Source organism: Phacochoerus africanus, chromosome 3 (assembly GCF_016906955.1).
Source record: "Phacochoerus africanus isolate WHEZ1 chromosome 3, ROS_Pafr_v1, whole genome shotgun sequence".
Classification (NCBI taxonomy): Eukaryota; Metazoa; Chordata; class Mammalia; order Artiodactyla; family Suidae; genus Phacochoerus; species Phacochoerus africanus.
In genome coordinates this window covers 82,501,156-82,645,334 of record NC_062546.1, presented here as the reverse complement: position 1 = coordinate 82,645,334, position 144,179 = coordinate 82,501,156, and the positions used below count along the sequence as shown (strand labels likewise).

General features: G+C 40.8%; 1 long non-coding RNA gene across 1 annotated transcript; it reads left to right on the top strand.

The window, feature by feature from the left end:
• The first annotated feature begins 43,988 nt into the window (after positions 1-43,988).
• LOC125122346 (uncharacterized) lies at positions 43,989-120,225 on the top strand. The gene is made up of 4 exons (XR_007133771.1): positions 43,989-44,273; positions 48,645-48,809; positions 104,953-105,055; positions 119,718-120,225. It is a non-coding gene; the product is annotated as an uncharacterized LOC125122346 (long non-coding RNA).
• The last annotated feature ends 23,954 nt before the right edge of the window (positions 120,226-144,179 follow it).

Sequence of the window (144,179 nt, the reverse complement as noted above, 5' to 3'; positions counted from 1 at the left end):
TGTCATTACACTAGTAATTAAGGCCTTTGAGTATATGCTAGGAAGAAGGCACAGTTACTGAAAATGAATAAAATCTAATCCCTATCCTCAATAAATCAAGAGTTCAGAGGACGTGGCTGACAACAAACACAATAAATCAACACTCTAGGTGCTTCAGCAAATACATCGTCCTGAGAACCAGAAGAGGAATATCTACAAGGATTTCTACTCCCAAAGAATTTCCTGGAGGCCTGACTCTCTATTGCTCTTCTTTTTCTCAACTTTAGGCTTATGGTCTTTGAATAAGATGATTTTAGGAAAATGAGCTGTTACCTCAGTCTTGTACCCAAGGAGCAAACTTATATAGAGTCTTGCAGAGTGCAGAAAAAAAAGAAACTACTGCTGTGACCTTGCCCTCCCCCCCCTTTTCTTTTGTCTTTTCTTTTTCTTTTTTCTTTTCTTTTTTTTTGGGGGGGGGAGCTACACTGAGGCATATGCAAGTTCCCAGCCTAGGGGTCAAATCAGAGCTGCAGCACCCTCCCCTTCTCAATGTTCCTAGTTCTTTTCTTTCTCCTGTGAAATAATTTAATCCTATCTGTGCAAAAACACTTATCCAAAACCTAGCACATGTCGGGCTGAGAGTTCCTGATCCATGAGCAGAGGAGCAGCCCACGAAATCAAGTGAGCGAACACATTTCTCTAGGCATTGGCAGCCTCTGACTAAGCAAATTCTAAATTACCAGCTGTCAGGGGATGGAATGCTGATGAAATGGGGGAGCACAGACATCTGCAAAATGAGTCTGATTCACGTGGACACCAATGTTGAGACCACTTTAGAAAGGGAAGCACACACTTCATTTATTTGATCTCCTTGAACTGAGCTTGCTTCTTTGGCCACAATCAGATTTTTAGAACATGAGTCACTTGGGCTTAAAACACATACACAAATACACATGGATCTCTCCCACACCACCTTCAGAGATGCCAGAAGACTCCATTCAAAGTCTTTAGAAAGGTAGGAAATGGCAGCCTCCATTCACCCAGCCAAAAGAGAAACTCCATACAAAACTGCCACATCCCAGGTAGCTGCTATGGTTTGGGATAGCATATCTCTGGTTGCAGAGATAAGAAAGGTGTAGGGGGGAGTTCCCTCATGGCTCAGTGGGTTAAGGATTCAGCTGTGGCTCTAGTTACAGCTGTGGTACTGGTTCAGTCCCTGGCCTAAGAACTTTCACATGCTATGGTCAAAAAAAATTAAAGATAGGAGTTCCCACTGCGGCACAACAAGATCAGTGGCATCTTGGGAGCACTGGGACATGGGTTCGATCTCCAGCCCAGCACAGTGGGTTAAGGATGCAGCATCATCCAGCAGCAGCTTAGGTCACGGGTATAGTTCAAATCTGATCCCTGGCCCAAGAACTCCATATGCTGCTCGGGGCGACCAAAAAAGAAAAAAATAAATAAATTTTAATTTTTTTAAAACAATAAGTAAGGTGGAGGAAAAGGGAAGATGGGCAATCAGATTGAGGAGGAGTCAAGACTGCACCATAATTAGGCAATGCAGGTGGCCAATGGATGCATGTCACTTAGGAGACAAACAAGTACACTTGACCAGAAATACTACAAAACAACTGGATCGCTACAGTGGCTCATGGGGAAATCATTCCCTATGGATTGAGAAATGAAGACATGTGTCTGAAAAACTACCAGTGCAGGGAAACACAATCCAATTGTGTCCACTACTGCATTGCCATAGTTTAGGATATCAAATTATATAACCAGTCACCCAGCGAGACCTTGAAGAAACAATGAAATATCTAGGTAAGCTTTCATGATGGGGAGGGTACATGTAAGAACTAGAACATAGGCATAGACAGGGAGGTAATCTTAGGTGGGTCAACTCTCATTCAGTCAATGGCATCAGACATTTACTGATGCCTTACCATGTTCCAAGCACCATGTATGGGAATATGGAGATAAACAAAGGCCTGAAAGGAGGTGTGTGTGTGTGTGAGAGAGAGAGAGAGAGAGTTAGAGTGAGACAGAACCATTGGCCTGAGAATGTTGTTGACCAAAAAAAAAGTGACTTAAATTCTGTGAAGTTAGGGGCAATGGACTGAGAGGACCAAACTCACTTTCCAATCATGGGATGGTCCCCTGATGTGCATCCCCAGCCCCCAGCCCCACACACAGAAAAATTATTTTTTTCTTGAAAGATTTCAAACAGAAACACATTCACTAGCCCTACCTTTATGTTCATAGCTCCACCTTCCAGCAGCAACACAGAAGAAAACCTCATGCTGATGGAGGTTGGAAAAGCACCAGGGAAAAGCAGTGCAGTGGCCAACAAAGCTGCCCAGCCATCAGCTCGTGGGAAGGCTGGTGGCAGGACAGGCTGTAGAATCCCTTGCTCTGAGAGAACCATGCTGCTGATGCCTTCCAGGTTCTTGGTCTCTATCTTCCCCCTGTCCCCAACCTCTGTAGACTGCCCCCCAACCCCTCCAAGCTTGCTGTTTACATAGACTTTGAATGGCCATCTAGCTTATGCACTCTGACTTTTGGTTACTTAATTTTCTCCTGACTGACTACTTCCTAGAACTAGGAGGCCCACTTCCAGCATCCCAGCATCTCCCTTTACTGGTGGCTACCCACAGTGATGCTTGGGATAAGGAAGATGAATCTTCTGGGAACACAGCAGGAAAGCTTTTATGCTGGCTGCTTTCCACTAATCCTCCACTCTCCATGCCAGACTTTGTGCTCTGGTGCTCTTTATGGACCACATCAGTGGGCTCTTTTGTCTTCTGATTCCACTGGGCTTGATCAACTTGGAGGTGAGGTCTGGAAATGAAAGTCTTTCCTCAGGTCTCCTGAATTCCTCTTCCAAAGGCCATACTGCTGTTGGGAGGCCCTCTGCAAGTAGCTGTGCTTTAGGATCTGAGAGATTAGTGAGGACTGCCCTGGGATTTGGCAGTGAACAGAAACCTAGAATGTCTTGCACTCATGGGTTTCACATCGAATAGCAGGAGACAGACAATGAAGTAAAAGATAACCAGGTGAGATGATGGTACATACAATGGAGAAGCAAAGAAAAGAAGGACAAAGAGGGCCAGCAGTTCAATTTGATACACCACACCCAAGGAAGGACTAGTGTGTTTGTTCAGGGCAAGGCTATCAAGCTCCATAGGAAAAAGGGAAATCCCAACCTCCACAAGGTGAGAAAACTTTCTATGAGAAAATTTTGAGTAACTAGTGGAAAGCAACAAGCAAGGATTTAACACGCCATTGTACTTAGCAAGAACCAAGAAAAAAGAATATTAAAATTAATAAGGATAAATATTTAACAAAAAAAATTTAAATATTTTAAGAATTCTACTTACAGGGGAATATATTCCACCCCAAAGAGAACTTTACCCTGATAATATATCTGGATAACAGGAAAATGTTATTTCAAAATGCTTGATGTTGTTATTTCAAGCAGTAATTCAGGGGAAAGTGGTTTTTTTCCTAATAATTTTTTATCTCCAGATGAACTCTTTCCCTCCTCTCCATTTAAGAAGACATAATCTGGGAATATCAGTCATGGCTTAGCAGAAATGAATCTGACTAGCATCCATGAGTTTTCAGGTTCGATCCCTGGCCTTGCTCAGCAGGTTAAGGATCTGGCATTGCCATGAACTGTGCTGTAGATCACAGATGCGGCTCAGATTCCAGGTTGCTGTGGCATAGGCCAGGAGCTACAGCTCTGATTGGACCCCTAGCCTGGGAACCTCCATATACCATGGGTGTGGCCTTAAAAAAAAAGGCAAAAAAAGAAAAGAAGATATAGTCTATTCTGGGTTCTTAGCTTCAAGGATGGTTATGTGTGGGGAAGGAAATATTTAGTGGGTTTTAGAGGACTTGTATCACAAACAAGTTGCTTTGGAGGAGCGTTATTAAGAAAAGTGTGTGAGGGCCACCACTGGCATGCTCAGTTCTAAGTGAGGATTTTCCCCAGCCTCACAGGTTCCCAGGGCCCCAAGCTCAACTTGCATAAGAATAAGATAGAAATAAAAGAAGATATGACAGAAGGAAAGACAAAAGAGCTCTGCTTCCTGTGCCCTGGGCAGTGTATGGGAGGGGCGTGTATTGCCTGAGGCCAAAGGGAAATCCGATTTGAAGAAGGATTTTTGTAAGGAAAGCCAGGTCTAGCTACTCCATACAGTGAAATCTTTGTTATTCAAAGCATGAGAAAGTGAAGAAATTAGCTATATCCATTCATGTTTCTCCAGGCCATCAAACTCTGGTCACCTGCCCCTTCCCTGGAGGACACAAGGGACCCAGCTATGCTTGGCAAGCTTCAAGACCAATTTGTTGTTTACTCAAAAGCTGGGGTGGCTTATGAAGGGTTTTACAGTGTTCTTCAAGATGTTAAAGATAAGTTTGGTATTATTTATACCCTAGTGAAACAGAGAAGGACCCTGTAGGGCTCCTGGGCATGGAAGCCATTTTGTGTCCCCTAGTTCTTATTTGTAAGGAAGAGGTTTCAGCCTCTAGGACCTTCCCTGAGCTCCAAAGGGCAGGTTCAAACAGTTGCTAATCAGGGAGGGAGGAGATGAAGAGACAAGAGACCAACAGCCAAGAAACAAGAATGCAGCCTTGGGGCAGAGTCCTGGTTCCTCCTCAGGGGATACACAGAACAATATCTTTGAGCAGAACTAAAACCCCCAACTAATGGAAGATATTAATTACTGGGTGAGGCATTCTTCATTCCAGAGAGAAGGTCACAGTTTGATAAACTTCAAACCACAAAACTCAAGCAGGAGACCCCCTGAGGCCAGATTAAAGGAATTCAAGCCCTGCACACTCTGTGATCCTTATCGGAGCCATTGCTAAAACACTCCTCACCAAATCCTCCCAGGCAGAACACACAGTTTTTGGAGGCAATAACATTCTGATTCCCCCTTTGCCTGGCAAAGCAATAAAGCTCTTCTTTTCTCCTTTACCCCAAATGCTCTGAGGTTCAATTTGCACGCATGCACAGAGGCTGGGTTTCAGCAGCTACTCGTACGAAGCACCCAGTCACCCTCAACCTCTTGCAGCTACATGAAAAGAAATGAAAAACCAAATGCTGACAATACTTCTTGCACAGGGCAAGGCTCACGGCAGAGGCCGCCAGAGTGCTAGACAGGTTGGGTGGGAAAGCTACACTCTTTCTAAGGTGAAGGTCTGTATTCTCAAAGGAATTCCAGCTGTGGTTTTCTCATAGTTTCTGGAATGTTCTGCCTCACTGCTTTCTGAAGCTGGCATAGGAGGATCCCATCTCTATCAAACAGAGAAAACAAAATATGATCCTCTGTTCATGAAAGAAACAGAGATGGGTACATGAAAAGCCTTATTTCTCCAGTATAGCATGAAGAGTTTTAATGACTTTATCCACAGGGCCTCCTCCCCCTAAAACCTGGCACAGAATTGGGGCTGTAGGTGCCCATCTAAAGTGAAGCCATGTGGTAAAGTGCTCAGAGCCACTGTATGTTTTCCCTCTGCTTTGACGATAACCAAAGGTGAGTCACCAGGCAAGTCACTGCACAACTCTGGTTGTCAATTTCATCACCTGTAAGCTCAACAAACGGATTCCATTGTAGGGTCTCTAACTGGTGGCCCTGAAGCTGAATCTGGCCACAGACATGCCTTGTGTGCCTCGTCACACCAGCTCCTCCAGGCTCAGTGATGCTGAAAGATATTACCAGAACCCGGGATCTTGTTCACACAGCCAAAGAATGAACTCCCCAAACATACAGGCAGCAAGCAAGTAAAGTCTTTATTACAGGAAAGCAAATAGCTCCCAGGGCTGCTGGGAGGGGAGGAGAAGAGCCCCCTTCTCTTTTGTCTTATAGGGATTTTTATCCCTTAAAGATGGAGATTACCAATGGGTCCAGAAAGATGTAGTTTCCTCCCATTGGCCTTGCCCATTTACCTATATCAGTCCTTGTCCAATAGTGGGTTTAGGGTGGAAATGTCCCATAAGTTTTATGATTTCTTTGTCCTTCTCTTCCCTTAGACTGAGTCACCCTTCTTCTCATTCCTTTTTTATCAATTGAGGAGTGGGTTAAAGATTAAGGTCCATGTGGGCATAGGTACACTTTCTATAGCAAACAAGGCCTGTGGGGAAGGTACATTTTATATAGTAAAAAAAAAAAAGCCTGTGGGGATATTACTCTCTGGAGCCCTTAAACAACAAATGTTAATCAATAGCCATATCAAAGAAGGCATTGAAGCCCATGCTCCTACACTGACCACCTGAGTTAGGATTCTGCCTCATCAAGACAAGTGGACCAGCCCTTCTGAAGTGACCTGTGACTCTGCAGTGTCATTCCCCAAGTGAAAACCAATCAGGGCAGCATCAAGGCACAGCCCTTCACACTTCCACAACCTGCTTCCCCAGTCTCCTTTGGGGACTTCTACTCATCTCTTGTATAGTGGGGTTCCTTCCTCAGTGTCCTCTTCAAACCCAGTCTACACAAAACCTCCTGGGTTCTCCTTCAACTCCCAATGCTTCCAGGGCTGCGTGGTCATGACTTCCCAGCCCATGTTTCACCCCTAATCTGCTCCATTTATTCCCCTGAACATCTCTACTTAGATGCTTCACAAGCATTTCAACACATCCAAAACTCACCTTCCATTAATCTCTCTTTGCCTCTTGACCAAATCCACCCCTGGTTGTTCTCACTCATTCCTCCTCTTCCAACCTCTGGGTTGCGCTGTCCCATTTGCTTGGATTACCCACTTCCACCTCTCTCTTTGCCCACCACCCTTCTCATCCTTCAGATGTCTGTTTGCATCCTTGGAGAATCTCTCTCTGCCCACTGAGACTATGCTGCTCTGGGCTCTCACAGTACCCTGAATTTTTACCTATCTCCCAGCACCTATCAGCACATGTGGGCCATCATAACATGTTCACCTGTCTACTATGAGTTCTTTTTTTTTTTTTTCCTTTGGCCATGCCCACAGTATGTGGAAGTTCTGGGACCAGGGATTGAACCCATTCCATAGCAGCCACCTGAAACACAGCAGTGACAAAGCTGGAATCTTCACCCACTGAGTTACCAAGGAACTCCTACCCTCAATTTTTTTTTTTTCCTTTTAAGGGCCACACCTGCAGCATGCGGAAGTTCCCAGGCTAAGGATTGAATCAGTGCTACAGCTGCCAACCTAGGTCACAGCTCATAGCAACACCAGATCGAAGCCACATCTGCAACCTACACCACAGCTTGCAGCAACCCTGGATCCTTAACCTGCTGAGCGAGGTCAGGGATTGAACCTGCATCCTCAAGGAACTACTTTGGGTTCTTAACATGCTGGGCCACTCCCTCCTGCCCTCCATTCTTTAAAAGAGGATCTGTGTCTTATTATGTGTTGCTCCTCCTGTATCTAACACTCTACCTGGCCCAGTGAATAACTGTTGAATGAGAAAACCAAATTAAAGGTAGACACTTGTGTCTTGCTCCCAAAAATGTATAATCTATCTCTAGGAATCCTTTTCCTCTCTCTCTCTTTTTTTTTTTTTTTTTTTTTTGACTTTTTAGGGTCATACCCACAGCATATGAAGGTTCGGCAGGCTAGGGGTTGAATCAGAGCTGTAGCCACTGGCCTATACCACAGCCATAGCAATGTCAGATCCAGGCCGCATCTGTGACCTACATCAGAGCTCATGGCAATGCTGGACACTTAACCCACTAAGTAAGGCCGGGGATCAAACCTGCGTCCTCATAGACACTAGTCAGATTCATTTCTGCTGAGCCATGGCAGGAACTCCCCCTTTCCTCACTTCTTTCTTCTCAGCTTAGCCTATAAATTAGTGTCCTGCCATGATACATTCTCCTCCATTTATTATCCAGTAATATAATTTGAGCATTGAAAAAAAAACTCTTGTCTGTGCAGGTTCTTTTGCATTTAAGTCACTGCTTCTGTGACAGCAGGATGACCACTAAAAAAGAAATGTTGACCTAGGAATGGAGTAAAATTTGCCGCTTAATTCAACACTGAATAGATTTGGTAGAATTGAATTCCATGGGAAATTAGCCCTCGCTTGCTAGGCGGCCCTTTCTGTGCTTGGTTCACACACACACACACACACACACACTTCTGGTGTTTTGAAAAGTGAGACCATCTGTCACATTTGCAGAAGGTGGGACTCCATCTCTCATCTCTAGCTTCTAACCTCTTAACACTCACTGCCACTTCAAACAAAACTGGAGTGGGGACTGTTTTTTATGTGTGTGAGGACATATTTGCAATTTACCTGCCTCTTTGACCTTGGCAAGAGGACTAGGTGTTTGAGGTGAAGATTAATGAGACAATTACTTTTACAAGGAATAGAAAGAGTCTGAATCACCAGTGTTACCAGCCACCATGACAGCCATGGCTCCTTGGGGTCAAGACTTTGCTCCTTGAATTCTGAGCAGTGGAAAGTCAATACAAGTGTTCTTTGAGATAATCACTTCTAATGGAGAAAAGAAAATTAAGATACAGCTTGATATCATGACAACAAACTTAGTAGTTAACACTGAAGTCTCTTGAAAAACAGAAGGGTAGAGTGGGAATACAAGGTCTTAGCCTAATCACCTGCTAGCTCTGGGATGCCTAAAAGCCTTTATTAGACTCAGAGCCTCCATTTCCTCATCTGAAAAATGGAATGATTATTCATGAAAAGGAAAGGAAAAATCAGTATTTAGTATAAGAACTAGCTACAGCCCCTTTGGTATAGTTAGGAATTCAACACAGGGGTGACAGCCCTTGATTTAGGAAAATAACTGAACAAGTTTCTTTGAGAATAAAAGGTAAGAACTTTTCTCTTTTCATGGTCTGAAAAGAGAAAATTTTAACAAAAATGTGGAAAAAAAGAAATCGTTCTGCAAATCAGGGGTTCCCGCCGTGGCTCAGCAGGTTAAGAATCTGACATGGTATCCATGAGGATGTGGGCTCAATTCCTGGCCTCACTCAGTGGGTTAAGCCTCAAGCGTTGCTGCAAGCTGCAGTGTAGGTCCCAGATGCAGCTCAGATCTGGTGTTGCCATGGCTGTGGCATAGGCCAATGGCTACAGCTCTGATTCAGCCCCTAGCCTGGGAAACTCCGTATGCCACGGCTACAGCCCTAAAAAGAAAAAGAAAAAGAGAGAAAAGAAAAGAAAAAGAAATTGTTCTGCAAATCAAAGTGAGAGAAAACATAAGCCCAGAATAAAGGGGCAGAGTCATCGGGAAGGAAAGAGGGAGACCTTGTAGGCAGCAAGACGGCTCCTACAACATGGCAGCAGGTGAATAAGACATTCCCTGTGGTGAAAAGTGCCTAGTGGATTTCTACGAACAAGGACATCTGAATGCAGTTTGAAGTGGTTTTCTACCTGTGGTGTAATTACTTTCCATTTCTCCTCAAACTTCAATAAAGTCTGCAAAACACAAGAGTCTGGTATGAGTGGTGAATAGTCAGGAGGAAGAAATGCTGCCGACAGGGTGATGGGAAGATGGGACACGGCATCTCGTAGGTCAGACAGCTGCAGGGAAGGCTGACCGGGGGCCTGCAACCTCCCTCACAAGGCCCCTTCGGAGGCAGAACAGAACTCATCTCTCCATCTTCCATGCCACGCTTGTCTCCCCTGGAAATTCATAGAATCATTGGGTGGCATTTTCTACCCACACAGAAGGGAGACTTGAGTCCTCTTGTTTAGATTAAACAGCTTTTTTTTTTTTTTTTTTTTGCCACACCCATGGCATGTGGAAGTTGCCAAACCAGGGACGGAATCCAAGCCACAGCAGCAACCCAAGCCACTACAGTGACAATGCCTGCCGAATCTTTAACCTGCTGTGCCACAAGAGAACTCTTGAGTCCTCTTATTTGGATATTCAAGTGAAACGTGACCCCAGAAGCATAGCATACTTAGAGCATCTGGGCTTCAAAGCTGTCAGAACTACGTCAAAGAGATGCAGTGAGGACTGCATGAAATAAAAGATGTGAAATTAGTTGGCAAACTTTACAATAGCATAAAGTGAAATTAGATCTGAACTAGTAGATCTCAAGTCAATTTCTTGCAAGCAAATACAAAGCCACCAGATTCGTAGTTCACTGGGGTTCTTTAGAAAGGGTTATATCTGACAATTGTTATGATATTCAGAGAGACAACCATACATGTGCATTCAAAGTATACTTCATTAATCAAATAATCAATGAGTATGTATTGGGAGATACCATGGTAGGATTGATACAATGAAATGTTAATACATAGTCACTGAGCACAGAGATTATAGTGAAGAATTAAGTCAGCAGAAACTTAAAGACCAAGAAAAGAATCTATCAAATGTGGCCTCCAAGACCAACCCCAGCATAAACTAACCACAACTTTGAACAAATCACCCAGCCTCTTTGGGCTTCCCTGTGGTGAAAAGTGCCTAGTGGATTTCTACGAACAAGGACATCTGAATGCAGTTTGAAGTGGTTTTCTACCTGTGGTGTAATTATTTTTTGGCTATAAAATATAAATAAATAGGAGTTCCTGCTGTTGTGCAGTGGGTTGAGAATCTGACTGCAGTGGCTCAGGTGGCTGTGGAGGCATGGGTTCGATCCCCTGCCCATCATAATGGGTCAAAGGATCCACTGCTGCCTCAGGTATAGGTTGCAACCATGGCTCAGATTCAATCCCTGGCCCGATAACTTCCATATGCCATCAGTGCGGCCATAAAATAAATTTAAAAAATTTTTTTTAATTTAAAAATAAATAAATAAGGAGTTCCCATCCTGGCTCAGAGGTTAACGAATCTGACTAGGAACCATGAGGTTGCGGGTTCAATCCCTGGCCTTGCTCAGTGGGTTAAGGATCTGGCATTGCTGTGAGCTGTGGTGTAGGTCACAGATGCGGCTCGGATTCCATGTTGCTGTGGCTCTGGCGTAGGCCGGTGGCTACAGCTCTGATTGGACCCCTAGCCTGGGAACCTCCATATGCCATGAGAGCGGCCCTAGAAAAAGCAAAAAGACTAAATAAATAAATAAATAAATTTAAAAAAAAATAAATACACAAATAAAAAGAAATATATGAGCTCTATCCTATCTACCTCCCAACACTGCTAAAAAGTTAGAAAGAGTTAATATATATGAAAACCCTTTTAAAACTGTGAGATGCTCGAAAAAATGTCATTATTACTGTTAAGAAGTCTTTTCTGAGTGTTTTTTTCCTCTGTCCATTGTTTATCTGCTTGGTGTTAGGGCAGACTCTGCATTAGGCTGTTCATGCTGCATAAAATGTCTGATCTCTTTAAGAACACTGAGTGATAAATCACTCACCCGGCATCCTCTAAGGGGTTTGGTTCTGCTCCCCTCCCATATGCTGGAGAACAGAAGGGCAGAGAGCAGCCTAGAGGGAGAAGTGCTTCAGCTCAGGATCACCTCTGACTGTTTTCATGTGGATAAGAACTGGAAGGGAATATACAATACCGGAAAAATAATAACTGCATGGGTTCGCGTTGCAAGATCTCAGGCCTCTCTTTTATGTCTTCAAGGCTTCCTTGTTATAGCTGTAGTGGTCTTGGGTAATAAATAAAAATAAGTGTAAACAAAATATACACTTTGCAACCCTTCTCGACCTACAGAGCATTTTCACATATAGCAATTTTTACTAATGCTCTGTGAACCTAAGAGGGTGATATTGGTGACACCATTTTACAGTTGAGGAAATTGAGGCTTGGAGAGAACACAGGCTGCAGAATCAATATATTCTTTTCATTACTGGGCTCTACTTTCTAGAAGAAAGGAAAGGCTGCTCCAGGGAGGAACTGAGAGGAGAGGCGGGATCAAGCAAAGTGTTCCTCAGAAAATATTCTGGAAAGAAACAAGGTGAGGCCATGACTCAAGACCAGACTGCTGCAGACTCTGAAAGCAGTGGTGAAGATGGCCAGAGACATGTGATATGGTGCCGATCTTGCCTTTGAGAAGCAGTCTTGGTATATTCATGGATGCAAAAAGGAGAGCCCCTTGGTTACCCCCTCAAGAGGAGAAACCAAGCCTCGGTGCAAACAGACGTGGTTGGGGAGGGTGGAGCACTGGGCTTTCCCAGTAAGTTTTCCTGGAAGTCACCAAATTTTTACTGTAATTTGGTAACCAAGCAGGACCCTATATGGTCTTCCCAGAACAGAACACCCCCCCACCACAACTACTAACATGTCCTCCACCTGCCTTCTGTCTGTAGAAAAACTTAAGCCTCCTAGGCCTTCCCTGGATTCCAAGGATTAAATTTAATTAGAGAAATGAAAAAAGGCAGAAAGAAAGGAAAACAGTCAAGCAAGACAAAATAATACTTTAGCCATTATAAAAGTTGTGACAAAGTCAAGGACATTTAGCTCCTCCTCAAGGGCTGTAGATAATATTCTGAGCCATGTCCTCTGAGCTATTTCGCTGACACTCAAACCCCCACCAGGTGGAAGGAGTTAATTGTATGCTGTTCACAAGCACACAGACCCCAGGCCGGTTGGAACCAGAAGTCTGATGATGTTAACTCCCAATTACCCTCTCCACCCACCAGTCAGAAGAATGTCTGTGAGCTGATCACACACTCCACAACCCCTCTCCCTCACCCTGTCTCTAAAACCCTTTCCCTGAAAGCCATTGGGGAGCTGGGGTCTTTCAAGCACTAGCTACCTGGACTCCTCACTGAGGGCCCTTGCAGTAAACACAGCACTTTCCTCGACCGCACTGACATCTTCCGGGTGCCAGTAGATCAGCTTTACTATGCATGGGCAAGCAGGCCCAAGTTTGGTTTGGTAAATAACAGTCCACTGACCTTAAAAGCAGTCATGATTTTATAGAAGAGAATATTGTCTGTTTGTTTGTTTGTCTTTTTAGGGCTACACCCACGGCACATGGCATATGAAGTTCCCAGGCTGGGGGTCAAATCGGAGCTACAGCTGCTGGCCTACACCACAGCCACAGCAACGCCAGATCTGAGCCGTGTCTTCAACCTACACCGCAGCCCATGGCGTTGCTGGATCCTTAACTCACTGAACAAGACCAGGAATCAAACCTGCGTCCTCATGGATGCTAGTCGGATGTGTTTCTGCTGAGCCATGACAGGAACTCCTAGACGAGAATATTGTCCTGGAAAAGTTATTTCAAGTCAATATATAACATTTAGCAGCTCTTGGGGTCACAGGTCAGCCTGGCCACCAAGCACAATGCCCAGGCTGGTAGTAGGCCCTGGCCTGAGGACAGGAAAAGCTGGAATATTACTGAAATGCCAGACACTGAGCTAAGCCAGAGGTGTTAACTGCGGCCACAGACTGAACCCTACTCTGGGATGTTCTATTAGGAGTCCCTGGGACTGTTATGGTCCAGGGCAGTGTTATAAGAGTCAATAAGCAATCAATTGCCAACATTTGAAGATGGTAGAATATAACACAAAAATCTAGGTTTCTAGCCTCTCTTGCACATATCAAATGTTCTGGCTTCCTGAACCTAGATGCCTGCAAGGAAGCAATTTGCAGGAGACTTTAGAGAGCGCTCTCTGCTTCTCCCCAGCATCCCCTAGCCCAGGCTTCGTGTACTTTATCTGGATGGCATGGCATGCGCTCACTCTTGGGAGCCCTCCTCTACACTGAAGCAAAGACTTGGAGAACAAGCCCAGACAGGCATGAGGCAGCTCCCACAATCTGAGGTAAAGACAGCCAGGAAACTTGCTTTGGTGTGTGGCGCTCAGACCCTGTTTTCTTCCCCCGGCCCTCCTGCCTGTGACACCTACACTTTTTTTTTTTTTCTTTTGCTGGCAATATATTTTTTTTAACTCAGTGAATTTTATATTTATAGTTGTACAACCATCATCACAACATAACTTTTACATTGCCATCCCAAACCCCTACACTATCCTTTTCCTCCCCCATAACCTGTCCTCTTTGGTAACTGTAAGTTTTTCAAAGTCTGTGGATCAGTTTCTGTTCTGCAAATAAGTTCATTTGCATCCTTATTTTATTTTATTTCATTTCATTTCATTTGCTTAGGGCCGTACCTGAGGCATATGGAAGTTCTCAGGCTAGGGGTCAAATTGGAGCTATAGCTTCAGGCCTACACCACAGCCACGGCAATGCCAGGTGGATCCCCAACCCACTGAGCAAGGCCAGGGATCAAATCTTCATCTTTGTGAGTACTAGTCCAATTAGCTTTTCCTGCACCACAAAGGGAACTCCTGTATCCTTTATTTATTTTTTATTTTTTGTCTTTTTGCCATTTCTAGGGCCGCTCCCGCGGCATATGGAGCTTCCCAGGCTAGGGGTCTAATCGGAGCTGTAGCCTCCGGCCCGCGCCAGAGCCACAGCAACGTGGCATCCGAGCCACATCTGCAACCTATGCCACAGCTCATGGCAACACCAGATCCTTAACCCACTGAGCAAGTCCCGGGATCAAACCCACAACCTCATGGTTCCTAGTCAGATTTGTTAACCACTGAGCCACAATGGGAACTCCCTGTATCTGTTTTTTAGATGCCACATATAGGGATAGCATATGACATCTGGAGACACCCAGACTTAAATTTTGGCTGTCTCCCTCCCTGAAGAGAGGCAGAGAGCAGGGCTGAGCAATAAGGTGCAGTTGGAATGGTGACCAGGTGATACCTGGCACAGCAGATGGGCAGTCAGTGTCAGAAGCCATCAGGAGCAAATAAACAGACAAGAAGCAGCTACAAGGGCTCAGAGGAGGAGGTCTGGAAATATCCCCTCAATGTGGGTGACTCACAGTCCTCTTCCATGAGTTAAGATCAAAACTGGAGGTCTCTGAATCCAGTGCCAACCAACAGAGGAGGAGAGGCAGGGAGGGTGAGGCTCCTGACTGGCCTGCTGCCTCCATGCCTGCCACACTGAAGACCTGCAACACAAGTTATTACAGAAATGCATGGTTGGCTCAAGTCTGCTTCCCAGTTACTAGTGCTGGTACACATCAGTACAACCTTTAGAGAGGGCAACTTTGCCATAGTTGGCTAAACCACCAGAGAATATAGACCTGGCCCCATCAATCCCATTTATTGGGATTTATCTTTTAGCCATAACTACAAGGGTACAAAATGACATGAATATGAGTCCACTCGCTGCAGGGTTTTTTGTTTTGTTTTGTTTTGTTTTGTTTGTCTTTTTAGGGCTACACCTAAGGCATATGGAAGTTCACAGGCTAGGGATTGAATTGGAGCTTCAGCTGCCAGTCTATACTGCAGTGACAGCAATGCCAGATCCAAGCTGTGTCTGCAAACTACACTGCAGCTCATGGCAATGCTGGATCCTTAATCCACTAAGTAGGGCCAGGGGTTGAATCCTCCTCCTCATGGATACTAGTCGGGTTAGTTACTGCTGACCCACAACTCCTATTGACTGCACTTTTTACTAAAGATTGGAAATAACCCAAGCTTCTCAAGGGAAGACTGCTTAAATGGTTTACCATTAAATCGTTTAAATAGCTAACAACTGGTTAAATACTTTTAACAGCCAAAGAATGGAACCCTAGCAGCCATTTTTCTTAAAAAGAAAACCAGTGATTTCTATGTACTAATATGAAACATTTCCCAAAAAATTAAGTGGATAAAGCAATGCACAGAACCGTCTGTATAGTATATTACCTTTTTCTACATGAAAAGAGGGACGACAAACATCTATAGTCATCTGTGCTCTGCTTGCGTTCTACCGTTTTTACACACTAAAAAACGGTAACAATGGCTACCTTTTGGGGACAGGATGGGAGGATGGGGTAGATGGGGGATGGAAACCAGGTAGAAGAAAGACTTTTTGCTGTTATGTTTATTGTTTTGCATTTTGATTCATGTGGATATAGTACCATTTAAAACACACGCATTTCTTGTTAACTGCCAAGTCAGAAGGTGGAGGTATCGGTGGGTCTGGGCCTGAGAACAGCATGGGTAGGAGCAAGGGAGCAATCCTTGAAGGCTGATGGTGCAGGATGCTGTGATCTCTGGAGACCTCACAGGCTCACACACAAAGAACCATGGAAGGTCCAGCCTCACTTACTGCCCCAGTTCACCTAGAGGTGCCTGAGGGATGAGGGGCAGGACCCAAAAGCAAATGTAACAAATTCCTTTAGGTCACCCCTGTCCCTCAGGATTTGGAATATTACACTTCTAGAACATGACATTCCTTTTTTTTTTTTATTGAAATATAGTTAACCTACAATACTATGTTAATTTCAGATGTACAGCATAGTAATTCTGTATTTTTGTAGATTATACTGCACACAAAGTTATTATAAACTCTTGACTGTATTCTCTGTGCTGTGCATGACATTCTTGTAACTCATCGGTTTTGTCCTAGTAGTCTGTACCTCTGAATCCTCCCTCCCCCACCCTCTCTCCTCTGGGAACCACACATTTGTTCTCTGTACCTGTGCATCTGTTTCTGTTTTGTTATAACTGTTCATTTAAAAAAAAATTTCTAGAAGTTCTCCTGTAGCACAGCAAGTTAAGGATCTGGCATTGTCACTGCAGTGGCTCTGGTTGCTGCTGTGGTGCAGGTTCATTCTCTGGCCTGGGAACTTGCACATGCCATGGGCATGGCAAAAAAAAATTCTAAATTCCACATATAAGTGAAAAAATGCAGTATTTGTCTTTCTATCTATTATTTTACCAAGTTTTATACCCTCCATGGATGTGAACAACATTCTTATAAATACTAAAATATGACTAATCATCCATATATACTGATAATGGTTAACATTTATATACAAATGATTCCATTCAATCTAAGGCAAGCAAAAGATGTGGCATTGAAGGCTTTGTGTGTTTGTGCATAAATATAACAGGGGTATGTGAAGATTTTTTTTAAGATAATTTCCAAGATATTTTTCACCCTGTGATCCTCCTTGTCCCTGCAGCTTCCAGACCATGGGTGCTGGTGCTTCACAGCAGCGTGAGCAAAGTCGCAGTGGATTTTAGTTTGACAAGAAGCTGGAAAATCCAGCATTACTCAGAAAGAAAGGCACATGTAGATGTTTTTTGCCTATCAAGAACAAAGACTGGAAGACACAGATGACAGAATTTCTTCAGTGGTTTCAGGAAGGAGCTAGACAAGAAGGATGAGGTCCTCACTTTTAGTACTTCCCTGGAAGGCGCAGGCAGTCTAGAAACATTCAGCTAGATGTGGAGGAGGAGGAAAGTAAGGCATGACAGCCAACAGCAGCTCCCATAGGTGCTGTTGAAGAAGCCTCCAAAGAAGTCTCCTGTGATGACCCAAATTGTGTCCCCTCCCCCAACCCCTGTAAATGCATATTTTGAAGCCCTAACCTCCGGTATGACAGTATTTGGAATTAGGATCTTTAAGGAGGTACAGTGTCCTTCAGAGAAAAGGAAGAGACATCAGGGATATACCTGCACAGAAAAGAGGTCATGTCAGGACACAGTGAGAAGGTGGCTATCTGCAAGTCAAGGAGAGAGGTCACACCAGGACCAGCCCTACCAGCACTTTGATCTTGGAGTCCCAGACTCCAGAACCATGCAGAAATCAATTTCTGTCAGTTAAGCCATTAAGTCTGAGGAATTTTGTTAGGGCACCCTGAGCTGATGCAGACAGTTCCCACAGCCCCTCACACCACTGTTGGATAGGATGTCCCAGCTCAGCAGGAGGAGTTGGCTTTGTGTGTCCCCCAGGTGTGGCATGTAGGGCCTCAGAAGCCTTCATGGGATCTAAATGGTGCTGAGAGACCAGATGGCCTAGCAGAAGGTAGGAGTCCCTACAGATGAGATCAAACTTTGAAATCTGATTCAAAAAGTGGGATCCAGTGTCTGTAGCATGGACACCATCATATCAAACCATCAGGACAACTTTATTAGTTCCTTGTTGATGGCACCAGTCACACATGCCAGTCCTGACTCACTGTACCAGAGGCCAGGAGACCCCAGAGGATGCCCTGTGGATACAAGAGTTCCTACCTTCTTCTCACTGCCCTCAGATCAACCAAGCCACACCCCTCCCCCCATACACTCAGCAGCCATGTGGCTCAAGGGAAGGGAAGAAAGTAGGAAGAAGCAGAAATACGAAAGGCCACATTTGCTCTGAAGAAACAAAATTACCTAGAGAGATTCTTTAAACTACTGGCTCAGATAGGACTAAAATTAGGTCCCTTCTGATCTCCCCTGTAGGAAGGGGCCTCATAAGGAAATCATATCAGTAACTGGCAAAATAAGGAAAACATTTTTCTGCAGTCCTGAGTGGAAGAGTAATCCATGACTTCACTAGATAGCTTTATGAGTATATCCATCTGTGAGTGTGTCTGCGTGCACACGTGTGCATGTATACATTTCATATAAGACAATTTAGTGCCTTACAACTGGGCACTCCTTTCAAAGGAAGGATTAAGTGCTGTCTAAGCTTCAGGAAAAAAATTTTCTCTGATTAAGAATTGCCCCCAGGAAGTCTCTGATAGCCCTTTTCCATGTATGTCCAAAGCATTTACCATCTGGTCACATCTCTGATAAAATACAGCCCTAGGAGACACTCACCCTCTGATCTCCAGGAACACCATTCCCACCCTTTCACAGTGGAAAACCTCATTCCCTTAGGGCTACACTGCCCGTACCCTAAAGACAATGAATGGAATGCTTTATCTTACAGATTACCTTTCCCACAGCAAGATACTCTATTGCTGGTCACAGAGAACATCATGGCCCTGGAACCTCCCTGCAGGTCCACGTAACACAGGGGAGAAAACACACTGAATGGATAGCTTTGGTCCCCTTATGTTGCCATTTCTTTTGATTTTCCTTTCTCAAAGCAACTCCATAGGTTTTACAGCTGATAAGCAAATCAAACAAAAGAAATATCTTTTGTAAAAAGGTTTTTGGGGAGCTCCCTGATGGCTTGACAGGTGAAGGATCCAGTATTGTGCCTGCTGTGCCTCAGGTCACTGCTGTAGTTCACTGGCCCCAGAATTTTTGTATGCTGTGGATGCAGCCAAAAAAAAAAAAGACTTCTGTTCATATTAAGTTACAGGCCACTATAATGGAAGAGGCAGACAATCCTAAAGCCTCAGGCACCTTGGCAGGGTCTGGCTCTGGCTCAGACCTCAGGAGGCCATCTGTGGTTGGTCACTCCAAGTTGTCTGTTCTCTGGAAACACATTCAAAAACTCACAAGTTATGGAAACAAGAGAGAGGTCCTAGCATGGGAACTGAATTGGAGACATTAATAGGAGAAAGAAGACAATGAATTTTGTTTTGTTTTGTTTTGTTGTGTTTTATTTTGCTTCTTAGGGGCACACCCACAGCATATGGGGTGGAATCAGAGCCACAGCTGCTAGCCTACACCACAGCTCACAGCAACACCAGATCCCCAACCCACTGAGCAAAGCCAGGGATCGAACCCACATCTTCATGGACACTAGTTGGATCCATTTCTGCTGTACCATGAAGGGAATTCCAAAAATGGATTTTTTTTTTTTAAATAAGTTCCTAAAAAAGAAGGGCGTAGGGAGGGGCAAGCATGCAGAGCAGGTTAATGTGGGTTCTGTTGAATTTCACAAGCCCTGGCTTGTGGTCTTTCTGCTTTGTTTTTGTCTGGGTTGGCTCTCATCCCCGTGCTGGGATGGGACCTTCCAGTGGCACAGTGCTGCCATGCTCTTGCAGTCTAGAGGTGATAGGGATGGAGTAGGCACAGGTAGTTGTAGATGTCCCAATAGAGGATCATAGACAGGGAAATCTAGGGGATGTTGGGAGATCACTGTAAGTTAATAATTGCTCAAGAAAGCCATCAAAATGAGGCAGGCTTGCTTGACTAGTGGAGGCATGAGACTTTGGGTTGGAGGTAGGCCTGCATTCAGATTCAGACCAAGGGCAGTAGTCTATTTGATTTGAATACACACATTACCAGATACTAAGGAGGGGCTACTACTTGAAGAAAGAGGAAGAAGTGGTCTTTTCTGACCCCCACTCCACTTGGACGATAAAACCATAGCCCACCAGATCCTACTGGTGGAGCCTCCTTGCCTGCCTGCTCTCACAAGCGTCCTATCTTAATAAATCCATTTCTTGCCTACCACTTTTGTCTCTCGGTGAATTCCTTCTGTGCAGAGGCATGAAAAACCTGAACCTCAGTAAGTTCAGACATCATGTGAGTGATTCTAATTTAAAACATGGGTACAAGTTTGAATCTGGATTTAGGCTAGGTTTGAGTCCCAGCACATGTGTTTGAATCCCAGTCTGTTCTGGCTAGGTTCAGGTCATTAGTGCTATCAGTTTCCATAGGACATGGAGCATTGACCTCCAGGATGAAAGCTTGCTATGCAGGGCAGCCTAGCAGAGTACCATGAAAGAGACAGGGATGGTGACTTCCCGGGAGGGTCATCGCGTTTGAGTTCAGGACTGTGAGATTCTGGAGGGGCTGGAGAGATGGGAGCCAGTGAGCACAGTGCAAGGCTGCTGCTCATCACTGACTCAGAGAGAATATGAGGCTCCTTTCCCTGACTGAAGTTAATCTCAGAACATCCTCTGACATCCCTCCCACAAAATGGTCCAAACCCACCCTGTCCAATATAGTAGGTGTCAGCCACATGTGCTCCTGAAATTGAATTTTAATAATTAAAATTAAACTAAAAATCCAATTCCATGCATGGCTAATTATTGGACAGCACAGAGGGTGAACATTTCCTTCCCTTCCCCACCGAAAGTTCTATTGAATGGGCTGAACCAAAAAATAAAAAATAAAAGAAAATAAAATATTTAGCAGGGGATGGCAATCCTGTAACTATCAGTTTGGTTGGGAAAATAGAAAAGTCATTTTAACCTGAAAAATCTTAAATTTAATATTTTATTTTTAGGGCTGCACCTGTGGCACATGGAGTTTCCCAGGCCAGGGATCAAATCAGAGCTGCAGCTTCCATCCTACACCACAGCCACAGCAACGCTGAACCTGAGCCACATCTGCAACCTACACTGCAGCTCACAGCAATGCTGGATCCTTAACCCAATGAGCGAGGCCAGGGCTCAAACCTGAATCCTCATGGATACTAGTCAGGTTCTTAACCCACTGAGGCACAACAGGAACTCCCAAATTATTCATTCACCTGAAGGATTATCCCAAGAAATTTCAAGTTCAGAATTTACATGTTAGCAAATTCAGGTAGTATTGAAGATTCCTACAAAAAAGAACTTCATTGATTTTCCTTGAGTCTTTCCTACTAATGTGTGTGTCAAATGTGGAGGGAAAAAACCATGCTCCAAATGGTTTACAGAAATCCCAAAACTAGCATCCCACTCACCAGGGAAATGTTGAAAATATATGCTTTTCTGTCTCCACCCACACAGCCACATTGTGTAGAGAACACAGCTGTTCATTTGTCAATGGTTCACAGTGACCTCTGGGGTGGTCTTCGGATACTGTCCCCTGAGCAATCTTACATGTTTTCATAGCTTTTTGAGTGGGTTCATGCTTAAAGCAGACAGAGTCATCCCTTGTCCCCAAATAAAGACCCAGAATACACCTGTTACATTTTGGGTTCATAAATCAGCCAAAAAGGTTTCAAAACTTCCAACTTGGATTTGGCAAAATATGTAATGGAGAATGATGGATGATCACAGGACACTCGGAAAGCCACCTGCAGCTCATCAGCCTCCTTGGAAACCAGCTCTTCAAAGAACAGCCCTGTTGCTCTCAGATCAAAGAAGAAAAAGAGGAGGAAAAAATCCAGACAAATCTTTCACTTCATTGTCTGCTAACTTCCTCAAAAAAATAATTTACTCTATGACATGGCAGCAATATATTATGTCCTCATTCTCTTTATAGAACTCACCTTTAGTTCCTCAATCATTATATCTCTGACTCAGGTTGTTTCTTCCATGAATGAAATGATTTATCTTTTTGAATAGACTCTTTCCCCTTGTCATGAAGACATAGAATAGTGATTGATTCTGAACTCTGGGGTCTGGGTTGGCCAGTTCTTTTGTTGTTGTTGTTGTTGTTGTTCCCCAGAGCGGGAGAGGAGTGGAGGGATGGAACTGTTTAAAAAAAAAAAGTGGAGACATGCATTTGGATTTTCCCAAAGGGACAAGAGAAGCTATGTGGACTCCCACTTGTCCAGGCTCTGGGTAGAGTGGATTTGCCATTATGACAGTGTTTTATAGGTCAAATTAACTGTGGTTGATTGGTCAGTCTTCTCACCTAACCTGTTGATGCCTGGAATGCCACTATTAAGTCTTCCTTTTAGTTTAAAACTTTACTTTCTATAGGAGTTCTCTGGTGTCACTGTGGGTTAAGGATCCGGCATTGTCACTGCTCTGGTGTAGGTTCAATCTTTGGCCCCAGGAACTTCCATATGCCATGGGTGTGACAAAAACAAACAATAAAAAACTAACAACCCTTTACTTGCTATTAAAATGAAAATGTGACAGGTAGAGTTATAAGACTTCAGGCCAGGCTCTCTGTGTCCTTCACTTTTCTCAGTTTTAGCGTTCACAAGTACTCTTTTGGTGAGCATGGAAGAGGCTCTCCTACCCAGCACTTACAACGTCTCCCCAGTTGAAACAGAGAGCAGGGCCAACATGGCCGCCTCTGCACACCTAGGTTATGAAACTTCAGACCCGCAGAACATCCATGGATAGAAAGATATGGAATAAAACCAACCTGGGAATAAATTTTGGCTCCACCACTTAAACAGTTTGTGATTTAGAGCAGGTTGTTTTGTCATTCGGGGCTTCTGTACTTTCATCTGTAACTGGGAATTCTACCCATACTTTGTTTTACTTTAAACAAAATTTTTTAATTTTAAATCTTTTGCCACATCCATGGCCTGTGGAAGTTCCTGGGTCCAGGGATTGAATCTGCACCACAGCAGCCACCTGAGCCACAGCAGTGACAATGCTGAATCTTTAACCTATTGCACCACAAGGGAAATCCCCCATACTTCATTTTCCCATGAGAATTAATGACTTAACATATTGAAAAGGTCTAGTCCACAGCAGGCACTCTTATTGTTTTGGCAAAAAGAGGAAATATGCATTCATCGATACCTACTGTGTGCCACATCCTCTCACAGAAGTTTTCTTAAGTAATTTTCATAAGCACCCATTTTGCTAGGAAAGATGGAGGGTTAGAGAGGTTGGATGATTTGCCTAGGATCATATAGTTAGGCAGTGGTGGAATCAAAATTCAAACCCATATTTTGACCTCCAGTTTAGTGTTCCCTCCACTTCAGCACATAATTTCTCAAGAAGAAAAGGATACAGGCAAGGGAGAGGTCCTTGCTGCTGATCTTATCAAACTATGCCACATAGGCTATTATCTTCCAGCCTTTGTGCAGCATGGATGTTACTGCAAAACTCTAGGATAAGTTCCCTTTTGTCATACTGAAGACTGGATGACCTCTTAGTTTCTCTGCATCTTTTGGAACCTCTGTTCCACACCAAATGGGCAGTATTGATTACTTTATTACAAGATAACAAGCAGATCCATGAAGCAAGCACCAGAACTAATTGGGCCTGGTTTGCTATAGATTCAAGTTTTCTGGCTGAACAACTTGTGAATTGAATTAAAACAAAGATATGTGGATTTCTGGCTTCCTTTGGTCTTGGACATTGATGTGTTCTTTGAGATCCTTTTCTGAGCATTCTGGGTCTTGAACCAAAGAGCTGAAATGCCCAGTGTGCATGGCAATGACCTTTCCTACTGGCACAGGGGAGCAAAGGGAAGGCAGGGAGGCACTGACAGGGCAGAGAAAGGGGGAGAAGGAATTTAATATTCATTTGATGCCAACCACATGCTAGGCACTTTGTCTTTTCTTTTATGGTACCATCTGCAGTAATTTTTATTATACTCTTTAACACAGCCAGTAAGTTAGAACACTGGTATTTTTATTTATAATTTAGACTTCGCTCTTGTTAAATGAGTCCACTTTTTTCAAATATAAAGAAGATTCAGAAGGACTTTTACCTGGGCTTCAGACAGGTTTGACAACCTGGCAAGGGAAGCCTGCTGGAGCCCTTTTGCAGTAAGTCTAAGGAACCTCCTGGCAGAGGAGTCACAACAAGAAGTTGGAGGAGAAGAAACACATATTTGCTGAGTAAATAGATCCATTCTTTACCTCTTTTTAATTAAAAGAACACAGATATTGGTAGGAGAATCAATACATCTAGATGAAAATTTGTTTCCCCAGCCTTCCTTGTAGAGAGGTATGATCACATTACTGAGTTCTGGCCAATAAGGCATGTACAGAAATCTGCACAGATATTCAGGGCGCTTCTACTTTTCAAATGAAAGGGGAGCAATGGAGGTGGTACCACCCTTCTCTATTTCATCTTAGTTCTATTTTAAATATGGAAATGATGTCTGGAGTGGCTGCAGCCACATTATGACCATGAGGCAATAGTATGAAGGAAGAAGACCAAGCAACACCATGGGTCTGGCAGGGAGGTTAAACTGACTTGATTATACTCATCTGCACCAATAATCACCTACCTACAAAATCCTTGTTACATAACAAAGTTACAGGCCCATTTTTTTAATCCTCTCTTCCTGGATTTTTTCTACTATATAAAGCCAAACATATTTATAATTGTTATACCCAGTGATAAAGCCTTCCTTGAATGGGAAAGGAGGTCCTCATACAACTTGGGTCTGTGGCTTTGATTTGTCTCCCTTTCCACACTGGGTCATTGTCAAAGTATAGAGGAAAGCAGGGGACCCACAGAAAAATAGAAGTTAACAGAGCTCCTTCTTTGAAAACACTGTACCCCTTAAAAACCTAACTTAAAAGGGAGAAATATGCTCTATATTATGGTTCTTTAGGTTTAAAGTGATAGAAAATGTACATAGACTGGTTTTAGCAACGTGAGAAACAACTGCTTCACATAACTGTCAATCCAAGGGTAATTCAGGCTTCAGGCACATGGGGTCCAGGGGCTCTCACAACAGCATCAGGTTTGACTCTGTCTCAGTTTTTCTACTTTGTATTGGTATGGCTCTCAGAAAGTCACCCTATTCATGGCAGCCTCCTAATTCCACTCTTATAAAGTCAGCAGACAGGAAATGTGTCTTTTCCTGGTCATGCCACCAAAAAATGGAGCTTTATTTTCCAGATTTGGATCATGTGACCCACAGATACCCAGAAGTGGGGCAAGAAAAGGGAAAATTAGGTCTACCCAAACTACATGGACTGTTTATGAGTATGGGCTTGTCTCACAAGGAAAATATATTCCTAAAAAGCATAAAGGATTCTTGGCAGGCAAAAGCAATGCCATCCCAGCACAAAAAAGTTAGGAGTTCCCACTGTGGCACAGTGAGCTAAGAATCCAACTGCAATGGCGTAGATTGCTACAGAGGTACAAGTTCAATCCCTGGCCTGGTGCAGTGGTTGCAGCTGTGGCTCAGAATCTATCCCTGGCCCAGGAACTTCCCTATGCATAACATTTTTATGGTGTAGCCATAAAAATTTTAAAAATAAAAAAATATATATTTAAAAGGTTAGACACCAGGAAAACTCATAATTCATCTATAGTAGGAAGAGTGATGTTTCCTGAATACAGAAACACTAGAAAATTCTAAGGCAGATACCTGAGAGAATAATGGTGTCAGAAATAGGCTTTTAGGGGGAGTTCATACAAGACATTGCCCAGGAAAAGTACCATAGTCTGAACTTTTAAATTGGTAGACAGCATCCAAAGCCTGAGTAGTCTGGATTTTGTGTTATTATAGGTCATTTGTCCCCAAGGGTTGGTAAGAACATTAAATTAAACCATCCTCCAACAACTCTGAGCACCCATCATGTGGAGGGTAATTAGTGGGCTTGGTAATTGTGAGGGAATCAAAGAGAAGACATACCAGTCCTCAGAGATTTGACAAATGTGTTTATTCAAATACAACTAATAATGCAAAACAGAATGAGTGGAACAGAAAAAGAAATATTAACAATGGCTGAGCATGTCAAGGAAGAAGTCATCAAGAAAGAATGTGTGTTCAGGATATGAGAAGAGATATTCCCTGGCTATGAAAAGAATACCCCTCTTTAAATCAAGATTTCTCTCTTGCAACTTTCCCAACATCTCCAAGCTAGAAGAGCAAAGGCCATGTATGAGTTTCCAAAATTTACCTTCCCTTCAAGACTGACCCAGGGGAGGCTAGGTGGGGGTAGTCTCATGGGGATTCTGCAGAGACTGAGCTAACAACCACTGTGGGTGGGCTGAGATGAGTCCTTCCAGGGCAGGTACAAAGGCCCGAAGGTCCCTCGGGGAGCAAACACAGAGCCAGCTCACAGGCCATCCTGCTCTCCTCCCGTGTGATCAAAGAAATAGCAGCTGTGGGAGAGAGAGGCGGACCAGGTCAAAGGGCACAGGGGTCAAGGGGAGGGCAAGTTGTTGTCTTAGGATGGAGCATGCTTTATTGCTGAGAGAAAGACTGCACTTGAGAGACAGATATGTGTACACAGAGGGATAATTGATTAAAGCAGGATTGCTAATGGGGCTGGAGATTCGGCCCAGTGCCCAAAGGAAGATTGGCCTTAGACAGAGGAAGGGACATGTGAAAACCTCTCTTGGTACAAGAAACCTGCTTGGGTGGGCCTAGCGAGAGGCTCAGTGGTCAAGTATAGGACTTTCAAAGTCAGGTAGAGTTTGGTTCAAGTCCCAGGTTACCCCTTCAAAGCTGGATCACCTTGGGTTCCATTTTTGTATCCAAAAAGATAAGAATTCCATACTTCCATCATAGAGTGTCTTAAAGACTATATGAAATCATGTACAGAAGAGGCTTAGTCTAATAGGAAAAACTCTAATGTAAACCCTAAGGCCTGTATAGAGTATCAGCACATATATCAGTATGCCAGTATATAGTAGCAGTATATAGACTCAGTAGCAATGAAAAAGAATGAGGTAGATCTTTACACACAAACAAGGAAAGACCTACAAGACATACTTGGAAGGGTTTCAAACAGGAAATTACAAATAAAATATATAGTAGGGTAATATTTACTTTTGACAATTCATATACCTGCAGTGCATTGAAAAACAAATATAGATAAATCCCTGAGCTCATCACGATACAAAAAGAAAACTAATTAATAAGAAAACTCTCAAAAATGCTAGGGAACCAATTCATTATTTTGAAAATAGGCTATTAAAGATAAAGTCAAACATTTTTTCTTTGAATTCCCTATACATACTGTACTTCAAAGTAATCCAAGAGTTGATAAGGGAAAGTTTCTCTGGATATTTGAGGTAATAAAGAAGAGATAATGGAATTTTTGTTTTTAATCTTTGAACATGTGGCATATGGAAATTCCCAGGCTGCGGGTTGAATCAGAGCTGTAGCTGCTGTCCTGCGCCACAGCCACAGCAATGCCAGATCTGAGCCACATCTGCAAACTACACTGCAGCTTGCAGCAATTCCAGATCCTTAACCCTCTAAGTGAGGCCAAGGATTGAACCCACATCCTCATGGATACTAGTCAGGTTCTTAACCCACTGAGCCATAATGAGAACTCCCAGGAATTTGAGTATCATTGGACAACCCCCAATGAATTCAAGTATTGAGTATCAGTGGATGATAACCTCACAAAGAGAAAAACACCCAGAAATTAAGCACCTTCTTACAGAAGAATACAACACCTCTAATGAAGAAGTCTTGACAAAAAAATTAAATCTGAATTGGAGCCTACCTATAGAGGCAACTACCAATTTACAGGAAAATCAAGAACAGGGTAACATATTAAATAACACCAAGGGAATGGCATAAAGGGGTGAGACAAGATGATATGGATGTTTGATCACGTCATCTGACCCTCATCAGACCAGCAGAGCTCCCTTCAAAGAAAATGTGTTAAATCTGCCTCTTGTGTTTCCCTGGTGGTTCAACAGTTTAAGGATTGGGCATTGTCAGTGCTATGGCTCTGGTCATGGCTATTGTGCAGGTTAGCTCCCTGGCCTGGGAACTTCTGCATGGCATGGGTGTGGCCAAAAAAATTTTTTTAAATCTCCCCCTTTCCCACCCTTCCTCTTTCATTAAAAGGCAGCCTGCGGACTGCGTCCTCACCCACTCCTCTTCTACGTGTGCAGCTGGGAAAGCCAGGACTCACCCACCCCCACCCAGCATCCCTCACTTGTTCTGGACAGAGACTCCCAAGACGTATGGACCCTCCCAACAACCTTACTTCCTGCATGGTTTTCATACCCCTAACCCCAACTGGATTAGGAGCTAACTCTTCAGTGAGAATACAGTGTGTACACCATCTTACGGGGCCAGCAGCCACCTATTTAGATGGGAAGCAACTTACACTGCACTTACCACATGCCAGGCTGCAATCTAAGTACTTTACAAATAATAAATCCATTTAGTCCTCATCATAACTCTGTAAGGTAAGTACTATTACTATCCCCATTATACAGATGAGGAAACAGAGGCACAAAGAAGTAAATTGATTTGCCCAAACTCTCCCAGAAAATAAATCATATAGGCTGTTGGCCCTCACTGAGTATTGATCACATTGAAATCTTACGTGTGTGTGTGATGAGAGAGAGAGCTCATATGTGGTGTGCACATAACTGCTCCTACCTCATTATAAACAGAACTTTGGTTGTACACAGAGATTCTCATTGGTAAGGAATGCTCACGTGCAGGACTAAATCTCTTCTTGGGGTCTTGCCTCTTTCAAGAGGGGTATCTATGGCTTGAGTAAGTCTTTGATTAAGGTAGGAGACTGGGTGATATTTTGAGGATTCTCTAAAAGATTATTTACTGAAAGGACATGTTGTGCTATGCCCATGCTAATACTTTTCCTACATTACTTCATTTAAGCCCTCAACAATCAGTTTTATTTTTGTTTTTCTTTTTCTTTTTTTACAGCCATTCTGTGAAAAATGGAAGTTCCCAGCCCAGGGGTCAAATCAAAACTGCAGCCTACGACACAGCCATGGCAACACCAGATCCAATCCAAGCCGCAGCTACAAACTACACCACAGCTTCTAGCAATGCAGACCCTTAACACACAGAGCGAGGCCAGGGATCAAACTCGCATCCTCACAGAGACAATGTTGGGTCCTTAACCCACTGAGCCACAGTGGGAACTCCAATACTCAGGGTTTTTTTATTGTGCAATTTAGAGTCGAGGGAACTGAGATTTATAGGGATAGAGTGACTCATTCCTACATTCATGGCTTTTCTGACTGCATATCCCAAGTCCTTAGCCCTTTGTGTTCAATGATGAGTTAGTGAAGGATATGAGTTCACTGGATGTGATAATAGAAGGCTATTATCCTTATAGTAAGAGCATTAAGTGTACTTATCAAATTGGCCAAGATAAAAAAATAAAATCTTTAGCTATTGGGAAGAGGTTCAGGGAAATTGTTACTGAAAAACCTCTTGGTTTGGGAAAAAGTAAATTGGTACACACTTTCTGGAGTATAGTTCAACTCAGAAGCTCTTAAGAAGTAGCTACGATCTCATTTCTAGGCATTTTGCCTAAGAGTATAATTGGACAATTATACAGACATATGTGTAAAGCTGTTTATTACAATAGCAAAGTTATTACAATAGCAAAAAATCTGGGAAAATCAACCAACAACAGGAAATTGGTTAAACAATGTGAGGCATGACAAAATACTTCATGTCCATGGAAAGTGGTGCTGTAAACCAATATTCTGACAAAGAATGATACCTGATTTTCTTAGGTTGAAATATGCTGTATTTCTCTTCAGAATTAAAAAGGAAAGCAGCACAGCCCAGTTAGAGGATAATGTTGGAGGTCTGGAACAGAGGATTGTATTGCTTATGTCAAGAATCATCTTGCAATCTTCTTCTTTTAATACATTCACTTTTCCTATATTTATCATTAAACATTAAATCTGCATTGACTGGCCCGACACTTTTCTTTCTTTTTAGATAGAACACCTAAAAGCATTCTTTTTTTTTTTTTTTTTGCCTTTTCTAGGGCCACTCCTGCAGCATATGGAGGTTCCCAGGCTAGGGGTATAATTGGAGCTATAGCTGCCAGCCTATGCCAGAGCCACAGCAACACAGAATCCAAGCCGAGTCTGCAACCACACCACAGCTCACGGCAATGCCAGATCCTTAACCCACTGAGCGAGGTCAGGGATCCAACCCTCAACCTTAGGGTTACTAGTGGGATTCGTTAATCGCTGAGCCAAGACGGGAACTCCGAAAAAGCATTCTAAGTAGAAACAGGAATTCCTGTCGTGGCGCAGTGGTTAATGAATCCGACTAGGAACCATGAGGTTGCGGGTTCGGTCCCTGCCCTTGCTCAGTGGGTTAATGATCCGGCGTTGCTGTGAGCTGTGGTGTAGGTTGCAGACGCGGCTCGGATCCCGCGCTGCTGTGGCTCTGGCGTAGGCCGGTGGCTACAGCTCCGATTCAACCCCTAGCCTGGGAACCTCCATATGCCGCGGGAGCGGCCCAAGAAATAGCAACAACAACAACAATAACAACAACAAAAGACAAAAAAAAATAGAAACAAAAACAAGCAATTAGCCAGGGGTGGGGGGGAAGAAATATACACGTTACAGACCAAAAATAATACTTTTTTTTTCATGAAAAAAGTCTGGAAAACAAACTACCCAAAATGTTAGTAACAGTTATTTCTTTCTCCTCCTTTCTCCCTTTCTTTCTTTCCTCCTTTCTTTCTTTCTACTTTCTTTCTTTCTTTGTCTTTATTCTTTTTTTATGGCCACACTGAAGGCACATGGAAGTTCCCAGGCCATGGATTGAATCCAAGCCACAGCTGTGGCAACACCAGATCTTTAATGCACTGCTCCCAGCCAGGGATTGAACCTGCAATTCTGCAGCAGCCTGAGAGGCTGCATTGATTCTTGACCCACTGTGTCACAGCAGGAACTCCAGTAACAGTTTTTTCTGATTTGTGAAATTTTAAATAATTTTTTCACTTGATTAGCTATATTTTCCCCTATAAAATAATAATTGCACAATTTTCCTCAAAAACAAACAAAAAAAAAAACGTATATTTTTAAAAGAGAGTCCTAGAGCAAGAAAAGAGGGAGTCATCTGTATGGTCTTGAGGAGTAAGCAGTAAGACTTGCATCCTGAGTCCCACCAGGAAACCCCACCACCCACAGCAGATAATTGCCACCAAGACCAGTACTGACCTGCAAGTCAAAAGGGTTGAGAAAGATTTTTTCTTTTTCTTTTTTTGTCTTTTTGCCTTTTCTGGGGCTGCTCCCACGGCATATGGAGGTTCCCAGGCTAGGGGTCTAATCGGAGCTGTAGCCGCTGGCCTATGCCAGAGCCACAGCAACGCGGGATCGGAGCCATGTCTGTGACCTACACCACAGCTCACGGCAACGCCGGATCCTTAACCCACTGAGCAAGGCCAGGGATCGAACCCGAAACCTCATGGTTCCTAGTCGGATTCGTTAACCACTGAGACACAACAAGAACTCCCCAAGAAAGATTTTTTAATAAATTAACCCATGAACAATAAAATCCTTGATAGTCCACTAATTATGAAAACAAATTTGGCAAGAATTATGAAAGAGGACACTTCTCCCCTTCTCACTTATGTAAATTGAGAAGCAGTAACTGCCCCTCCTGCAGTGTGGTCTGAGCCTGAGAGTCCCAGCTGAGAAGGAAGGGCACCAACAATGCCACCTGCATGATCTCAGATCAGAGAGGTAGCGCCCACTAAGGGCAGGCTAGCATCACCCCACCTTCACCAGTCAGCCTGGGTTCTTAGGTGGTTCCAACATCCATGAACTGCCAACAGCCCCATCCTACCTTCAGAGCCCCATCTTTTTGGCACATGGAATGTTCACCACCTGGGATGCTGGAGGGCTAGATTCTAAGAATGCCAGGATCCTCAGAAACTTGCAGGGAAGGGTTCATTTCATCTCTGCTGGTTAAATGTGAATAATGATGGCCTTTTTTAAAGCTATCTGGAAACATCTATCAAAATTAATTGCATTAACATATCCCCCAGTGCAACAGCTTTATACCTGGAATCCATCCCACAGAAATAACAGCACCAGTTTGGGAAAATGCATCTCGGTGAATCAGGTGTAGTGTTTGAAGTGTGCACTATAGTCTTATTCCTAGTTTCCAGATGTTGCTGGCCCTAGGATATTGAATAAAGTGACAATGAAAAATTACAGAGGGTAGTAATTCTGAGTTGGAAGTCAGGAAGGCAGGAGGTAGAGCAATCTAGAATAGGAAGCACCATGGGTTATGAGCTTAAAGAGCATGACCCAATTTCCCTCTAGGTGTAGGAGGGATGGTGTTTAAAAATGAACCCAGATTTGTTTTAATCAGGTATGGTGACCTGCAGACAAATGCTCATCATGGAGGAAAAGGCTTTTTTAAATTTTATATTTATTTTTATTTTTTTTTATTTTTTTTTTTTTTAGGGTTGCACCTGCAGTATATGGAAGTTCCCAGGCTAGGGGTCAAATTTGAGCTTCAGCTGCCAGCTTACACTAGAGCCACAGCAACGCCAGATGTGAGCCACATCTGTGACTTACACCACAGCTCTTGGCAATTCCAGATCCTTAACCACTGAGCAGGGGGTACAGGGATGAAACACACATCCTCGTGGATACTGGTCAGGTTCATTACCACTGAGCCACAGTGGGAACTCCCCAAGGAAGACACTTGTATACTCCTTGTTCCCTAGAAACAGGAGTCAGTCCATGCCATGCAGGGCCACACAAGGAAGCACAAGGGCCAGTCAGAAAACAGAGAGAGTGAAGAAAAGATGTAGACAAGAGCCTTCATTGTGGTTTCCATGAGGAGGAACCAATGAAGCAGGGTGAAAGCCAAGGATTGGCTAGTTTGAATATTTTGTCAGGCTGTGGGGCATATAGGTTGTCCCTAGTTGTCTAATCCCTGGCTTGGGTATGAATAGGACAAGAGAAAAGCAGCCCGGCAGACAAAAGCCTGATGGGGTGGGGAGGGGAGTGGGTTCCGGTTTTCAGGGCTATTGAAATTGACAATAAATGAGGTTTTGCATATGAAACCATAGGAAATATTGAGGTACAAAAAGGAAACATTAAAAAAAGCCATTGACATGTTCAACAATGCTATTAACTTGGCCAAATCAGAAATGGAGATGGGCGATCTATACTCACTTAGTGATGCTGCCCGTGCCCAGACAGAAGTTGCAAAGAAGTATGAATTAAAACCACCAACATTATGAGTTCCCACTGTGGCACAGCAGTTAAGGATCTTGAATTGTCTCTGCAGCTGCTCTGGTCGCTGCTGAAGGGCAAGCCTGATCCTTGGCAGTGTTGGGTTAAGGATCTGACATTGCCACAGCTGTGGCATAGGTCACAGCTGTGCCTTAGATTCAATCCCTGGCCTGGGAACTTACATATGCCATGGAATGTGGCCAAAAAAGACAAAAACAAAACAAAACCCACCAATATTATAAAATATGAAAAAAGGAAAATGACCCACTATTTAGAAATTTACCCCCTCTTCAACTGAACCCTAAAGGCACTGTAATGAATTGTGTTGAATGGTGGAACTTAATATTTCCCTGGGTGCTATTGTCAGTTGTCATATCTGTTTCCTATTCGGGTGTTGTGGGAGCGACTGTGGAAGAAAGTTTGCAGTGTTGCAGCTTTTATTCCCTGTGCAGCAAAGCTTAGAACCCATTAAAGGGATACCAAAATAAAGTTGTAAAAAGTGCAAATTATAATTATCCATGCAAATTTTAAAAAATGGTTCACATGTGAAGCATGCACTTCCAGGCAGGTGCTTTAGTGTCTTTAGGAATTCGCTAACTCCAGGAGGGCAGTTTCTCTAAAGTCAATAAAGTCCCATGCCAAAATGTCAGAATAAAAAGACATGCTTGACACAGTTGGCCAGGCCCTAGTCATCCAGTGTTTCAGATTTCCCCACCTGCATCCAAGGAACCAGATGAGCCAACCAATCAGACTGCAGGGGCTGAGGTAATTCCAGGTCCAAGTCCTACAAGGACCAACATTGCAAGAGGAAGAAAACCAGACGTGATGTCTGGCTGGCTTCTGAAGTATTGAATTGTACCTCTAAAACTCAAAGGCATACAGAGGAGACTCAAACTGTCAAGGACCATTACTTTGGGATTCTGACTAAAGGGCAAGGTCCAACATGCCAGTTAGAGGCCCCAGGTGATGTTCCACTATTTTGCCTCAAGATTGTATTTCTTTCTGGGTAATATTCTCTAGGTAGAAACTGGAGTCTGATCAGTAACTGAGGCCCCCCAGAGGGGGGGAAAAAAAAAAAGGCCAGGGAGAGAAAATATATTCTTTCCTCCTCTTGTGCCAAGACTACATTCCACAAACTTGGGTGGCCTTGGAGACTCAGGGTAGGTCAGGAAACGAACCATGCCTGGGTGGAAAGTCTGACTTCTAATGATGTGCACACACATGAAAAAGGACGGGATCGTTGCTTCCACCCATGAACACTCACCTGCGCTCCCCTCCTCCCACAGCCTAGGTGGACCTGACTTTCTGCAGTGTGACACTTCCTCCCTCACTCCATTTATTTCCTTAATGGCAGTTAATTTTGCTTTTATTCTCAAAGAAAAATTAGATTGGCTTATATCCAGTAGTCTGAGAATTTTACAGAGAGGAGTTTGTCTTCATGCCAGGCAAAAGCTGCATCCTGAGAGTTACCTTTGTGGCTCAGCAATTAACAAACCCAACTAGGACCCATGAGGACTCAGGTTTGATCCCTGGCCTCAGTCAGTGAGTTAGGTATCCAGCGTTGCCGTGGTGAAGTCCAGCAGCTGTAGCTCCAATTTGACTCCTAGCCTGGGAACTTTCATATGCTGCGGGTGCGGCCCTAAAAAGCAAAAAAAAAAAAAAAAGCAAAAGCTACATCCTATTTTATTTATTTATCTTTCGCCATGGCATGTGGCATGTGGAAGTTCCTAAGCCAGGGATGGAAGCTGTGCCACAGCAGTGACAACATTGGATCCTTAGCTCACTGAGCCACCAGGGAACTCTGCTGTATCCTACTATCAAAGCACTTGTTATACTTAAGAGACACAGATAGTGATCAGCCTCTACCACATGAATGGCAGCTGAGATGGTCAGAAAAAAGAATGGGAATGGCTCCTTTAGGCCGAATATCCTGATTTAACGGGCACAAAAATCTCTTGGCTGTGAGGGCTGTGCACCTATACTCTGTATTAATCTGCCACCTAATAGATAGCCAAACCATCCCACTTAGCACCCAGAGGTGCTGGGGACAGCCCCAGCTACAGTCTGAGGCAAAGTTGGGGGCCCCTTGGCCATGGGAAATCGCTTGATCTCTGTGGGTTTTGCCTGAAAAGGCTGGAAGGTTCCAGTTCAGACTCCCCTCTCCATTCTTATCTAAGGAGAGGCCTTATGATTCCAGGTGGTCTGGGGTGACCAGAATGAACATGTCTGTGCTGAGATTCCACTATTTTCTTGCCCCTTCCTGCCACCTCACCCTACAGGACACTGTGACCACAATTGGCTCATCAGAGGCCAGGGATCACATCTGAACTGCAATTTTGACCTACACCACAACTACAGAAACATCAGATCCTTAACCCACTGTGCCAGGCCAAGGATTGTACCCACGTCCCAGCACTGCAGAGATGCAACCAATCCCACAGTAGGAACCCCAGAGAAAAGCTATCTTGATACATACACCCATATGTTCATAGCAGCACTATTCACAATAGCCAAGACATGGAACCAACATAAATGTCTGCTAACAGATGAATGAATAAAGAAGAAGTGCTATATATACACAACAGAATACTACTCAGCCATAAAAAAGAATGAAATAATGCCATTTGCAGCAACATGGATGTAACTAGAGATTCTCATAAGTAAGTTAGAAAGAGAAACACAAGTACCATATGATATCACTTATACATGGAATCTAAAATATGGCACAAATGAACCTATTTGTGAAACAGACTTATGGACACAGAGAACAGAATTGTGGTTGCCAAGGGTGGGGGGTAGTAGGGAGTAGGATGGACTTGAAGTTTGGGGTTAGTAGAGGCAAATTATTACATTCAGAATGGATAAGTAATGAGGTCCTACACAGAGGACTGTATCAAGTCTCTTGGGATAGAACATAATAGAAGATAATATAAGAATGGGTCTGGATCACTTTGCTGTACAGCAAAAAATGGCACAATATGGTAAATCAACTATATTTTTTTGTGTGTGTCTTTTTAGGGACACACCTGCAGCAAATGGAAGTTCCCAGGCTAAGGTTCGAATTGGAGCTGAAGTTGCCAGCCTATACCACAGCTCACAGCAACGCCAAATCCTTAACCCATGTCCTCATGGATACTAGGCAGGTTTGATACCTCTGAGCCACAACAGGAACTCCCCAAATCAACTATACTAATAAAAACAAAACAAAGAAACAAACAAAAAAGTTCAGAGACAAAAAAAAAAAGCAGGAATCAAAACTGTGTAGCAATTTAAAAAAGCTATCTTATCTTTCTCTAATTATCACTAAACCACACCCTATGCCCTAAAATGGCAATATATGTAGCCCCTGTTTATTGTTATATAATGCAACATGCTGATAGCCATCAATCAGCCCCACTTTTCTCCTCATATGGGACAACACGAGAGAAAACACAGTCCTTGGTGATTAATAAAAATACACTATACACACCCTGGGACGCAGGACCCAGTTCCTCCCCACCCTACTGGACTATCAGCTCTTGGAGCTGGCTTTAAAGTCTCATAGGGCTGCATTTCTCAGACACTAAAGAAGATACGAATTCTCTGGGGAGTCTTGTTAAAATGAAGATTCTAATGCAGTAGTTCTGGATTCCAAAACAGTGCATATCTAACAAGCTTCCTGGTGATGTTGACACTGCTGGTTCATGGACCACACTTTGAGTATCAAGGGCACAAGAAACAAATAGCTTTGAGCTTCCAAAACATGTGTACTCATGTGGGCTTGCTGAGGCAAAAATGCAGCTTAAAAGGGGAAACTGTAAAAATGCTCTGTTTGTTTCTGAATTGGGCTGCTTTAAAGATCTCGAAGTTTCCGCATGGCTTCAAGGTGTAATCATTTTGATAATATTTATAAACACATCTTATACATGAAAAGATGCCTGACTTAACTATTTAAAAAATGCAAATCAAAATTGCAATGAGGCACCACCACACACCATTCAAAATGGCCATCATTAATAAGTCTACAAATAATAAATGCTGGAGAGGGTGTGGAGAAAAGGCAACCCTCCTACACTGTTGGTGTGAATGTAAATAAAGTACCTCTTAGCACTATGGAAAACAGTATGGAGGTTCCTCAGCAAACTAAAAATATAACTACAATATGATCCAGCAATTCTATTCCTGGGCATATATCCAGACAAAATTATAATTCAAAAAGATACAAGCACCCCTATGTTCATTGAAGCATTATTCACAATAGCCAAGATATGGAAACAACATAAATGTCCATTGACAGATGAATGGATTAGGAAGATGTAGTACATATATACACACAATATGTATGTATAATGGAATACTACTCAGTCATAGAAAAAATGAAATAATGCCATTTGCAGCAACATGGATGGATCTAGAGATTATCCTACTAAGTGAAGTCAGACAGAAAGACAAATACCATATGATATATATGTGCAATCTAAAATATGACACAAATGAACTTATCTACAAAACAGAAACAGATACACAGACATAGAGAACAAACTTATGATTGCTGTGGTGAGGTGGGGGAGTGGGAGAGGGATAGATGGGGAGTTTGAGATTAGTAGATGCAAACTATTATATATAGGATAGATAAACAACAAGGTCCTACTCTATAGCATAGGGAACTATATTTAGTACACTGTGATAAACCAAAGCAGAAAAGAAGGTGAAAAGGAATGAATATGTATATGCATAACTGATTCACTCTGCAGTAAAGCAGCAATTAACACAACACTGTAAATCAATTATATGTCCATAATATACATTTTTCTTGGCACCATGTTTTAAACAACTGATCTAACCATCCAACTGACCATTTTCAAACAAATTTTAAAAATAAACACTTCTTCTAAAAAATTCATGTACCCATGCCAAATTCAAAATGCATTTACTAGGGAGAAAGAGAAACGTGAATGGGAAGGAACGTTCACTTTGGGCCCCAGTTAAATCCCCAGTGACTCAAGACTGCAGGTAAAATTGACTTATGGATGTGGAAATTGAAACTGAAAGGGCTCCAGAAATAAGGGCAGGTGGCTGACATCCCCTAACAGCTCTGGACTGTCCAGTAAGGGCTGACATTGTTGCTGCCCTGTGTTGTGTGTGGCTGGCTGCTCTCAACTTAAAAGCAAGAAGGGCTAATCGTGGGGAGAGGGGCGGTCATTTGCATTTTTGCAGAGAGCTGGTTTAATGGACAAACCTATATAACTTCACCAAAACAAAATGGTTTGGACCTGGGTTTGGGTTTTGGTTTTCTTCTCTTTTTTCTCCAGTTTTGCCCCAGGAAGAAAACCCCTTGGCAAGGGATAGTTGTTTTCTCTCTTTTGGATTTTGTAGGGCGTAGGGCTTAGACATCCCACACCTATTTGTATAAACTAAATATTTAGGTCACATGTGATGAAACCCTGGGGGAGATTTCATGGAGGGATTCTTCTCCTAAAAGAATGAAGCTGATTTTTTGTTTGTTTGTTTCTGATGATTCGGCCTCCAACCTCTCCATTTTCAGAAGCCAGCCTCACCTTTAAGCAGTCTGCCCCCTTTCCCAAACACCTCTCACGTCCCCAAATCACCTTGATTCGGGGGTGGGGAGAAGCTGCACTTATCTGCCACCACAGAACAGCCCAGAGTTCCCTGAATAGACAGAGAATGCTTAAATGCTGGAAGTGCCGGTCTGAACTGAGATTCCTCCCCTGACTGGACCTGAACTGTCTGTCACGTTTGCTTTAATCCGTTTTAGCTCACTCTACAACTTATTCCAAGCTATTTGGTGCCATCTCCTGGAAAACTGCAACTATGGCGAAAAGGCAGGTTTCCCAAGCAAGTCCTGGAGGAAGATCATTTGATGATCGTTGCAATATTACAGTGCTTGCATTTCTACCTCTAGGAATGAGCTTTATGTGTAGGTTTTTTTTTTTTTTTATGGAAGTATAGTTGATTTACAACGTCATGTTAGTTTTATGTGTATAGCATTGATTCAGTTATACATCTACCTAACTATATCTATCTATAGCTGTATATCTTTTCCCTTATAGGTCCCCACTCCAAGAGTTACTATAGTAACTATATAAGCCAGAAACAGTACACCAAAACTCAAAGATGCATGGCAGGTGTATATGTCCCTTTCAAAAACATAACTAATTTTCTCAGCCACCTTTGCATTTAGGAATGAATATGAGATAAAAGCTGACCAATGAGAAGCAAGAAGACATTGATGGGAGAAATCTAGGAAAGGTCCTTTAAAGGAAAGCTCACCCAGCTAGCATGTTCCTTTTACCCTTTGCCTGTTCTCTTTTTCCTGCCCAAAATGCAAGTAAGATGGCTGGAGGATGGCAGTCATTTTGTGGCCATGAGATGAGCAGACACTGAGAATGATGGAGCAGAAAGATGGCAGAACCTGCTGGACCTCTGATTACATTATGGAGCTGCCCTTCCAGTCCTGGACAGTCTCACAGACTTCATATCATGTGAGAAAAATAAGATCCTTTATTAGAATAAGCCCTATTTTTTAATACCCAATAGTTCTTGCTGAATGTTAAGCCCAAAGTGATACAATTATTACTGAATGACCAATTGCCTAGTCAGTTATGGAGGAAGGAAAGATTTTTTTTTCTCATTTTGTCAATCAGTAAAATTGCAGGAACTCAGTAAGAATATTTGGCATTAAAGAGGCACTCAATTTTGGCCTACCAATTCTAAACCCACATAGAGGAGTTCACAATTTGTTTGGCTAACACATATGTTTTATTTCCTGGTTGCAATTTCAAATTTGTAGTTCCTAAGCTTGAACCTTGACCACTGACTGAGATAAAATATGTATAAATTTTAACACAGAACATAGCACATAGCATTTAGTGCTGTGAATGCGTCTGAAAACTTGAACTCTAACTAAATCTGTAGTAGAGAGATATTATGTAATAGTCTCAATGGAGATTTGTTTCTGAAATCCTAACTCTTTATACATTATTAACCCATTATTGACCCATCTTGGCTCAGCAGTTAACGAACCCGACTAGTATCCACGACGACTCAGGTTCCACCCCTGGCCTCACTCAGTGGGTTAAGGATCTGGTGTTGCCATAAGGTGTGGTGTAGGTTGCAGACACGGCTCAGATCTGGAGTTGCTGTGGCTGTGGTGTAGGCCAGCGGCTACAGCTCTGATTCAACCCCTAGCCTGGGAACCTCCATGTGCTGAAGGTATGGCCCTAAAAAGACAAAAAAAAAAAAAGAATTATGGGTTTACTTGATTATTTAAACTATAGTACAAGTAATAAGCAGATTAATAAAAATATATGATAAAATGCATTCTACACCTCATCTTAGCCAAAAGGCCGAGAAGTCATTAAAATGCATTCTAATAAAAGAAAATGAAATTCCAGAAATTATGTATGTATCTGGGAACTAACTGCACAGCCCCACGGTGGCACATGCAGGTGCAGGGGAAGAAAGTGCTGGCTGTCACTTTAGTGATAGGTAATCACGGGGCTCAGCTTAGACTCTGTCAAAGCATTGTCCTCAGCAAAGATATGAAGTTGTCTTGGTGACTTTACATCCTAATGCATCATTCTTTTCTCAAGAGTCAAATGGCTTGGTAACACATACTTCCAGTAAAGGAAAGGATTATTCACAACGAAGACAAGCTGGGAGGGTTGACACCAGGCCTGTGGAGCCCTTGGAGTGCTAGACAATTGGCACTGGCTCCCTCCTTGCCCTTTTTATGCTTTTAGCTTTCTGCAGTGTTTGAATTTATCAAATCGGTTAGGTCTGGCTCCATATATTTTGTTTATGGTTTGTTTCTTTGTGTTCAGGGATGATTGAGGAGCCTCTCTAATTTCTCCTGGATGAAGATCTGCTTATAGAATATGCTTCTGAGCTGGTTGGCATGGCTGGGTCTAGGGGAAAACATTGCCTTCTGCTTATTTCTGACTCAGGCTCAAGCCCTTAACATACACATTTGTTTGGTCAGTAATGTACCTTCAAATAATTTACTGGAACACAAAATAAATAGCAGAAAGAGAGGCTACAGAGGCATTAACAGCCCTCTTTGCTGAATATGCTCATCTTAAGAGAGTGAAGTTTAGAGGGGTCTTTGGCACAGAGGGTTTGAACTAGAGGACACCAATAGTCACTATTTAAGAGCATGCGTAACAGTTTACATGCTCCCTTTTTTAAAAACATTTTATTGAAGTATAGTTGATTTACAATGCTGTGTCAAGTTCTGCTCTAAAACAAAATGATTCAGTTATATGTATGTATGTTTTTTTACATATTCTTTTCCATTACAGTTTATCACAGGGTATTAAATATAGTTCCCTATATTCTACAGTAGGACTTGTTGTTTATCCATCCTGTATATAATAATTTACATCTGCTGGTCCCAAACTCTCAATCCATCACTCCCTCACCTGGCAACCACAAGTCTGAACTCTATGTCTGCATTCTCACTTTTTTTAAAGTAAAAATATACAAAGGCACATTTACATAACAGCAAACTACAAAAGATCTTTCATACATACGCATACATATTTTTGTTAGGAAATTAAGTTCAGAGACAAATAATGTAATACTCTAGCACAGCGTAGATTCCAATAAATGGAATATGTACTGACTCCAAAAAATATTCAGTCTTCTATATACCTAACAAATAAGCACTATATTCTTTCTTTCAAAAACATTTGTTAAATTTTTGCCTTAGTCCAGGCCCAGCGTTAGAAAACAGAAATAAAAGATGAATAAAGAGTAAGTAGTACTCTTTAGGGGGAGGGCCATAGCACAGTCGTTAAGACACTGGAGCCAGACTGACTAGTTATGAGTACCAGCTCTTCCACTTATAAGATCTGTGATCATGAGCAATTATATAATTTCTTTGTGACTCAGTTTTCTCATCTACAAAATGGGCATAATAATAATATCTGCCTCTGAGTGTTATGAAGATTAAATGAGGATAGTGATATCATCAAAATGGTAAAATATGAGTTTTCACCCATCTTCCCCTCAAAGAACACCAATGTTGACAATCACCTACAGACAAGAGAGCCTTTGCAGAATTTTGGAGTTCCAGCCGAGCATTTCCAGAACACTGTTGGAGCAAAACCAAAAAACAATAACAATAATAATAATAAAAATTCAAGATTGGACATATTGAGGAGGATAAGAGGAACTTATCCTTTGTGTCAAGTTTATATTGTCACCAAAGATGGCACAGCTCAGTGCCAAGAGGGAACTTTTCAGCCCATGATTCATTCCCAGGGTATGTGAGCTCCTAACTTCTACAGCTGTTCACGTCACAGCCAAAGAGGTGTACTTGTCTCTCACCCCACTTAGAATGCTGAATCGTGAATTACATGACTAGGGAGGGGTTGATGAGCAGCAAAGAGAATAGCAGCCAGGCTCAGAACAGAACTCATCAAAGGGACACAGATGTGGAGGGCATTATGTGAAGTGAAATAAGTCAGACAGAGAAAGGCAACAACTGAATGATCTCACTTATATGGGGAATCCTAAAAAGTTAAACTCAGAGTTCCCATTGTGGAACAGTGGAAATGAATTTGACTAGTAACCATGAGGTTGCGGGTTCGATCCCTTGCCTCGCTCAGTGGGTTAAGGATCTGGCATTGCCGTGAGTTGTGGTGCAGGTCACAGATGTGGCTTGGATCTGACACGGCTGTGGCTGTGGCATAGGCCAGTGGCTACAGCTCCAATTCGACCCCTATCCTGGGAACCTCCATATGCCCCACGTGTGGCCCTAAAAAAATAAATAAATAAATAAATAAAGCTAAACTCATGAAAACAGAGAGTAAAATGATGGTTGGCAAGGGCTGGGGGTGAAGGAAATGGGGAGATGTTGGTCAAAGGATACAGATTCCAGATAGAGCATGAGTAAGTCCTGAGGATCTGCTGTACAACATGGTGACCTTAGTTAAAAATATATGATTATACATATGAAAGTTGTTAAGAGAGTAAATCTTAAATGTTCTCAGCACAACAAAAGAAAACATGTAATTATGGGAGGTGATGGAGATATTAACTAACCTTACTATAGTAACTGTTTCTATATTTGTATAATATATATTTTTATATTACACAATATTTTTAATGTATTATGTATCTTATATAATATACATTTTATATATTTTGTATATTACATATTATATATTATATTTCTTTTGCATATTATATATATTAAATATCTTATTTTATATATAATATATAGGAATTGTTTATATATATAAAATCATCAAGTATACCTTTAATTTATAGAATGTTAACAGTTGAATATACCTCAATAAAGCCACGGGAGGGACAATAATTATAACAAGAAACAAAGATTAAATGAGTTAGTATTTGATAAGCACTTCTAAGAATTAAGACACACCAAGTGTTTTTAAATAAAGGTTCAGAGGCAAAGACAGTCTTGTAATTCAGGCAATGTATAAAGAGCTACGATCAAGACATGTTCTGGAAGTGCAAACAGGGAAGAGATCAGCCATACTGAGAAGGTCAGGAGAGGGTTCTCAGAGAAGATGGAGAAGATGGTCCTAGTTCTGAATCTACAGGCTAAGGAGTCCTCCAGGGAGATGAACGAGGAAGCAGAGGGCCTGTCATAGGCAGGCATCTAAGCTGCCTTCTTGGTTGGTTTGGTGTTCCTCTCAACCCACCTGGAAGAGACAAACCCAAAAGCAAGAGGTGGCCCTTGGCCAGATTGAAAAAGGTGTGCTCAGCAGTTTTACTTTCATAACTTCATTCCTTCATTCATCAGTCCTTGGACAAGCAGTTGGCCAGGCTCCTAATTGCCATCACGCTCCCTGCGTGACCATCGTGATTGGACTGATTCCAACCAGCTGCAAAGGCGCAACCCAGTGAGCTCTGGTGGAGCCCTCAGAACAGCTGTGGTTTCCCTGCTCTGCAGCACCTGGAGAGGGTGGGGCAGGGACGGCTCTCCTGAATTCCAGTCGCTTGGGCCATTTCTCACGAGCTCCCTTCCAAAGAACCCAAGCCCAACCTGAAAGATACCCAAGTCCAACTTGCAGGAGACAATAAGGACCAGAAACCCAGTTGTTTCCTTCATCCTTCTAGCTGTGTGTGGCTGTGTGCAGAGAATTTTTCAGAGCGGGACCTCACTCCTGAAATGTGTATACCCTGAGTCCTCACAGGTAAGAAGCCTTCTTCCTTTACAGCTGAAGTTTTGAACCAGGAAGCCTGGTGGGCAGCCTTCATCGCCTTTCCCATTCTGGCTCTGACTTTGCCACCTCCCATCACTCTCTTATGCCAAGGGGCTTCCTCTCTATACTACACCCATCAACTAAGGTCCCAAAGGGGATACGGTGGCAGAGATGAGTACATTAAAAAAAAAAAGAAAAGCCTGGTTATCATTGCTCGGCTTCATCTCTCAAGATTAGTTCCCAGAGCTGGGCCATCAACACCCATCAGAAAGAAGTGATGCAGGCTGAATTTATTTTATTATTATTATTATTATTATTATCTTTTTAGGGGCACACTTATGACATACGGAGGTTCCCAAACTAGGGGTTGAATTGAAGCTGTAGCCACTGGCCTATGCCACAGCCACGGCAATGCTAGATCTGAGCTGCATCTGCAACTTACACCACAGCTCACAGGGCAACAACGGATCCTTAACCCACTGAGCAAGGCCAGGGATCAAACCTGCGTCCTCATGGATACTAGTCAGATTCCTTTCCACTGAGCCACGACAGGAACTCCCAGGCTGAATTTCAACTTGTTTGTCTGGAATTCAGTAATTATGTAGTTGATACCTGCTGATTACACTTAAGGAGCCTTTTACCTCAGGCACTCAGATTTGTAGGAATTCCATATACTCACAAGTAGAGGAGTTATTTTATAGCCAACCTCATTCATAGCCTTCCCCAAATACATGTACAGTACCTTCTGTGCAGCCTGGGAACATCCACCTTTTTTTGTTTGTTTGTTTAACCAAGCCAAAGAGTCCTGGAGAAAGAGGCACCCCCCCCCCCCACCTTCTGCTCTGGGACTTGGAAAAGCACCCCAGGCACAGCTGATGCCCATTCTGTTCCATTAGAATTTGTCTCATCAGTAGAACTTGACAACTCTAATCCCAAGTCCCGTGGTTCTCAAAATATGATTCCCCAGTCAAGCAACATTAGCATTGCTTGGATGAGACTCGATAGAAATACAGCTTTGTGGGCTCCACCCCAGACCTACTGAATCAGAGGTGGGGCCCAAATAACTGCACTTGAGTAAGTCCACCAGGTGATTCTAGGATGCTCATTCAAGCTTGAGAATCACTGATCTAGTCTTAGCTGTAAAGAGCCAAATCCTACATATGTTAGGCTTTGCGGGCCATAAATCCCTGTCACAACTACGCACCTCTGTCATTATACTGTGAAAGCAGCCATGAATATGGTGTAAGATGGATGAGCTGGACTGTGTTTTAATGAAACTTTACAGAAATAATCAGGAAACCAGATATGGTCCCAGAGAGGGAGGTGGGGAGACTAGGTTAGTCCTACTTTATCCTGATATACCCTGAGAGTTCTATCAGTCAGAATTTTTATTTCATCCTTGTTCCTGATTCTGGGTTTTTGTGTTTTTTTTATTTTTTTGAAGTTCTTATTGTCTGTGGATGTTTTAGAAATTTATCCACAGTGAAAAAGAAAAAGCAAAACTGTATAGAAAGGTGCAAAGCATTGCGTCTTTTCCAAAGGCCTAGGAAGTGTGTAGTTGCGCCATTTCACAGTGAAGAAGCTGAGGCACAGATGGAACACATTCAGGGCCTGCCATGCTGTACAGGCAACACTGTGTTCCTTGAGCACAGAGGCCCTGTTTCCATCAAACACAATAGGAGCAGTGTTTTGGGGAGCTGTCAACAGGACCTGGGACATAGGATTTTATTCAACCCCACTGCTGATCCCAGGCAACCCCCTCTAGAATCCCAGTTTCACCATCCCTCATCTACATCTATGCCATGCTGCTTTCTTTTCCTTGAAGCCACACAAACAACAGTAAAAACAGACAAAGTAGCTAATCATTCGTTCATGTGTTTCTCTAGACTTGATTCATAAAGGATCCATCCTGAGAGCTGTTTATAAAGCAGCTGGTCCTCTTTCCTCACCAGGCATAAAGTACAAATCTCATTCAGCAATTTAGGGATAGGTTTGGTCCAAGCAGAAAATGGCATCTAGGTCTTCATCTTGAAGAGTTTTGGTAACTGCAGTTCCTCCCAAATTGGGTGGGGGGAGTGGAGAATGCAGGCAGGGCTGCAGGCCAGAAACACAATTATCAAAAATTATACACGGACATGCCTGAGCTACTATATGAAAAGCACAGCCAGATTACCTACTGGGGACAGAAAAAGTGTGAAAAGACTTGTAATGTTTTCTTATTGATTTCTTAGAATGAGCCAGGTTATCTGGCAGTCACAGACAGCCTTCAAATCTCAGTGGCTTCATGCAACAAAGGATTGGTGGTGATGGGTGATGCAAGTGCCTCTTTAGGGCAGATTTCCTCATGGTGCAGCTCAGGGTCTAGGTTTTGTTTTTTCACTTTTTTTTTTGGTCTTTTTTTTTATAAGTTCCCAGGCTAGGGGGTCAAATGGGAGCAGCAGTTGGCAGACTATACCACAGCCAAAGCAATGCCAGATCCAAGCCACATCTGTGACCTACACTGCAGCTTGCAGCAGTGCTGTATCCTTTCACCAAGTGAGCGAGGCTAGGAACATAACCTGCATCCTCATGGATACTAGTCAGGTTCTTAACCCACTGAGCCACAATGGGAACTCCCAGGTTGTTTTCATCTTGCAGCTCTGCCCCTAAATCAAAGCCCCCTGCAGCTTCACATGCCCTGAGGAAGACAGAGTGCCTGGGTTTTCCACTGCTTCCACTCACAGGTCATCAAGGACTAGACTCATGGCCCTGCCTAAATGCAAGGGGCCTGTGGTTCATATGCCTGGAGGGAACATGATTCTACTGATACAGGAACCCATGGTGTCTGCCACATGACATGGTGTCTCTCTTCACAGCACCAAAGAGATCAGCTAATACAAGAGCCAGACTAAATAAGGAGCTTTTTTTTTTTTCGTCTTTTTGCCATTTCTTGGGCTGCTCCCACAGCATATGGGAGGTTCCCAGGCTAGGGGTCTAATCAGATCTGTAGCTGCCAGCCTACGCCAGAGGCACAGCAACGCAGGATCCGAGCCACGTCTGCGACCTACACCACAGCTCACGGCAATGCCGGATCGTTAACCCACTGAGGAAGGGCAGGGATCGAACCCGCAACCTCATGGTTCCTAGTCAGATTCTTTAACCACTGGGCCACGACAGGAACTCCCAGGAGCATATTTTAATAGCCCTGCCATATCATGTGTACCAATCAGCAGTGGCATTCCCCAAGACCCATTAAACACACATCCCTCATGTCATCATTCTCAGCACAGCCAATTCAGGCTTTGCTATGATTGCCTTTACCCTTTGTAGGACTCCATGAAAGAGAGAGACAAAGAATCGACACCATTTAGGAGTTCCCATCATGGTGCAGCAGAAATGAATCTAACTAGGATCCATGAGGATGTGGGTTTGATCTCTGGCCTCACTCAGCGGGTTAAGGATCTGGCGTTGCTGTGAGCTGCGGCATAGGTCGAAGACATGGCTCAGATGCCATGCTGCTATGGCTGTGGTGCGCCAGCATCTGTAGCTCCAATTTGACCTCTATGCCACAGGTGCAGCCCTAAAAAAAAGAAAAAAAAATCATTTAAAAACAAACACAGAGGAGTTACACAGTGGCATAACAGGATCGGCAGTGTCTTTGTAGCACCAGAACACAGGCTCGTTCCCCGGCCCAGCACAGTAGCTTAAAGGATCCAGCGTTGCTGCAGCTGTGGCTTAGGTTTCAACTGGGTCAGATCTGATCCCTGGCCTGGGAACTCCATATGCTGTGGGATGACCAAAAACAAAAGAGAAAAAAAAAGAAAAAAACACAAACAAAAAAAAAAAAAAAAAAGAAATGGAAACTAAGACCAGACAGCTGTGATGTGTCTGCTGGGTCTGATTGTCTCTTTCCACTCTCCTTGCTCTGTCCCTTCAAACAGGACACATTGACCCTCTAGCATATCTTGCTTTATCTCACTTCAAGTAACTCAGGCTGAAAGACAATTTTGGGTAAAACCCTGAAAGATAAGGGCTCCAGGACTCTTCTTCCTGTGCTCACCCACCCCTATCTGTTCAGTACATGGTTCTTTCCCTAATAAATACCATTGTCCAAGAACCTATTCTGTGCCCAGTGATAGGAGCTTTAGATGTATTATCTTAACAGCACGATAATCCTGTGAGGAAAATACGATTGTACCCATTTTGCAGATTAGAAAGCTGAGAATGAACAAAGTAATTCCTCTACAATGTTACACAATTACCAAACCACAAAACTGGAATCTACCCTCAGGTCTGCTGACTCCAAAGCCAGACCATGTTACATCTGTTGTGCTATGCTGTCTTCCTGATCATGACCTTTGTTTGCACTTCTCAAACTTTCAGAGGGTGTCTACATGTGTCCCGCATTTTCATAAGGATCACCCAGGCAGAGACATAGGTCCTCTGGCTGCTCACAGTCACAGTGATGGTGGCAAAGATGTCCTCAGGGACCCCAGAAGCAAAAATTGCCATCTTTCTAGAGAGGGTGGAGAAGACTTCAAAGAAGAGGTAAGACGGACTGTTCCAAGGAGGAAAACTTGGTGGTGATAGGGACATGGTAAGAGAGAGAATTTTCACTAGGCGCCCTCTATGCTTTTCAGCATCAGGGTCCAAATGGGACAACAGCAGGCGTGTAGAATTGGTATTGAAGGGTTCCTAGAGGATATGCACAACCTGGGCCCCAGGCTGCCCATGGGTTTTACATTCTGAGCAGCCCTGGGTTTCAGGCCAGCAAAGTCAGCTATTGGGACTTTGGTCAGGATAAGCTCTTCCCACAAGTGCCCATAATGAGGATGTGGCCATGACTGCTGAGAAAGTTGTGAAACAGGCCCTGGTCCTTGAGCTTGGGGTGGGGGGGGGGAGTGTCTTTCATTTTTCCAGGTGAAATTCACCTCTAAGAGCTTCCTCTTAAGTAAAGGAGGGCTGGCTCTAAAGACAGAGGGATCATTCAGTGCCATGGTCAAGGTGTGGTACCCAGACCACCACCAGTTGCAGCAGCAGCACCTGGAAATGTGTTTGAAATTCACATTCTCAGAGTTCCCGTCATAGCTCAGTGGTTAACGAACCCGACTAGGAACCATGAGGTTGTGGGTTCGATCCCTGGCCTTGCTCAGTGGGTTAAGGATCCACTGTTGCCGTGAGCTGTGGTATAGGTCAAAGACTCAGCTCAGATCCTGCATTGCTGTGGCTCTGGTGTAGGCCGGCAGCTACAGCTCCAATTTGACCCCTAGCCTGGGAACCTCCCTATGCTGTGGGAACGGCCCAAGGAATGGCAAAAAGACCAAAAAAAAAAAAGAAAAAAAAGAAAGAAAGAAATTCACATTCTCAGGATCCACTCCAAGCCAACTAAATCAGAAACTTTGGGTCAATTTTTAACCTGGGGAGAAAGTCCAATCTATAAATTCTGATTTATCTCCCTCAAAGACACTTGAGAACTGGGGATGGTCCTTCAACCCTTGTGTGGGCCTATTCCCCTGCCTACTTCTTCCAAGATCAGCCCAGGCCACCCCTGAGAACCACAGACTCTTAATTACCTTCAGGGAAGCCACCACAGGGCATAGAATAGTTTGAAAGAGAGCAAAAGCAGAACTGTTGGATGTATTGAGATGTGGGGTAATGGGTTATTTGTTTGGGGGAGAGGCTAGAAGTGGATGAGTGAGTACCAGCTCTTAAAAGGAAAGAGAAGGGATACCGTGGAGCAAAGGCTAGAAGCCCACCTATGAATGGTGCCACAGGAGCATGACCAGGCTCTGGGCATTGTCCTAGATGCCAAGAGAAGTGGCAGGAGACAAAAAATATAGGAACCTCCCCACAAGGGAGCAGTTAGACCACAGCATCTTAATTTTGCACAGTATTGATTAGGCATCTGCCCTGTGGCAGGCACTTTGACAGTAGAGAGACAGAACAGAGGAGCGGTGAGAATGTGGATCCTGCTGCCAGGCTGCCTGGGTTGGAACCTCCACTGGGGGTAATGTTTAGCCAGTAAGACATATGTGGCCATGCCAGCTTGGTTTATAGGGAGCATCTGTTCTGAGTGGTCACAGCCTTGAGTCTGACTGGCCAGAGTCTGGATCATCCTACTTGTTAAGAGTTTTGGAATATCACCCATGTGGTCATTCACTGCAGAGTGGACTTAAATTATTAAGCCTCTCTGCACCTCAGTTTCCTCATCTATACAATAGGAACAGTAACACTGCCTATCTCAAGTGTTATGAGGATGAAATGAGTCAACAGGAGGACTGTGCCTAGAATGATACCTGGTACATAAATTCTCCATAATATTAGCTATGATAATTCCTCTCTCTCACGGTGAGAGAGTGCCTGAGCAAAAGCTAGCTTCTCAGAGTTCAAATGTCCAGAGTGGCCTGAGCTGCTAAAAACAGAAGCTTGCTTCTCATAGGATTTAATTCCAGGGCTCAACACATACCATCTGCTGCAGAAAGGGGCAGCTGGCTAGCTACAGCTAAGGTGGTGGGGCCATGTCACCGGCCAGAAGAGAGCCATTGCACACATGGGCTGCCTTGCTCTCCTCCAGAACATGCAGATGTTCTGGCCCAAATGCTGGCATAGACCCTTGGAGTCCATTCAAATGTGGAGAAATATTTAGATCTAATCAAAACCACTCCAGATTGTTGGCTCTTGTTTTAGATAAACAGGATAAGCAAACTGCCTAAATAGGAACTGGTAATAAATATTTCCTTTTTCTGTCTTTCTAATTCTTCAAAGTCAAATGCTCTGAGTCTAAACATTTCCCAGGGAATGTCTGAAGGATTTCTGAAGTGTTTTATTTGGTTGGTGACAAAAATTCTTTCTATTATACAGACCTTTCATGAAAATGTGATGCTCATAATATAGCTTAGAAGTAAGTAGGAGAGATGGCCTTAACTTCAAACTAGTTGGAAACTGAGGCCCATTGGGTGTAGGAGGTCTGTCTTGGGGCTCTTGGACATTTGGGGTGGGGAAGGTGGCATGAAACCATCACTCTAGAAATATACAACCTTCTCTATTCATTGGCTGATAGAGCCCTTTCAGAACACTACTCCCCAAACTCTCACCGCAGATTATCTTGAAGATGCCCATATGCCCAGATACTCATACAACATCATCAACAACCATTCGCCTCAGGTAAGGAAGGGAGTGGCTTATCCTGGAAAAGACTGGAGACCTTCACCTACCACATCCCCTCTCCCTTTAGCACAAACCATTGAAAGCTGGTTCTAAACATGGGCTCATACCTTCTGGACATGAAAGAATTAGGTACATATCTCTTGCAGACTTTATTAGGTATTTGGGGGTGAAAATATTGTTCTAAATGTTGAAAAGACCTCCTTACATCTCTATAAAGAGACAGTCAACATCATATACAAATAGCATAATATGCAAGTATTAGAATGCAAAAGAAATGGAAGTGGTAACTTGCACCTTTTACAGCAGACCTGGGCAGGAAGACATCACTTGAAACCATGGAGGAAAAGAACTATATGAAATGGTCTATATCATGTCATAAGTACAAACACGTAAATATGTTCATATATTTTGAGGCTTCCAACTACCATGATTCTCTGTATCCTTACAAAAGTAAAAAAATAATAAAATAAATCTTCCTTTCCATCATGAGAAATTATGAAATCAGCTGAAAGCTAGCAACATAGTTTATCCTATAACACGTCTACATTTAGGTCCAAGAGGCACTGCCACATTTTGTTAATCAGTTGGACAATGATTTCATGAGAGGTGTCTAATATGCCTACCTTTATGTTGGTGCTTCTCCACTGGAGGGAAGGATGGAAGGACCCAGGTAAGGAGACAGCATGGTGCCTCTCCATGAGTCATCTAGTCGGGCATCCTCACTGCAGCACATGATGATGGCATAGCAACAAAGACTATGGCCACGGATGATCAATTCTTCCTTCCAAATGTATCCAACTCCTTTATGATCTTCTTTTACTCCTAGGAACCCTAATCCAGACCCTCCATCATTCCTTCCTCCTGCCCTGGCCAGCTTCCAACCTTTTCCTCTCTGGTTCCCTTGAAGGGACCTTGGCCAGAATAATTTTTCTAAACCAGACACAAGTAAATCAGTGGTAGCGGCCAAGCTTCCCAGCCACGGGGAATCAGGGAATACTCTGGCCCTACAATCCCTCAGCCACACCAACCATTGCTAAATCACTGCAGCCAGAGCAGCTTTGATAGAACCAGTCTCTTCACCTTAATCCACCTGAGAATTCCTTTTTGTCCTCCTCACCTTTTCCAAGGGCTTCAAGATCTAACTCAAATTCCATCACTTCCACAAAGTTTTCCTTGCCTCCTCTAGTGTGATGGATTCTCCTTTCCCAAATTCTAATACCAATAGAATTTGCTATGGCTCTATTTGCCACCAAGTGGAGGAAAAACAATGGTGCAAGAGAGTGAAGCCAGTGTACAGAGAGAAGCTAAGACAGGAGGTGTTTTATGCACAAGTAAAATAATCTTTCCATCCTTTAGACAAGGGATAAATAAATCAATTTTAGATACCCTTCCAAGCAAAATGGCCAAAATAAAAAGTCTTAAAAGAAGAAAAACCAACATTGGCAAGAATATTAAGCAAGAAGAACTCTTATATACTACTAATAGGAAGGTAAATTGGTCAGTCACTTTGGAAAAATACAAATAACCACTACAGTTGAACATAAGCTTACTCTACAAGCCAGCAATTCCAACAGAATAAGTGCACATATGTGCCACAAGAGATGCACTGGAATGTTCACAGCTGCACTAATTTTAATCACCAAATAGTAGTGACAACCCAAATGGTCATCAACTGTAGACAGAATAACATCACTGAGTAAATACAATGACACGAAAGCCAGCAAAGTTAATGAATGAACTCAGCCACATGCAACAACACAGATAAACCTCACAAAGATCATTGAATGAAAGAAGCCAAACACAAAACAAAAAGGGTAATGGTTAGGAAGGAACACAGAGAGTTTTGTGAAGTTTCAATAACATTCTGTTAACTGATGTGGTTACATGAATTTATTTTGTGAAAAGTGGTCAAGCTGTATGCTTCTGATGAGTGCCATTTCTCTTATACATATTATACATAATATACATGTAAAGTGTTTCTATGTGTAAAAGAGGGACACACAGAGAAATGCTCCCAACTAGAGAGCAGAAAGAGAGGGCGGTAGACCAGAGACCATGAAGAGCATCTGTGAGCACTGAGGGCTGGCTTTATGGGTGTGGGAGCTTTGCAGTTGCACTGGGCTTTGCATTGATAGGGTCCCAAACTTGGGTCAATGCTATGCTGTCACTGTCTCACAATTCTTCATAACTTTCGAACCAGAGACCTGTATTTTCCCTTCACCCAGGCCGTGTGAATTTTGTCTCCAATCCTGAGTCCAGGTTTATTGTCAATTCCCAGTATCAAGAATCCGAATTTCTAAGATCTTAGAGAAGGTCACTGGATTGAATAGGCTCAACCTCTGAAATGCCTGGATGCCTTTTCAAGGAAATTAGAACTGTAGCTGCCTTCTTGCTATAAAGTCCCAGAGATCCCAGTCAATTTCAAAACCCCTAATAGGCGTAGAGAAGGGAGGGGTGAGGGAGCTTCTACCTTCTGGGTTGTGAGCTGGTTCCTAAATGAATCAGGAAAACCACTTGGTTCTGCCAGATGCTAGAGGAGAGTATCCCTTCCCCATGCTGAGGATATCACATCCCATCAAGGGCCAGATTGATACATTTAAGAACCATTGGATCTGCTTGTCTCAGCGCCCCTTCTCTCCTCTGGGGAATGAGCTGCCCTAGGGAGCAAGTGGTTTCTGGTCCTGCTCCAGGACACAGTATTTCTGTATGTGTGGTGACAGATAAGCGTGCCTAATTCTGGGGACACTAGCAGACCCAAAGCCATGCCCTCCACCCTGGCTTCTTCCTACTTCTCCTTCATCTTAGTTCTCAAATCCTTTAGAACCAGGGAAAGGGGAGCTGACCAGGTTTCAAACCTAGAAATGTACTGTGCTTTACCTTCTCTTTAAAAAGAGAAACAGCAGAACTCGTGCAAAAGCTACTACAAAGAGTTCAGTGACCACATCCACGGGATAAAGTCCAGCCCCCAAACTAGCTTCTATGTGCGTTGGCTTTTAGGCACATCAGATAAAACAAGCTTCTCCTCCCAAACTCTAATGAGCTCACTGCTCCTCCTCCCTCTCCACTCCAGCTGCAGGGATGCCTGTGGAGAGAGGAATCCAGCCTGGGATCACTGGGCAGCCAGGCCACCAAAATGACTGACTTTTTCTCGGTCCTGGGAGTCTAGCTAGGTGGGCTTCTCACCCTGCTGAATTAAACCCATTCCTTACCCTGGGTTCAACAGCTGATACCATAGCCTGCCATCGCCTTTATTATCTGCCTGAATTTTGCTCCCAGTTAATCTGCTGAAGGCCCAGGATATTTTCAGGGTTGATTTGACATGAAAGGAAGAGCTCTCCGATTTTCCACTGAAAATAGATACAATCCCCAGGGTACCCCTCAGTCAAACAACCACTCCAACTGATTCCAGGTAACCAGTCTGGTGGCTGCACTCAATTTCAATTAACCCCAAGGACAGCTTTTCTTGTCCTGTGATGGTAGCAAAAATAACTTTTTTTTTCTTTATGTGCTATCAACCTACAGAATTCTAAATATGAGCTATACAGTTTTGTGACTCATTCATCTTTGGGAAAACTGTCTCTCAGTGGTTTGTTCTAGCCAAGAATATTTCACTTAAATAATTTCACATCACCTGCATGCATGCATGCATCCATCCATCAATTCATTCTTTCATTCATTCATTTATCTCCTTATTCTGCAACATAGCACTAAGTGAACATTCATTTTCCCTACCCTGCTATCCCTTCAAGATCTTTTTTTTGAATACTTTTATTTTTTCTATAGCTTATTTACAATGATCTGTCAATTTCTGCTGTACATCAAAGTGACCCAGTCATACATACATATATACACTTTTTTGTCACACTATCCTCCATCATGCCCCATCACAAGTGACTAGATATAGTTCCCTATGCTATACAGCGGGATCTCATTGCTTATCCACTCCAAATGCAATAGTTTGCGGCTACTAACGACAAACTCCCAATCCGTCCCACTCTCTCCCCCTCCCCATTGGCAACCACAAGTCTGTTCTCCAAGTTCATGAGTTTGTTTCTTTTCTGTGGATGTGTTCATTTGTGCCATATATTAGATTCTAGATATGTGATATCATATGGTATTTGTCTTTCTATTTCCGATTTACTTCACTTAGTATGAGAGTCTCTGGTTCCATCCATGTTGCTGCAGATGGCACTATTTTGTTCTTTTTATGGCTGAGTAGTATTCTGTTGTGTATACATACCACATCTTCTTAATCCATGCATCTGCCAATGGAAGATCTTTTCTTTATGCTATCAATGCCTGGTTCATAATGCCATTCCCAAAATATCTTCCATGATTAAGTACATCCTACTCTGATCTTATCTCTTTCTTCTGTGTCTACTTGGTAATAGCTGCTTAGTTTCCAATACTAACTGTCATAGCTCTCATGCACATGTCTTAAACCCAGGTAAAGCCTGATGTTTTTCAAATGGGGAGGAAGATTAGCAGTGCATCAGTCTAAAGGGAGGATCCTTACAGGTCCCTTGTATTTTATAAAAAGCATACCCAATGTTACACTGCATTTCAAATAATAAGTACTTGTATTGGTTTTGGTAATGCAAACTATATGAAATATGTCTTAATAAGATACCCCTGACCTGGAGGAGATATAATGAAAATGTAGTGGTTCTCAGTGAGAACTTGTCCCTGTAGGAAGTGATCAGCTCCTGAGCCAGGAGAAGGCAAGATTTCCTGTCACTGTTCCCTACAAGTACTAGATCCATCTCTATTCCTAGTCATAAGCCTTTGTTCAAACCCTTTTCCTACCTGGAGTGCCTTTCCCTCCCTCTATAAAAATCCACCTGTTCTTAATGAGCCATTACAAATATCACTTCATACTCTAAGACTTCTTGGTTCTACCACATGGACTTTCCTTCTTCTGAATGCCCTATAAGATGCCTCATTTATTACACTAATTGCACTATGGCAAATAGTAACACATTTTTATCCACTGACCCCTGACATTAAATTCCCTGAAAGTAGGAATCATGTGCAAAAAGTATGATTTTTATTCCAAAACCATAAGATACAAAAAGATCACTTTATTCTTTCTCTAAACCAGGTTGAATTTGTTCTAAGCGCTATTGCCCAGATGGAGGAACATTCAGTCTCAGCATTTAGTGATCTTCCTTCTCACATCTGCACTCGAGCCACCATGAGACTCTCCAACAGTATTGAGTTTACAAGGGAGCAGGTAACATGACCAGGGTCTCATCCTTTGAATAGGGTGGCCTCAGCTTGGGTGCTCACTGCCCAAGCCCATGTGGTCAAGTTGAAGCAGGTGGCTTCACCCCCTCCTACCTCTTGCCAGAGCTCAGTCTTAAGCCCACACTCAGCTGGGCCTGCCCATCTTTCCATCAGGATAGATCTTTGTCTCTTCTGAATCCCATCTCTTCAACCCCCTATTTGATGTTGCCTACATTCTAGCATTTGCCTTGGCATCTGTTTTGTACACACTTACGCCCTCCAATCTTTTTTTTTTTTTTTTGCCTTTTCTAGGACCGCACCCATGGCATGTGGAGGTTCCCAGGCTAGGGGTCTAATCGGAGCTGTAGCCACCAGCCTATGCCAGAGCCACAGCAACGCGGGATCCAAGCCACATCTGTAACCTACACCACAGCTCATGTCAACGCTGGATCCTTAACCCACTGAGCAAGGCCAGGGATTGAACCCACAACCTCATGGTTCCTAGTCGGATTTGTTAACCACTGAGCCATGACAGGAACTCCCGCCCTCCAATCTTCGAAGGAAGTAATGATCTTAGTCACATTTGCATCTTATACTAGTAAATAATATGGTGCCACCAAAATGAAGGTATTGAGTGAATGGTTAATCTTTTTCTGTTCTTTCATCTTCAGTCCCAGGAGATACTTTTTGAGACATAGGACCCATCCTGTAGAACTCAGGGCAAAACTTCCTCAGTGTCTGTCCCCTGTCAATATTCTCACAGCACCCAGTAAATTGATTCACCTGTCACCACAGCTGTTTGTATCATTATGCAATCCTGTTTGCAGAACTAAACTGCAGGTTCCATGAGGTCAAGAACAGCATCTATTTTTGCTCACTCTGTTCCCTGCCTAGAGACCTGACACCCAGTAGCCCTTTAAATCAATATTGACGAAAATAATAAAAACCTCTTCCTCCCATCAGCTCCCCAGCTGGGATTGTGTTTCTGACACACAGGATATGTTTGAAGCTGTGGGGTAATGGTTCTTCCCTAAGGGAAAAGTAGAGGCTCCTTTCCCACCAGGACCTCCCTTGAGAAGCAAAGAGTGAGAATCAAGATCCTTGCCTCTCCCCAAGCCTATTCCACTAGCTCTGACTCACTTTCATGCCTCTGGTCCTGTTGAGAAAACTCCCTACTGCTCTCCATTTTTCCAGAGATCCATCCAAACCTTAGCAGAGGTGAAAATTCCCCCTCATATCCAAATAGGCTTTTAGAGATCCTTCAGGACATTCTTTAAATACTATTTTCTACCACTAGAATGTGCAGCAACGGGGACATTAATGTGTTTGGTTGAAAATAGCCAAGAATTCAATTAATTTAATGTGCTGGGCATTTGAGATCTGACATTGTGTGATTCTAAGGCAGTGACAGCAATGGCTTTGTAGACTATGCTGGGGGACTCTGAGGAATGTGATCCTCAGCACTGATGGTCAAGATTGTCTTTTCAGTCATTTCAAGTTTAAATAAATGTACATGTATGTGTAACTGGGTCACCATGCTGTACAGCAGAAAAAAAAATTGTATTGGGGAAATACCTATTAAAAATAATAATAAAATGTAAATTAAATTAAAAAATAAAATAAATGGGTCTCTTCTAGAGTGTTCTAGAACTGTACTTTCCCACATAGTGCTAGCTACCTGGGGCTCTTTACATTTAAATTCAAGAAAAAATGAACTTTATCAGTCTCACAAGTCACACCCAAGTGCTCAATAGCCACAAGTGGCCTGGGACTAACCTCTTGAACAGCACTATGTGTTACATTCCTATCAGTCCAGGACGTTCTATGGAATGGCACCTCTCTAGAAGCCCTGAACACACACCACGTCGAAAAATCATCTCAGCAAGAGGACTTGCGCTCAGATAGGAAACATTCGATAAACATCCACTCTTTACTCCAAGCCAGATTCTGTTGGACCTGCTTTGTACTCAGTGCATCATTAAACCTTCACAACTTAGGATATAGGCAGCAGATGACTAGTTCCCCCTGAACTAGTTTGCTTGTTCTGCTGTTGCAGAATAAAACCCACTTGGTGACTGCATTTGATAGAAAACAGAGCAGTCAAATGAGCCAGATGAATGACTCTACTTATCCACTTCCTTTTTCTTCCTCTTTGCCCTCCTGACCATCTGGGTAGAAATGTCTCACAATGGGATAGGTTATAACTACACACTTCAAGAGATGGTAGCGTGGGTTATAAGTCCTTCCCAGAACCACCCCTGAGAAGACAGTCGTCCAGGTTGAGAATAAGCAGCCAATTCAGTGCAACAGTTGGCTCAGACTGAAATGATTCAGGAATGCGGTCATCATCCAGTGGGACTTTTGCATTGTAATATGCTATTGGCCAAGCCGGCGTGATGGGCAGGGAGTAAAAAGCACCAGTTCTCCTCCAGAAAAATAAAAATGACATGCAGCCAGCTCTCTATTAACCACAAAACTTAGAGCATAAGGACAGAGGCAATTGGAATTCATAGATAATTCCAAAGCTTTTCTCTAGCAAGTGACAGCAAGTGAGCTCATTTCCAGAGGCTTCAAGGCCAATTCTAAAATGTAATAAACAGAAATTGTGTGACTGTAACACACACACACACACACACACACAGCTTTTCTTGGGAGGAACTGAAGGGAACCAGCTCGGATACCCATTCCGGCTTAAACTGTTCCTGTCGAACCCTTAGACTTTGTGTTCATAAACTCATCACTCATTCAGGACTTTTGGGCTTAATGCAGATTAATTAAACTGCCATGCAGCTCATTTGACCATTATCGAAGTTTTAAAATAATTAAGAGTGAAGGCAACTGATTAAAGCCTTTCCAGGCTGCTGTAGCAGTTTATGAATTATATAAGTTCCATATTAATGTGAGTCCTCTGTGACTGCAGATTAGCTGGGGGATATTCATTAAGATGGAATAAAAAGGCAACAGTAGCTAAGACATCCCTTTGTTTCATGTTCCCTGACAGCTTTTCAGGGCACTCAATGTGAAGGCATGAAAATAATATACCATATACTATATTCCTAGAGCATTTTACAAATAGGGTTATATTGCTTATTCCATTTGATCCTTCTATTAATCCTATGAGCTAGGCAAGGCTGGTGTTATCCCCTTTGTTTTGTATGAAAAGGAACTACAGGTCAAAGAAGTTTAGTGCATAACATAGGTAATAAGTAGAAGAAACATAGTCAAATACCCAGGCCTGCTAACCTTGAATCCAGTGTCCTTTAGGTGTATCATGGTGTCTCTTTATTAAGAGCCAGTCTTCTCAACCAATAGTCCCTTTATCCTCACATCTTAGGCGTCTGAAATTTCCAAAGAGAAAGATTCATTACTTTGGCTTAAGGTAAAGATTCCTATATTAAAATAAAGCATAAAAATTTTTCACCAAGAGACAGAAGAACAGAGGTATTTTTGCTTGTAATCTCTCCCTATGAATTGATGACAATAAAAAGAGATGGAAAAATAATACCATTTTACTTTTTAAGTTTTATTGTAGTATAATTGATTTATAATGTCACTTTACAGCAAAGTGACTTAGTTATACACACACACACACACACACACACACCACACATACATTCTTTTTCATATTCTTTTCCATTGTCAGGATATTGAATATAGTTCCCTGTGCTATGCAGTGGAGCCTTGTTTATTCATCCTGTGTATAATATTTTGCCTATGCTAATCCCAAACTCCCAATCCTTCCCTCCCTCACCCCTCCCTTGGCAACCACAAGTCTATTCTCTATATATCTGTGAGTCTGTTTTTTTAATAGATATTTTGATTTGTGTTGTATTTTAGATGCCACATATAAGTGACATCACATAGTATTTCTTTCTCTGACTTAATTGGTATGAGAATCTCTAGTGCATCCATGTTGCTGCAAATGGCATTATTTCATTCTTTTTTAATGGCTGAGTAGGATTCCACTGTGTATATGTACCACATCTTCTTAATCCATTCATCTGTTGGTGGACATTTAGGTTGTTTCCATTCTTGGCTATCGTGAATAGTGCTGCAGTTAACATAGGGGTGCGTGTATCGTTTTGAATTATAGTTTTGTCTGGATATATTCCCAGGAGTGGGATTGCTGGATCATATGGTAGTTTTATATGCAGTTTTCTGAGGAAGACTCATAGTGCTTTTCCATAGTGGTTGTACCAGCTTACATTACCACCAACAGTGAAGGAGGGTTCCCTTTTCTCCAAACCCTCTCCAGCATTTGCTGTTTGTAGACTTTTAAATAATTGCCGTTCTAACTGGTATGAGGCGATACCTCATTATAGTTTCGATTTGCATTTTTTAATAATTAGCAGTGATGAGCATTTTTTTTTTAATTTGTCTTCTTTGGAGAAATGCCTTTTTAGGTCTTCTGCCCATTTTTAGACTGGGTCATTTTGTTTTGTTTTGTTTTTTGTTATCAAATTGTTTAAGCTGTTTGTATATTTTGGAATTAAGTCCTTGTTGGTCACACCATTTGTAAAAATTTTCCATAGTCTGTAGGTTGTATTTTAATTTTGTTTATGGTTTCCCTTGTTGTGTTAAAGTTTATAACTTTAATTAGATCCCTTTTGTTTATTTTTGCTTTATTTCTATTGCCTTGGGAGACTGACCTAAGAAAACATTGGTATAGTTTATGTTGGAGAACGTTTTGCCTATGATCTCTTTTAGGCGTTTTATAGTGTCATGTCTTAATATGTAAGTCTTTAAGCCATTCGGAGTTTATTTTTGTGTATGGTGTGGAGGTGTGTTCTAACTTTATTGATTTACATGGTGGTGGCTGTCCAACTTTCCCACCACCACTTGCTGAAAAGAATGTCTTCTTCCTGTAGAATATTTTTGCCTCCTTTGTCAAAGGTTAATTGTTCATAGGTGTGTGGGTTTATTTCTGGGCTCTCCATTTTGTTTCATTGATCCATGTCTGTTTTTATGCCAATACCATGATGTTTTGATTATTGTACCTTTGACATATTATCTGAAGTCTGGGCAAAGGTGGGGGGTAACACCATTTTAAATAAAATAAGGAAACAAATGGGTGCCCAAAGCATAAGCAATGAAGCATATCTTCCAAACACTACAAGATCTGAGTCTAGTTGAAAGAATATGGTGAGCATCAATTCATTTGCCTCAGACTCCATGGAAGGTGCAGATTTTCCCACAGTCAAGTGTTGCTAAGAAAGAAAGCATCAATCTTCCAAATATTCTTCCAAAATTTTTTTTAAATGGAGAGTGTTTCCTAAATAATTTTTTGATGCTAGTATAAACTTGGTACCAAAGTTACATTACAAGAAAGGAAAGTTACATACCAAACACGAATTCATGATTTGTACACATAATCCCAAATGCAATATCAGGATTCAAAAATGCTAAGCAAAATATTATCCAAAAAAGTCCAGCAATATGAAACCAGCAATACATTGTGAAAAAGTTGAGTTAATTTATGAAATGCAGGGGAGGTTTAAATTTTAAAGCTCAAAGTTATTTTTTTCCATTTACAAAAAAGTTACATGAGTTTATTCAATAGGTGTGGGACAAGACATAAAATTTACTACTTGTTTTTAATAAAATCTTATAACACTAGGAATAGAAATGAATTCCCTAATCTGATAAATGAGATTACAATAACCTAAAAGCAGACGTCATGCTTAATAGTGAAATAGTGATACTTTCCCTCTAAACTGGGAATGAAACAACAACAGAACTTATTAATTTCTATTTAACATCATACTGAAGGTTTTATTCAGTCTAATAAGGCAAGGGAAAAAAGATTAAAAATAAGAAAATCACCGTACTTTGCATAAGAGATAACTGTGTACATAGAAAGATAAACTGTAGACAAATCATTAGATTAAGAAGTGGGCTTAGCAATTATACTGGATAAATGGTAAATACACAAAACAAATTGTATTTCTACATAAAAGGAAAAAATTAGACAAAAAAATTAATTATATCATTTATAATAACATTAAAAAAACAAATACCCAGGAAATAAATCTGACAGAGGATGTACAAGATCTCTACACAGAAAACTCTAAGGCATTACTGAGGGAAATTAAATAAGATAAAAATAAATTTGTGTATACACACACACACACACACACACACACATATTCCTAAATCAAAAGTTTCAATATTTTAAATATTCCTGAATTGAAAGCTTCAATTGGGACTTTCCTGAATTGAAGTTTCAATGCTATAAATATGTCAATTCTTCCTAAATTGGTTTATATTCTCAACACAATCCCAAATGATATCTCAGCAGTACATGGGTATGGGTGTGTATAATGTATATGGGTGTGGGTGCCATTATATATGGCAATGTAAAGTTCAAAGAATATTCCAGACAAATTCAAAGACGTCTAAAAAATGTCAGAACTGACAGTAAAGCTATATCAATTAAACCAGTGTGGTATTGGTGCAAGAAAAGCACAAGTAGGAGAATGGAACTGGATAGAAAGCCCAGAAAGAGTCTTATGCAGGACAAACATTTGATTTATGACAAGTGTGGCACTGAAAGCAGCAGAGAAAAGACACTCTTGTCATTAAATATTGCTGGCCAGTTAGATATCCATATATAAAGAAATGAAACCCAATCCATATCTCAACCATGTAAAATAATCAATTTTAGATGAATTATTGGTCTAAATGTGAAATATAAAATAATCTAAAAAAAAAATTTAAAAAAGGAGTTCCCGTAGTGGCACAGTGGTTAACAAATCCAACTAGGAACCATGAGGTCACAGGTTCTCTCCCTGACCTTGCTCAGTGGGTTAAGGATCCAGCGTTGCCGTGAGCTGTGGTGTAGGTTGCAGATGTGGCTCAGATCCCACGTTGCTGTGTCTGTGGTGTAGATGGGCAGCTACAGCTCCGATTAGACCCCTAGCCTGGGAAGCTCCATATGCTGCAGGAAGCGGCCCTAGAAAAGGCAAAAAGACAAAAAAAAAATCTGAAAATAGTAGACTATCTTAATGACCTTGGAGTAGGCAAAGATTTCTGAAAAGGACACAAAATCTACTAACCACAAAGGAAAAGGTGACAAACTAGAGTACACTAAAAGTAACTGTTCATAAAAAGATTTCACTATGACTATAAAAACACAAGCCCCAAAATGGGATTTTACACTACATGTAACTAAAACAGACACATATTCAGAATATATAAAGAAATCCTACCAATAAATAAGAAAAAGCCATCAACTCAATATAGAAATATCAAGATACTTGAAGGGACACGTCACAAAAGTGAATATTTAAATGGCCAATAAACATGTGAAAATGTTCCCATTTGTACATCTTCTTTGATATAAGAAAAGATGCTCAGTACCACTAATCGGGGAAATACAAATCAAAACCACCAGGAGCTACAACTTCACACCTGTTAGGATGGCTAAATATATGTATACACACGCAAACACATATGTATATAAGTGTACAATTCAGTGGGTTTTAGTGTGTATGTATGTATGTATATGTGTGTATATATTATGCCTATATATTTGTGTTTATACAAAATAAGTGTTGGTGAGCATGCAGAGAAATTACCACTCCTGTATGCTGTTAGTAGGAATGTACTACAATGGTGCTATCACTATGAAAATAATATGGAGGTTCCTAAAAAAATTAAAAATAAAAATATCACATGATACAGCAATTCCACTCTATTTATCCAAAACATTAAAACCAGCATCTCAAAAAGATATTTGCACTCCCGTGTTCGTTTCAGCATTATTCATAATACCTAAGACATAGGAAAAATCTAAATGTCTATTAACAGATGAATGGATAAAGAAAATGTGGCATATGTGTACAATAGAATGTTATTTGTTCTTTAAAAAGAAGGAAATCTTGTCATATGTAGCAACATGGATTAAACATTCAGGACATTATGCTAAGTGAAATAAGCCAGTCACAGTAAGACCATTATTGCTTAATTCCACTTTTATATTTAAAATAGTCAAGCTCTTAGAAGCAGAGAGTATGATGGTGATTGACAGGCTCTGGTGAGGGGCAGTGGTGCTGGGAAACTCCTGTTCAATGAATATAAAGTTTCAGTTACCCAAGACAATTAAGCTTTAGAGATCATCTATTAACATTGTACCTATAGTTAGCAATATTATACCATACATTTTAAAAACTAAGAGGGTAGATCTCAAGCTAAGTGTTCTTATCACATTTTTTTAAAAAGGAAAATTTTCCAGGCAAGACAGATGCATACTGAAACTATAGTAAGATACCACTGTATAACCTCCAGCATGTCTAAATGTAAACACCTGACAAAATTAAGTTTAACTAGAATGTAAAGCAACTGATACTCTCACATGCTGTTACTGGAGTATAAATTTGTACAAACACTTAAATTGTATGGCAGTATCCACTAAATTCAAACATGTGCATAGTCAATGACCCAGCAATTCCTATATATGTGTCAAAAAATTATTTAATTAAAAATTTTAAGTTAAAATAAAATTTAGAAATAGAAAGAGAAGGAATTCCATTGTGGTGCAGTGTGTTAAGGATCCAGCATTTTCGCTGCTGTTGCTCAGGTCACTGCTGTGACATGAGTTCCATCCCTGACCCAGGAACTTCCACATGCCACGAGTGTAGCCCCCCCAAAAAAATAGAAAAAGAAATTCATGCTCACGTGTACCAAAAGTTATATTAAGCAAAATTCACAGCATTATTATTGATAATAATCCCCAAACTTTTTTCATGGTGTATGTATACAGTGAATTCAATACAGCCAAAAAATGTTTAACTATAGCGGCAGGCAACCTACACGGTATTGTGCAAAAGTCAGAAAGGAAAGGATATATAATGTTAATTCCATTTATATAATTTCAAAAATGTGTGCAACAACTAATCTATGGTGTTAGAAATCAGGCTGGTAGTTATATTTAGGGAAAATGGAAAGGTTATGGAATGAGCAGATACACAAATTGTACTTTTAGGATCCTGGAAATATTCTTTCTCTTGACCTGGTTAACAGTTAAACAGATGTGTTTACTGTGAACTTAGGGTTGATATAATTTTCTAAGTGTATTTTAATTTAATAAAAAAATACAGTTCACTGCCATAAAAGTCAGCCAATACCCAGGACATTAAAGCCATTAATCCTTCACCTAAAGATCTAGGGTCAAAATGTGCTTTCACTTTCTCAATGGAATCCTTTGAAACAGAAAGCTTTTCATTTTGATGAAATTCCGCCTATTTATTTTTTCTTTTGTTGCTTGCAATTTGTGTTATACCTAAGAAACCATTACTTGATTCAAGTTCACAAAGATTTATTCCTGTGTTTTCTTCTAGGAGTTTATTTTTTATTTTTTGTTTGTTTGTCTTTTTGCCTTTTCTAGAGCCGCTTCCCACGGCATATGGAGGTTCCCAGGCTAGGGGTCTAATCGGAGCTGTAGCCACTAGCCTGCACCAGAGCCACAGCAACGCCGGATCCTTAACCCACTGAGCAAGGCCAGGGATCAAATCCGCAACCTCATGGTTCCTAGTCGGATTCGTTAACCACTGAGCCACGACAGGAACTCCTCTTCTAGGAGTTTCATAGTTTTAGCTCCTACATGTAGGTCTATGATTTATTTGGAGTTAATTTTTGTATATAATATCACAGAGGGGTCCAAATTCATTTTTTTTTTTTTGCATGTGGATATCTGGTTGTCCCAGCACAATTTATTAAAAAGAATATTCTTTACCATTAAATTGTCTTGGCATCCTTGTCAAAAATCAGGTAACCATAAATGTAAGGTTTTATTTCTGGACTCTCAATTATCTCATACTGATCTCTATGTAATTTACACCTGTACTACACAGTCTTCCGTATTATTGCTTTGTCCTAAGTTTTTGAAATTGGGGGATATGAGTCCTCCAGCTTTTTTTTCCCCTAAATTGTTTTGGCTATTCTGAATCCCTTGCATTTCCATATGACTCTTATGATTGTCTTGTCAGTTTCTGAAGAAAAGTTGGTTGAGATCTTGATAGGGATTACACTCAGTCTATAAATCAAGTTGGTGAAATTTGTTATATTAATAATATTAGGTTTTCTAATTTATGAGCACAAATTGTCTTCCAATATACTTAAATCTTTTTTTTTTTTTTTGTCTTTTTGCTATTTCTTTGGGCCGCTCCCGAGGCATATGGAGGTTCCCAGGCTAGGGGTCGAATCGGAGCTGTAGCCACCGGCCTACGCCAGAGCCACAGCAACGTGGGATCCGAGCCGCGACTGCAACCTAAACCACAGCTCACGGCAATGCCGGATCGTTAACCCACTGAGCAAGGGCAGGGACTGAACCCGCAACCTCATGGTTCCTAGTCAGATTCGTTAACCACTGCGCCACAACGGGAACTCCCAATATACTTAAATATTTAAATCATTTCAATGAAGTCTTATAGTTTTTTTTTTAACGTGTGTGTGTGTGTGTGTGTGTGTGTGTGTGTGTGTGTCTTTAGGGCCACACCTGCAACATATGGAGGTTCCCAGGCTAGGGGTCTAATTGGAGCTACAGCTGCCAGCCTACATCACAGCCACAGAAACACAGGATCTGAGCCACGTCTGAGACCTATACCACAGCTCACGGGAGTGCCAGATCCTTGACCCACTGAGTGAGGCCAGGGATCGAACCCACAACCTCATGGTTCCTTAGTCGGATTCATTTCTGCTGCGCCATGATGGGAACTCCAGTTTTATAGTTTTCAGTGTACAATTCTTACATTTCTTTTGATAAGTTTATTCCTAAGTACTTTATTCTTTTTGATGCTATAGTAAGTAGAATTGTTTTCTTAATTTCATTTTGGGATTGTTCATTGACAGTATTACAATTACCAAAAAATAAGTAGATTTAATTATTAGTTTCACAATTGATGTACTATATTGATCATATATCCTGCAACCTTGCTGAATGAATTAGCTCTAATAATTTTTGGTGTGGATTTCTTAAGATTCACAGATATATGAAATTTATATAATATACATATAATATCATCTGCAAGAATTTCCTTTTCTAATCTGGATAGCTTATCTTTCCTTTTCTTGGCTAATTAGAACTTTCAGTACAATGTTAAACAGAGGTGATGTGGGTGGACAGCCTTGTTTTGTTCTTTATCTCAGGGGGAATGATTTAAGTTTTTTTTCCCTCATCTTTTTGTCTTTTTCGAGCTGCATCTGTGGCATATGTATGTTCCTAGGCTAGGGGTCCAATCAGAGCTGTAGCTGCCTGTCTACACCATAGCCACAGCAACACAGGATCCTTAACCCACTGAGCAATGCCAGGGATAGAACCTGCATCCTCATGGATACTACTCAGGTTCATTAAGCACTGAGCCACGACGGGAACTCCGATGATTTGAGTTTTTAAACTTTTGGTATAATGTTGGCTGTAGGTTTTCCATATATGTCCTTTTGCATGTTGAAAAATTCATTTGTATTCCTAGCTTATTGACATAAGGAGTATTGATTTTATCAGATGCTTTTTTCTGCATCTGTTGAAAGGATCATGTTGCTTTGTCCTTTATTTTATTAATATTGTTTTATATGGGTTAATTTTTGTACCTTGAACAAATGTTACATTTTTGGGAAATAACCCAACTAGTCATGGTGTATAATCTTTTTTGTATTGGGGAATGAGTTTGATAGTATTTTGTAGAGGATTTTTAGTCTATATTCACAAGAGATGTTAACCCATAATTTTCCTATGCTGTCTTTGTCTTGTTTTAGAATAAATTGAGAAGTATTTCATCCTATTCTATTTTGGGGAAGACTTTGTGAAAATGTGACATTCATTCTTTTTTAAATGTTAGGTAGAATTTACCAGTGAAGTCTGGTCCTTGGATTTTCTTTGAGGGAATTTTTTTTAATTACTAATTCAATTCCATTATTTGTTATAGGTCTACTCAGGTATTCCATTTCTTCTTGAGTAATTTTTGGTAGTTTTTTTTTTCCTATGAATTTTCCCATTTCATCATAGTTGTCTAATTTGTTGGCATGCAATTTTTAATGGCTTTATAATCCTTTTTCTTTTTGTAAGACCCCCCTCTTTCATTCCTGATGGCATTATTTTGAGTATTCTCTCTTTTTCTTCATCTGTCAAGCTAAAAGTTTGTCAATTTTGTTGCTATTTTAAAGAACCACTGAAGTAAGCAAGGAGGAAGATTGATTTACTAACATTGCAAGATTTTCCATGTAGAGAGGCTCCAAGGAGGTTATTTCAGCAGCTGTTCAGAGAAGCCAGGTCATTTCTGTGTGTTTGCCCTGCAATTCTCAGGTTGGGTTGGCCCTTGATTGCCCCCTCCCCATGGCTGCCTCATCTGCATTGTATCCACTTACATGTGATTGTGTCCAATATAAGAGTTAAAAAATACAACAAAATGTTTTTCAAAACTCTCCTGCAGACTCACTTTTACATTTCATTGCCAGAATTGTGTCCTAATCCAGTCTCTAACAAGGTGAATGGAACTATCATGATGGCCATAAGTACTTAGGATGCATAAAAGAGGGTGAGACCTGAACAAAATTATAGCAAGAAAGAAAGAAGGGACTCAGTAGACACCACCTGAATTTGAAATAGGTATTTAAATGTACTGAATATAATTACTGACAGATTTTTTTTTCTTTTTAGAGCTGCACATGCAGCATATGGAAATTCTCAGGCTAGGGGTTGAATCGGAGCTGCAGCTGACAGCCTATGCCACAGTTACAGCAATACAGAATCCGAATCCCATCTGTGATTATGCCACATCTTGCAGTAATACCAGATACTTAACCCACTGAGCAAGGCCAGGGATCAAACCTGCATCCTCATGGATATTAGTGGGATTCTCCACCCAATGAGCCACAACAGGAACTCCCTCCTGACAGTTTTTTATAATTTTCTTAGGAGTATTTTTAAAGGTTTTTTTTTAAGAAAGAGATATCTTTTATGATGGAAAAAACTTCTAGCTAAAATTGAGCAATTACTTGAGATTATGTTTCTTTATTCATATTGATAAGCCTATTTTATATTTTAGTAATGTATACACCATAATCCCAAGTTTCCAAAAAAAACAAAAACTAACAAACAAATAAAAATACAACAAAGGTAGCTATCTTTACTAAAACATAAACCACCCAAGGAGAAATTATTTTATGTAAGTGTATACTGCTTACAGTTAGTATTTATGACATTATCAGCCATTGATACCTTTGTCAGAATTATCCCAGATGAGCTTATCTGCCATATTGAAAAGCACAATGAAGCACAGTTTGAGAAGAAAAAATAGTTCAGAAAGTTTTTAGATCAAAATAAGACACTGTGGTTGATTCAAGGCATAGGAGCTTCTCTCAGATATCAAAGCTCTGAGGACTCTCAGAGCTGTGCAGGAAGGGCCCATGAAGGCTGGACAGATAGTTTTCCTGTTCCTTCCTCTGCTAAATGCACAGAAAACTTGCTGTGAAACACTTGAACCCTGAACAATGATATCTATTTAATATTGACAATGTGGCCCTGGGCCAGAAGTTGATGATACAAAGATGAATGTGACTCAGTTCCTGCCCTCAAGCACTCACCGACTACTGGGAAAAATGAAGTCATAAAAAGCAATTTCTAGAGCAACATTAGAGGTTCAGTGGTATGAGCCACAGCAGTTGCCCAGTGGGGGAGTGATTAATTCAGTTTCAAAAGGAAGAGACAACTCTATAGAGAAAAAAAATTAAAATAAAAAGATACATTTGAGTTCACCAAGTGTACAACAGAGGAAAGGTCTTTCCAGAAACAGAGAACAAAGGTTGGAGGCAGCCTGGAGTTCTTGATTAGCTGCAAGACAGCTGATCTTGACACAGCATGGCGGTGGAGGGAGATAAAGACCAGATCTAGGTGTGCCTTCCTCGCCTTACTAGGGAGGCTTATCCTATGTATCAAGGGGGCCACCACAAGTTTTAAGTAAAGAAATGTCCCAATCTTCATTCTCAGAAAAGAGAGCTTTGGGGTTTTCTGGAGAACACATCAGAGCAGGTAAAGATGAAAGACTGATGACCCATTAGGAGGGGTCATTAGAAAGAGGAAGATGCAGATAGTAGATATTGGAGCCTGAAACTAGGGACATGACAGTAAGAAGGTACAGAAGGAAATAGTGATTGACTCTTTGAGGGTTGATGGAGAGAATGCAGTAAAATATGACATGCAGGTCTTGGCTTGAGTACCTAGTTAGCTGGATGTAGGAAGTAAATTCAGCCCAAGACAAGCTGACCTCAAGACATCAGTGGGACAACCCAGCGAGGATACACATTGGGCAACTGGACATAGGTCTCATCCAAAAAAAATGAATTTAGACTGTATAAAATAGATAATAAGAACTTATATAGCACAGGAAAATCTATTCAATAGTTTGTAATGATCTATATGGGAAAAAAGAATGGAGATATATATATGTGTGTGTGTATGTGTGTGTATATATATATAAAATTTATTCACTTTGCTGTATACCTAAAACTAATACAACATTGTAAGTCAACTGTACTCCAATAATCTGGACAAAACTACAATTAAAAAGATATATGCACCCATATGTACATAGTAGCACTATTCACCAATATCCAAGCAACCTAAATGTCCATCAACAAATGAGTGGATTAGGAAGATGTAAACTATTGCCTTTGGAGTGGATAATCCTCCTGGAGATCCTCCTGTATAGCACTGGGAACTATATCTAGTCACTTATGATGGAGCATGATGGAGGATAATGTGAGAAAAAGAATGTATATATGTATTGTGACTGGGTCACTTTGCTATACAGTAGATAATTGACAGAACACTGAAAACAAACTACAATGGAAAAATAAAAATAATTCTAAAAAGAAGAAGATGTGATACATATAAATAATGGAATGTTACTCGACCATAAAAAAGAACAAAATACTGCCATTTGCAGCAACATGGACGCAGCAAGATATTATCATACTAAGTGAAGTAAGTCAGAAAAGAGAAACACAAATACCATATGATATCACTTATATTTGGAATCTAAAATATGGCACAGATGAACCTATCTACAAGACAGGAATGGACTCACAGATGTAGAGAACAGATTTGTGGTTGCCAAGGAAGAGGGGGGAGGAAGTGGGATGGACTGGGAGTTTGGGGTTTGGTGATGCAAATTATTACATTTAGAATGGATAAGCAATGAGGTCCTACTGTATAGCATGGAGGACTATATCAAGTCTCTTGGGATAGTACATGATAAAAGTGCCTATATATATATATATATATATATATATATATATATATGACTGAGTCACTTTGCTATACAGCAAAAATTGGCACAACATTGTAAATCAACTATACTTTAAAAATTTTTTTAAACTATACTCCAATAAATTTTTTTTAAATGAAAGGAGAAAAGAAAGAAGGAGAGAAAGGAAGGGGAGGAAAAGTAATGCATAAGAAAGAAATAAAATAGTAAATTAGGTATTTAAAAAAATATGAATTTAGAAAGCTTGAGGTGGCATCTCCTGGATCTACCAGGAAAGGCTGTATTGCCTGGGGAGTGAAATAAAGTGTGAAAGGGGAAAAGGAGCGGCCTCTACAATTCAGGAACCAGTGAGTCAGTCCCCAAAAGAGACTGAGCAGGAACAATGAAGAGGTAGGAGGGGAGATAAGAAAAAAACAGTGCATCCAAATCTAAAGGTTGAAAAAAAAAAGTCTCCAAAGAGAAATTAAAGACAGGGAAAAAGAAAAGCAGGAGGAGGAAACACATTCATGCATCACTGGCAGAAAACTGTCTTTAAGTATCCAGAACCCTGCTGCTGGTTTCCTAGCCTTTTTTTCCAGGGAAGCATGGAGGTGGTCAGATGAGGTCCAGGTATCCAGGAGTGGGGTGGGCGCAAAATCTATGCTGTTTCTAAGGACCCTTCTTCCCCCACCCACCCAACTAGAGCAGGGGAGCTTCCTTGGTCCACTTTGTGGAGAAAGTGCAATCTCCTATGGAGGTTTCTGGTAACTAAATCCTAGGGACTTGTCTACCTACTCATGTTTTTGCCTCATAGATAATCCTTTTCCTCCATCTGACATCCTGAGAAGGAGAAACCTGGGGGCCTTCTGAGACAACTGAAAAGAAGCCTAAGCAATTGTTTCCTCTTTGATTTCACTCAGCCGTGGGCTATGAACCAAAGGTGGTAGAGTCCTGTAGCCTGAAGCCTACCCTCTCAACCTGCTCCCTCTGGAGAGTGAAGTTGGACAAGTCAATTTAGAGAGAGACACACACACAGCCTATAAACACACTATGGATACCATTTCAGTCAACTCCTTAGAGAATAGGAAAAAGAACAGACTTTTACCAAGAGCCAACTGAGTGCCAGATTAAAGCTACATACATGTTAGCTCCTCACATGGCCCCTGAGGCGTGTGGTTTCATGCCCATTGAAGAACCTCAGGTGTGCATCCTCCACAAAACTACCTGACTCTTAGTACTAAAACAGCAGAGACGAGGTTTGGTCCCATATCTGTGTGACCCAAAGTCCACACTTTTCCCTATGTGAAGAGTCAGTTTCTATTCCTTTTATTTTAATGGCTCTATATTCTTCAGATTCCAATATGTAGATGAGCTTCAGATTAGAAAGACATGTGTCCCTGTAATGTTGCATGCAAACTTTTTGTAGCTCATATTTCAAGTATCTTAAATTTCATGACAAATCCTTTCCACATCAAAGAACCCTTTCATGGAGCAAAGAGCCAGTCCCTAATTTATCTCCCATTTTTGTGTGAAGTTTCCTTCAAGTGCACCTTGATTTTGCTACTCGAGAAACTGTACACCCTGAGCAAGCACCACATTCAAAATCACACTTTGTTTTCAGGGAGAGCCAAGAAGCAGTGCTGGGGAACCGTCAGAGCAGCTCCTGGAATGAGACCCTGGGTGTTCCCCTGGCTGCCTGCAGACACGCTTCTCCTCACAGAGCCCCTCCTCTTGAGCCCACACTGGCAGGACCCATCCTTGGAAGCTTTACAGAAGGCATGTAGTTTGAGCCTGGATTAGCACAGAGTTGCCCATCCTTCTGGCCACATGAATCTCTCAAGTAGAGAGAGGCTGGGCATGGGTGAGGACTATAGGCATCTCTTGATTTCTGTGAAACCACAAGTCTTCAGCCCATTCTTAACTTCCTAAGTCTGTAGGCAGATTCCTCCTTCCCTTACCCCACCCCACCCCACCTCCCAGGAACTGGATAGGTGAATTTGAGGGCAGTGTGGGCAGTGACTTCCATGCCCTCCCTTTTTTTGTGTCTGTCCTGAATTTATAAAGAAGTGTGTACAAATCCATGTGTATCCAAATGGGCTGAGCCTCAGATTACATAGGGAGAGCTGCTGTGCTCTTAGCTTGGACTGAAACTCTAGAGCAGTCTCCTCTTTCATGCTGGTCATCTGTGTCATCTGCCAGAGGTTTCCAGGCTTCTCCTGGACACAGGTATGATTGCCCTTCCCCTAGCTCTTAGAGTTAGGCGTGGCCATGCGACTTGCTTTGGTCAATCAAATATGGGCAAAAGTGATGTGGGTCATCTCTAGGCTTTAGGAGCCAGTGTAAAGGTGGAAATAAGCATTGCGATAAAGCTGCTGTTAGCATTGAGATGATTTTGAAGAGAGCCACCCACCAAATGCCAGTGGATATGAATCCAAAGAAGCCCAAGATGCCATGGGGGTCCTAAGGGAAATATCTCAAGGAAGGGGAGACTGCTCAAGGAAGCCTACCTAGATGAGGCTGCGCTGATATTGGGTAAGAGTGGAAAAGAAAGAGGTGGTAACAAGGCAAAAGGGCTGGTGGAGCAGAGGGGGAAGGAGGCATTGCAAGCAGAGGAAACAGCAGGTACAAAGACCCAGATCAAGGGCTCCTCTTTCCTGATAAACATGGGTACCAGCCCAACTCCAACCAGAGAAAAGGAAGAGAGAAAAAAAGGGGAAAAAGGTGCAATTGAGGATAATGAGAAAAACAGAAAAATGGATTTAAAGGAAAAGAGAACTAAAAACGAACCAGAAGCCAGAAAATTCAGACCATAGGAGAAAATAAGGAACAAGATGCAGTGGGTAGAATGAAAGCACCAAGGATATCAAGTCCTCATCCCTGAACTTGTAACTGTGACCCTATTTGGGGAAAGGGTCTTTGCTTAATGATTTTGAGATGAGGAGATTGCCCTGGATTATCTGAAGGACCCTAAATGCCATCAAACATGTCTTTGTGAGAGATAGGCAAGAAGAAAATCTCAGAGGGGAAAGCCACAGAGGCAGAGATTGGAAGAATGTTGCCACAAGCCAAGAGACGCTTGGAGCCACCAGAAGCTGGAAGAACCAGGAATGGGTTCTCCCCTGGGGATTCTGGAGGGAGCCTTGCCAATGCCTTGATTTCAGACGTCTAGCCTCCGTGCTTCAAACAAATACATATCTATCATTCCAAGCTACCCAATCTGTGGTCACTTATTCCAGTAGTCACAGGAAAGTAGTGAATAAGGTGACAGAGAATGTCTTCTCATTCTGTTTGGCTGCGCCCCCACCCCAACACACTTCTCTTAAATAAACAGCCTCCAAGCCTCCCGCACAGTCATCAAAAATTTCACTTTCCTACTCAGGGATTTACTAATACCCCCCCCCCCGACCATTCTTTTCCTTTCCTTCCATCCATTCAGGCTTCACCTCAGGGCTCACTTCTTCTTCCCCCTTTCCCACGTGTTCCCCTAACCCCCATTCAGCCTTTGTGCCAGATAGAACTACTGTCTTTTTTATTTTAATTTTTAATTTTTATACAATTTTAAAGGTTACTTTCCATTTGCAAATATTACAAAAATATTGGCTATATTCCCCATGTTGTACAATACATCCTTGAGACTATCTTACAGTTTGTACCTCCCATTCCCCAACCCCTATGATGTACCCTGCCTCAGTGATAACCACTAGTTTGTTCTCTAGATCTGTGAGTCAGCTTCTTCTATGTTATATTCACTACTTTGTTGTGTTTTTTAGATTCCACATATAAGTGATATCATACAGCACTTACCTTTTTCTGTCTGACTTATTTTGCTTAGCATAATGCCCTCTAAATCCATCTATGTTGCTGCAAATGGTGAAATTTCATTCTTTTTTATGGCGGAGTAGTATTCTATTGTACACATGTACCATATCTTCTTTATCTATGCTTCTGCTGATGGACACATAGGTTGTTTCCATGTCTTGGCTATTGTAAATAATGCTGCTACAAACTATGAAATTAGTGTTTTCAGTTTTTTCAGTTATATGCCCAGGAGTGAAATTGTTGGATTATATGGTAGCTATATTTTTAGTTGTTCGAGAAACCTCCCCACTGTTTTCCACAGCGGTTGTACCAATTTACATCCCCACCAATAGTATACAAGGGTTCCCATTTATCCATATCCTCATCATATTTGTTGTTTGTGCAGAACCACTATATTGTTGGCTGTGTTTATCCACTCACTTAGATGGTTTTCAGCTCTTCAGAGGCAATCCTAATCACCTTCAATATTTCATTTAAAGTTAGACTCAGCACATGGATTTAAATGGATAAAAGGCCATTGATAAACATTTTATAATTGACTGATTATTTGGTTTTGGTAATTATTACTATAATAACCACTTATGTAGTACCCATTATGTTCCAGGTACTACACTGAACTGAGTAATAATAATGGCCATTATAATTAGTGAGCTGTAATCATGTGCCAACTCTTGTGATATGAACTAGAAATATGTTATGTATTTAATCCTCACCACCATATTATTATTATTCCATTTTATACATGAGTAAACCAGGCTAAGTAATTTGCTCAATGTCACCCAGCTAACAAGCCTCAGAGCCAGAGTTCAGGCCTAAACCTTAAAAGTTCTCGAAATTATGCTTTTAGTAGAGTCTTTTGGAAACTTCTCTAGATGGCTGTTTCCTTGGCTACTGTCTTGAGGTGGCTCGGTTTTTCAAATGTTTGGGATCTTCCTTAAATAGTGCAAGTCCAGGTTTACCAGAATCACAATTCCAATGTAATCAACCTAATTGGCCACTAGGTGGCACTAAAAAAGTGTGTCTGAGACAACAAAAGCCAGCCAGGCAGAGTGATTTCCTGCTTTGAGGTGTTCCTGTAGCTCAGCCGTGGACAGAGAGGCAAAACTGCCCAGAAGAAAATAAGCCAAACCTCAAAAAACAGATTGGAAAACATGTTTCCTCGGGTGTCAAATGCTGATAGAAAATATTCAGTGAAATATCATAATCCTGAGAAAAGCAGATTATTTAAATATATGTGTTGACCAGAAGCACACAGAAATCTCTGTAGGTACTCCAAGAAAAGAAAAATTATAGGCACAATCACCAACAGTGAGGATGTCCAAACACCTTAACAAGTCCTTGTTGAAACAGCAGTTCCTAAATGATTCAACTGCCTCTTAGCCAAAACACATAGCAACAGCCATAAATACACTATAATTAACATCACACGCAGACCAAAGGAAACTTTGAAAATACTTCATTTAGCATCTCAAAGGAATCATAGATATTCTTCCCTGTGAATGAGGACATTGTCAAATTATTTATCTATCTGTGCCTTCTGAGTTGTAAAATACCTAGAGATTGCTACATGGTTAATAGGAAGAATGATAACTCACTGGACATTGTCACATCCCTGATCTCAGGGACCTGACGGGGCATGGCTTCCATGCAAGAACCGTGTCCTACATCACTGATACTGATTGTGGTTCACAGAGTGCTTTCCATCTGTAAGTGGTTTGCTACCAGTCCACAAGGAGATAAGAACAGAGAGTGAGAGTAAGCGTTAGAAATTGGTAGGGCAGTTTGACCTTGCCACGACATCGCACAATGCAATCAGTTCCACAGATTTCGATGAGTTGGAATGTTGCAATCTTGTTGGTGAGTCATTTTGTAGCAAGAGATATGAACTGGGCCTATGCAGGAGACCCACATATGAATCTGAAACAGATTGGAAATGAACGGACCCCCATCATGGGTAGTTTGATAAGCATTTTCCCATGGCAGATATCTTCTTCCCTGTTCCCCCAGTACCCCAGCCCTGAGAAGCAAAGGTTGCTAGGTGGAAATGATTAAGGGCATGGTCTTTGAAGTTGGGGAGAACTAGAACCATCCAATCTCCTCTACTAACAGTCAACTGTTTGACATTAGAAACATTATCTAAACTTTTGGATCTTTAGTTTCCTTAATACTAAAATGTGGCTAATAACATATACTTTACAAACTGATTGGGAGAATATAAAACGAGATGTGGTGAGAGTGGACGCTCCAATGGTTTTTATACTTCTTTTTCAGTATTTCTATCAATCTATCTTTCTTCCCCATTTCTCTCTGTCTCTGCAAATAATATCCTTTATCTATGCGGAGAATTTTTTTTTTTTTTAATGGAGTCCTATTTGTTTTCTTGGCCTAAGACAAATTGACTGCCAAGTATTTCTCCACCAAATACAGAGTTATTCAGAGTTGGCAGAGAATTGTAATTCAGGGTCTGCAACCATGGTGAGCCAAAAGCAAGATCTCATGCCTCAAGAGAAGAACTTTTTATTTTTTATTTATTTTTTTTAAAGTAGCTTTTATTTTATTTTATTTTAGTCTTTTTGTTGTTGTTGTTGTTGCTATTTCTTGGGCCGCTCCCGCGGCATATGGAGGTTCCCAGGCTAGGGGTCAAATCGGAGCTGTAGCCACCAGCCTATGCCAGAGCCACAGCAACGCGGGATCCAAGCCGCGTCTGCAACCTACACCACAGCTCACAGCAACACCGGATCGTTAACCCACTGAGCAAGGGTAGGGACCGAACCCGCAACCTCATGGTTCCTAGTCGGATTCGTTAACCACTGCACCACGACGGGAACTCCGAGAAGAACTTTTTAATAGAGAACAAAAAGGAAGTTGAGCGGGCTTTGGTAAACAGTCCATGGCTTTTTTCTCTTTTTTTAATGTTACAATAATTTTTATTTTTTCCATTATAGCTGGTTTACAATCTTCTGTCAATTTCCCACTGTAGAGCAAGGTGACGCAGTCACACATACATGTATAAGTTCTTTTTTCTCACATTATCATGCTCCATCATAAGTGACTAGATTTAGTTCCCTGTGCTATACAGCAGGATCTCATTGCTTATCCATTCCAAAGGCAATAGTTTGCATATAATAACTCCAAATTGCCAATCCATCCCACTCCACCTTGGCAACCACAAGTCTGTTCTCCATGTCCATGATTTTCTTTTCTGTGGAAAGGTTCATTTGTGCCATATATTAGATTCCAGATAGAAGTGATATATGGTATTTGTCTTTCTCTTTCTGACTTACTTCACTCAGTATGAGTCTCTAGTTCCATCCATGTTGCTTCAAATGCCATTATTTTGTTTTTTTATATGGCTGAGTAGTATTCCATTGTGCATATACACCACATCTTCTTAACCCAATCATCTGTGATCTGGACATTTGGGTGTTTCCATGTCTTGGCTATTGTGAATAGTGTTGCAATGAACATGCAGATGCATGTGTCTTTTTTAAGGAAAGTTTTGTCTGGATATATGCCCAAGAGTGGGATTGCTGGGTCATATGGTAGCTCTATGTATAGTTTTCTAAGGTACCTCTATACTGTTTTCCATAGTGGTTGTACCAGCTTACATTCCCAACAACAGTGTAGAAGGGTTCCTTTTTCTTCACATCCTCTCCAGCATTTGTTATTTGTGGACTTATGAATGATGGCCATTCTGACTGGTGTAAGGTTGTACCTCATAGTAGTTTTTATTTGCATTTCTCTAATAATAACTGATATTGAGCATTTTTTCAAGTGCTTGTTGGCGATCTGTACATCTTCCTCGGAGAAATTTCTATTCAGGTGTTTTGCCCATTTTTCCATTGGGTTGTTGGCCTTTTTTGCTGTTGAGTTGTATAAGTTGGTTGTATATTTTAGAGATTAAGCCCTTGTCAGTTGCATCATTTGAAACTATTTTCTCCTATTCTATAAGCTGTCTTTTTGTTTGTTTGTTTTTTATGGTTCCCTTTGCTGTGCAAAAGCTTGTGAGTTTGACTAGTTCCCATTGGTTTATTTTTGCTTTTATTTCTGTTGCTTTGGGAGACTGACCTGAGAAAGCATTTGTAAGGTGGATGTCAGAAAATGTTTTGGCTATGTTCTCTTCTAGGAAGTTGATGGTGTCTTGTCTTATATTTAAGTCTTTAAGCCATTTTGAGTTTATTATTGTGCATGGTATGAGGGTATATTCCAGTTTCAATGATTTACATGCAGCTGTCAGTTTTCCCAGCAACAATTGCTGAAAAGACTGTCTTTTTCGAATTTTATATTCTTGCCTCCTTTGTCAAAGATTAATTGACCATAGGTGTCTGGGTTTATTTCTAGGTTCTCTATTCTGTTCCATTGGTCTGTCTGTCTGTTTTGGTATCAGTACCACACTGTCTTGATGACTATGGCTTTGTAATATTGCCTGAAGTCTGGGAGAGTTATGCCTCCTGCTTGGTATTTGTTTCTCAGGATTGCTTTGGCGATTCTGGGTCTTTTGTTGTTCCATATAAATGTTTGGATTGTTTGTTCTAGTTCTGTGGAAAATGTCATGGGTAATTTGATAGGGATCGCATTGAATCTGTAGATTGTTTTGGTTAATATGGCCATTTTTACAATATTAATTTTTCCAACCCAGGAGCATGTAATATCTTTCCATGTATTTTCATCCTCTTTAATTTCCTTGATTAATATTTTATAGTTCTAAGTATATAAGTCTTTCACCTCCTTGGACAGGTGTATTCCCAGATATTTGATTTTTTGGGGTGCAATTTTAAAAGGTATTCTATTTTTATATTCCTTTTCTACTATTTTATTGTTAGTATACAGAAAGGTAGCTGATTTCTGAACGTTAATCTTATATCCTGCTACTTTGCTGAATTTGTTTTTCAAGTAGTTTTGGGATTGTGTCCTTAGGGTTTTCTATATAGAGTATCATGTCATCTGCATACAGTGACAGTTTTACCTCTTCTCTTCCTATTTGGATGCCTTTTATTTCTTTTGTTTGTCTGATTGCTGTGGCTAGGACATCCAGTACTATGTTGAATAACAGTGGTGAGAGTGGGCATCCCTGTCTTGTTCCAGATTTTAGTGGAAAGGCTTTCAGCTTTTCTCCATTGAGTATTATATTTGCTGTGGGTTTGTCATAGATGGCTGTTATTATGTTAAGGTATGTTCCCTCTGTACCCACTTTGGTAAGAGTTTTGGTCATAAATGGATGTTGGACTTTGTCAAATGTTTTTTCTGCATCTATTGAGATGATCATGTGGTTTTTGACTTTTCTTTTGTTAATATGGTGTGTGATGTTGACTGATTTGTGTATGTTGAACCATCCTTGTGCACCTGGGATTAATCCCACCTGGTCATGGTGTATGATCTTTTTGATATGTTGTTGGATTCAGATGGCTAAAATTTTGTTGAGAATTTTTGCATCTATATTCATCAGAGATATTGTCCTATAGTTTTCTTTTTTGGTGATATCTTTGGTTTTGGTATGAGGACGAAGGTGGCATCATAGAATGTCTTTGGGAGTATTCCTGCTTCTTCAGACTTTTGAAAAAGTTTAAGGAGGATGGGTATAAGTTCCTCTTTGTACGTTTGGTAGAATTCGACTGTGAAGTCATCTGGTCCTGGACTTTCATTTGTAGGGAGTATTTTTATGACATATTCAATTTCATTTCTAGTGATCAGTCTGTTCAGTTGATCTTTTTCTTCTTGATTCATTTTTGGCAGTCTGTAAGTCTCTAGAAATTTGTCCATTTCTTCTAGGTTGTCAAATTTGTTGATACAATTGTCCATAGTAGTCTTTTATGGTTTTTGTATTTCTATAGTATCTGTTGTGATTTCTCCTTTTTCCTTTCTTATTTTGTTTATTTAGGTTTTTTTCCTCCTCTTCTAGGTGAGTCTAGCCAGAGGTTTGTCAATTTTGTTTACCTTTTCAAAGAACCAGCTCTGGGTTTGATTGATTTTTTTCTATTGTGGTTTTTAAATTTTTTTATTACTCAATGAATTTATTACATTTATAGCTGTACAATGATCATAACAATCCAATTTTATAGGATTTCCACCCCACAACCCCAGCGCATCCCCCCACCCCCTGAACTGTCTCCTTTGGAAACCATTTTTGAATCTCTATTTTATTGATTTCCTCTCTGATCTTTACAATATCCTTCCTTCTGCTGACTGTGGGTTTTGTTTGTTCTTATTTTTCTAATTCCCACTTAGGTGTTGGGTTAAGTTGTTGATTGGAGATTTTTCTTCTTTTTTGAGGAAGTCCTGTAATTGCTATGAATTTCCCTCCAAGCACTGCTTTAGTGGAAACCCATAGATTTTGAGTGGTTGTGTCTTCATTATCATTTGTCTGAGGTATTTTTTAATTTCCTTCCTGATTTCCTCATTGACCCATTGGTTTTTTAGTAGCATGTTGTTTAGTCCCCATATAGTAAGTTGTTTTTTTTTTCTCATTTCTTCTCCTGTGGTTGATTTCTAGTTTCATGCCATAGTGGTCAGAGAAGATACTTGAAATAATTTCTATACTCTTAAATTTGTTGAGGTTAGCTTTGTGCCCCAGTATGTTATCAATCCTTGAGAATGTTCCATGTGCACTTGATAAGAATGTGTATTCTGATTTTTTTGGACGTGATGTCCTGGAAATGTCAATGAAGTCTAACTTTTCTATTGTGTTGTTTAGGATCTCTGTTGCCTTATTGATTTTCTGTCTAGAGGATCTGTCCATTGATGTGAGTGGGGTGTTAAAGTCTCCTACTATGATTGTATTCCCATCAATTTCTTCTTTTATGTCTGTTAGTATTTGTTTTAGGTATCTGGGTGCTCCTATATTAGGGGCATATATGTTGACATTTGAATATCCTCTTCCGGAATGGATATTTTTACCATTAGTGTCCTTCTTTGTCTTTCTTTATGGCCTTCATTTTAAAGTCTATTTTGTCCGATATGAGTATTGCAGCTCCTGCTTTCCTGTCTTGTCCATTGGCATGAAACACCTTTTCCCATCCCCTCACTTTCAATCTATATGTGTCCTTTGTCCTTAGGTGAGTCTCTTGTAGACAGAAGATTGTAGGCTTTTGCTTTTTTATCCATTCTGCCATTCTGTGTCTTTTGACTAGAGCATTCAGTTCATTGACATTTAAGGTAATTATTGATAGATATGTAATTATTGCCATTTTAAACCTTGTTGTCCAGTTGATTCTATGTTTCTCTTTCTTCTCTTTTTTTGGTTAGGTGATTTCCATTTATTTTATGCTTGAGTACTTTGCTTTTTAGTTTTTTTTGAATGTGGTGTTTGGTTTTGATTTCTGGTTGCTCTATTTTTTAAGTATGTTAAAACCTTCATGTATCTGTTTGCTTTAGCCTGATAGTCATACAGGCTCAAACACATTAAAAAAAAAAGAGAGAGAGGGTCAGATTTCCCGTCGTGGTGCAGTTGTTAACAAATCGAACTGGGAACCATGAGGTTGTGGGTTTCATCCCTGGCCTTGCTCAGTGGGTTAAGGATCGGGCATTGCTGTGAGCTATGGTGTAGGTTGCAGACGCGGCTTGGATCCTACATTGCTGTGGCTGTGGCATAGGCTGGCGGCTACAGCTCTGATTAGACCCCTAGCCTGGGAACCTCCATATGCTGCGGGAAGCAGCCCTAGAAAAGGCAAAAAGACAAATAAAAAAAAAAGAGTCTATATTTTCTTACTTTCCTTCCCCACATTCTATGATTTTGATGCTTTTTTTTTTTTAACATCTCCATGTTTAGTTCTGTATGCTGGCTTATTTAAGTGATTGCTTTCCAGTTGTGGTTTCCTCCACCCATTTTCTTCTTACTTCTTTTTTAATTTATTTTTTCCCTTTTTTATTACTCAAATGAATTTATTACATCTGTAGTTATATAATGATCATAACAATCCAATTTCACAGGATTTCCATCCCACAGCCCAAGCACATCCCCTCACCCCCAAACTGTCTCCTGAGGAGACCATAAGTTTTTCAATGTCTGTGAGTCAGTATCTGTTCTGCAAAGAAGTTCAGTCTGTCCTTTTTTCAGATTCCACATGTCAGTGAAAGCATTTGATGCTGGTTCTCATCACATGGCTGACTTCACTTAGCATGATAATTTCTAGGTCCATCCATGTTGCTAAAAATGCTGGTATTTCGTTCATTTTAATGGCTGAGTAATATTCCACTGTGTATATGTACCACCTCTTCTTGATCCACTCCTCTGTCGATGGACATTTAGGTTGTTTCCATGTCTTGGTTATTGTATATAGTGCTGAAATCAACATTGGAGTACAAGTATCTTTTTGAGTCATGGTTTTCTCTGGATAGATGCCCAGGAGTGGGATTGCTAGATCAAATGGTAGTTCTATTTTTAGTTTTCTGAGGAATCTCCATTCTGTTTTCCACAGTGGTTGTACCAATCTACAATCCCACGAACAGTGTAATAGGGTTCCTTTTTCTCCACACCCTCTCCAGCACTTCTTTGTAGATTTTTGGATGATGGCCATTCTGGCTGGTGTAAGGTGGTACCTCAGAGTGGTTTTGATTTGCATCTCTCTAATAATGAGTGATGTTGAAAATCTTTTCATGTGTTTTTTGGCCATCCGTATGTCTTCTTTGGAGAACTGTCTGTTTAGATCTTCTGCCCGTTTTTTGAACACTCTCTAACACCATACACAAAAATAAACTCAAAATGGGTTAAAGACCTAGATATAAGACCAGACATTATAAATCTTTTAGAGTAAAACATAGGCCAAACACTCTCTGACATAAACAACAGCAACATCTTCTCAGATCCACCTCTTAGAGTATTGACAATAAAAACAAAAATAAACAAATGGGACCTAATCAAACTGAAAAGTTTCTGCACAGCAAAGGAAACCTTAAACAAAATGAAAAGACAACCCATAGAATGGGAGAAAATCTTTGCAAGTGAATCAACTGACCAGGGATTAATCTCCAAAATTTATAAACACCTTCTGCAGCTCCATACCAAAAAAACAAACAACCCCATCAGAAAATGGGCAGAAGATCTAAACTTCTTTTTTAATTTAGAGAAGCCCTTTCAGTATTTCTTTGAGAATGGGTTTAGTATTGCTGTATTCTTTTAGCTTTTGTTTGTTGGTGAAATTCTTTATTTCCCCTTCTATTTTAAATGATATTCTTGCTGGATGGAGTATTCTAGGTTGCATTTTTTTTTTCCTTTCAGCACTTTGCGTATATCTTACCACTCCCTTCTGACCTGTAGTGTTTTTGTAGAGAAATCAACTGATAGCCTTATGGGGGTTCCCTTATAATTAACACTTTGCTTTTCTCTTGCTGCCTTTAGAATCCTCTCTTTATCTTTAACTTTTGCCATTTTTATTATAATATGTCTTGATGTAGGCCTGTTTGGGTTCAACTTGTTTGGGGCCCTCTGTGCTTCCTGTATCTTGATATCAGTTTCCTTTAGATTTGGAAAGTTTTCAGACATAATTTATTCAAATATATTTCAATCCCATTTTCTTTTTCTTCTCCTTCTGGAATTCCTATTATGCATAGAGTGGCCCACTTTATATTTTCCCATAGATCTTTTATACTGCTTTTGTGTTTTTTCATTTGGTTTTCTGTCTGCTGTCCTGATTGGGTGATTTCCATTATTCTATCTTCCAAGTCACTGATTCATTCCTCTGCATTATTCATTCTGCTCTTTAGTGCCTTTAGCTCAGTTTTTGTCTCTGCAAATGAATTTTCTAGTTTTCGTGGCTCCTCCTTATATTTTCTAGTTCCTTTCTAAAGGAATCTGAATTACTGTTCATATCTGCTCTTAATTCCTTGATATTCAGCCTTAATTCCTTCAGTATTTTCACTATTTCCCTTTTGAACTCAATGCCTATGAGACTGTAGAGGTTTGTTTCATTGTTGACTGCTTTAGGTGAATTCTCCTGTCCTTTAACTGGGAATGGTTTCTGAGCTTCTTTATCTTGCTTATGTTTTTCTTTTTCTGTGAGTTTAGGGAGGCCAAACTGTAGTCTTGGAGAGATACTTCTATGAAAGAGCACCCCTTTGTATTTTGGGAGGGCGGTTACTATTCATTTTTGGTGTGGGAGTTTGAATATTTGCTGTCTCTTTCTTCGGTGTGAGTAGGCTGTCATCCCCAGGGTGCTGAGTGTGTTTCCAGGGAGAAGGAGGCAATGGGTAGAGCTAGTAGTCAGTGCCTGATTGCTGGGCTCTCAACAGCAGCAAGGACCTGCAGTAAGGTGCACAAGCTACTCCTAGTTGCAAGGCCCTGGGAACTGGTAATGAGCCTTAGGGAGATTTGCAAGGTGCCCAGAGCATTTGGCAGTGGAAGCAGCAGGGTGTGTGAGTTCCCAGGGGAGTGAAAGCAACAACAGGTGGTGTTCGATTGCAATGCCCTCCTCTGAGTTGATTGGAGCTGGAAGTGGTGCCTGTTCAGGGACCACTAGTGGGAGCGGGTCACGCCCACCTCTGGAGTCAGTAATAACTTCATTGGTTTGCCCCCACCACCTGTAGACCATGAAAGAAGCACCTTGTCTCACTTAGCCCCCAAAAGATATGCTGCACCAGCTGTTCCTAGTTGTAGGTTCCTGGGAAGGGACAGTGATCAAGCATCTGGGCACTGCCCAAAGCATTTGGCAGTGGCCACAGCAGGGCAGGTGTGCTCCCAGGGAAGCGAGAGCAATAGCAGGTGGTATTCCATCACAATGTCCTCCTCTGTGGTGCCCTCTGAGGTGGTTGGGGTTGAAGGTGGTTCTTATTCAGGGATCTCCAGTAGCAGTGGGCCATTCCCACCTCTGGAGTCGGAGATAACTGCAGTTATTTGCCCCTGCCAGCTGCATAACCACTCAAGAAGCACACTGTCCTGCTTAGCCCATGCCGGAGGTGCTGCACTAGCTGCTCCTAGTTGTAGGGTCTTGGGAAGGGACAGTGATAAAGCATCTGGGTGCTGCCCAGAATGTTTGGCCATGACAGCTGCAGGATGGGTGTGTTCCCAGGGGGGTGAGAGCAGGAATGTGTGGTGCTTGGTTGCAGTACCCTCTTTTTTTTTTTTTCCCTTTGCCGACCCCTGAGGTGACTGAGGATGTCAGGCCATGCCTCCCTCTGGCCTCTGAGATGACTGCCACAGTTCATCTCTGCTGCCTATACATCATGCAAGAGGCACCATGTCACACCTAGGCCCCCCCCCCCCGCCGCTGCCCTTAGCCCACTCAAGTGGTTCCTGCCCACCCATAGCCTGCACAAGAAGCACCCAGTCTCCCATGGCCTGAGCTAGTGGCTTCTCACCACCTGTAGCCTGCAGCAGAGGTGCCCTGCCCTCTGAGGCCCATGCTGGGATATTCCTATGGTGTTCCACCCCTCCTCCTTTCACCCTCCCCAACAGTGGCTCCTTGCTTCTCCTGTTGGCCCAGACCTTCTTCCAGGTTCCCTCTGCAGTGGTGTTCCACTCCTCAGCCCATAGCACACTGCTTCCCTGCCTGTGGCACAGCACTCCTTAGCTCCTTAGGCTGTTCCCACATGGCTAACCCTAGTCCTCTCCCAAGTACTGACCTCTAGAGCCTAAGTCTCAGTGCCCAGCCCCGACCCAGGCACCTCAAGCTGTGGTGTCCAAGGCAGTGGTGCAGATGATCTATGTGGCTCTCACTCTGCTTTGCCCTCCTCAGTCCAGCTGCTGTGCTTTTCTTGGTAACTTTGAGGTCCCTCCATCTCAGCTGATGTGGTCAGTTAGGTGGCTTCCTAGGGTGTGTGTTCCTTTTCTCCTTCACAACTCTCTCTCAGGAACACTAGTCCTGTCCTGATTCCTTTTCTTTCTTTCTCTCTCTCTCTCTCTTTCTCTCTCTCTCTCTCTTTCTCTCTCCCCCTCTTTTTTTCTTTTGTTCTACCCAGTTATGTCAAGAGTTTCTTGCCCTTTTTGGAGGTTTAAGTTCTTCTGCCAGCATCCAATAGATGTTCTAATTGAGTTGTTTTATGTGTAGATTTTTTTTTTGATGTGTTTGTTTGAGAAGGTGAGTGTGATATCTTACTCCTCTGCCATCTTGATCCACCCACCATGGCTTTTCATTGGCTGACTGTTGTCAGGAAGAAAGAAGAGTCTTTCTCTTTCTATTTGGGCTCCGTTATCATTGCAGAGCATGAGAGCTCCCCCTTCTGGTCTCCCAACTCTATTTAATTGAGGTTTCTGTTTATTATTTTTTTTTTTACATTTCCTCCTTTTGATCAAATCTTTCTCAGAAAGTATCACTGATCAAGAGTCAGATTTTCTAGTTTCAGCAGCTTTGTGTCCCTTAATGTCTCTTAATACTATACCTAGGAAATCTTTTCTTTTAAATCCAGTCAGAGTGTGGTGCTTTCTTTAGGTTTGCCATGTGAATCCAAGAGTCTATTTTTTGGAGTTTGCTGACCGAAGGGTTGTTTAGCAGTATCTGATAGGGCCTCTCCAGTAAGGTTAAAGAAAATTCTTCTGGAGGTATATATTCCAGTAGATGAAATCTCCAGGTTGAAATGTGTGAAGTTTAAGGTCTTCATCTCTGAATAGTGAACTGTGAAGAGATGGCTCTACCAAAATATGGTTATTTTCAATGGAAAAAAAATTAGCTTTGTAATAATGGAATATCTCTGCTTTTATCAGTTGTAGGTCAAGAAAGGAGGATCCAAGACCATTGAGTGTCCTGCGACTATCTCATAATGTGAGAGTTTATGAGCTTCAAAGGAGGTGAATCTGAGATTTAGAAGGACCAAGAGTGATGCTTTTGGTGAAGGTATTTAGAGAACCTCTACCAACTTTGCCAACTAGGTCTTAACAATGCCATTAGTGCATTCTACTAAACCAGAGGATTGAGGGTAGTAAGCACAGTGAAAGTATTGTAAAACTGGCCAACAACACACACTTGTCAAAGTACCTGGCTAATAAAATGAAGTTCAAGGGAAAGTCCTCATGTAGAGATAATCTTTTCTAAAAGGACTTTAGGCACAAAACAGGCAGTAGCCCGTCTGCAAGGAAGGCTTTGGTCCAGTTTGAGAACATACAGTCCATAATTTACATATGTATATATATATATGTAACTTATGTGGAGATATGTGTGGATTATAAAATCCATTTGCCAGGCCCTCAAATGGTCCATTAGGCAGTTTAAAACATCTGAGAGCAGTAAGCACAGCCTTTCCTGGGTTACACCTCAGACAACTGGGACCGGTGAGGCAGCACTTTTGCAGCCTTGTTTTTATTTCCCCACCAATATTGATTCACAGTTTAGTGCATGTACAGTGAAGGGTGAGGATTTTAGGGCTGTGTTGTTATTTGGTCTAAACCATCACTTTCTCCTTTTATCAAACCAACACCTGTTGAATTTCCAATCTTTTTCTTCCTTTTCTAAGGCTAATTTTTGGGCTTTTCTAGCAAGTTTTTCTAAGTTATCTATGGGCAAATATCACTTTGGGCCATGAGAGAGATTTGGTTGCTATTAGTCCCTTTAATGGCAGCATTCTTTGCAGAAATATCAGCAAGTTAGTTTCCCTTAGTGTCCAGAGAGTCAAGTTTAGAATTCCCTGGAATCTTAATAACAGGTAAAGCAACAGGTAAGATACTGCATTCAAAAACTTATAAATATAGGAGCCATTTAAATTTGTATTTCAGCTGGAAGTAAGGAAGCCATGTTGCTGCTACAACATTCCAATATAACAAGATACTCCACAGGCATATGTACTACCAGTATAAATACTGCCAGTTTTGTCCTTGTTTAAAAGGCAAGTTCATGTTAGAGTGTATAATTCAACCTATTGGGCTGAAATAGCCATATGTAAAGATTCTGCCTCAACAACATCAAAAGTAGCATACCCAGCACAATATTTGGCATTGTCACCTTTTAAATAGGAACCATCAGCAAACCATGAGAAGTCAGCATTACCCAAAGGAATTTCATGTAAATCATCACAAGGAGTCAGGAGCTGGTCCATCAGTGTTAAAAACAGTCCTGAGGGACTTTATCAGTGAGAGAGAAGGGAAGAGTAGCAAGGTTTAAAGTTACTACCATATAAAGGTGTTGTGTGAAGAGTAGTAACAAAAGGACTTCCTAGGAGGTGAAATGGCTGGCTGATGATGAGAATGGAATGTTGGATGTGATGAGAATTCAGGAGAACTGCATGAGGTGCAAAAATTGGCTAAAGGAGAACCTACAGTCATTTTCCAGTAACCTTAACCAAAAGGGCAGTGACCATAATGACTCTAAGGCAAGGGATGTATCCCCATGTCCCCATGGGGTCCAGTTGCTGCCTATGGGCCAGTGGTGGTCCTAGTGCTTTTGGGTGAATACTCCAAGGGCAATCCTTTCTTTTTCATATATGAAAGGGAGAAAGGAAATCTGATCATTGGGAGGCCTAAGGGCAGGTGGGTTCATCAAACATTCCCTTTAAGGCTTTAAAGGCGGTGTCATCCTGGCCTTCCCATAAAACTGGTTTGGGGTTGTTATTGTTGAGTAAAACAAAGAGGTTTGGTCATAAAAGAGAATCCAATTTCAGCAACAACCAATTAACCTGAGAAAAACCTTACTGTTGGCATTTAGTTTTGGGAAACTTAGGACATCATGAATGAATCTTTGAATCTGTGTCTCTATGAATCTAAATATAGCCCTTGTTCTAACATCAGATGCCCTAAATATTGAATGTTAGTTTGGGTATACTGCAATTTTTCTTTGGTGATCTTATGTCTCTTTAATGCTATAAGCTTTAGCAAGTGGATTCTGTGTTCCTATGAGGAGGCTTTAGAAAGAGAGCAGAGAAGCAAATCATCTACATATTGCAAGAATGTAGAACCTCTAGGGAGCTTTATGTTATTCAGATCAGTTTTCAGGACTTGCAAGAAATAAGAAAGACTCTCAGAAAAATCCTGAGGCATTACTGTCTAGGTGAATTATTTTTCTTCCCAAGTGAGGGCCGAAAGGTATTGGCTGAGCTCATCAACTACAATATTAAAAAATGCACTGCATAGATCAATTACAGTAACAAATTTACTTCCAGTGAAAACAGATGTGAGTAATGTATGAGGGTTAGGAACAACAGAGTGTTGATGGATTATAATATTGTTTATGGCTTGAAGATCTGGACAAACCTCCACCTTCTGTCTTTATTTTTTTTTCTCTAGTAAATGAGGGTGTTATTGGAGCTAGTACAGGAATAATGAGGTCTTGAGCCTGAAAAACATCTATTATGGCCTTTAGGCCTTAAAGGGCTTTTTTACTTATAGGGAATTGACTAATTTGGGGAAGAGGTTTTGAGTAGTCTGTCTGGATCTTAATGGGAGGTGCACTGTAAATTTTGCCAATATCAGTTGGAGATTTTGCCCCTAAAGAGGGTGGTAACTGATTCAATAGGGACAAATAATCAGTGTTTCCAGAATCAGCTCTAATACCATCAGAGACAGAAAATTAAATATGACAGACATTAAATATGTCAAAGGATCATTTATTTCACCTGCTTGGTTACTTGACAACTAGTGTCAAATTCTAGATTTATTTCCCCTTTTTGAAAAAAATTCTGCTATGATACTTCTTTAAGAAGTCTTGGCCCGATAAATGGGTAGGAACAGAGGAACTTAGGAGAAAAGAGTGTATATTTCTCAAAGAGTCTAAACAAAAGGGAATATGTTCAGAGTCAAAAACCTCCTGAGGTTCATCAGAGATTCGCATTATTTGAACAGTTAGCTTTCTGAGATAGGAGCTGTTTTGTAGCAGTGGGTTTGAGATGTCACTCCAGTGTCAGTTAGGGTTGGAAGAGATTCATCCCCAATCTGGAGAAATGTTTCCTCAAACTTATTAAGAGGGGGATTTGGAAGACCTCCTATAGTTCCCCAGAGCCTGTCATTGAGAACTGGAGGGTGCTTGAAAAGCTGGTTAGAGGACTGAAAGTGCCTAAAGCACTTAAATATATAACAGTCTCTTCTTCAATGTCCTGGCTCTTTGCAATAATATCGGAAACTCATAGAGTTTTGGTTTCATTTAGAGGCTTCATTTGCTGGAATTGAAGATTAAGAATTTTGGCAGTTTTCCTTTTTAGTGCTTCACCTAGAGTGGAAGAGAACTGGTTTGCCAGATTCTCTAAATCTAGAGTGGACATAGTTTTTCATTCCATCTTGGCCTTTTTAGGAGAAGGGAAATGTTCCCAGTTAAGCCCATTGACATAGAGTTAAAAGCTACGTGGGTGAAATCAGCACCTGAAAGAAGACCAAAATCCTCTTGAAATCAATCTGAAGTTACTTAAAATAGTCATGAATGGATTCGTTAGATTTTTGAGTGTAAGGCTGAATTTTGTTCGAGTCAACAGGCTTTGGAAAAGCCCTAGGAATTACCTGATGAAGCCACCTAGCAGTCACTCGAGGACAGTCATGTTAGTGTACTGGTCTCCCAATTGTTATTCTAGAGAACTTTTGAAATTTTCCCAATTAGCAGTTTTTAATTCAGTGCTGGATTTGGCCTTCACCAACAAGCATGTGAACTAGCTGATATAAGTAAGAGAAACCAGATTGATAAGTTTGAATGACTATATTAAATTCTTGAGTGAATCTGTGAGGATTTTCAGTTATTTGGGGATAGTCTTTGACTGTGGCTCTCAGTACAGCTTTAGTCCAGGGAATGTAAGAAATTAAGGATTTAGACTCTGGATTATCAGAAGGCTGAATTTTAAAGGAACAGTTCTGACAAATTCAGAGAAAAAGGGAGTGGGGAGAATTTCAGAGAAAAGAGAAAACTTAACCAGGGAATGAGTGTGAAGGAACTAAGAGTATAGAGGAGGCCCAGCAGGGTAGAAGGGAAATAGGGATAGGGCACTAGAGGCAGACTCTGAAATAACAAAGGCAAGGAAGAAGAGTCTGAGGCATTGGAGTCATTTTTCTTTTCTTTAATCCTTTGTTTGCCTCAGCTAATCTTAAAATCTTATGTTGCAGAGAGGCAATTTTAGACTCCTGATAATGTCTGAAAGCCTCAAAATACCAATTGAAATAAACATGTCACTCAGTTCTGAAATTTTTGAGCTATTGTAGTTCAGTTCAGTTTTAAGGAAATTAAGTTGGGGATTTCAAAAGTTCCCCATAATGGCCATTGATATTCTCAGTTGCCTGTGGTCAAGTCAGTCCATTTAGTTAGAAATGTGCATGAGGAAGAACAAAGACTTTTAAACATAAAATCAGCCAGAGCCCCTGATTGGGATGAGAGGGTTCCCTCAAATATTTAATTAACTGCTATCCCATTTTTCAGAGGCTTTTCTCTAAACTAGAAGAACCATGTACAAACAGCTTACAGTACAGTTTGCAAGCTAATACCAGCCAGTTTTTTGTTTGTTTTGTTTTGTTTTTTAGGTCCACACCCATGGCATATGGAAGTTCCCAGGCTAGGGGTCCAATTAGAGCTATAGCTGCCAGCCTACATCACAGCCACAGCAACATCAGATCGAAGCTGCATCTGCAACCTACACCACAGCTCATGAAATCACCAGATCCCCAACCCACTGAATGAGGCCAGGGTTCAAACCTGCATCCTCATGGACACTAGTTGGATTCATTTCCACTGCACTGCAGTGGGAACTCCAATACCAGCCAGTTCTAAGGAGGCAGTTTGGTCTAAAAGAAGTCAAGCCAAAGGCTTTTCTCACCAGTTCCCAGAGAGCAGCATCTATTCCAAAGGAAGGAGACAAGGGCTGAACTAGCACAGTTTCACTGAAGCAGCCTCTGTCCCTAAAGGAATTAGCAGAAGTATGGAGTTAAGAGATAAAAACTACTATGTTTAATATAGATAACCAATGAAGGTATATTATACAGCACAGGGAGTTACAGCCATTATCTTATAATAACTTTTAATGGAGTAAAATCTGTAAAAATACTGAATCATTATGCTGTATACCTGAAATGAATACAATATAATTAATGAACAACACTTGTATTAATTTTTTTTTTAATCAGACTGAAGTGCCAAACAAATACTTGCCTACAGAGCAAGGCCTTAATCAGAAAAATGAAACCTGGAGTTCCCATCGTGGTGCAGCGGTTAACGAATCTGACTAGGAACCATGAGGTTGCAGGTTTGATCCCTGCCCTTGCTCAGGGGGTTAACGATCCGGCATTGCCATGAGCTGTGGTGTAGGTCGCAGACGCGGCTTGGATCCTGTGTTGCTGTGGCTCTGGTGCAGGCTGGCAGCTACAGCTCCAATTCAACCCCTAGCCTGGGAACCTCCATATGCCGCAGTAGCGGCCCAAAGAAATAGCAAAAAGACAAAAAAAAGAAAAAAGAAAAATGTAACCTTAAAATAGATCCCAAATAAAGCCTAGAGAGCTTCAAGCAGAAAAAGGACATGAGCTCAGATTCATGAGAAAGATGTATCTTCAATTCCAGTGTTGAAGAGAAAAGCAGTGAACAATAATGAGCTAAATTTTGAGTATGCACCTGTTTGCTCACCAGTCCAAGAATCTTCAGCAGTCTCTATACTCCACATATACGCCACCAAAATGTTGACCAGAAACAAATAGATGGCTGAATATTTCTCTGGCAAAGATGGGTTTATTTAGAATCAGTAGAGACTGCAACCATGATGAGTCCACACGGCAAGGGAAGAAGAACACTTTTATAGGGAGGAAAAGGAAGGTGTGAGAGGTAGAGTTAAAAGGAGTCTATGGCTGGAATTCCTATCATGGCTCAGGGGTAACGAACCAACTATTATCCAAGAGGATGTGGGTTCTATCCCTGACCTCACTCAGTAGGTTAAGGATCCGGCATTGCAGTGAGCTGTGGTGTAGGTCACAGACATGGCTCAGATCCCATGTTGCTGTGGCTGTGGCATAGACCATCAGCTACAGCTCCAATTCGACCCCTAGCCTGGGAACTTCTTTATGCTTCAAGTGCAGCCCTAAAAAAAGAGAGAGAGAGAGAGAGAGTTCATGGCTTTTCATTATCTGAGTCTTTGCCAGGGAAGAAGAGGACTCTTTTTACTTGCTGTTGAGTTATGCTGTCATCACAGGACAAGAGAACTCCCCAGTATGGCTTCCTGTCTCTATTCAATCGAAGTTCCTATTTATTAATTTTTTACAGTCTTTAAGAAAACAGTGTTCTCATTACTCTTAGAGTTTCATTAGAACCAAGGCTCTGGTTTTATTCAGTCATCCAGTTCCCTTTTAAAGAAAAGAGAGAATTATAGATTAATGGACGGAAGAGAGAAAATAGAAGATACAGGGTGAGGGATGGAGTGAAAAAGAAGGAAGGATTCTCTTGGATGAGAGGAAAAGTAAGTCTTGAGACCTGACACAGAGGAGAGTAAGGATGAGAAGGACTGGAGTGCAAGAGCTTGATGCTGATTCTGGGGAAAGTTTACAGAAGAGAGAAAGGCAGAAAGGGTACACCAAGTCTAGAGCTCCATGAATAGCCTTGTGGAGTTCTCAGAACCATAGCACACCTCTTTCTGTAACCACCTGGGCAGGTGAGGTCCATTCAGAACTTGGTGTTTCCATCTTATTCTGTCATACAACAGATAATATTTCAACACTTCCTAAAGGTGATCTCTTCTTTAAAAAGTAGCAAGGTTTCCCTGAGTGCTTACCATGTGTCAGGCAATGTGTCCAGAAATTTACCTGTGGCTTAGGAATCCCTAACCACCACATCAGCTCAAGGAGATAAGACATGTGTACTCCAGCTCCTCCAGGAAAATATGAGTTGAATCAACATTATCTCCAAGGTAATGAGCTGGAGATGCCTGTGAGTATGTTTGCCTGTTGCAAACAGACCTAAGCCAACTGGATCTTTCATGGTTGTGTGGATGTTTTTGGCAGCCATCCCTAACATCTCGTTGCTAGAGGTCAGTGATGTCTATAGGCGGTGACAGGTGGGATGCAGAATGCACAATGGCCAGGCTGTATGTGACAATACAATGCTGACCCACAACTTCTGTATCATTCAGTCCAGAATGGTCAGGACTTGGTCAATGACTGCCAACTTCCCTGATTTTTTTTTTTGCCCCACTTCCAACTCAGGACCAACCAGAGAAAGCCAAATACATTCCCCAAAGCAATCACATCAGACCCCCTGCTTCTAGTTGTCCTGCCTCCAGCTTCTTCATACCAAAAACCTGTAATCTGGCAAACCTACAGCCTTTGCTTTCTCTCATTGTAAAGTTTTCTCACTCCTCCCCCTGCCTTTGAGTCTCTGCCTAATGCTAGAGATGGTGGCCAACTCCCTTGCTAGAGCAAGAGCCTCAGAAGAAATAGCCTCTGTGTGTTCACGTATGGGTGGCTCACACCTAGTAAGGCCCTCTCTTTGTCAGACCAGGTCCCTTGTCCCCTGTGGTGAGCAACCTGGCAGCCTCCAGCAGTGATTCTGTGTAATTCTCATCTGCCTCCTATTCCTTTGGCTTTATCTTCCTGATTCTTCTGAATTTCAACATCTCACTATCACTGAGAGTTCAAAATGCTGTTCTGGGGCAGCAGACTTTCACATCCAAGAGAGTTTCGGTCTTGTCTCTGACACCTACTGGTTGTATAGCCTGGGTGTAGTGTCTGTGCCATCTAAGGTGAAGTTTCCTCTTATGGGAAGTGGTGATAATCAAGCCACCTGGCCAGGTACTTGTGCCAGTTAAATACCACAAAGCACATGAATTTCCTGGTCCCCAGAAGTTGCTCAACAAATGCCATAACCTTCCTTCCTGTCTTCCCTTAGATTTTTTTTTTTTTGTCTTTTTGCTATTTCTTTGGGCCGCTTCCGAGGCATATGGAGGTTCTCAGTCTAGGGGTTGAATCGGAGCTGTAGCCATCGGCCTACACCAGAGCCACAGCAATGCAGGATCCGAGCCGCGTCTGTGACCTACACCACAGCCCACGGCAACGCCGGATCGTTAACCCCCTGAGCAAGGGCAGGGACTGAACCCGCAACCTCATGGTTCCTAGTCGGATTCATTAACCACTGCGCCATGACGGGAACTCCTTCCCTTAGATCTTAAAATTCTCCTCCCTTTCCTGAAGGAGATAGAGAAGGCTTTTTAAAATGACACTAACAGAAAACATATTTGCACATTTACTAATATTCTGGAAGAGTCCTAAATGCTTTGCACATGTCATCTCTCTGAGCTCTCTTATGTTGTCTGTGATTTATTTGAAACCTATGAACCAGACAATGTGTGTGTATGTGTAATTGCAATTAACAAGTAGCTTGGGTGCGGCCGGCATTCCAATGTGGAATGGTTCGCAAGCACTCTGACCAGGTGGTCTCTCCCTGGACTAACATAGGTTCCTGCATCTGCATTGAGATCAGGTGTGTTGTCTATGAGCTCAGAGAATGTCAGACTATTTCCTTACTGGTGAAATTACTGTATTGTTAAACAGTGTGGCAACTGTTAGAAATACATTTTAATGGGGAAATAAAGATACTTCAATCTTTAAGATATTTGGGCTGAATAAAATATTTTAGAAATGCTCTCAAACTTTGTATGAGCTGTCTATAAAGAACCAGAAAGACCTACAGCCTTATAAATAGCCAAGACCTTATAAGAAAGATCTAACCCTTAGAAATAACTCTAGTGGGCTAATATGCAATCTGTCTGGTATCCAGCATAAGCAAGGAAGGTTATGGTGCTGATGCCAATCATAACATGAACAAAATTCCTGCCTCAGCAGTCATGGTGTGTCTGCCCTGAGGGAAGCCCCCTGCAAATGGGGGAGGGAACATGAATGGATGGAGAACTTGGAGCTTACAGGCAAGCCCTGTGAGTTGTTTGGGATTTTCTTGCTAATAAATGTCTATGTGTGAGAGAATTTTGAAATGTCCTTCCTTTTTAACCTGGTGATTAGCTTGTAGAGGAATTAGCCAACCTCTCTCTACTTCAACACACTTCAGTTCCCTACATCTACCTAAAGGCACCTAAGAAATGCGTGAGATGAAATTGGCTGAGATCACAATAAATCCTACAATGGTGGTATCCAGGTTAGAGGAGTCAAGCCACTTGTCTGCAGTCACCAGAAAGTGGCAGAAGCAGGATCCCAGCCATACTCTTAATGCAGAGTCCACTCTCTTGATTACAGTGCGGTTCTGCCACAAGAAGACCCCTCTATTATCTGAACTTTTTCTATTTTTCTCCATGGATAAGCACTCTCAGCATGATTGACATCATTTGCACTGACAGTTCTCTGTTGTGGAGCTGATCTATGCATTATAGGATGTCTGGCACAAATTCTACCAATGGCATACCTTACTGCTGTTGTGACAATCAAAAATGTCTCCAGTCATTGTCAAATGTTCTCTAGGGAGCAGAATTGCTCCTGGTTGAGAAGTACTGGTATAGATCCTACCAAAGATTTGGTACAAGTGATAAAACACCAGTGAGAGAGTGGGGGTGGGCATCAGGCTGGGGAAGGGAGGAGGCAGACTTTTGTAACTGCACTAGTTGGCACTGGCTTGGGGCCATGGCTCCCAGGCAGGCCTTAAACTCTTCTGCCTCTTCCAGTTTTCCCTGAGTATAACAGCTCCAGTGTGCTTGGGTGGTCCTCTGCACACAGAAGCTGTGGAGCAGACACACAGAGCAAGGAAAATGAGTCCCAGAGGCTCTGGGAAGGGTATCAGCATCATGCACTGGCTGGCCATCCCAGCAACCAAAGGGGTTCATCCTTCAAAATCCAGTAAGATCTAAATTTTTGCACAGCCCAAATGGCCTCCTGACTGGCCCTGCCTAGCCATGTATCTCAGACCACCTTCTCTTGCCTCCCCAGTCCTGTTCTAGGCACACTAGCCTTCCACTGGCCCCAGAGACACCAGGCTCACCCCAGCTGTGACCTGTGCTAGTCTCTGCTCAGGAACCACTTCCCTGGAGAACAGCCTCGCTCTCCCAAGGCCTTGCCCCTGATGACATCTTCTCCAGGAGGCCTGATCACCCTTTATAAAGGTGCCCCTCTTCCCTTTCACCTACAACCCTCTCCCCATGTTCACCTGACACAGTCATGTGTGTTTCTTTGTTAATATGTTTATTGGCAACCTAATGACAGAGAAACATAAGCTCTAGGCAGGCAGGACTTCTGCCTACTTTGACCACTCCTCCTTCTTCTGTATCTGAAATAGCACTTGGTATAGAGTAAGGGTGAATAAATACTGTGGATGAATGAGTGAGTGAAAGAACAAATTAATCCAGAATATATTGCCTAAGTTAGCATTACTGGAAGTCTGTCCAAGGACCACCTAGGTCAGAATTCCTCGGGTAAACTTATTTTTTATGGTTGCACCTGTGTGACATGGAAGTTCCCAGACCAGGAACTGAATCCAAGCTGCAGCTGAAACCTATGCCACAGCTGCAGCAACAACCAGATCCTTAACCCACTGTGCCTGGCAGGATTAAACCCATACCTCCACAGTGAACTGAGCCACTGCTGGCAGTCCCTTAACCCACTGCACCATGGCGGGAACTCCTCAGGTGAACTTACTATCATTGCAGATTCCTGAGTGATTCAATGATGGGTAAGGAAAAGAATTCTTAACTTTCCCTTGGTATTCTTGACCACCACACACCTTTGCAGAGGCCTCCATAAGAAGCTGCCAGGTGGGAGGGAGGGATTAACAGCTTGGTCACCCAGAGAGGCTGGGCACTTGGCCCAGATGTCCCAGCCTTCTGCCCCCCTTTCCCAAGTTCCCAGAACCCAGGCCCAGCCAGGAAGCAGTGGAGCTGTCTGATTCAAGGGATACCTGTCAGATTCAATGGATATTCAAGGATGCATTTAGAAAAGGTAACTCTTGGGGCCTCCACAGCAGGCAGGCTATTAGAGAAACCTCACTGATTTTCAGATACTGTCTAGGCCTTCTTGATTCTGTGACATTTGGAAAGGGATGGTCCCTAATACTCACTGATATTGAGCCTTTGGATTGTGTTTTATAATGAATGAGAAATAGCAACTTGCTGTTTTACTTGTTTTTACAACTCACTGTAAGGTGAATATATCATCTATATCTATATCATTTTAGCTTTCTTCAATATGAATCCTTTAATTTATTGCTCAATAGTTTTAAGATCTTATTTTTACTCAATATGAAATTTAACTTATATTTAAATACTTCTGAAGCTCATAGTGACACATGTACTTGATTAAAAGATGAAGTCAAGGGGTGTGGAGAAAAGTGAACCCTTCTGCACTGTTGGTGGGAATGTAAGCTGGTACAACCACTATGGAGATCAGTATGGAGATACCTTAGAAATCTATACATAGAACTACCATATGACCCCGCAATCCCACTCTTGGGCATCTATCCGGACAAAACTCTACTTAAAAAGAGACACATGCACCCACATGTTCATTGCAGCACTGTTCACAATAGCCAAGACATGGAAACACCCAAATTTCCATCAACAGACAATTGGATTAGGAAGATGTGGTATATATACACAATGGAATACTACTCAGCCATAAAAAGAATGAAATAATGCCTTTTGAAGCAACATGGATGTAACTAGAGACTCTCATCCTGAGTGAAGTAAGTCAGCAAGAGAAAGACAAATACCATATGATATCATTTCTATCCAGAATCTAATATATGGCACAAATGAACCTTTCCACAGAAAAGAAAATCAGGGACTTGGAGAATAGACCTGCGGTTGCCAAGGGGTAGGAGGAAGGAGTGGGGTGGTTAGGGAGCTTGGGGTTAATAGATATAAACTCTTGCCTTTGGAACGGATAAGCAATGAGATCCTGCTGTGTAACACTGGGAACTATGTCTAGTCATTTTATGATGGAGCATGATAATGTGCAAAAATAGAACATGTATGTGTAACTGGTTCACCATGCTGTACAGTAGAAAAAAAATTGTATTGGGGAAATAACCATTGAAAAAATAATAATAATAAATGGAAAAAAATAAATAAAAGATGAAGTCAGGGAGTTCCCATTGTGGATCAGCAGGTTAAGAACCAAACTAGTATTTATGAGAATGCAGGTTTGATCCTGGCCTTTCTCAGTGGGTTAAAGATCCAACATTGCCACAGACTGAGGTGTAGATCACAGATAGGCTCAGATCTGGCATTGCTGTGGTTGTGGCGTAGGCCAGCAGATGCAGCTCTGATTCAACCCCTAGCCTGGGAACTTCTACATGCTGCAAGTCCAGTTAAAAGAAAACCTTCAAAGAAAAAAAAAAGAAATCAGACTATTTCTGTCACTCAAATCAGACTGAATTTGACTGAGAGAAAACAAATCAAGGGAGAGGGCTTTTAAATTGCAGATTCCTGGGTCCCATCCCAGGGCCACTGAATCAGAGTTGGCTAGAGTGGTAGCACCCTAGAAGTGGCCTTCTTACCAGGTTCCACGCAGAATTCTAGTACCTTTTGTGAAGTTCAAGAATCCCTGTGCTATATGGCCTCAGGGTAAGTAGGGATGTGGGGATAAGCAAAGGGGGTGGGGTTAGAGCTAGGCCCCCACCACCTTTATGCTCCTGGGTACTTGGTAAGTGACACTGATTTAAAGCCTACCTCTCTTTCTCTTAGACATAAAGTGGCTCTGTTCCCTTCTAGCCAAAGAAGACCCTGCCTCTAGAGGCCAGCTGGAGTGGCCAGCTGCTAAGCAAACAAAGTGGAGGGAGGCAGGATTGACTTCCTAAGGAAAGAAGAAGAGACAGGAAACAGGAGCGAAATGATAGATTTGCCACATAATAAGTGTTAATATTAAGATGTCGCTGAAGGTTTAAGACGGAGTGGAAAGAGCAGCTTGTGCTTTGAAAGCAGGCAACCCAGGATCTGGATGCAGAGGCCATTTGTGTGGCTTAAGGGAAAGAGTAGGTGGCTGGGATGAGTTTGATCTCTTGGCTCAGCTATTCACTTGCTCTGTTTCTCTGGGAGCAGCATCTACTCTGTGCCTATGGTTCCTCATCTGTAAAAAGGCACCATTATCTCTGTGCTTCCCCTGGATATTTGGGAGGGGAGACTGGTGGGGTCCACTATCTTACAGAAAACTCTCACCATGGACCATCCTTCCTATACCTGTGCTGCAAAGGGTGGAGCTGGAACAGCTCTGCCTGAGGTCTGCTGCCATTGACCATTGAGACGTTGGTACTTGGTACTTCTCTTCTATCGACCTGGACCAGTCTTGCTCTGCACCTCCATCTTGACTCGCAGTTGGGTTTTGGTTTTGCCTGGAACACTCTTTCTTTTTCATATCCACATGCTGCCTGCTCATCATTCACATCTCAGCTTGACTCTTATCTCTTCAGAGACCTTCCACATCCCCAATCCAATATCATTTCCCCAACACTCATTCTCAGGTGTTCTCTGTGCATCATCCACTCATACCTTGGGCTTAGGACTTTCCATGCTCGATATCATTAAATTTGTCCATTTGTTCACTTGTTTCTGGTCTGCATCTTCACTGTCATGTGAATTCCTTGAGGTCAAGGGCCATCTTTTCCCATGAGCAGACTCCCTGTAGTGTCACACATACCCATAAATATCCAGAGAATAAATGGAGTTTGCTGGTCCTTCTTGTTGTGTCTCCACCTTCTCTCTGTTCCACCCAGTTCTCCATTGTGTCTCTTTTCATCTTTTTATTTCTGCCCTTCCCCCATCCTCCATCTCTTTGCCTAGACCCTGACTCTAAGAATTTCCCCCAGATAGTGCTGGAGAAAGTTTTAGTTCCTTCCAGTCTTTCTGGAGGAACTTAGGTTGAATAATACAATCTCAGTAGGAAACATCAAAGACAATCCATCTTTCTCTGGCTAATGGTGCTAAAAAGTATAGCCCTGATGCATTATTATGTACATATTTCTTCCTTTAGACCCTAGATGATCTTCTGATCACACAATTCTGGGAGGGAGGGATTGGGGTGAGGATGGAAGGAGAAAACTCCATCCTGCCACATTATCCAACAGGCTTTGCTGGTGATATGTGAGAGCCTAAAGTAAAAAGCTCTCCAAGGAATTGAGAAAGGAAAACAGTAAGATGGACTTCAGACAGGAAAACAGGACACCAAGCAACCTTGGATCAAGGCTGTTAAGAGGGGGCAAATCTTAGGTGGAGGCACCAGTATATCTAAAGGGAAGAATCTCTTCCTTGACAGAGGGGTTTGTCAGGCCTAGAATTAGAGCAAATATTTATTTAGCCTCAGCAAACCTTGAGGCTAAGACCAAACCTTGGCTAAACAAGGACTGTTGAGAGATGTCCTCATGTTCTCTCCTGGAATCCTCCCAACAGCCCTTTCCTTTGCTACTATTGGTCTTATCCTCAAGAGTAGATTACTGAGACTTGTGGGAACAGAAATGTTGTCTTGTTTCTCACCGTTCTTTTTGTTTAATATGTGGTGCCAATATCATGGCACAGAACACAGTTCTGGGAGGAACAACTGACATTGGTTGATTGACTCATCCTCTAGCCAGGGGCTTTCCTGCCTCTTTGAAAATAGCCTCCTCCCTTTGCTTCCCTATCTACCACCGCTGCATTGCCTATTCCTTGCCCTTAACCTTAGGTTCTTCTGTACCCTGTGAGAGGAATACCTCTTTCATCTTTGGCAGACATCACTTACTTTAAAGCAATAGACTTTTGTGGCCAAGCAAATGGATCTTTGAAAATAAGAGCCCCGGGAGGTCCCATCGTGGAGCAGCAGAAACAAATCCAACTAGGAACCATGAGGTTGCACGTTCAATCCCTGGCCTTGCTAAGTGAGTTAAGGATCTGGCATTGCTGTGGCTGTGGTGTAGGCTGGCAGCTGTAGATCCGATTCAACCCCTAGCCTGGGAATCTCTGTGTGCTTCAGGTGCAGCCCTGAAAAGACAAAAAACGACAAGAAAAAAAAAAAAGAAAGAAAGAAAATAAGAGCCCTGGGTGTTGCAGTGGCTGTGGTGTAGGCTGCCAGCTGCAGCTTCAATTGGGCCCCTAGCCTGGAAACTTCCGTCTGCCGTAAGTTCGGCCCTAAAAAAAATTAAAAATAATTAAAGGATTTCCCATTGTGGCTCAGTAGAAACGAACCCAGCTAGTATCCATGAGGTTGCAGGTTCTGTCCCTTGCCCCACTCAGTGGGTTAAGGATCTGGTGTTGTTGTGAACTATTGTGTAGGTCACAGACACAGCTCAGATGCAGCATTGCTGTGGCTGTGACTGTGGCTGTGGCGTAGGCTAGCAACTGAAGCGCCGATTCAACCCCTAGCCTGGTAACTTCCATGTGCTGCACTCGTAGCCCTTAAAAAAAAAAAAAAAGCATGCACAAGAAAGAGAGAGAGAGACCTGTGTTTTAATTCAGGCACTGCCAGGAAATAGCCATGTGGCATTGGGTGAATTAACCCTTTGTATCTGAAACCTTCAATGAAGTGGGTATAAGATAGCTACTCCAAAAATTACTGTAAGAGGTATCATAAAGGGTTGAAGTGTATCTTCAAAATGTATTTAAAGACAAAGCACAATATTTGGGAGGGGAATTAAAGCTGGAGAGAATATTTGATGAAGATAGTAAGTGTCAACAAAATAATAGCTTGTAGAGGGTTTTGTTGGTAGTGGTTGGTTGGTTTGGCTGCAAGAAAAAGAAATTTCATTTGGACAGCTTAAACTGAAAAAAAAAAGAAAAGAAAAGGAATTCATCAAGATGCTGTGACACTAACTGGCTCAAAGTATAATCAGAACAACCAACCTTGGGAAGGTCTAGTCTCTAGGGATCTCAGCAGTTGAAATTCATTTAAGAGCCTTATTTCGAGTGTTGAACCGGGATGATTTAGCTCCAGTTGCCTTCCATTCTGATCCTGATTTCAGTTCATTTAAAACTCACACTCCAGGAGTTTGCGTCGTGGCGCAGTGGTTAACGAATCCGACTAGGAACCATGAGGTTGCGGGTTCCGTCCCTGCCCTTGCTCAGGGGGTTAACGATCCGGCGTTGCTGTGAGCTGTGGTGTAGGTCGCAGACGCGGCTCGGATCCTGCGTTGCTGTGGCTCTGGCGTAGGCCAGTGGCTACAGCTCCGATTCGACCCCTAGCCTGGGAACCTCCATATGCCGCGGGAGCGGCCCAAGAAATAGCAGCAACAACAACAATAACAACAACAACAAAAGACAAAAAAAAATTAAAAAATTAAATAAATAAATAAATAAAATTCACACTCCAGGATACATCTGGGTCGTATCTTCTCTTTGGAAAGGAAGTAGGATGAGCACAGTGATTGATAGTCACCAAGATCATGTTGAACGGGGCAGGGTTCGAGGTTTCTATCAGTTTCCTATCATGGCTGTAAAAAAAATTACCACATACTTAAAATAACATTTTTATTACTTTACAGTTCTGAAGGTCCAAAGTCCAGGATCTGTCTCTTTGGGCTAAAACCAAAGCATCAGCACTGCTGGGTCGCTGCCGTCTGCTATGACAGCCTTACTCAACATCAGGTAATCACAAAGTGCCTTTCCAATCCCCTTTGCCCTATAAAGTAACCTGATCAATGTGTGATAATCCATTTTATTCACAGGCCCTGCCCACACTCAAAGGGTGGGAATTATACGTGCCATCTTTGTGTCTAAAATGTACCTTCTAGTAAATGTATCTGAAGATAAAAAGGTAAGCAGGTTATAATACAGCATAGGCAGTTTGGGCACAAAAGGTGTGTGTGAGACCTATAGGCAATTAGGAGTAAATGTGGAGGAGGGCAGGAAATAAGGTTCATAAAAAAGGGTGAATTATGAGCAGAGATTTGATGGATGAGAACTGGTCCCTACCAGGAGCTGCAGATGTAAACCAAATTCATGTTTCTGGGCAAAAGACTAATGCTTTCATCTAGACCACAGCTGAATTCAAAAAGAGCCAGAAATTAAATCCAAGCAGAATGAATCATTTAATCAGTCAGTCAGGCTACCTTGACTTGCTGTGGTAATTTAAGAGTACCTAGACAATGCATCTGGATCCCCTTTCTAAAGCTTGCTGCATCTTGAAATTCTTCTTATCTTAGGATGACTAGTGAATTTTCAGAATGCTTTTGCTGAAAAAAAAAATGCTATAAAGGAGCAGGCATACGTGGAGTTGCTGGAAGGAATAGTCATAATATTGTCTAGATAGTATGGTAGTTGAATTCACCAATCAGCCAGTTGCCCTGGGCTTATTAGTTTCTTTTTAATCTTACACCGCAATATAGAACTCTAGGATGGCGTGAAATGTGAAAAAGAGGAAAAGGGGGGAGGGAAGATTCTTAAAGCAAGCACAAAATTGAAAGAGATCAAGTAGAGAGCCATGCATGAAGTTCCAGCTGGCTGCCAATGATTGATCATAGCTCTGTTTGTTGTCAAGTTATGGATGTGGGAGGCATTGGAGGGGGTCTTAGTCCCAAGAAATTCCTTTTTCATCAGTTGTAAGTTGCCCCAGCCTAGTGTTAACCAAGTCTAAAGACTTTGAAAATTCAAAGGTTTCTTTTTTCTTATTTGTAGATGTTTATCCAAATAGTACATGCACATATATATATATATATATATATATATATATATATTTGCCTTTTGTCTTTTTAGGGCTGCACCCATGGCATAGGGAGGTTCCCAGTGTAGAGGTTGAATTGGAGCTGTAGCTGCTGGCCTACACCATAGCCAGAGTGACTTGGGATCTGAGCTGTGTCTTTGACCTACACCACAGCTCATGGCAATGCCGGATCCTTAACCCACTAGGCTAGGCCAGGGATCAAACCCGTATCCACATGGATACTAGTAAGATTCGTTAACCACTGAGCCACGACAGGAACTCCTACATGCACATACTATTAAAAGTCAGATTTTACAGAGGGATTGGTGAAGGAAAATAGTGTCTCTGTCTCATGCTCCTCTGTATCTATGTTTTCAGTTTTTTGGGTAGTTCCTGTCCTACCCACAAAAAATATGTGCTTATGTCATTATTTGTATGCTATTTGAGAGATGACGTCCACTCTTTTTTTTTTTTTTTGGTCTTTTTGTCTTTTTAGGGCCACACCCACAGCATATGGAGGTTCTCAGTATGGGACTGAAATTGGAGCTTCAGCTGCTGCCCTCCACCACAGCCACAGCAACATGGGATCCAAACTGCATCTGTGACCTACACCACAATTCATGTCACTGCCAGATCCTTAACCCACTGAGCGAGGCCAAGGATCAAATCCATGTCATGGATGCTAGTCAGCTTCACTAACCACTGAGCCATGACTGGAACTCTGAGAGTTGACTTCCCCTCTTTAGTAGAAAGGTTTAGCTCACCTATAACAGCAATCTCCCCACCCTTAACTTCCATAAAATTTTATCGCTATTTGTACTTTCTTGATTGATTTTTCCTCACTTTATATGATATCCCACAACCTTTATTTCTTGTTCCATTGTCTGCAAACATTAATACCTCTTGACTTTCTTCTTGCATCGGAAAGATTTCTTAATAGCCTGCTGACAGGTGAACATAGTTACATAGAATATTAATAGATGGGCCATAAAAAAAGATGTTTCATGTATAAATAAGCTGAAGGAATCCTGGGTAAATAAATAGAACAAGTTTCCTGCAATGAATCATCTCAGTAGCTTTGATGTGCAAATATACACTGTGAAGCTTCAAAAGGGCACAAAATGAGTAGCATTTCCCAAACTTATAATCATAGAAACTTTTTTGCCTACAGAACATCTATTCATATCTTAGAGAAATGCTTGTAAGAAGGTAGAGGAGGCAGTCTCCTATGTGATGCAACATAGGAATGACCTGCTCACACGGTGAACACATGCTCCCTGCTGATGCTACCGAGTGTGAGCACATAGCTCCCCATGAGCTCTGTACTAGCCGTCCCTCCAGTCTGCAAAGAGGAAGTCTGAGGCTCAGATGTAGCCAGACATTTATCCAACATCCCACAGCTAGTGAACTGGTCAGAATTCAAACTGAGGTCTCAAGTTTAGAACTCCCCAACTACACTATCTGATCTCCTCCCTGGACGAACACAAGGCCCAAAAGTAGAGCAAGGTAAAAGGAATGCTCTAAGTGGTTATATTACTGAGTGCATACCCATCCTGCTCACCACTAGACAGGCCAGTAAACCAAGGGACAAGGTATGGGGCAAGGAATAGAGACTTTATTTGGAAAGCTAGTGGACTGAGAAGATGGTGGGCCAGTGTCCCAAAGAACCATCTTACCCCAGTTAGAATTCAGGCTTCTTTTATAATGAAAGGGGAGGGATGTGGCTGGTTGTTGCAAACGTCTTGGCACTGGAATCCTTTGTTCTTGCAGCTGTCCAAGTAGGTCTGGTTGCAGTGTCCCTGTAAACCTCCAAGATGATTGTTATTTTCTTTTTTTTTTTCTCTTTGCTTTTTAGGGCAACACTCGCAGCACATGGAGATTCCCAGGCTAGGGCTTGAATCAGAGCTACAGCTGCCAGCCTACACCATAGCCACAGCAACATCAGAGCCAAGCGACATCTGTGACCTACCTACACCATGGCTCATGGCAATGCTGGATCCTTAACCCACTGAGTAAGGCCAGGGATTGAACCTCCAACCTTTTGGTTCCTGGTAGGATTCTCTTCTGCTGAGCCACCACGGGAACTTCCGATTATTTTCTATTCTGCAACTATTTGTTTCTGTATGAATGGACAAGGCTAAGCCTAGAAGGCAGAATATTGAGATATTTCATGCTATGGGCAATATTCTTTTACAAAAGTTTCAGACTAAGCACAGACAACCACATACAAGGGTTAGAACTAAAAGAATAGATCCAATATGGAATGGGTTTGGGCTTCTCTGTTACAGTTAGGCATTGAACTAGACTTATACATTTCTGTAGTCCTTATGCTATCTCTTATCTCTGCAAAGCTAAAGCAATTTATAATACACCACAACACTTAAATTCATTATTTCACTGGACTCTCACCCAACCCTATCTGATAGTGGAGCTAATGAAGATACAGAGGTTGTATGTACTGATCAACTCAACACAGCTAACACCAGGAGTTTGCCTTATCACTGGCTATATCCAAGTGAGCAGGCTTTCCAGATTTAGCAAACAAACATATAGGACTCTCAGTAAAATTAGAATTTCATGTAGAAAATGAATAATTTTTTGTATGTTTCCTGCAATGTTCGAGACATACATATATGAAAACATCACCCATTGTTTTCCTGAAATTATTATCAGCATTTTATCTGGCAACCTTACAAGTTAAGAACAGAGCTCAGAACAGAGGAGTAAGTGAGAGAAGAGGAGGAGAGTTTGGAGGCCCTGAAACACTATGGACCACTTATGCCTCTGAGCTCCCCAAATGGTGTGGTCCAGTGGTTAAAGTGAACTATGAGATTCTCTCAGCCATCTACACATCCAAGGATGCCTGGAGTGGCAGAAACACAAGGCTCAGTTCTTATAGTCAGAGAAACCTCTTTTAGGGCTCCTTGAGGGGTGGCGCAAGCATGGTGAGGTTTAATAGTGGGCCCATGGTTTTCTCAGGTGGCATCCAGAAGGGTTCCATGTAGACCTCGACATTGGCAGCCAGCTTCAAAACACTCAGCTGCCCATCTTGGCCAAGGGACCCATAAACCAAACTGGAGTTCATATTCCAGGTGCTCACAGAACGGGACTCACAGGTGAAGGTGCACCTTGTTGGGGCGAAGGTGACAAGAGGCCCTGAAAGGCACAGCTCTGAGCAGTGTAGCCCCAAACCTCTATTTCACACAGAAAAGAATGTGTTGTTTTGTGCCCTTACTGGCAATCCAGATATCTTCACAGTGAAAGCTTTACCATCCATGTTCTGTAACTGGAGCATCATTGTTATTTTCAAATACTTGGTATGCAAAAGATAGTTTGTGTTTGAACCCTGGTTTCATTATTACAAAATAAAATGTAATGTCCCTTGTGTCAATAAAAGAAGAGGAAGCACTATTAAGGTTTTTAAACCTAACTTTAACTCTTGCAAATGTGAGAATGCTTGTAAAAAATGGCTTCAAATATTTTATCACTTCTTTGTGAGACTGTTTTCAGTGGTGATGATGGGAATTTGACGAGAGTACATTAAAAAGCCAATTAGGATTTGCTTGCAACCATTTCAACATAAAACTTGATATAAAAAGCTATGGTGACTTCCTCTTCCACTTGGGATGTGGAAAGTCACAAGAGAACTTTTCTGTCACCCCAACAACAAGCCAGTTAATCCGTAAAATCATAATTTTTGAAGCCTGTAAGGATATTCAGTTTGTAAAGAAATCTAATGAACAAAAATCCGAAAAGTAGCAACATCTTCCTTGAGACCTGCTTTTATCCTTGGCAGCACTGTGACTTGAAGAGGAGACTGAAAAGAAAAAAATAGCTGAAACTTTAGTGCAAATTTTAAAAATTGAAGTATAGTTGATTTACAATGTTGTATTAGTTTCAAGAGTACAGCAAAATAACACACACACATATATATATATGATTCTTTTCCATTATAAGGTATTACAAGAAATTGAATTTAGTTCCCTGTGCTATACAGTAGGACCTTCTTGATTATGTATTTTTAGTGTGTATCTGCTAATCCCAAACTCCAAGTTTATCCCTGCCCCCCTTTCCCCTTTGGTAACCATAAGTTTGTTTTCAATATCTGTGAGTCTATTTCTGTAAATAATTTCATTTGTATCACTTTTTTTCCAGCTTTTTAGGGCTACACCTGTAGTATATGGAAGTTCCCAGGCTAGGGGTCAAATAGGAGCTACAGCTGCCAGCCTATGCCACAGCCATTGCAACACGGGATCTGAGCCTCGTCTACAACCACAACTCCTGACAACACTGGATCCTTAACCCACTGAGCAAGGCCCAGGAAGTGAACTTGCATTCTCATGGATACTAGTCAGGCTTGTTAATGCTGCACTACAACTAGAATTTCCTCGTTTGTATCATCTTTCTAGATTCTACATGTAAGTGATATCATGTGATATTTGTCTTTCTCTGTCTGACCTACTTAGTATGATAATCTCTAAGTCCATCATATTCTGGCAAATGGCATTATTTCATTCTTTTTTATGGCTGAGTAGTGTTCCATTATATATATGAACCATACCTTCTTTATCCATTCGTCTGGTGATGAACATTTAGGTCACTTCTGTGTGTTGGCTATGGTGAATATCGTTGCTATAAACTTTGAGGTGCAAGTATTTAATGAAGTTTTAAAGGGATTTAAATCCGCAGGAGCTAAGACAGAGAGGGATCTGCCCCTACACACCAACTCTTTCCACAAGCCTTCACTAAGTGCCCACAGGGCTGATTGGGGTATGGCAAGACTGACGAGAGACCCCTGTGTGGAGACTGCAGAAGTCAGAGCAGGAAAACCAAGGGAACTCTCCCAGCTCTCAGACCCTGGCGCTGATTGTGAGGCAGTAGCTGTCCATCTGTGGTGGGGGTTGAGGACAGGGGCTGGAGACCCAAGGAAAGCCTCCCCTCTCTCCCCCCTGTGCAGGTGGGCAGAGCCTGCTGAGGTCCAAGGAGAGCTGAGAGAAACTCCCACAGACACTGAAAGACCTTACCTTACCAGGGGGAGTTCAATGTTGTGGCACAACAGGTTAAGAACCTGACATAGTGTCCATGAGGATAGGGATTCGATCCCTGGCCTCACTCAGTGAATTAAGGACCCAGCATTGCTGCAAGCTGTGGTGTAGGTCACAGACGTAGCTCAGATCCTGTGTTGGCATGGCTGTGGCATAAACCTGTAGCTGCAGCTCCAATTTGACCCCTCACCTGGGAACTTCTATATGCTGAGGGTGTGGCTGTAGAAAGAAAACGACCTTACCTCACCAGGTTTGGTCCTTCTCCCTACTAGGGAAAGAGCCAGAGAGCTGCAGAAGATATCTTTCACCACAAACACAAGTGCATAGGGCTCACTGGAGTCCAAGGGCAGAACACAGGTATCGAGAGAAATCCCAGACCTAGCACTGAGTACAGGGCAGGGGCCATGGGCATTGGGAGAGTGCAGGATTGCTGAGAGGCAGAAGAAAAGCAAACAGAGGCTGCTAAAGTTAAGGGCAGGAGGGAAGAACTGATAAAATCCCTCCCAGACACTCATACCTCAAATCCTGCTACAGGTAAGGTTCTGATTCACCCATCAAATAATATGGAGCCTGTGTTAACTAAACCTAATTAAAATGATAAAATGTCCAGATCTAGGTCAATTACAGATTAGATTGTCCCAAACCTTCTCACTAATGGTCTGCCAGACAAAAAAAAAAGGTCTACCATTTTCTAGATATTAGTATTTTCTTCAGATTCTACCATTCATTGACAATTTATCATGTCTGAATTCAATCAAAATCAAGTCATGAGACACATGGAAAAGTAACTCTTTCTTAAATAGAAAACAGTAAATAGAACCAGACCTAGTAAATAGAATCTCTATTGGAATTATCAGATAGGTGTCTTAAAATAATAATAAACATAAAAAACAATAGAATGGAAAAAGTGAACAACACATTTGAAGAGATGGACAATTCCACATGCAAATGGAAATGCTAGAAATGAAAAATATATCAGAGATAAAGAGTTATTTCTATGATTTTATCAACAGACTGGACACAGCAGAGGAAGAAATCAAATTGAAACCAATCAGACAATTTATTTATTCATTTATTTATTTTTCCCGCTTACAGCATGGGGATCAAGTTACTCTTACATGCATACATTTTTTTTTCCTCCCTTTGTTCTGTTGCAATATGAGTATCTAGACATAGTTCTCAATGCTACTCAGCAGGATCTACTTATAAATCTATTCTAAGTTGTATCTGATAACCCCAAGCTCCCAGTCCCTCCCACTCCCTCCCTCTCCCATCAGGCAGCCACAAGTCCATTCTCCAAGTCCATGATTTTCTTTTCTGTGGAGATGTTCATTTGTGCTGTATATTGGATTCCAGTTATAAGTGATATCATATGGTATTAGACAATTTATTTTTATTATTAAACTCTGCATTCAATATATCTAATACACACACACATACATATTCACACATACATATGCACATAATTTGTGCCACAAGAGAAATATTTGAATAGCCTAGAATTTTCTAACATATGTGAAAGACATCAACCCATGATTCAATAAGCTTAGCAAACCCCAAGAAAGATAAATACAAAGAAATACTAATAAAAGCACCCTGAGAAACATCATAATCAAACTGCTGGAAACAAAACATGAAGAGAAAATCTTAAAAGCTGCCAGAGAAAATAAGACACATTGCATAAAGAGGAACAACAATAAAAATTACAGCTTCTTGCTGGAAACAATGGAGACCAGAAAACAGTGGAATGACATCTTTAGAGTGTTAAAAAGAGAAAAAAAATCAATCTAGAATTCTACATCTAGTGGAATTATTTTCTGAAAATTAAGGAAGGTAAAATAAAGATTTTTTTCAAAAAGGCAAAAGTAAAGGAAATTGGCTCAGACAGAGCTCTACTATAAGGAATACTAAAATAAGTTATATTACTCAAATAAAAACAATACCAGACAGAAACCCAGTTCTTCAGGAAGGAAGAAAAAAACACAAGAAAGAGGAAACATGTCAATAAATATAAAGTACTTTGGAATACACACACACACACACACATTTTAAAAACTATTGACCTTTTAAAGTAAATAACAATGTAATACGAGGTTCTGGCATATTTAGAAGTAAAATATATGACAAGAGCACAGAGAGTGAGAATAGTAATTAAAATATATCATTTTAAGATTCTTACATTGTGTAGTATAACAATTTTTAATTGTGACAAGTTAGAAAGGCATATTGTGATCTCTAGATCAACCACTAAAAGATAAAAACAAGGAGATATAACTACTGATAATAACTAATATGAAAAATAAAAATAAAGCAAATACCTAAAAATACTTAATTCATACACACACAAAAAAAAGAGGCAGAAAATGAGGAGCAGACAGAAAAATATAAATCAAAGAGTTCTGTGGTAGATTAAAATCTACATATATCAATAAAGGCATATGGACTAAAGAGACAAATTAGAAGCCAGAGATTTTTAAAACTGGTTAAGAATAAACAAGACCAATGTGTATGTTGTTGACAAGAAACACACTTTAAACAAAAAGACACAAAATTTGAAAGTATAAGCATGGAAAAGGATAAACTATGCAAATACTAATCATTAAGAATCCACCATGACTGTATTTTATAACAAAAGTAGACTTCAAGACAAAGATTATTATTGAGATAAAGAGGCATTTCATAATGGTAAAAGGGTAAGGTGATCAAGAGAATATAACAGTTTTAAATGTGACAAAATTAAAAGTATACACAGATATGCAATTGTTGTTGAAGAATTTAGCACTTATCTTTCAGCAGCTGATAGGACAACTAGACAAAAAATTAGCCAGGGAATTCCTGCTGTGGCGCAGTGGGTTAATAACCCATCTCGTTTGTGGAGGCAAGATTCCTGGCCCAGCACGGGGAGTTAAAGATGCAGCGTTGCTGCAGCTGTGGCATAGGTCACAGCTCCAGCTCATATTCCATCCATGACCTGAGAACTTCCAAATGCTGCAAGGGCAGACAAAAAAAAAAGTTAACCAAGGCATGGAAGACATAACTCAACTGATAGTTACAGAACACTATCCCCAGTAATAGAAAAGGATTGTATAATCTCTCTATATATATGAAACATAAAAGAATAATACATTCTGACCTACTGAGGTTTATCCCAGGAGTATAAGAATATTTAAGCCTTGGGAAATCCGTCAATGTAATTAACCATATTAACAGATTAAAAGGAAAAATAAAATCATGTGAGTTGAGAAAATCACTTGACAAAACTCAACGTATTTCACATACATGAAAATATCTTAAACTGGAAATAAAAGCAAATTTCCCAATCTAATAAAAGTCATCCATGATGAATGTATTACTAGTATCAGTGAAATATTAAATGCTTTCCTCCTAAGACTGGAAAAAAAGATACGAATGTTCATTGTTGCTATTTTATCTTTTGTTGTTGCTATTGTCATTTATCAGGGCCACACCTGCGGCATATGGAGGCTCCCAGGCTACGGGTCTAACTGGAGCTGTTGCTGCCAGCCTACGCCACAGCCACTGCAATGCCATATCCGAGCCACGTCTGCAACTTACACCACATCAATACAACACCTGATCCTTAACCCACTGAGTGAGGCCAGGGATCAAACCTGCAACCTCATGTTCCTAGTCGGATTTGTTTCCACTGTGTCATGATGGGAACTCCTATTTTATCTTTTTTATCACACAGTTTCTTAGAGGTCCCACCCAGCATAATAAGACTGCCAAAAAATGAAAAGTATAAAGTTTGTAAAGGAAAAAGAAGCAGTTTTTTCCATAGTTGGAATAATTTTGTATATGAAATATACTAAAGAATGTACCAAAACTTAAAATTTTTCTATATACTAGAAATAAACTGAAAATTTAAATTAAAAGAAAACCCCATCCTATAATAGCACCCAAAAGATAAAATACATAAATATCAATTTCACAAAAAAATGCACAAAACTTTTATATTGAAAACTAAAAATCATTGCTAAGAGAAATTAAAGACAGAAATGGGAAAATAAACCATGTTAATTAATTGAAAGCTTCCATCTTGTTATTATGGGAATTATATCCAAATGCACTAGAGTCAATGCTGTTCCAGCCAAAATAATAGCAGACTGCGTGTAGAAAATAACAAGTTTGTTCTAAACCTTTATAGAAACAGAAAGGATCAAGAATAGCCAAAGCAATTTTGAAAAAGTAAAAACAAATTTTGAGAACTGAGCTTCATTTTAATACTTACTGTTAAACTACATTAATCCAAACAGTGCAATATTGGTAAAAGATAAACAAATAGGTTCTTGGAACAAAACAGAAAGTTAAAAAAATACAATCCACACATATGCAGTGAAATGATTTTCAGCAAAGGAACCTGTGAAAATTAAAGAAAAAAGGAAAGTATCATTTTAAAAAATGATGGAGGGGAGTTCCCCTTGAGGCTCTGCAGTAACAAACCAGACTAGTATCCATGAGGATGTGGGTTTGATCCCTGGCCCTTCTCAGTGGGTTATGGATCTGGTGTTGCTGTGGCTGTGGCAAAGGCAGATACAGCTCTGATTCGACTCCAGCCTTGGAATTTCCATATATCACAGGCACAGCCTTAAAAAAAACAAACAAAAAAATTTAAATTTAAAAACTTAAAAAGAGATGGAGGTCCAACAGGATATCTCTATTTTAAGTATACCTTGGACACATTGCAGGTTTGGTCTGGGAAACATTTTTTGGTTTCCCAGCACCTAGAAAATTGTTAGACTGTAGGCTTTTTTTTTCCCCCACTGTACAGCAAGGGGATCAAGTTATCCTTACATGTATACATTACAATTACAACTTTTCCCCACCCTTCGTTCTGTTGCAACATGAGTATCTAGACATAGTTCTCAATGCTACTCAGCAGGATCTCCTTGTAAATCTATTCTAAGTTGTGTCTGATAAGCCCAAGCTCCCAGTCCCTCCCACTCCCTCCCCCTCCCATCAGGCAGCCACAAGTCTCTTCTCCAAGTCCATGATTTTCTTTTCTGAGGAGATGTTCATTTGTGCTGGATATTAGATTCCAGTTATAAGTGATATCATATGGTATTTGTCTTTGTCTTTCTGGCTCATTTCACTCAGTATGAGATTCTCTAGGTCCATCCATGTTGCTGCAAATGGCATTATGTCATTCTTTTTTATGGCTGAGTAGTATTCCATTGTGTATATATACCACCTCTTCCGAATCCAATCCTCTGTCGATGGACATTTGGGTTGTTTCCATGTCCTGGCTATTGTGGATAGTGCTGCTATGAACATGCGGGTGCACGTGTCTCTTTTAAGTAGAGTTTTGTCTGGATAGATGCCCAAGAGTGGGATTGTGGGGTCATATGGAAGTTCTATGGATAGATTTCTAAGGTATCTCCAAACTGTTCTCCATAGTGGCTGTACCAGTTTACATTCCCACCAACAGTGCAGGAGGGTTCCCTTTTCTCCACAACCCCTCCAGCACTAGAAGAAAACACAGACAAAACACTCTCTGACATCAACATCATGAATATTTTCTCAGGTCAGTCTCCCAAAGCAATAGAAATTAGAGCAAAAATAAACCCATGGGACCTCATCAAACTGAAAAGCTTTTGCCCAGCAAACGAAACCCAAAAGAAAACAAAAAGACAACTTACAGAATGGGAGAAAATAGTTTCAAATGATGCAACCAACAAGGGCTTAATCTCTAGAATATATAAACAACTTATACAAACCAACAGACTGTAGGCTTTTAATGTGCAATAACATCATGTTTAAAAAGCAATGCACATACCCTAAAGAAATACTTCATTGCTAAAACAGCTAACCAACATCTAAGCCTTCAGGGAGCCTTTTTGCTGGTGTAGGTCTTGCCCTGGTGTTTATGGCCACTGACTGATCAGAGTGATGGTTGCTGAAGGCTGAGTTGGCTCTGAGTTTCTTAAGACAACCATGAAGTTTGCCACATCAATTCTTCACAATTTCTCTGTAGCATGAAATTCTGTTTGATAGCATTTTACCCACAACAGAACTTCTTTCAAAATTGGAAGTCAGTCCTCTCAAACCTTGCTGTTCCTCCTTCAACTAGGTGGATGTTGTGTTCTAAATTCTTTGTTGTCATTTCAACAATCTTCACAGTTTCTTCACCAGTAGATTCCATCTCAAGAAATGATTTTCTTTTCTTATCCATAAGAAGCAGCTCCTAATCCTTTAAATGTTTAACATGACATTGCAGCAATTGTCATGTATTCAGGGTCTACTTCTCATTCTAGTCTTTTTTGCTGTTTCTGCCTCTTCTGTAATTAATTCCTCCACTGAAGTCTCGAACTCTGCCAAGTCAACCATGAGGGTTGCAATGAACTTCTTCTAAACTCTTGTTAATGTTGGTATTTTGACTTCTTCACATGAATTAACACATGTTCTTAATGTCATCTAGGATTCTGAATCTTTTCCAAAAGTTTTTAAATTTACTTTGCCCAAATTCATCACTATCCATGCAAATGATAACCTTACAAAAGATATTTCCTAGATAATAAGACTTAAGACTTGAAAGTCAAAATTACTCCTTTATCCATGGGCTCCAAAATGTTGTTGTGTTTGAAGGCATGAAGGCAACATTAGTCTCATTGTACATCTCCATCAGAGCTCTTGGTGACCAGGTTCATTGGCAACTAGCAGCCATATTTTGGAATGGATTTTTTCTTTCCTGAGCAATAGGTCCCAACAAAGGGCTTAAAATAGTCAGTAGACCATGATGTGAACAGATGTACTATCATCTAGGCTTTGTTGTTCCATTTATAGAGCAAAGGCAGAGTAGATTTAGTATAATTCTGAAGGACCATAGGATTTTCAGAATGGTAAATGAGCACTGGCTTCAATTTAAAATCACCAGATGGGAGTTCCCGTCGTGGCGCAGTGGTTAATGAATCTGACTAGGAACCATGAGGTTGCGGGTTCAATCCCTGCCCTTGCTCAGTGGGTTAACGATCCAGTGTTGCCGTGAGCTGTGGTGTAGGTTGCAGACGCGGCTCGGATCCCGCGTTGCTGTGGCTCTGGCGTAGGCCGGTGGCTACAGTTCCGATTCAACCCCTAGCCTGGGAACCTCCATATGCCGTGGGAGCGGCCCAAGAAATAGCAACAACAACAACAAAAAAGACAAAAGACAAAAATAAAATAAAATAAAATAAAATCACCAGATGCACTGACCCCTAACGAGAGTCAGGCTGTTCTTTAAAGCTTTGGGACCAAGTATTGACTTTTCCTCTGTAGCTATGAAAGCCCTAGATGGCATCTTATTCCAATATTAGGCTGTTACATCTATATAGAAAATCTATTGTTTAGGGCAGGGACTTTAATTAATTATCTTAGCTAGGTTTTTCTGGATAACTTATTATAGCTTCTACATCCTCAGCATAAGCTGCTTGCTTTTTTATGCTATGGAAATGGTTTCTTTCCTTAAATCTCAAGAACAAACCTCTGCTAGCTTCCAACCTTTCTTCTGCAGTTTCCTCACGTCTCTTAGCATTCATAAAAATGAAAAGAGTAAGGGCTTTGCTCTCGATTAGGTTTTGGCTTAAGGAAATCTTTTGGCTTGTTTGATCTTCCATCAAGACCACTGAAACTTTCTCCTTATAAGGAATAAGGCTGTCATTCTTATTGCTTTCTTGTCATTCTTATGTTCACTGGAGTAGTACTTTTAATTTCCTTCAAGAATATTTCCTTTGCATTCACAAGTTGGCTAATTGTTTAGTGCAAGAATCCTAGATTTGGCCTACCTCAGCTTCTGATATACCTTCTTTGCTAAGTTTAATCATTTCTAGCTTGTGATTTAAATTGAGAGATGCGTGAATCTTCCTTTTACACTAATACTTAAATGCCAATGTAGGATTATTATCTGGCCTTCTTTCAATATTGTTGTATCTCAGGGAATAGGGATACCCGAGGAGAGGAAGAGAGACAAGGGAACAGCCAACCAGTGGAGCTGATTTCTCAATTAAGTTCCTGATATGTGAGAACTGTTCATGGTGCCCCCAAAACAATTACAATTGTAACATCAAAGATCACTGATCACAGATGACCATAACAATTGTAACAATAATGAAAAAGTTTTAGGTGTCATGAGAACTACCAAAATGTGGCATAGAGACGTGAAATAAACAAATGCTGTTAGAAAATGGTGCCGATAGAATTACTCAGTGCAGGATTGCCACAAACCTTCACTTTGTGAAACAAGTGCAATGTCTTCAAAGTCTAATAAAGTGAAGCACGATAAAATGAGGGATGCCTGTAACAAATTACTGATACGTGCAGCAAACTGAATGAATCTTGAAAATATTAAGCTTATGATGGTATTGGCCCATAACATACTCATCAGTATGTACCAGTCACTTTCTCTCAGTCACTTTCATACAATGCAGGGTCAGCAACCTTTTTCTGTAAAGAACCACATAGTCAATATTTGCAGGCCACATATGTCTATGTTGCATATTCTTGGTTTAGTTTAGTTTTTGTTTTGTTTTTCAACAATCCTTTTTTAAATGTCAAAACTATGTCTAACTTGCAGCTGTACAAAAACAGGCCAGCAGATGGATTTGGACCATTACCTTCTGACCATTGGGATAGAGAATTAGTATTTTGATGTGGGGGTTAGCCCTGACGTTCAGCCCTATTTTATTTATGTCATGTACTGTGGATTTCTGGAGAACAGATCCATGAATCCTTTTTGAATTCTGACAGGTATTTAGATCACAATCTTAACAGTATTGTTGCAAATGGCATAATGTTTTGTAAAAAGAATCTGTGAATAACCATGTTTGTGCTATAAGAGTTATGTATTTCAAAAATTGATGTCTCATAAAAACTTAAAATTAAAAAAATAAAATATTAAGCTTAATAAAAGGAGCCAGACACAGAAGGGTATATACTGTGTTATTCCATTTATATGAAGTCCTTTCCACACTAATGGATATTATTATTCTATGATCAAGTGACTGCTTCTAGGAGCCAGGCATTGACTGGTTGCAAGCACAAAGAAACATTTTAGGGTAAAAAATATTCTATATCTTGATTGGGGGTTATTTGTTCACTTGTCAAAAATGATCAAAAGTGTATTAAAGTCTGTGTATTTCACAGAATGTAAGTTCAGCCTCAATAAGCTTTTCCACTAAACAATGAAGCTCTGTTTGCAAAATCAGGCTCAAGTTTCTCCAAAAATTCAAAACTTTAATTTGTAAAGGTAGTATAAATTCAGTATTTAATATCTTCTTTAGTATATGTATTTTATTTTTCTTACTTGTATTTTTTCACCAAGCCTTATCTAAATGCTTCAGAAGACTTTGCTGTTTGTTTCAATGTGCCATGTAAATATAACACTTTTCCACACGGGCCATGATATGAAAATCCTGGGAAGCCCTGGTCTACCTGGAGTTGAAGCAAGGGGGATGGATGGGGAGCGAGACATGTTTAGGAAGCAGAATGCAAAAAAAATGGAAGGGATGTCTATGTCATAGTGTTGTCTTAAGGATTAAAATGAAATGAAGTCTGTGTTAGATCATGCATCTAATGTTTTGGGCACAACACTGTCCTGGCTCCAGTGGAAATGCTCGATACGTTAAGATTTCCTCTCCCTTCTTGGGCTCTATTATTTAGGGAGGTGTTTTTTTGTCTCTCTCTAAGGAAACCTACATTTTTATATTTGGGTAAATGTATTTTTCATACCTTTATTTCCCATAAGAAAAGGTTGGCATAGTCAAGGGATTCAGTTTTGGCTGCTCTTCAGAAATGAGCTAATTTATTAAAAAAAAAAAAAAGAATTCTGAGTCTTCAAAGTTATGGATTTAAACTGTATGCAAATCAGGGATTCAGAATTCATTAATTGATCTTTGAGCAATCATGTGAGCCATGAAAAGGGCAGTGTTCCTACAAAATTAAATACTTTGTCATAATTAAGATGACAGTAGGAGCTTTTCAGAAATATAAAAGACCTTTTTTCTCTAGACAATAGGCAAATACTTAATTTAAAATACCACAGTTAGAAATGCATTTATTTATTGAGATAACAAGTGTTCAAGAAGTATTTTTTTAAGTTTCTTCAAACAGTCCTTATGACTTCATCTCCCAAATTAATTTGCAAAGTGTCACTGTTTGACAAAAATACCTTTCAAGGCAGTTTAAAGCCAGTGAAGTCTAAATCAAGGGTTATTTTTTAAATGGTATTATTGATTTAGACTTGGGATAATTATCAGAATAATCCCTTGGGTGTTATTTCATGCTTTGAACAGGAGACCTGGAAATGTGGGTTGGGGGGGTGGGTTTTTTTAATTGTTCTTGGGGTTTTTTTGGCTTGTGATGTAGTCTATATTTCTCCAACATTTAACATTAATTATTTTTTAAAACTCTGAAGACATTTTTGGAGCACCCACAATATACCACAGCAAGCACATTTCTGCATTTATTTTCACAGCCCTCCTAAATTTACAGATGGTGAAGGAGTCAGGGTGCAACAGAGGGTGGTTGGTTTATTTATTTTCCCAGGGTCCACAGCTGATAGAAAACAGTGTGGGTTTAAGTCTCATGCCAACTCTATTACCCTAGGTTTCTGACATCCCACCCTGCCCCCGTGCACCCTGTACTCCATGAGGGAATCTGATGGAGAGAGGCCACCATGTTGTCGAGACCAGTACCAGCCCCCCACCCCTAGCTGTCTTGAGAAACTTGTACCAGACAGGGAGACCTCAGAACACTGTGACTGAGGGAAGAGGCTCCCAGAAGATACGTACTCCCATCAGGGCCCTCTTGGGTGGGTTCTTTGCTCGGCCCCCACAACAGCATCTCAGTGATGTTGGTTTTCCCTACCTGTGTGCACTTAAGAAAACTTAGATCCAGGACCCCTGCTCCCCACCCACCATGCCACTCACAGCACCACCCGCTCCCCAAGCAGATACTAGCTTCCGACAACCATTTGTTTCTCTGCTTGCCAAGGAGAACTGGCTGCTTGGGTGCAAGCGTGAGGGGTACCTCTCCAACCTAGTGTGATTCACACAGCACAAAAGGGCCACTAGAGAAAAGACATCACACTCAACAGTCTGTTGCAAAGCCATGAAACGCCCACCATTTTATTCCCTCTTCAAGAGCCTTCTGGCACTATTTCTATTTTAACTAGTTTAAATTATTTCACTTATGAGCTAAGTCTAATGTCTCAGCAAACTCAGGAATTAGTGAACTTTATGAACTTTTTGAGGAAGGCAAGAGATCAACACATTTTGCTTTTTAACCTTGGGGTTGAGGGCATTTCAGCCATTTAAAAAGTTGGTCCTAGGCAAAGCTCACATCTTTCCTAACCTGTAGCTTTGCATTTACCCCTGATAATTGGTTTTACAAAATAGAAAATGGGGATGAGGAAGCAACTTCTCACACACAACAGCATTACTGGCATTAAGCCTACTTATCTATACTTTTCCAATAGCTTAATATTTATCTCTAGTTATCTGAGACTTAGTGATAAAAGCCTCTAGGATATCCTGGACTTTGGAGTCACCATTTATTAAGTGCCAGGCATTTTGCAAATATTTCTTTAATGATTACACTGTAATATATATATTCCTATTTTACCAATAAGAAAACCAAGCCTCAGAGAGGTTATCATGAAAACAACAATAATGAGAGTTAACATTTACTGAGCTCCCACTAGGTAGCAAGTACTGTGCAGAGTGCTGTGTATATACTTTGTACATATTATTGCTCTCATTTCCTCTTCACAGCCCAATGAGGTTGATCCTATCCTTATCACCACAGGTGGGAAACAGAAGTTCGAGATGATAAGCAACCTGCCCAATGTCATATAATCAGTCAGTGGCAGTGCCAGGAATGGAACATGGTTCACTGCCACCAAAGTCCACACTCAACCACTCCATTCAACGGGCCTCCTCCTCCAGAGTTCTAATTTTAACCTGAGTCTGTCCAGCTCCAAAGCAGAGACATTCCACTGCCGTGTTTTCTAGCAATAAATATCAACCACAGAGAGATACTAACACAGATGGTTTGAACAGGGCAGCTAATTCCAGCCAGCTTCTCCTTTAGCAACCCCGTTTGGACAATACCTTTCAGGGTTATGAGCACACACTCAAAGTTTGTCAGACCTACTCTTACACGGTCTCTTGTTGGCTGAGTGAATTGTAGATATTACTCAACCTCTCTGAGCTTCATTTCTGATTCCTTGAATGGGAACATAATAGTACCCATCTTGGAAGATTATTATAGGAATGAGATGAGAAAGTGTTGGGAAAATCTTGGAGTTTGGTAAATGAGTATAAACAATCGCTATCCTTGGAGTTCCCACTGTGGCACAGTGGGTTAAGAATCTGACTACAGCAGCTTGGGTGGCCACAGAGGCATAGGTTTGATCCCCAGCCTAGTGCAATGAATTAAACAATCTGGCGTTGCCACAGCTGCTCTGTGTAGGTTGCAGCTGCAGATCAGATTCAATCCCAGGCCCGGGAACTTTGATATGCTGCAGATACAGACATAAAAAATAATAATAATAGCTATCCTTATAAGATATTACTCTCTTTACCAAATAAAGATAAAATACATCCAAAGGTATGTTTGGGAACAAAAAATCACCCTTGTTTTCCATCATAATTTTGCCATTATCTAACTGGGTGTCCTTGGATATGTTACATAAAGTTTCCTGACCTCAGTTTATTCCTTGAAAGAATTTACTATTTCCCCTCAAAACAGGGACATTGTCATGTAGGAAAAAATCTTTTTCAAGTTATTATTCCAATTTAATAATGAGGAAATATAAGTCCCTAGTAATATAGAGCAGTTTTGTGTATTATTATAGAGATTTTTTTTAAAATGGAAAGATTATTCTCCAAGGAAAGGTTCATTTGTGCCATATATTAGATACCAGATATAAGTGATATCATATGGTATTTGTCTTTCTCTTTCTGACTTACTTCACTCAGGATGAGAGTCTCTAGTTCCATCCATGTTGCTGCAAATGGCATTATTTTGTTTTTTATATGGCCGAGTAGTATTCCATTTGTGTATATATATGGATCTTCCTAATCCAATCATATGCCGATGGACATTTGGGTTGTTTCCATGTCTTGATTATTGTGAATAGTGCTGCAGGGGATGGAGGAGGGAGTGGGATGGTTGGGGAGCTTGGGGTTAATAGATGCAAACTATTGCCTTTGGAATGGATTAGCAATGAGATCTTGCTGTGTAGCACTGGGAACTATGTCTAGTCACTTATGATGGAGCATGATAATGTGAAAAAATAGAATGTATACATGTATGTGTAACTGAGTCACCATGCTATACAGTAGGAAAAAAATTGTATTGGGGAAATAACAATTTAAAAAAAAAATTTTAAATGGGAAGATTACCTTGAGATTTCCATAGTTAGCTCTCATGGAAAGATCTTTTGATGAAATGATCTGATTCATTTTAAAGAGAAATTTAGGAAAAAACTTTTAAAATTTATTTTTCAATTTATACTGTTTGAATGTTGAGGTATAGATGGAGAATACCATATTTTAAATTTGTAATTTAAATATTATATGAAGGTAGGTTACTATAAAGTCTTTTAAAATAGACTTTATTTTTTAAGTCAGTTTTAGGCTCACAGTAAAATTGAACAGAAGGTAGCAAGTGTTCCAGTATGCTCCTTGTTACCACACATACACTGTCTTCCCATTATCAACAGCCACACAGAAATGGTACAGTTTTTACAATCGATGACCCCACACTGACACATCATTATTAACAAAGTTCATCATTTGAATTACGGTTCACTCTTGGTGTTGTGCATCCTATGAATTTGGACAAATATAGAATGACATGTACCCATCATTATAGTGTCACATGGAGCAGTTTCACGGCCCTGAACATCCTCTGTGTTTCACCTACTCATCCCTCCCTCCCACATACCAGCCCCTTGTCACCACTCATCTCTTCACTCTCCTCATAGTTTTACCTTTTCCAGAATGACCTATAGTTGGATTCATATAGTATGTAGCCTTAGCAGATAACTTCCTTTGCTGAGAAACGCACACTTAAGCCTCCTCCATGTCTTTTTACAACTCTATAGCTCATTTCTTTTTAGTGCTGATTAATAATACTATGGTCTGCATGTATCACAATTTATCCATTCACCTACTGAAGGACATCTTGGCTGCTTCCAAGCTTTGGCAATATGAGTAAGCATCCACATGTAGGATTTGGTGTAGACATAAGTTTTCTACTCTTTTGGTTCAATACCAAGGAGCACAGTTGCTGGATTGTATGGTAGAAATATTATTAGTTTTGTAAGAAACTACCAAACTATCTTCCAAAATGATTGTACCACTTCACAGTCCCATCTGCAATGAATGGGTCCTTGTTGCTCCACATCCTTGTCAGCATGTGGTATCGTTAGTGTTCAGGAATCTGGCCATTCCAATAGGTCTGTAGTGGTATCTTGTTGTTTTAACTTGCCATTCCCTAATGCTTAGATGTGGAGCATCTTTCCATGTGCTTATCTGCCACCTGTCTATCTTCTTAGGTGAGGTAACTGCTAAGGTCCTTCGCCCATTTAAATTAGTTTGTCTGTTTTCCTACTATAGAGTTTTAAGAGTTCTCTGTGCATTTTGGATTGCAGTTCTTTATCCGACGTGACTTTCACCAATGTTTTCTCCCAATCTGTGGTTTATCTTATTATTCTCTTGGTACTATAACTTTTACAATTCTTAAACCCTCTAAGGTTATAGCCCATCCTCTCCACTCTGTCTGAGAACAGGAGACTGTAAGGACTTTATCGCCAACACTGATGCCTTCCAGCCCCCATATACCAAAAGGTTACCAAGAAAAATTACCTGAGATTTAAGATCCTGTGCCAGTATCTACCAAGTGCTAATAATCTACACAGATGGCCATGGACTTTTAGCTTAAATATGCTTATAAAAGAGCCTTGGAAACACCAAATAAGCAGACTTCAGGCTCACAAACCACAGAATCCAGCTATAAAATTACCATCACATTAAATCAGGAGCTGAATCAGAGCCCTAGCTCTGACAGTGACTATTTCTAAATTTATGGGTTAGGAGACCCTGAAGATCACATTTGTTTGGCAATAAACATTTATTATTATTATTTCATTCTAATATTTATCAGGTGACCATTATGTTAATGATACCTATGAGTCATAAAGACATATAAATTTCTCAAGGTAATTATTATCTTGTAAATGCTATATGGCATGTATGTAAATTCAAATTGCCTTTCAGGATAGAAAGGCAGTAAATCTTGAGAAACAGTGTAGTTAATTGTAGCCATAAAATCTTAGATTAGGGAGAGAATTTGAAGTTCATCTCATTTAATCTTCTTCCCAATAAAAGACTTAGAAAGGCCTAGACAGGAATTCTGGCTCCAAATTAACTGGCTTGGTGAACACAGACGAGTTATTTGATATCCTTAGGATTTTGCCTTTTCTTCTATAAAATGAGTATCCTAGACTTCTGGTTAGACATGGCTGATGGAACACACATGTGTGTCTCTGCTCTCTCCTAAAACTCTCGTAAAGTTGCAGAAAAGAACTTTTTACACATAATAAACAAGAGAAGGAGAAAGGGGAAAATTATGGGCAAAAATGCTTATAAGAAAAAAGAAACCAACTTCTTTCAGGGAAGGAAGGCAATTTAACTACACACAAAACCTTGGAGAGTTTAAAGAACTAGAGGGGACATGGCACTGCTAAGGGTGGGGGAATGAGACAAGATAAAAAAAATAAAAGCATTGCTAAGGAAGCAGATAAAGTCCTGGGTTCCCTTTCCAGTCACAGGGAGTTGGATCTTCCTTCACAAGAGCTGAAAACTGGAGGAGAAATTGAACCAAAGGACTTAGAGATTCCAGGAATAGCAGAGGGTAGGCTGCCACACTAAAAATAAGGGGATGGAACAGAAGTCTACTTTTTGGATGGCAAAGTGTCCGAGCCCCCCGTGTTAACAAAAATGAATGCCGCCTCCTAAACTTTCCACATTCTAATTCTTAGAACTCATGAATGTGTTATATCACTTGGCAAAGGGGACTTAAGGAACTAGGTAGAATTAAGATTGCTAATAAACTGACCTTATAATAGGAAGATTATGCTGGATTATCTTGTGAGCCCAATGTCATCACAAGCATCCTTAAAAATGAAAGAGGGAGGCAGAGAGTCATTCAAAGGAAGATGTGACTACAGAAGAAAAGTGCAGTGATGCAAGTTTGCTGGCTTTGAGCTAGATGAAGGTGGCCATGAGCCAAGGAATATGAGTAGCCTCCAGAAGCTGGGAAAGACAAGGAAATGCATTCTGCTCTAGGGCATCCAGAAAACATCTGAGACCTTGATTTTAGCCCAGTGTGACCAGTGTCAGACTTCCATCCTACAGAACTGTGAGATTGTAAGTCTGTGGTCTCTAAGCCACTAAGTTTGTGGTCCTTTGTTATGGAAGCAATGGAAGGGAAAAAAACCTAGAAAAATATATCCCCTCAGGAAGCAATAATATCATATACATGTTATTTAGAAATGCAGAATAAATTCCAAAATAAATAGCTAGAAGAACTGAACATGGCTGCCTCTAGGGAGAGAGAGGTGGGGGTGGGGTAGAGTAGTAAGATGTCTGCACGTTTTTGTGGTAAGTCTTGGAAAAGCATATAAGCTTTAAAATTATATTGTAATATCATGGTAAAAATACAGCTAAAAATATTAAACTTCTTAGAAGGTTTTTAAATAGTCACCTTGGTCTCCCACAGGTGGAGAAAATCATGTTCTGAACAGCTGAATTAACCAATTACTGTCCAATCAGCCTGTTCTTGTTCTAATGAATGATTGCTCTATGTTGTATTATTCTATTATGTGATTTTCATTTTATTTTAAATCTGTGTCTTATAATTTAAATATTCAATTTCATATACTTAGAGTATAAATATTTGCATCACCATACTTGTGAAATCATAAAATATATGATTTTTTTTTCTTTTCATGGTGGCACCCATAGCATGTGGAAGTTCCTGGGCTAGGAGTCAAATCAGAGCTGCAGCTGCAGGCCTATAGCACAGCCACAGGAATGCCACATCTGAGCCACATCTGCACACTATGCTACCACTTGTTGAAACACAGGATTTTTTTTTTGTCTTTTTTGTCTTTTCAGGGCCACACCCATGGCATATGGAGGTTCCCAGGCTAGGGATCTAATCACAGCTACAGCTGCCAGTCTACACCACAGCCACAGCAATGCCAGATCCGAGCCCCGTCTTCAACCTACACCACAGCTCATGGCAACGCTGGATCCTTAACTCACTGAGTGAGGCCAGAGATTGAACCTGCAACCTCATGGTTCCTAGTCAGATTCATTTCCTCTGTACCATGATGGGAACTCCCAACACTGAATTTTTAACCCATTGATCGAGGCCAGGGATCAATCCCACATCCTCAGGAGACTATGTCGGGTTCTTAACTCACTGATCTACAATGTGAACTCTGAAATATGTGATGTGCAACACTGGTTTTTTTTAGGTTTTTCTTTTTTTCCTCTTTTTTTTTTTTTTTGGCCACACTCATGGCATGTGGAAGTTCCAGGGCTAGGGGTCAAACCTGCACCACAGCAGCAACCAGAGCCACTGCAGTGACAATACCACATCCTTAACCAGAGAACTCCTCTTTTAACAATTTTATCACTTGGCTAGTGGGACATTGTAAGTTCTCTCTCTCTCTCTCTCTTTTTTTTTTTTTTTTTTTTTTTTTTGCTTTGAAGGGCCACACCCGTGGCATACGGAGGGTCCCAGGCTAGGGGTCGCATCAGAGCTATAGCTGCCGGCCTATACCACAGACACAGCAATGCAGGATCCAAGCTGCATCTGCAACCTACACCACAGCTCATGGCAATGCTGAATCCTTAACCCACTGAGACAGGCCAGGGATCAAACCCACAACCTCATGGTTCCTAGTCGAATTCGTTTCCACTGCATCACGATGGAAACTCCAACATCCTATGTTCTCTTGCTTCCAGCCATTTTCAGCCCCTTATGATCATAACAAATACATGGTCTTTGGAATAAATCTCAGCATTGTGAAGATTTTCGATATAAAAGATGAATTTTAGAATAAAGCTTAAACCGTATGGAAATATTTCTTCTTATAAACTATAGGAATTCCAACAAAGTATCTGTAACAGAAATTAAATTTATTTCTATTTTCTATTATTTTTATTCTAAAAATAATGTGCTAGCGTCACTTGAAAAAAGACATTCCAGAATGATAAACTCTAAATTCAAGTTACTTCTGCAATGTGAAAGTCATGGAGGGAGTAGGGAGCTGCCCATGTGTTGATTATACAGCTGTGCATTTATTTGTATGTAATATTGTCTAAAATACTGTTAAGAGGCTTCTTTCTCTTTAACCTTTTTTGTATACTTTAAAAGTAACTTGTATGAAATAAATTCAAATGATGGCAATGCTGCCTTGATTAATACGTCTTATGGAAAAATTAACATCCCACCTTCATTTGATTGCTTTCTGAGACAGTGGCCACTTGGGCAATAGCAGTGTTCACCTGCCTGAAAGTACATATGTGTCAAAGGTGTGTAAACATCTATCTTGAACACATACCACAGTGTATTTTTGATGACTGGCTCATTAGTTCATTTACTGCAACCAGTTGTAAAGACACCCCTGAATTTCAGCTACGAGATCTTTCAGTACAAGAAATATGATATATTTTTACAGGAAATTCCATTTCTACTTTAAACCAGATGAAAGAAAGTTGATTATTTTCATTATTACCAGTCTGTAGGGAGTTGGAAACAGATAATATAATGCTGTCGCTAAAGTGTAATTAAAGTGTTTTTTCCTTTAACTGATAGTATAAATACTAGCATTTGTCCTAAGTATTAATTTTGAAAATACATTTTACAAATTGCAATATTTCCCTTTTATGTAGATGTGAATGAATGATTTAACTTAATCTCATTTTTACTCTGATTTCAAACCCTTCTTACACATTTTCATTAAATAACTTAATTTATTCAAATGAGAACTGGTCTTTCTAATTCCAGCTTTGTATCCCTCATAAGCATATGCTCCTTTGTAAGGCCAACTCAAACACCTGGTGCTGAATATTTAATTTGAAGAAACTCTCCCAGCATCTGGCATTAACTGTCAGTCTCTCTGGTGTAGCTAGGATCTTTGTATATTTATGTTTAGTCTTTTCACTGACATTTTATAAAGGAAAAGAATGTGGGATGAACTAGGAAAAGAGAAAGAATAAAAGGAAAGCAACACTGATGTGTCATAGTAGAATCTGTAGTAATATCTGGTAAAAAAATTGCAAAATTGAAGAGATGTTTATAGAAAGTGGATTTGGTTTTTTAATTTTATCATAGTGTAGTTGATTTATAATGACGTATTAGTTTCCTTGTGCAGCAAAGTGAGTCAGTCATACATAAAAATATATCCATTCTTTTTTCCCATATAGATTATTACAAACTATTGAGTAGATTTTCCTGTACTATACAGTAGGTTCTATTTTATACAGTTCTATTTTATACAGTAGGTTCTATTTTTATACAGATGTGTATATATGTTATTCCTACCCTCCCAATTCTTCCCTCCCCTCAATGATTTAACCTATGGTAACCATAAGATTGATTTTGCTATCTATAAGTTTGTTTCTGTTTTATAAGTAAATTATTTTGTATCTTTTTTTTTGGTCTTTTTAGGGCCACACCCTCAGAATATGGAAATTTCCAGGCTAGGGGTCTAATCAGAGCTGTAGCTGCTGGTTACACTGCAGCTCATGGCAATACTGGATCCTTAACCCACTGAGTGAGGCCAGGGATCAAACCTGCATGCTCATGGATATTAGTTGAATTCATTACTGCTGAGCCACAATGGGAACTCCTGTATCATTTTTTATTAGACTCCACATATAATTGTCTTTGACTTCCTTCACTCAATATAATGATCTCTAGGTCCATCCATGTTACTGCATACAGAAAGTGTTTTAAAGCTCAAAAATATGTTTTAGAAATGAGAGTTATGGATTGGATTTTTTAATCCAATATAAAGAGTATGATACGTTGGGTTAGTTACCAAATTTGGGTTATCTTCCAAAGGAAATGATCCATTTAGTCTGATGTTAAGCAGATCTTTAAGTGGTGGTTTTGGGGATCTTTATGGAGCAGATAATATTAAAGATTTGTGGGTGACAAGTAACAGGAAAGTAGAAAGTATTACTGCTTATCTTACCCACTTTTGAAAGACAAAGTGTTAGAACTTCACAACTAGGGAGCATTAATGCAACAAATGTTAGTTTTCCTACTATCTCATAAATGAAAACACATTGTGCACTGTCTTAAAGACACTATGGGGAGCTTATTGGGGAAATATAACTGAATTAATCATAATGGAAATGAAAGTACTATAGCTCGTACATATTTTTGGCCACGCCCTTGGCATGTGAAAGGTCCCGGGTTAGGGATCAAACCAGCACCACAGCAGCAACCCAAGATGTAGCAGTGACAACACTGGATCCTTAACCTACTGGACCATAGGCAAATTCCTAGCTTGTACATACTTAAAACCCTTAGGTCAATCTTTGCTGTGGAAATGAGTCAAAATTGAGAACTTTCATCAACCTAAAAAATCCATGAAATAGTAAAATTACAAATACTTATGACAAAGATTGACACTAACAGTGGTATAGTTCTACAAAGTATCTTTTGCATTTAAGAATTGTCAAAATATTGCCCTATGCATATTATTTGCTAAGTTTTTTAATGGATACGGAATACCTATTTTGAGTGATCATTATAAAGATCAAATGAGTAAATTTACGTAAAGAATCTTTCAGGAGATGATTGGATTCAGAAGATGTGGTATATATACACAATGGAATACTACTCAGCCATAAAAAAGAATGACATAGTGCCATTTGCAGCAACATGGATGGAGCTAGAGAATCTCATACTGAGTGAAATGAGCCAGAAAGACAAAGACAAATACCATATGATATCACTTATAACTGGAATCTAATATCCAGCACAAATGAACATCTCCTCAGAAAAGAAAATCATGGACTTGGAGAAGAGACTTGTGGCTGCCTGATGGGAGGGGGAGGGAGTGGGAGGGATCAGGAGCTTGGGCTTATCAGACACAACTTAGAATAGATTTACAAGGAGATCCTGCTGAGTAGCATTGAGAACTTTGTCTAGATACTCATGTTGCAACAGAAGAAAGGCTGGGGGAAAAAATGTAATTGTAATGTATACATGTAAGGATAACCTGACCCCCTTGCTGTACAGTGGGAAAATAAAATATATATATATATATATATATATATAAAAGAATCTGTCAGGTACAGGACTTTACACATAGAAAGCCTTTAGTAAAATATAGCTATTTGTTGCTATGTATTTGCCAAACTACCAAATAAGTGAATATCCAAGTTCTGATCCAACTTTCCCATTGATGGAGACCTTGATCCTTCTTTAGGTCATCCATGTCTTTTTTGGATAACTCCAAGGTTTAGAAAGGCCATTTTTATGTTGAGTCAAAATCTTCATCCCAAAATCTCATCCCTCTACTATTAGAGCAACAAAGAATATCTATTCTGCCTTCTACATGGTGGCCCTTTAAAATTTCTATACAGCTGCATCCTCTTCCTCTAAGTCTTCTCCCTCTTGACAGCCATCTTTAGAAAGCTGAACCTAGAAATGACCACAATAGTCCATACTCGTGTGGCCAAGGCAGAGCTTAGATTAGGGTTACCTAGAAATGTAGTATTTTATGATTTTCCCACCCTTATTCCAGAACTCTAAAGTTGGAGCTTGAGCCTGTGTGTTAATACTCAGAACAGCATGGATTGCCAATGACAGAAACTTGATTATCTTCTTTTGTATTTTTTTAATTAAAGTATAGTTGATTTACAACATCATGCCAATTTCTGCTGTACAGCAAAGTAATCCAGTCATACGTACACATACATTTTTTCTCATATTATTTTCCATCATATTCTATCCTCAGAAATTGGACAGTTTCCTGTGCTGTACAGTAGGACCTCATGACCTATCTGCTCTAAATGTTATAGTTTGCATCTACTAATCCCAAACTCCCAATCCATCCCACTCTCTCCCCTCTCCCTTTTGGCAAACACAAGTCTATTCTCCACTTCTGTGAGTCTGAGATACTTAATTATCTTGAGTGGAAAAAAAAGAATCTATTATGTTCTATTAGGTGATTAGAATAGAATGATGCCGAGAGAGGAGAAATGGAGCTGACCATTGGCACAACTGACCCAAGGAACCAACATTTAGACAAAAGTTTCTTTCTCCATCTCTCATCTGGCGATCTTCTGCAGACCAGATTCCTCTGCTGCCCCAGTAGTGGAGACGTGACAATCCACACAGCCAGAGCTTTACCTCTTAGAACTCAGGCTTTCAAAAAGAGAGACTGGCTTACCATTCTCTGATTATAAAGTAATCATATTTTAAATTAGTATGAACTTAATAATTATTAAGTTAGAACTTAGAGATGGATTCTCATTTTTGAGTCACATGTCCACTTCTGGACCCCTTAACTGTGGGCAGGGAACCAGGTCATGCTGTGGTTTAACTATTTTCATTGCAACCATTTGTATTCAGGGAAGGGACGATTTTTAGAAAGATATGCTGTTCAGACAGGCTTGCAAGTATTTACTGGAGAATGCATAATTTTGGGTTTCATTTTTTGACCAGCAGTTAATTAGCAGCTTTTTGATTTACATTTAAACTGATAAATTGTCTCATGCATCCCATTCCTTACTTGGGAATCTGAACCTATGACCCCATTTATACTGATTGAATTTCAGCACATCTTTGCAGCCTATTGAAATTTAGTATTGGCATGCACCCCAGCATTTGTTGCAGCACTGTTTGCAGCAGTCAAGACATGGAAAACATTTAAATTTCCATCAATAGAGGAATGAATAAAGAAGATGCAGTACATATATACAATGGAATATTACTCAGCCATAAAAAAGAATGAAATAATGCTATTTGCAGCAACATGGATGGACCTAGAAATTATCATACTAAGTGAAGTTAGCCAGACAGTGAAAGACAAACATCATGTGATATCACTTATATGTGGAATCTAAAAAAAAGGATACAAATGAACTTATTTGAAGAATAGAAACAGACTCACAGACTTAGAAAACAAACGTATGGTTACCAAAAGGGACAGGTATAAGGTGGAGGGACAGACTGGTGTTTGGAACTGGCATATGCACACTGAGGTATATGTAATGATTGGCCAATGGGGACCTGCTATATAACACAGAGAACTCTACTGAATATTCTGTAATGATCTATGTGGGAAAATAATATGAAAGAGAGTGGATGTGTGTACATGTATAACTGAATCACTTTGTTGTACAGCAGAAATTATCACAACATTGTCAATCAACTATATTTCAATCAAACTTTAAAAAAATGAAAGGAAGAGTATGAAAAACAATGGCTATATATATATAACTTAATCACTTTGCTGTACACCTGAAACTAACACAATATTGTAAATCAACTCTACTTCAATATAAAACAAAAAAAAAACCTTTAAGAAATTTTGTATTAGAATTTCTCATCTGACATATATTACTAATGTATCTCAATTGTCTATCTGAAGTCTGGCTTTCACCTCTTCACGAGTAGATAATAAAATGGACAGAGTCACTGATACAACTTTGTGGCAGTCCACTAGATACTTCTTTCAGGGTTGACACGAGTCCATTAATCAATACCTTTTGTGTATCATAGATCAACGAACCATGATGTCTCAGAAATGAGTCTTACCAGAAGCTCATGCTCAGAAATGTCAGAGACACTGATGTTAAAAGGTTTTTCATCTCCTCATCCCACAGGAGGAAACTATTTAAGGAGCAAGATTCCTGCAATACCGAAAAAGATAAATTCTTAAAAAGTGACCCAAAATGCCCATTTTCCTCCCGTAAAGATGAGGTGATACCTGAAATACTTTGTATCAGTGTACAGATTATTATCTCAACAAATCCTTTTTCTAGTGAAAAGAGAACTCAGAAGACATTTCCAAGAAATGCAGTTCTTACAGGGAAGACAAAGGCTCTAAGCTCCACATGGAAGAAGCTGGGGCAGCCTCTTTTGATGCAACATTCAGGTCCTGGCTCCAGAGCAGGTGCTAATCTATGCCATCTCCACCCTGTGTTCTAAGATACCCTCTACACCTAAATGCAAAGTCATGCTCAGACAGCTCAAATTCGCCTGAATATTTTCTCAACAGGCTTGGCTGCTACTATCTTATTTTCTGGGGACTTGTCACTTTTTAACTTGTGTGTCAAATTGTGTTAGTAAGGAGTGAATGAACTATGCCATCTGTCAGCAGTTACCTTCAGGCCAATTTTGATGTGAAACGTTCAGTTTATTCATTTGCTATTTCATTCATTCAACTGGTACTCATCAAGCATTTAATTTGTGCCAAGCTCTGACACATAACTCGTTTCTTAAAGCAGACACCGTCCTGGACTTCAGGGAACTTCAAAACCTTTTTCTCTAGCCAACTAAGTCTTCTCATGGACCACTGAATCTTCCATACTTTCCTGACCACCCCCACTCTCCAACCCAGAGTTCTCTCCTCTCCATGGTCTCCTGCTTAAACCTGATCTCAAACGGTACCCGCCCCTCCACAGGGTTCCATATCCACCCAGCCTGAAGTGTTCTTTCTGCTGTTTTTGAGTTCTTATAGCTGAATTGCCTATATACCTTTGGACAAGTATTGGCAATATTTGATGAAAGACATTAGCTTTAGAGTGGAATCAATCCATGTTCAGATCTCACATAGGCTAGGATCTCTCAAAGGTTATTTAATATTTCTTTTAAAATTTTTATTTATTTATTTATTTTTGCCTTTTAGGGCCACACCCGTGGCATACGGAAGTTCCCAAGCTAGGGGTCGAAATGGAGCTACAGCTTCTGGCCTACACCACAGCCACAGCAATGCAGGATCTGAACCACATTGGTGACCTACACCACAGCTCACAGCAGTGCCGGATCCTTAACCCACTGAGCGAGGCCAAGGATCAAACCACAACATGGTTCCTAGTCAGATTTGTTTCCACTCCGCCACAATGGGAACTCCGGTTATTTAATATTTCTGAGCCACATGCATAAAGTGAGGATAATTCCAGTTTCATAGAGAAATAATTGATTCCACATGACCTGTTTTTATCCATGCATCCAGTTCTCTAACCATGGTATACAGAAAAGAGAACAGTACTTGGAGCTGCAGCATGAATACATTTACACTCCTTGGCTTTGATCCCTCTGAAACATCACCCAATATCTGTGAGTCTCAGTTTCCTGTGAGGCAAAAGAGGGGTAATAATGAATTCTTACTTCAAAAGGTTGTTGTGGGAAAAAGTCCTTTATGAGCTAGAAAGCACAGAACATATGGCACACTCTGTTGCCATGACTATTATGTAGGTTTTCTAACTGTAACTAAAGTATCAAGTCAATTGGGTTCATGAATCCATCTCCTATTTCTTGCATCTATCCTTTTTCTACAAAGACAGCAATCCAGATAGGTGAGCATGCTATGTGTGTGCACACACACACACTTACTTTTTCATATTCTGTTTTTAAAGCTTTTTATAAAACATACTACATGTGGCAAAAGTGCACAAATCTTAACATCACTTGTTGATTAAGTAAATTTTTGGAAATAACTTAAGCAGCCACCCAGCCCAACTCACAAATCATTACCAGAAATCTAGAAGTCTCTACTACAGTACCCAACCCCCCACAAAGTTAGTCACCATTCTGACTTCCATAACCAAAGATTCGTGTCGCCTGTATTTTTTGTGCTTAACATAAATGGGGTCATACAATATGAACTCTTATGTATCTGGCTTATTTAACTCAACATTAAGCATCGAGTGTCACTCTTTTATTATAGAAATATATTTGACATATTAACACTGTGTAAATTTAAGGTGTACGACATGTTAATTTAATACATTTATATATTGTAATATAATCACCAATGTAGCAATAATTAGTACCTCTATCACATTACGTAATTATTTCTTTGCAGTGGCTGAAATAATTAAGTTTTATTCTCTTGGCAAGAGATTCAATGATTATAATATATTGTTGTCTATAATTACTGTATTGTGCATTAGATCTCCAGGACTTATTTACTACTCTGCAAGTTCGAACTCTTAAACAACCAGTCCTATCCCTCTACCCATTTCCTCTGGAAACCACCATTTTACTCTCTGTTTATATGAAACTGGCTTTTTCAGATTCAATTTAAGAATAATCTCATACAGATTTGTCTTTCTCTGTCTGACTTACCTCACTTAGCATAGTATTCTCAAGGTCTATCCATGTTATAACAAATGGCAGAATGTCCTTCTTCATGGCTGAACAATATTCTATTGCGTTGTATCCATTCATCCATTGATGGCACTTACATTGTTTCCATGTCTTGGTTATTGTGAATAATGCTGCAATGAACATGGGAGGACAGATATCTCAAGATCCTCATTCATTCATCCATTTCATTCATTCATCTGGGGGGGGGTATATATATACCCAGAAGTGGAAACGATGTATCTTATGGTAGATCTATATTTAATTTTTTCAGAAAGCTTCATATTGTTTTCCATAGTGGCTGAACCAATTTAAATGCCCACTAACAGTGTTCAAGGGTTGCAGTTTCTCTACATCCTCACCAATGCTTGTTATCTCTACTCTTCTGCATGACAGCTATTCTAAATGTTTTCAGATGTTGTCTGGTGGTTTCAATTTACATTTTCTTGGTGATTCTTATTTTTTTTATTAATAAGAAGATTCCAAAATTAGTTTTTTTTATTTATTTATTTTTTATTTTCCCACTGGACAGCAAGGGGGTCAGGTTATCCTTACATGTATACATTACAATTACATTTTCCCCCCAGCCTTTCTTCTGTTGCCACATGAGTATCTAGACAAAGTTCTCAATGCTACTCAGCAGGATCTCCTTGTAAATCTATTCTAAGTTGTGGCTGATAAGCCCAAGCTCCTGATCCCTCCCAACTCCCTCCCCCTCCCATCAGGCAGCCACAAGTCTCTTCTCCAAGTCCATGATTTCTTTTCTGAGGAGATGTTCATTTGTGCTGGATATTAGATTCCAGTTATAAGTGATATCATATGGTATTTGTCTTTGTCTTTCTGGCTCATTTCACTCAGTATGAGATTCTCTAGCTCCATCCATGTTGCTGCAAATGGCATTATGTCATTCTTTTTTATGGCTGAGTAGTATTCCATTGTGCATATATACCACATCTTCCGAATCCAATCCTCTGTCGATGGACATTTGGGTTGTTTCCATGTCCTGGCTATTGTGAATCATGCTGCAATGAACATGCGGGTGCACGTGTCTCTTTTAAGTAGAGTTTTGTCCGGATAGATGCCCAAGAGTGGGATTGCGGGGTGATATGGAAGGTCTATGGATAGATTTCTAAGGTATCTCCAAACTGTTCTCCATAGTGGCTGTACCAGTTTACATTCCCACCAACAGTGCAGGAGGGTTCCCTTTTCTCCACACTCCCGCCAGCACTTGTTATTTGTGGATTTATTAATGATGGCCATTCTGACTGGTGTGAGGTGATGTCTCATGGTAGTTTTGATTTGCATTTCTCTTATAACCAGCGATGTTGAGCATTTTTTCATGTGTTTGTTGGCCATCTGTATATCTTCTTTGGAGAACAGTCTATTCAGGTCTTTTGCCCATTTTTCCATTGGGTTGTTGGCTTTTTTGCTGTTGGGTTGTATAAGTTGTTTATATATTCTAGAGATTAAGCCCTTGTCAGTTGCATCATTTGAAACTGTTTTCTCCCATTCTGTAAGTTGTCTTTTTGTTTTCTTTTGGGTTTCGTTTGCTGTGCAAAAGCTTTTCAGTTTGATGAGGTCCCATGGGTTTATTTTTGCTCTAATTTCGATTGCTTTGGGAGACTGACCTGAGAAAATATTCATGATGTTGATGTCCGAGAGTGTTTTGGCTATGTTTTCTTCTAGGAGTTTGATGGTGTCCTGTTGTATATTTAAGTCTTTCAGCCATTTGGAGTTTATTTGTGTGCATGGTGTGAGGGTGTGTTCTCGTTTCATTGCTTTGCATGCAGCTGTCCAGGTTTCCCAGCAATGCTTGCTGAATAGACTTTCTCTTTCCCATTTGATGTTCTTGCCTCCCTTGTCAAAGATGAATTGACCATAGGTGTCAGGGTTTTATTTCCGGGTTCTCTATTCTGTTTCCATTGGTCTGTCTGTCTGTTTTTGATCCAGTACCACACTGTTTTGATGACTGTGGCTTTGTATATTCTTGAAGTCTGGGAGAGTTATGCCTCCTGCTTGGTTTTTGTTCTCAGGATTGCTTTGGTGATTCTGGGTCTTTTGTTGTTCCATATAAATGTTTGGATTGTTTGTTCTAGTTCTGTGGAAAATGTCATGGGTCATTTGATAGGGATTGCATTGAATCTGTAGATTGCTTTGGGTAGTATGGCCATTTTTACCATATTGATTTTCCCAATCCAGGAACATGGAATATCTTTCCATTTCTTTCCATCTTCTTTGATTTCTTTGATGAAAGTTTTATAGTTCTCGGCATATAGGTCCTTTACCTCCTTGGTCAGTGTATTCCAGGTATTTGATTTTGTGAGGTGCAATTTTAAAGGTATCGTATTTTTGTATTCCTTTTCTAATAGTTCATTGCTGGTATACAGAAATGCAACTGACTTCTGAATGTTAATCTTATATCCTGCTACTTTGCTGAATTCATGAATCAGTTCAAGTAGTTTTGGGGTTGAGTCCTTAGGGTTTTCTATGTATAGTATCATGTCATCTGCATACAGTGACAGCTTGATCTCTTCTCTTCCTATATGGATGCCTTTGATTTCTTTTGTTTGTCTAATTGCTGTGGCTAGGACTTCCAAAACGATGTTGAAGAGCAGTGGTGAGAGTGGGCATCCCCGTCTTGTTCCCGATTTGAGTGAGAAGGCTTTCAGTTTTTCCCCATTGAGTATTATATTTGCTGTGGGTTTCTCATAAATGGCTTTGATTATATTCAGGAATGTTCCCTCTATACCCACTTTGGTGAGCGTCTTGATCATGAATGGATGTTGGACTTTGTCAAATGCTTTTTCTGCGTCTATTGAGATGATCATATGATTTTTGATTTTTTTTTGTTAATGTGGTGTATGATGCTGATTTGATTTGCGTATGTTGAACCATCACTTGTGAACCTGGGATGAACCCAACCTGGTCATGGTGTATAATTTTTTGGTATGTTGTCGGATTCGGTTGGCTAAGATTTTGTTGAGAATTTTTGCATGTATATTCATCAGTGATATTGGGCGATAGTTTTCTTTTTTGGTGGTATCTCTGTCTGGTTTTGGAATGAGGGTGACGGTGGCATCATAGAATGTCTTTGGGAGTATTCCTTCTTCTTCAACTTTTGAAAGAGTTAAGGAGGATGGGCACAATTCCTCTTTATATGTTTGATAGAATTCACCTGTGAAGCCATCTGGTCCTGGACTTTGTATTTGTAGGGAGTGATTTTATGACCTCTTCATTTCATTTCTAGTGATGGGTCTGTTCATGTGGTCTGTTTCTACTTGATGTCAGTTTTGGCAGGCTCTAAGATTTCTAGGAAATTGTCCATTTCTTTTCTCTCCAGATTGTCAAACTTGTTGGCATATAGTTTTCATAGTATTCTCTTATGGTTTTTTGTATTTCTTCTGTATCCTGTGATTTCTCCCTTTTTCATTTCTAATTTTGGTTATTTGGGTTCTTCTCTCCTCTTTTGAGTTGAGTCTTGGCCAGGGGTTGGTCAATTTTGTTACCTTTTCAAAGAACCAGCTCTTGGTTTTATTTATTTTCCTGTTGTTTTTTGTCTCTATTTTATTGATTTCTTCTTGATCTTTATAATTTCCTTCCTTCTGCTGACTTTAGGACTTTTTTGTTCTTCTTTTTCCTAATTCCTTAGGTGGGAGGTTAAGTTGTCCATTTGGGATCTTCTTCTTTTTGAGAAAGGCTGTATTGCTATAAACTTCCCTCTGAGCACTGCTTTCCGAGCATCCCATAGATTTTGAGCGGTTGTGTCTTCATTATCATTTGTTTCAAGTATTTTTTTAATTTCCTTCTTGATTTCCTCATTGACCCATTGGTTTTTTTAGTAGGCATGTTGTTTAGTGTCTCCATGCAGTAGGTTTTTTCTCTTTCCTTTTCCCATGGTTGTTTCTAATTTCATGGCATTGTGGTCAGAGAAGGTCTTTGAGATAATTTCTTGCTCCTAAATTTGTTTGAGGTTTAGCTTTGTGTCCCAATATGTGGTCGATTCTTGGAATGTTCCATGAGCATTTGAGAAGAATGTGTATTCTGCTTTTTTTGGATTGTAGGTTCCTGAAGATACAATGAAGTCTACCTTTTCTATTGTTTCCTTTAGGATCCTGTTGCTTTATTGTGTTTTCTGTCTAGAGGATCTGTCCATTGATGTGAGGGGGGTATTAAGGTCTCCTACTATGATTGTATTCTCATCAATGTCTCCCTTAAGTCTGTTATATTTTTGTATGTATCTGGGTGCTCCTTGTATTTGGGGCATATATGTTGACGATAGTAACATCCTCTCCTTGGATGGATCCCTTAGTCATTAGTAGTGTCCTTCTTTGTCTTTCTTTATGTCTTTTGTTTTCAAGTCTATTTTGTCTGTTATGAGCGTTGCGACTCCTCCTTTTCTGTCATGTCTATTGGCGTGAAATATTTTCCCCCACCCTTTCCCTTTCAATCTATATGTATCGTTTGTCCTAAGGTGAGTTTCTTGTAGGCAGCATCTTGAAGGTTTTTTGCCTTTTTATCCACTCAGCCACTCTCTGTCTTTTGATTGGGGCTTCAGTCCATTGACATTTAAGGTGATAATTGATAGATGATTATTTATTGACATTGGAACCCTCGTGTTCAGTTGATTCTAGGTTCTCCATTCTTCCTGTTTTTTTTTTTTTTTTGGTTGGATGTTCTCCTGTTATTATCTGCTTGAGTGTTTTTTTTTTCATTTTTTGCAAATGCAATATTGCTTTTGGCTTGTGGTTGCCTGTTTTTTAAGTATGCTAACCCCTTCCCATTGTGTGTTTTAGCCTGATGGTCCTGTAAGTTCAAACACTTCATTACTATATTAAAATGAAGAAGAGAAACATACCAACAAACAAACAAAAGGGGTTATTTACTTCCTAAATCCCTTGCCCACATTTTATGGTTTTGATGACTCTTTTTTATTTTTTTTTTCTTTTTATTTTATTTTGTTTGAAGCATGTCAGATTAAATCTGTATGCGGCTTATTTGAGTGACTGCTCTCTGATTTGCGATTTCCTCAGTCCTAGTTCTTCCCTCTTTCTTCTTTTTTTTTCTTTTTTCGTTTCTTTTTTTCTTCCCTTTCCTTCCTTCTTTTTGGTTTAAGAAGCTCTTTCAATATTTCCTTTAACCTGGGTTTTGTGTTGCAGTATTCTTAAGTTTTTGCTTGTTGGAAAAAATTTTTATTTCCCCTTCTATTTTAAATGATATTCTTGCTGGATAAGAGTATTCTAGGTTGCATATTTTTTCCTTTAGCATTTAAATATCTCTTGCCATTCCCTCCTGGCCTGTAGTGTTTGGTAGAGAAGTCAGCTGATATTCTTATAGGGGTTCCCTTGTAGGTAACATTCTGCTTTTCTCTTGCTGCCTTTAGGATCCTCTCTTTTATCACTAACTTTTTGCCTTTTTATATGATGTGTCTTGCTGTGGGTCTATTTGGGTTCATTTGTTTGGGGCCCTCTGTGCTTCTTTATCTTGAACCAGCATCCTTTAGATTGGGAAGTTTCCATCAATATTTCTTAAAATATTTTCCATCCCCTTATCTTTTTCTACCCTTCTGGAATTCCTATTATGGTGATGGCCTAATTCGCTTTATATTATCCCTAGGCCTCTTAATTGCTTTCCGTTTTTTGATTCGGTTTTCTGTCTGTTGACCGGATTGAGTGATTCATTATTCTATCTTCCATACACTGATTCATTCTTCTGCTTATTTCTTCTGGTTTTTTACTGTCCTTAGTTCCGTTTGCATCTCTGCAAATGAATGTTCTAGTTTTTCTTGGCTCCTCCTTATACTTTCTAGTTCCTTCTGAGGGTATCTGCATTACTGTTCATATCTTCTCTGAATTCCTTCAGATTTCACTATTTCTCTTTTGAACTCCAGGTCTGTCAGACTGCAGAGATCTGTTTCATTGTTGACTGTTTTAGGTGAGTTCTCCTGTTGGTTTGACTGGGGGTGGTTTCTCAGCTTCTTCATCTTGCTTGTTGTTTTCTTTCTCCTGAGGGAGTTGTACTCTCCATTATCGGGCATGTTTGCCTTGTCACTGCCGTGGAATATTTCCTGAGGGCTGGCTTTGTTGGTCAATCTTTTTTGAGGCAGTGGTGGCTTTTCTGGAGTGTTGATGGGGCTAAAGTGTTTCTTTGAAGCAAAGGAGGCCTTCCTGAGGGCAGACAGGACTGGGAGGTCCACACCATGATGGTAGCAGATTTCACTTTGTCATGCAGAGCTTGCTCTGGTGTTTTTAGGCTGTGGGGTTTCTTGCAGGGGGTTGGCGGTGTTGGGCAGCTGTTCCTCAGGAGTGGGGCACCCCCTGGGGGCTTGGGCAGGTAGCAGGGCCTTGGAAACCCAAGAGGCTCCTCCCCAGGGCAGCCTGACTCAGAAAAAGTGTCCGAGAATTAGGCAGATCTATTCACTGCCTGCCTAGGCTTGTTCTAGCTTTTCTGGGCTGCAGGCCTTTTCTCGGGGGCTGGTGGTGTTTGGTGCTGCTCTGCAGAAGTGTAGCCCCTCCAAAGGGCAAGCAGGCCTGTGCAGGGACAGCCCCTGCAGTGGTAGGCTTCAGGCAATTGTTGAGGCCAGCCCTCCTGGATGGCAGGCAGCCCCAGGTCGGCGAGAGCATAG